The 144,179-nt window shown below is 34.8% G+C and overlaps 6 protein-coding genes across 9 annotated transcripts; 3 read left to right on the top strand and 3 right to left on the bottom strand.

Moving 5' to 3' along the window:
• The first annotated feature begins 33,553 nt into the window (after positions 1 to 33,553).
• LOC136815507 (serine/threonine-protein kinase BRSK2-like) lies at positions 33,554 to 48,330 on the top strand. Its single transcript, XM_067071965.1, has 23 exons — positions 33,554 to 33,754; positions 34,012 to 34,106; positions 34,452 to 34,537; positions 34,754 to 34,832; positions 35,004 to 35,065; positions 35,225 to 35,309; positions 37,087 to 37,118; positions 37,488 to 37,521; positions 37,757 to 37,825; positions 37,969 to 38,016; positions 38,271 to 38,369; positions 38,574 to 38,608; positions 39,643 to 39,691; positions 39,924 to 40,033; positions 40,736 to 40,833; positions 41,502 to 41,553; positions 41,784 to 41,882; positions 42,427 to 42,521; positions 43,476 to 43,521; positions 43,769 to 43,829; positions 44,317 to 44,388; positions 44,687 to 44,894; positions 46,987 to 48,330. The coding sequence occupies exons 1-23, from the start codon at positions 33,691 to 33,693 to the stop codon at positions 47,271 to 47,273; spliced, it is 1,965 nt and encodes a 654-aa protein (XP_066928066.1). The 5' UTR covers positions 33,554 to 33,690; the 3' UTR covers positions 47,274 to 48,330.
• Positions 48,331 to 48,856: 526 nt separating this feature from the next.
• On the top strand, positions 48,857 to 51,931 carry LOC136815506 (zinc metalloproteinase nas-4-like). The gene is made up of 6 exons (XM_067071964.1): positions 48,857 to 48,980; positions 49,374 to 49,547; positions 49,833 to 49,959; positions 50,690 to 50,781; positions 51,063 to 51,146; positions 51,611 to 51,931. The coding sequence occupies exons 1-6, from the start codon at positions 48,905 to 48,907 to the stop codon at positions 51,838 to 51,840; spliced, it is 783 nt and encodes a 260-aa protein (XP_066928065.1). The 5' UTR covers positions 48,857 to 48,904; the 3' UTR covers positions 51,841 to 51,931.
• A 1,049-nt stretch (positions 51,932 to 52,980) lies between these two features.
• On the top strand, positions 52,981 to 56,204 carry LOC136815505 (uncharacterized). Its single transcript, XM_067071962.1, has 4 exons — positions 52,981 to 54,087; positions 54,610 to 54,748; positions 55,278 to 55,342; positions 55,811 to 56,204. The coding sequence occupies exons 1-4, from the start codon at positions 53,019 to 53,021 to the stop codon at positions 56,065 to 56,067; spliced, it is 1,530 nt and encodes a 509-aa protein (XP_066928063.1). The 5' UTR covers positions 52,981 to 53,018; the 3' UTR covers positions 56,068 to 56,204.
• Positions 56,205 to 59,282: 3,078 nt separating this feature from the next.
• LOC136815504 (CD151 antigen-like) lies at positions 59,283 to 65,992 on the bottom strand. The gene is made up of 7 exons (XM_067071961.1): positions 65,907 to 65,992; positions 65,297 to 65,488; positions 64,788 to 64,862; positions 64,433 to 64,537; positions 63,490 to 63,684; positions 61,792 to 61,881; positions 59,283 to 60,529 (listed from the first exon to the last, which is right to left on the bottom strand). Exons 1-7 carry the CDS (start codon positions 65,976 to 65,978, stop codon positions 60,473 to 60,475), a joined length of 786 nt encoding a protein of 261 aa, XP_066928062.1. The 5' UTR covers positions 65,979 to 65,992; the 3' UTR covers positions 59,283 to 60,472.
• Positions 65,993 to 74,041: 8,049 nt separating this feature from the next.
• On the bottom strand, positions 74,042 to 99,641 carry LOC136815502 (electrogenic sodium bicarbonate cotransporter 1-like). 3 transcript variants are annotated; one of them, XM_067071959.1, is made up of 16 exons: positions 99,555 to 99,641; positions 94,094 to 94,232; positions 93,828 to 94,004; positions 86,509 to 86,677; positions 83,897 to 84,054; positions 83,139 to 83,593; positions 82,507 to 82,749; positions 81,908 to 81,982; positions 80,271 to 80,636; positions 79,230 to 79,985; positions 78,573 to 78,851; positions 78,036 to 78,205; positions 77,523 to 77,664; positions 76,499 to 76,672; positions 76,031 to 76,207; positions 74,042 to 75,770 (listed from the first exon to the last, which is right to left on the bottom strand). In XM_067071959.1, exons 2-16 carry the CDS (start codon positions 94,179 to 94,181, stop codon positions 74,799 to 74,801), a joined length of 4,401 nt encoding a protein of 1,466 aa, XP_066928060.1. In that variant the 5' UTR covers positions 94,182 to 94,232; positions 99,555 to 99,641; the 3' UTR covers positions 74,042 to 74,798. The 3 variants fall into 3 exon arrangements, with proteins under 3 accessions (XP_066928060.1, XP_066928059.1, XP_066928061.1); XM_067071958.1 differs by lacking the exon at positions 99,555 to 99,641 and adding an exon at positions 94,811 to 94,899; XM_067071960.1 differs by lacking the exons at positions 93,828 to 94,004; positions 94,094 to 94,232; positions 99,555 to 99,641 and adding an exon at positions 87,215 to 87,437.
• Positions 99,642 to 105,568: 5,927 nt separating this feature from the next.
• LOC136815501 (ankyrin repeat and sterile alpha motif domain-containing protein 1B-like) lies at positions 105,569 to 141,379 on the bottom strand. Of its 2 annotated transcripts, none has more exons than XM_067071957.1 (29): positions 141,010 to 141,379; positions 139,405 to 139,500; positions 132,116 to 132,196; positions 131,842 to 131,900; positions 131,388 to 131,485; positions 130,781 to 130,855; positions 130,599 to 130,679; positions 129,636 to 129,779; positions 129,434 to 129,509; positions 129,191 to 129,292; positions 128,961 to 128,992; positions 128,679 to 128,745; positions 128,443 to 128,471; positions 127,326 to 127,368; positions 125,636 to 127,068; positions 125,345 to 125,402; positions 124,632 to 124,738; positions 124,338 to 124,399; positions 123,415 to 123,604; positions 120,446 to 120,535; positions 119,437 to 119,550; positions 118,853 to 119,062; positions 118,430 to 118,501; positions 117,876 to 117,962; positions 117,068 to 117,205; positions 116,619 to 116,714; positions 116,150 to 116,189; positions 111,377 to 111,427; positions 105,569 to 105,961 (listed from the first exon to the last, which is right to left on the bottom strand). In XM_067071957.1, exons 1-29 carry the CDS (start codon positions 141,078 to 141,080, stop codon positions 105,951 to 105,953), a joined length of 3,813 nt encoding a protein of 1,270 aa, XP_066928058.1. In that variant the 5' UTR covers positions 141,081 to 141,379; the 3' UTR covers positions 105,569 to 105,950. The 2 variants fall into 2 exon arrangements, with proteins under 2 accessions (XP_066928058.1, XP_066928057.1); XM_067071956.1 differs by having other exon boundaries at positions 128,667 to 128,745; positions 141,010 to 141,246.
• Positions 141,380 to 144,179: the final 2,800 nt, after the last annotated feature.

Raw genomic sequence — 144,179 nt, 5'->3', positions numbered from 1 at the left:
TAGATAGTAATTGCTTGTCAGAACTAATTACTTTAATATGCCTTAGGCTTGCGTGTTTGGTTTTTTACCGGGGTACTGTACCCTTTTCTTTTTATCAATGTGATTTTAATAATTCTACAACACCTACACGTTTTTTATAAAAACAAACTATATAAGAACATAAGGCTATGTCAAAATTGTGAAGAACAAGTTAAGAACGTTTTTAGGTTTTGCGGACTCGAAAACACCCGATTTCTTAGGAAAAGGGGTAAAAATGGTCACAAAATGATGAAAATAAGAACATGTTAAGAACATTCTTTTAGTCTTAAAACTGAAAAAGTTAAGAACATCCGAAGGCTTCAAAGATTTTGGATTTTCTTATGAAAAAAACGTGTATGTATTTTAAACCTAAGGGACTTTCTAAATTCGTTTGTTGATTAATTAACTAGTCTTTGCTATCGCTGAGTATTCCTATTTAGATAAACAATTTCTCTGAAAATCTTCACAAAGGTATTCTCTCACAATATACAGGATACTCTAATAATGATATCATGCCTAAAATTTTTTCATGATTCGTACAGTCATTACGTATTCCCCTTTAAAACAGATAGAAAAAGGAAAATGGGGAAATGTAATTGTTTTTCAGAACTAATTGATCGAATATGCTTTAGACTTAATGTCATCTACATTTAGGTAGTGTACCCTTCTATTTTTATTTTTGTCTATTAAAAAAATTATTTTGGGAATCAAAACCGGAAAATTCTTCTATGAGGACGACTGATTTGTGGTTAAAAATTCTTTTTGAGTCGACGAGATTTCTAGGTAAAGAAATAAAGTCGAGTTTTGCAGATTCTATTAAATGATTTCTGGAAAACCCCTTATATACAAGTCATCTTACAAACAAGATTTTGCAGAGTCAAAAACACATGATTCTCAACACACATTATGACACATTAAAACACATTTAAAACCTATTAATCTCTTAGAACACAATAAAAACATCCGTCATTCTTGAGCTAAAAGTTTACGGTAATCAATATTTTATTTGCACTTATAGTGTAGTACGTATTACTCGAACAAGTACGCCTTCACACAGATGATTTTATTTTATCACGTTCGCTGCTCAGTACGAGCATACTCGTATAGAGGGTCAAAATACTGGTAGTACAATGAAGTCTCTTTAACTCGAACCTCTATAACTCGAATGTTTCCTTCACTCGAACAAGTTTTCTCTTCCCTTCAGTCAAGAATGGCTTATAAACATTACTCCATGACTTGAAATTTCCTTAACATATTATAACAGTTATGGAGACTTCACTGCACTCCAAAGGGCCATGATATTAGATACAAAAAAATTCGATTGCTTTTTTATTGCATTTTCGCAATCTACGTAAAATTATGCGGCGCTTGGTAAGTAAAACTTTTGATAAATTTCAAGATAGTTCAAATTTAAAATCTTCTGAAAATAACTTGGTAGTGAACGTGTTAAACTTGACTCAAAAATATCATGATTGTCTTTCGATTAACTATCAGGTCAAAAAGGTCGCAAAGATGCATGATTCATTTTGAATCCTACTCTAATCTGAAATGAAATTAAAATCTCATCAAAATTCTTCTTTCAGGAATTAGCTCTTTAACAAGACTGTTGCCAGTAGAAAGAGAATAAGAACTTAAAAGTTAGGAATCAAGAAATTCCCTTCCTTTTTTCAGTGCAGCGTACTAAAAATTTGGCTGAATAATGCTAAAATACAAACCTCTATCGTATAGCTAATCTAGATATAGACTACTGATTTTTAAAACTTTATATTAAAATGCTACTAAAATTATTTCAAATTTAAAAGAGAGACGCGCTCCAGAGAGAGAGAGGAAGAATTTTTATAAAAACTCTCTCGCACGTCGTTTTTTATGGCAGACTTACTCTTTTGTGGCTTATATGATGGTCTGGAAATCGTGAATATCGTATTTAGCCAAAATATATACAAGTCCAAGATGGTTGATGAGATCTCCTATGCTATCTACCACCAGTATAAATTCCGGTAAAAGTGTTTTGTACTTTCCAATTTTCCTGTGGTTTTGTATAGATCTGTGCTTGAGACTATCGAATTTTGGGAACTTTTATTAAATTTCACAAGAGTCTATTTTACTCGGATTTTACAGTAATACTGATAAGCTTACTAGAATTATGTAACAGAACATTAAGTTTCGGTTGGAACATTGAATTTGATGCTTTTATTTCTTGCCGGTTAAGAATGATGTGGTATAGTTTATCTCTCACCTTGTCAAAAAATTCGATCTGTCTGATCTAAATCTATTGACTTTATATAAGCAACAATTCCCAGAGGATTCTCACGGGGTCTATCTATCTATGAGTATCTCCTATTGAATTAGTGTAAGGGTAGGAAGCTAAAAGTTCTTCGATAATAGGTTCATCATTAAAGTCCTTGGTTCTTTCTAAGTATTTTAACCTGCAGAAAGTTGGTACAAATATTAACTTTGTGCTTCAAGAGTTTCTTACTAAAGATTTCAAAGTACAGAGAGTTATATAATCGAAACCAAACCTGACTGAAATCTAATCATACCTATTGCAGTTGAAATGGTTCTTTCGATATTTATTTATTGTTCCCTCTTTCATAAGTATTAAAAGTAACGACAGATGACAAATTGTAACCTGATAACAGCTTGTCATAATTTTCTTACGGGCATGGTAAACCTTTAAAGACCCTTGAAGATTAACCATTTGAGGAAAATAGTCCTCCCGCGGAAAATTCTGTAACAAGAATCTTGTTGCGCACAGGTGATCTCAGGTTAACAAATTGTACATGTTTTTCTTTTAAGAGCATAACGTTTGTAAGCATATACAGGCTCAGTTTTTGGTACCTAAACAATTAGAATGCTAAGTATAACGTGAGCCTGATATAGGGACAGACACTTGCTTATAAAAAAAACATGTAAAAATCGATTGAAAGAAAAAAATTTACATTAATTAAAAATTCCAGCAAAGAAACACTCTTGTATCACTTAAGCACTAGGATATCAGCCAAATAATGCCCTAAAGTTTTACCCCACACTTATGATTTTGAGCTTGAACCGGTTAAAAACTTTCACCAGGTCATCACTTCTATTTATGTAGAAAACCCGCAGTTCTGACCTGCAAATTCGAGGACGGTAAAAGTGCTGATTTACCGTCGTCCTCAGTCAGTTAGGATCTAGTCAAATCAGAACCTTACCGTCTTCGTCGCAGAAAAAACACACATACATAAACTCTGTATTATTGCCTGGTGGCCACGCCTTTACTTTACTTTCATCTGAAGGTCTTCACTTTCTAGGCTGCAATGAAAGAGTTGAACTTGTATCACCTGACTAAATGAAAATTTAATGTCTGTGTTGACCAGCTGAATACTGTTTATCCTAGATATGACGTAAATAAAGCTTAGCTAATGCAATTTCAAGTAATCTGAGGCATCCATATCCTATCGTACTATTTTTTGTTTTAATGACAGCCTGTAGTACATGTTTACTTTGTCGATTCGATGGTTATATGCACATTAGAATTTGCCGACTCTGAATTACAAACATCCAAGCACACCAAGCTGTAAAACCACATAAATGTTAAGGTAAGAAACGGTTTACAGCTTGGATATCCAAGCTGCACGTTTTTTTTAAGAACAAACTATATAAGAACATAAGGTTTCAGTGACCAAAATATTAAGAACACGTTAAGAAAATTTAAGTCTTTACGGACTGGACGCTCGATTCTTTAAGGAAAATGGACAAAAATATTCACAAAGTGGTGAAATTAGGAACATCTTAAGAACATTTTTAGGCTTAAAACTCAAAAAGTTAAGAACATCCGAAGGTTTAAAAAATTTTGTATACTTAATTGCCTTCTTTCTTTATTCAAAGACTCAAAATTGTGAGAGGGAGGGTGGACTCGGATTGTCCCGTCGCTTTATAAATACAAGATATCTTAAATGATCAAATTTCAGGTCTCCACAAACATAAAAATTAGTTTTGATTAAGATTAAATGACTTAAATGTTAATACATCATCATATTTACAATTTCGTATTTAAAACAATTTTACAATAAACGTGTCAAAGAAGAGCAACTATCACTCACTCAAGGTTTTCGCATTGTCTCAAGATTCCAAAATCAAGGCGTTGTATGTTCTATGCCCTCATATACTGTATTAAAACTACAGATTGCATAGTTATTATGTCTGGGAAATTTTGAGGTTTAACATACATCTACAAGTGTTGCTAAATAAGTGTTTTGTCTTTTTGAGGTGTCTGAGAAGCGAGTCCCTATCCCTTCTTTCAATAGATCGCTGGTGCTTTCGTCCAGAACCAACCAAGCTTCAAATTGTAAGAAATGAAAATTTCCTTCGAGAGCAATGACATGTTACTCTTCTTTGATATGCTCGAAGAATAATTGACCAGTCGGTATCCAATTTAACCAGCCCAGAAACTCCAAGAAAGAAACGTTCCCATTATGGTCTTTATCTAATTGCTGTAACGCAATCTCGATGTTTTCAGCATTTCCTCCAGAGTTGATCAAAACTGTCTTCAATTCTTCTTTATCTAAAGAGAAATTATGATCTCTGTCGTAAGATTGAAATAAGTCTAAAGCTTGACGAATCAATTTGTAACGCACTTGATCAGTGACATTTTGTAGGCGTTCTTTACTTCTCATCCAGAAAAGAAATTCGTCCCATGAGACAGTACCATCATCATCTTGATCCAGGATGTATAAATACACTTCACTCTGTTCGTCTGTTAAACCCAAATCTTCTTTAAACAAGACTTGTATCTCGTCCCGGCTTAATTGGCCATCTCGGTTCACATCATATTTCCGGAACAAGCTTTTCAAAGCAACATCTGGGCACCCATCATCAAAAAATGAGCCCGTACGCTTACGTCTTTCAGGACCTGTGTGATTCCGATTTTTCGCCAATTTTTCTTCAATGACTTTGATTGTTTCAATTGACATTTTAAAAGGTTCCCTTTGCGAAGGTATACCTAGTGTCGAATGTTGTGTTTTATTTGAATCGATTTGCATTTTGTAGCTCTTTTTTATACTTTTTTTTCTTTAGCCTGTAAAACAAATACAAAACATATCAAATTTAAGTATTGAGTCTACAATGTAAGCTGATACACGTTTTCCATTTTCCCTACGCGTATCATCATAATAATACCTGGAGGAGAACACTTGCCTTCAGGTAAGAACTCTGCTCGACCAAATTAACACTTCGTTCGAGATATATTTCCACAACTATAATGCATAATCTTGAAAATGTTAGCCTTCAAGAAACGTATAATATAATCTTCAACTATCTACTAAACTTTAAACAGTGTAATATACTTCTGGGTTTTTAAATCTTTTTCTCGCTTCGTTCTTATCTCTTGCTTTTGACGCAGAACCTTTATGTACATTTGATGCTAAGTGAATTCAATGAAATTACCATGAGAGGTTTGTAAACATTACTTCAGTAAAACTCTTTACTTTTGAAAAAACAACTTTTTCTGATCGCGTTTTTCATCGTACTGACGCAAAACTTTTCGATCTTCACTTTATTGACGAAAGAAAGATTTGATGCAAGTTATGGTACTTCATCACATCACCTATCAACTCTTAGTGACATAAGAAAGTGCCTCTAAAGTTTTGGTGGGAATTTGCTTGGTATGATTTAGTTGTAAACTAAAAATGCCGTGCGTCGAGAACTAATCTACGTGTAAATTCATTACCAGTCCCCAAAAAGCCGACCGCGCCGTTAATGTTTGATAGGTGTAAAGTACCAGCTAAAATCAATGATATATCTTTAAACAGCATTTTACTTTAAAAAAAAACACGAGATCGTAATCTAAACACAAGTCTCCAATTTAATTCCATTCACTGTTATATTCAACTATATTTTCAACTTCCTTCCTCAAAAAAGGACCAAAGATAGTCTAGGTTAGATTTTTCTCTTCTTTTTTTAAAGTATCCACTAGCCTAGCCCGGCTAACCCCCAAATACTTAGCCCGGATGGTAATCTTCTACAAAATAACTGGTAGTCTTGATAACACAAAGTGAGATAACAGATAACAGCCTGATCCTGTCTTGATTTAGCTTTCAAATGAATGGTATCCTTTCCCATAATGTCTTTTTTAAGCCACCAAGCAGAAAGTTGTTACTTGTTTTCGCTGACTTTCGTTTGCCAATGACGTCACACAGTGTTTGTTCCTCATTAGTCAACCTCGAACTTTTTTGAAAAACTTGTTAATTTCTTCTCATATTTATATTGTCAGTTTTATATATTTTCTAAATTAATTGACAATACATTCATACCATTGTCCTATTAATCAGCTGATCACTGACCTCCTAAAAATGATGTAATGCTTAAGTCAGCAAAATTTGAGGTCACTCCGATATTCATGTATTTCGTAATCACTTTTGGCTTTCGATTTTGTATTAAAGGATGATTTGTTAAATAGTAAGCATAACAGTAAGCATTTTCTACCGAGTTGTTAGTAAGAAATCTACTGTACAAGTCGAAACAGGAATAAAAATGAACTTCCGAAGCCTATGTTTCTCGGAACATAGTCTGATATCAGATTTGTTTGCCTTCTATATCGCCGAACCTTCATTATTTAGCTAATAAAATTCTCTGAAATCCTCAAAAAGAATATTTTCCCACAATATATAGGATATTCTTATAAAAAGACCATGTCGTGATCAGTTCTATCGTCATTAAATAGTATGTAGTTATAAAAGGAAAAGAGAGGAAAACTAGATAGTAATTGCTTGTCAGAACTAATTACTTTAATATGCCTTAGGCTTGCGTGTTTGGTTTTTTACCGGGGTACTGTACCCATTTCTTTTTATCAATGTGATTTTAATAATTCTACAACACCTACACGTTTTTTATAAAAACAAACTATATAAGAACATAAGGCTATGACAAAATTGTGAAGAACAAGTTAATAACGTTTTTAGGTTTTGCGGACTCGAAAACACCCGATTTCTTAGGAAAAGGGGTAAAAATGGTCACAAAATGATGAAAATAAGAACATGTTAAGAACATTCTTTTAGTCTTAAAACTGAAAAAGTTAAGAACATCCGAAGGCTTCAAAGATTTTGGATTTTCTTATGAAAAAAACGTGTATGTATTTTAAACCTAAGGGACTTTCTAAATTCGTTTGTTGATTAATTAACTAGTCTTTGCTATCGCTGAGTATTCCTATTTAGATAAACAATTTCTCTGAAAATCTTCACAAAGGTATTCTCTCACAATATACAGGATACTCTAATAATGATATCATGCCTAAAATTTTGTCATGATTCGTACAGTCATTACGTATTCCCCTTTAAAACAGATAGAAAAAGGAAAATGGGGAAATGTAATTGTTTTTCAGAACTAATTGATCGAATATGCTTTAGACTTAATGTCATCTACATTTAGGTAGTGTACCCTTCTATTTTTATCAATATCATTTTTGTTTATTAAAAAAAAATTATTTTGGGAATCAAAACCGGAAAATTCCTCTATACAAGGATTTTTTGACGGCTGATTTGTGGTGAAAAATTCTTTTTGAGTCGACGAGATTTCTAGGTAAAGAAATAAAGTCGAGTTTTGCAGATTCTATTAAATGATTTCTGGAAAACCCCTTACAAGTCATCTTACAAACAAGATTTTGCAGAGTCAAAAACACATGATTCTCAACACACATTATGACACATTAAAACACATTTAAAACCTATTAATCTTTTAGAACACAATAAAAAAATCCGTCATTCTTGAGCTAAAAGTTTACTGTACAGTATATGGCCCCCAAAACGGAGACGGCCCCCGAAACGGAGGTTTTCATCAAGATGAAGATTCTGACTTGTAGATTTATCAGAATTAAACGATTTTTGAAAGTATGATGGTTATACTTAAAAATGAGCATGTTTTTGCTGGTTTGAGACAGATTCAAACTAACATATTTGCGTCTAAAGGAAATATTTTAACACCAAAATTAGATAAAAATTGCATATAACTCACTCTAGCTCCTTGGATATTGAAAATAAGTTATGAAAACAGGGTATAGGAAACTTTCTACACCTAATGCCGTTCAGAAAATGCAAATGCATCTGTGACTTTAGAGGCTGGGTAAAAGATACAGCATCTTGGAGGTCAACCAGTATTTTGGAGCCCTAGAATCAGCATTGACAAAACCGAAAATTCTAAATATGAGAAAAAGCAAAAAACCTTGGAATTCTATTCCTATCACCTTGATTTAATTGTTTATAACAAAAATTAACATTATATATAAAATTTTTCGCTGAATCAGCAAAAACGGCAAATTCTGTCATTTTTTTGCAAAATATAGGAGAAAAATATCTTTAAAGCTTAATATTTTCAGTTTCAGTTAAGCTTTTTTTCTAAAATTTTCACAGCTCATTCCATACACGAATGGAAATATTTTCAAAAGAGATTTGTTTTCAAAAACTTGATTAAGACGTTTTTAAATCAAAATTGTCATTTTGAAAATTTCTAAATTTTCAGTTTGGACTTTGCAATATCGAAAATCTTGAAATATTTCATAAAAATCATAAATTTTACATCCATCGGGTCGTAAATTTAAGGGAAAACACAAATATGTTTATAGTTTTTCCCCCTATTACCACTGGGCTTAATAATTTGATTTTAACTACACCTCCGTTTTGGGGGCCCCAAACCTGCATTTTGACAACCAGGGGTATACTGTAAAAATTTTATCAAATAAATTTATGCCCAAAACCCTCTAAATCATATTTCAAAACTATGGTCAAAATTTTGTATTCATATCTTAAAGATATCTCGAGAAATCGCTAAAATTTCAAACCTCCGTTTTGGGGGCCATTAGAAAAAAGCTACCCATCTTTAAGCGATTGAAAAATATTGTTGAAATTGAAAATTTTGAAAAAGAACTTCCAGGAAATAAAGTAGAGATGTTAAAGGTTTACATGCAGCAAAATTTTTTGTAAAATCTCTTTTCCTCTAGATTTGAGAGAAATTTCAAATTTGATCACCGTTTTGGGGGCCACATACTGTAATCAATATTTTATTTGCACTTATAGCGTAGTACGTAGTATTCGAACAAGTACGCCTGCGTTTAATACTTCACACAGATGATTTTATTTTAACACGTTCGCTGCTGAGTACGAGCATACTCGTATAGAGGGTCAAAATACCGGTAGTAAAATGAAGTCTCTTTAACTCGAACCCCTATAACTCGAATGTTTCCTTCACTCGAACAAGTTTTCTCTTCCCTTCAGTCAAGAATGGCTTATAAACCTTACTCCATGACTTGAAATTTCCTTAACATATTATGACAGTTATGGAGACTCCACTGCACTCCAAAAGGCTATGATATTAGATACAAAAAATTCGATTGCTTTTTTATTGCATTTTCGCAATCTACGAAAAATTATGCGGCGCTTGGTAAGTAAAACTTTTGATAAATTCCAAGATGGTTCAAATTTAAAATTTTCTGAAAATAACTTGGTAGTGAACGTGTTAAACTTGACTCAAAAATATCATGATTGTCTTTCGATTAACTATCAGGTCAAAAAGGTCGCAAAGATGCATGATTCATTTTGAATCCTACTCTAATCTGAAATGAAATTAAAATCTCATCATAATTCATCTTTCAGGAATTAGCTCTTTAACAAGACTGTTGCCAGTAGAAAGAGAATAAGAACTCAAAAGGTAGGAATCAAGAAATCCTCTTTCTTTTTTCAGTGCAGCGTACTAAAAATTTGGCTGAATAATGCTACAATACAAACCTGTGTAGTTTAGATAAAGACTACTGATTTTTAAAACTTTATATTAAAATGCTACTAAAAATATTTCAAACTAAAAGAGAGACGCGCTCCAGAGAGAGAGAGAGAGAGGAAGAATTATTATAAAAACTCTCTCGCACGCGTTTTTTTTATGGCAGACTTACTCTTTCGTGGCAGAGTTACCCTTAAATAATGGTCTGGAAATCGAGACTATCGTATAGCCAAAACATATGCAAGTCCAAGATGGTTGATGAGATCTTCTATGTTACCTACCAACAGTATAAATTCCGGTAAAAGTGTTTTGTACTTTCCAATTTTCCTGTGGTTTCGTAGTGGTTCTGTGCTTGAGACTATCGAATTTTGGGAACTTTTATTAAATTTCGCAAGAGTCTATTTTACTCGGATTTTAATAAATTATTATTGATAAAAGCTTACTAGAATTATGTAACAGAACATTAAGTTTCGGTTGGAACATTATTGTATTGAATTTGATGCTTTTATTTGTTACCCTTTAACAATGTTGCGGTGTAGTATTATCTCTCACCTTGTCAAAAAATTCCATATCTTTTTAGATCTGTCTGATATACATATCTTATGACTTTAAGCAGCATTTTCCAGAGAATTATTCTCACGGTGATTCTCTTATATAGTTAAACCATTGAATTCGTCCATGGATGGCAGACTAATTAAGTCCCCAAAGATTCATCTTTTGAGGCTTTGGTCCCTTCGAACTTTTTGAATTAGAAAATCGATGTAAATGACAATTTGCCTTATGTTTTAAGAATTCCTTACTAGCGATTTCAAATACAGAGAGTATCGAAACCAAACTCTATTGAAATTTAATCTTTTCGATATTTATTCATTGTTCCCTCTTTTTATAAGTATTAAAAGTAACGGCAGATGACAGATTGTAACCTAATACCTTATCGGGGAAAAGTGACGAAATTTCGGCCAAGTGACGAATATTTTTCCCCGACGAAAATTTTCCCTGGGCTTAATGCGTTTACCAAAACCAGCAAGTGACGAACATTTTTCCCTGACGAAAATTTTCCCCGACGAAGTTTTCCCCGATAAGTTAACAGCTTGTCGTAATTTTCTTACGGGCACGGTAAACCTTTGAAGGCCGTTGAAAATGAACCATTTGAACAATTTGAGAAAAATAGTCCTCCCGCGGAAAATTCTGCAACAAGAATCTTGTTGTGCACCGGTGATCTCAGGTTAACAAATTGTACATGTTTTTTCTTTTATAAGCATAACGTTTGTAAGCATACACAGGCTCAGTTTTTGGTGCCTAAAGGGGATTAAAATGCTAAGCATAATGCGAGACTGATATAGGGACAGACACTTGCTTATTAAAAAAAACATGTAAAAATTAAAAATTCCACCAAAGAAACACCCTTGTACCCCCTTGTATCACTTAAGCACTGGAATATCAACCAAATAATGCCCTAAAGTTTTACCCCCATTGGCAATACACTGAATTCTTCCCTCCCTCTAGCGAAGACACTTATGATTTTGAGCTTGAACCGGTTAAAATTGAACCGGTTAAAAACTTTCACCAGGTCATCACTTCGATTTGTATAGAAAACCCGCAGTTCTGCGAACTCGAGGACGGTAAAAGCGCTGATTAACCGTCGTCCTCAGCTAGTTAAGATCTAGTCAAATTAGAACCTTACCGTCTTCGTCGCAGAAAAAAAACACATACATAAACTTGGTATTATTGCCTGGTGGCCACGCCTTTACTTTACTTTCATCTGAAGGTCTTCACTTTCAAGGCTGCAATGAAAGATTGAACTTGTATCACCTGACTAAATGAAAATTTAATGTCTGTGTTGACCAGCTGAATACTTTTTATCCTAGATATGACGTAAATGCCGGAGGGGAAATAAGATTCTTACCACGTGCATTTTGTTTTTTGGCGAATCTCGCAACCTTCTTCCCTCTAACTATAAATCTTTCCTCTTGTATCAATAATTGATTACTATCTTTGACACTTGACCCGGGGGGGGGGCACTCATATGATCGTTTAGAAATCGAGTGCCCCCCCCCTCCCGGCCACTTGACTAGCCTTTTATGTATAACCTGACGTTAATGCAAAATTTAGCTTCCTATTTCCTAGTAAACCATTATATACTGAGACCATGTTTCGTTTCGCTCCGGTGTGATTTTCGTTACGGATCGAGAGTGCTCATATTAGTTTCGGAACACGAAACGGAACCGTAACGTCTGAACATGGTCTGAGTAGACTAAAAATGATTTAGTAACCTCCTTTTTCAAACTGATCATATTTCCGCATCCTTCCTTCTCTAATGGGTTTATTCCAAAATTACACTAGTCCCCAATCCGTTTTCGCTTTTTTAAACCAATTATTTTGCAACATACAAAAGCTGCTTTTGCCGTCCTGACAAAATCTCTTCAAAGAGCTAGATTATGCTAAAATTGAGGTAAAGTAATTTAGCGGAAATCCTTCCTTAACTTGCCTATTGAGGATACCCTTAAGGATACAAGAGCTGCTTTTGCTTCCCAATCATTTATACTCAAAAAGTTAGGTTATGCTAAATTGAGGTAAATTAACGAAAATCTTTTCTTAAACCGCATAATTACTTTAAGGGGCCTTAAGAATGCTTCGACCATCCAAACCTAATAAGCTTGTTTGTTTAGAATCTAGTGGGGTTGTTGGCATTTAATAATTCTGAAAATGACTGACATTTGAAAACATAATCGAAAAATTGAACTTTTGAAGTGTAGGAAAAAGTTTGTTTAAATTTGACTCTTTAAACTCCTTGAAAAACAAAGGCGTTAAGTTATTGATGAAATTTTCCCAATGCTCTGAATAAGAAATAACAATTATGAGAAGGCAAATTCTCTCATGTTATAATTTTTCTGAACTTTATACGATTGGTTGTTGTGATCAAATAAACTGGCTGACTGACTGAATACATTTTAGACTCAGCTTTTCAAGCGTTTCCACTCCACACATACACATATCCTTTAAACAAAACTCCAGAGTAACAAAATCGTAAGAGAGAGACCTCATCCTAGGATATCTCTCACGTATTACTGTATTTTGCTCAAATATTTTCTTTACTAAGGCTGTAAACTTATCTTTTTTGTCATCTAACCAAAGTTTTTGTTGTTATAATTAGTACAAAGTTTTTTATCAACATAAAGAATATATTTCTTCTCAAACTTTCTCAACTCAAAAACCAAAACATCCTTTCTTTACATGTTGACCAAAAACACAAAGTTTGGGATGACGTTTAGAAAAGGGGAAAGGGTTTTTGTTTGGGGAATTAACAACTTTAATATTTTGTTGATCAAAAATATGATAACCTTCATCCACCAAGAAGTTAGGTTAATCTATCATATTAAACGACTAATTCAGATATCGCAGAAATTAGGCAAAAAATAATGACAGGAATAATGTAGACCAGAACACCAGTTGTTTCCACTCTTTTATACAAACAAAGATTTAACGGCGGGTTGACGGTGTGACTAGATAATCCAGTGTTTTGGTGTTTGAGAAAAAGTGACGGTATTTCGGTATCAAACATATCAGGATACGGATTTTCATTTTCTGCAACATTAACTCAGTTGATCAATCTGGTTTTGTTAATGTTTATGTTTTCAACTTCTTATTTTTAGATATGTTTATATTGACGTGATGACCTAGTTTATTTGACATCCTAAATATAAGGTTTTTTATAACAACATCCAGAAATTTTGAAGCCTTCGGATGTTCTTAACTTTTTGAGTTTTAAGCCTAAAAATGTTCTTAAACATGTCCTTATTTTCATAATATTTGTGAATATTTCTGTCCATTTTCCTAAGAAATCGGGTAATGTCCTTAACTTGTTCTCATCGATATTTTAGCCATCGAAACCTTACTTTTCAAAAACAAAGCTAAAAATCGAGTTGCCTATAAAGATAAATTTGTAATTCGAATATTTCTCTAATCTAAAGAAAAATTTTGGTCCCTAGAAGACCGAATTCAAGAAATAAACTGTATTTAAAGACCTGTTTTGAAAACTGGATTCTAAAACTGGACTTTTGGGTATGTTTTGTACTGTATTACCAAGTTCTGAGAAGCTTTTTTGCGTCTTATCTTTCCAACGAGGTAAATCTTTTAATAAAATGCAAGATCTGTCAATTTTAGATTCATGTTTTATTATGGGCATCATCAAGCAACCGTGGTTACAGAAGGTACTCAAGGAATAGTAACAAAAGAAGCAAACTCCGCCATTAATTTTGAATACCCCTGTGTCACAGACCCAGTGTGACCCTCTACCCACTGGAAGATTTGGCAAAAATCTCGTCTTTAGTGGAAAATATATCCTATAATTTCAGCCCCACTAGAAATTTAACTTTCATTTCATCCCAATTCGAAATTCAAACAAAAAGGATGCACTCCAAAACCACCGACCCCCATTGGATTTTTTGACCTGAAAACAAAAGAACTTTTCCATTAAGGTTTCGATAGAAATTTTCATCCTCACTTTGGGAAGAATACCCACCGGGGCTGTGAAACAGGGGTGTTTTTGAGTACCTTCTGTGGTTCTGTAAACGCTGTTGCCAAGTTTTACTCAACCCTTACTTTGCCTGAAATAGTGAAGATCTTGTTTGTAATTTTAGTTTTCTTACCAAATATGTTCAGAGGCTTAGATATTGAAAGTTTGATTCAAATTGGATTACCATTTTGCTTAGTGGCTTCAAAGGGCATTTTCAACATTCAAAATTTTCAAAATTTCTCAAAACCATTTTTTAGAATCTGGCACTGGGATTATCCAAGTACGCAATATAGAAAGAAATTATTTTTTTCGCTTTAAACAAGAGCCTAAACATTTTACTCTTCAAATACTATATATTTAAAAACAAATACATTCATATAGGTATAAAAGAAAATTACCAAATCTTATCATACAAAATGCAAAATAAAAACACAAAAGAATATCTTATCGGGAAAGAATGTCGGGGTTTTGATAAGCCGGGGGAAAATTTCGTCACCTGGAGGCACGATGCCCGACCAAAATTTCAAATTCGTCATTTTCCCCCGAGCAAATTTACAATTTAGTCAGTTCCAAACGAATAAAATATCTAAATGAAATGGTTTCCTTTACTAGCTCAAAAATAGATCTTGTAATTCGACGTTTAAAGCACTAATTTCGGTTAATAAAGGCGTAAAAAACTTGGATTGCAAATTTGGTTGGAGAAAAAAAGTCGGGTAAAAGTTTTGGTCGGGTGGCAAAATGTCGGGAAAAAATTTCATCGGGGAAAAAATTCATCAAATTTTCGCAACTTCCCCCTGACATTTTTTCGCCGATAAGGTAGTGCCAAACATAACGACCTTAAGACGAAGGCATGCCACACATAAATGCCCTATATATCCATTTCAAAACCTTCATATACATATTCTGAAAGTCGTTTAATGCACATATGAGCTTCATTCAGGCGAAATTGGGTACGAGAACGTTCCACTTGTCAATGCCCCTTGTTCAGACTCTGAAGATATCTGACAGGTTTGCAAATCAAAGAATTTCATAAAATATATTTGACTGGGTCGACTTTTGATAATTTGGGGGCATTTTCAGTTTTTGGAGAAAATTACACTTTGATAGGGTGAAAATTCCTTTTGTTAAGGTCCAACTTTTGTCTGTTAGGATCTGAATTTCGTCTAAAGGGGCGTGCTATTAAAGTAGCTGACAGTCTAAAAATTTGAATTGACTACCAAATGCAGTCAATTTTTTAAGCTTAAACCTTCCAACTCTTTTAAAGATTATTTTATAAACAAGATATCCATCGATCATATGCTATGATATAACAAAAATATCTTAAAATATCTGAAAGTCAACCAATATTTTGAAACTCACATTCCTTCAAAGAAAAGTTTATCCATAGGTACCCAATCCAACCATTTCAAGAATTCTTGAAACGAAATTCTACCATTACGGTCCTCATCGAGTGTTCGCAACGCTTCATCCGCGCGTTCTGAAGTTCCACCCTGTTCGACTATAAGCTCTCGTAATTCTTCTAAATCCAGAGACCAATTTTCATTCTTATCGAATTTCTGGAACATATCGACTGCACTTCGAATTAAAGCGAATCGATGTTTATCAGTGACGTTCTGCAGGTTCTCATTGCTCCTCATCCAGTACAAAAACTCTTCAAAAGAGATTTTATTATCTCCATCACGATCTAAGAGATAGTTATAAATCTCTGCCTGGTCATCATCTAAACCTAAATCATCCACAAACAACCCACGTAACTCCTCTTTATTCAACCATCCATCATTATTTTTATCATACTTCATGAACAAACTTTTCAAAGCTAATTCAGGGACTCCATCATCAAAGAACGTAGATAACCGGCGCCGTCCGCGACGTGGAGGCTTTTTGGGTGCCCTATTTTTGTGCTTCATATTTTCTCGGCGCCGTGATTTTGGATCAGCATAAGCGTCATCAAAAACTTTGTTATTATTTAGTTCAGTTTCTTGAGACATAGTTTAATCACCTGGAAAATCAACTCAAAATCCACTGCACTTTCTATGGTAAAATCCGCAAAATCTGAAAAATGCACGAACCTTGTTTAATCAAGGTTAACCACCAAATGAGTAATATTTTCAGCCAACAAAGATTTCTTCTTCTTTTCTCTTCAATATCAAATTCTTCTTTTTTTCTTTCAACGGAAACTTTGGTGCGGACGTATGTTGTGACTCAGATACCTCCTTGCATGTGTTTTCGTTGTAATTTTTTTATATCTCTCTATAACAAGAAGAAGAAAAATTAAAAATTTAATCGAAGGTGATTCCAGAGATTTTGATGGAGAGTATTGACCTCCTTATAAAGGACCACGCGTCAAATCAACACTCTCCCTCTTAGATTTCCTCCGTACAGCATCATTGCACCTACATTTACATTTTTTTCTCCATTTTCATTCAATTTGTTTTTGAGTCGTCATTAGTATTTTCATAGCGATGCTTTTTAAAATAGAAAATTGGATGAAAAACTAACGAAAGAAAAAATTTCATCGAGTGAGTGTATGTTTTAACATATTAGTTTTCTCCTTTCAAAATATATTAAAAAGAATTTTAACGAGTTGAATATATTGAAGTGAAAAATACATACAGGGAAATGAATTGGTAGAGATAGAACACGTAGATTGCTACTAATAAATTGAAAGATTTTTAAATACATAATTTAAAACCCGTATTTTAGTGTAAAATCTTTCACATGTTCTAAAAAAATCAAACCTTTAAGAAATACAATTTGAGATAAATCTTTTCAGTGTAGACGGAAAACCATTTTGGAAATCATAATTGCGGTCACCTCTTTTCGTAATAAGCTGTGGTTGAAACCTTATACGATGTTATCTACTTGGACTCATTTCCATAGAAATAAACCAAATATCTAAACGAAGATCCTCCTAAAATTTGCCAAGTTTTCCTTTTCCTCGATTTTGAAACACGTTTCTCAATCAAACTATACCTCTCAATCAAACTCCACAGGAAAATCACTTGTCCAACAATAAACCCTTACATACACGTTTTTTTTTTATTAGAACACCTAAAATTTGGCTGAGCCTGGATGTGCTTATTTTTTTAGCAATTTTCAGCCTGAAATGTTCTTAGATGCGTTCTTAAATTTTCAGACTACTCTAAATCGACAATATCATGCAAAATAAAGAGCACTTAAAATTGGTAAAATTTGGACAATATTTGACTCTCGATTTAGAAAATCCATTCCTAAGATTGTTTAAAACTGCTTGAAAAGAGGAAAAAATTGTAGTTTCTTGTCATTTTTTTCCAAACTGAGGCTGGGCATGTTCTTACGATGTTCTTAATTTTACGACGAATTTCAGCCTCAATGTTCTTATAAACTGGGTTCTAATAAAAGAAAAAACGTGTAGTAAAATTTTGGATGGTTTGGCCTCGAAAGGTGGTTCATGTTATTGTTATTCCCTTAAAACCAAATTTTGAAATCTGCACATTTCCAAGCCTTAAACCAAAATCAATTAAACGATTTGAAATTTTTCATAATGTTGAACGAAAACGCAACACTTTTAAAACCAGTATTTGTGCTACGTTGTGTTTATAGCAGTATTTTATATCCAAGCCTTTATTTAAATAGCCTTTTCAATTATAGTCTTAATTGAACCGAATACCAATATTTGCCCTTGTATGACTTATATATGAATACACCTTTTCGACCGTAGCCGCCAATTGCCGCGTGGCCATTTTTTGTCTGTTTTACCACCCTAAAACTTATTTCAGATGTGGAAATATGCTACGACACGCTTTGCTCTGAAGGTATATTGGTCCGCTCCTTTAGAGCTTTAGCGTGGGCGGCCGCCAATACGCAATCGGAATATCAGACAACCCTAAAACCGTCCCAGTCTTCTTTTCGCACCTAAAGACAAAATAGAAAAAAGTGTAAAAAAGGTTTGGATCGAGTTTAGGGTGGTAAATTAAATAATAAAGTGGCACGCGTCTGACCACGCGACTACGGTCGAAAAGGTGTATTTAGGTTATCTTTGATCGCTTCATGAATTTAAAATTCATCACTGTAAATTCTGCTCCCCTCTCCAAAGCTGGAGTGTGATAATACACTTATTCCATATATAAAAAATATCTTCTTGTGTTTCTCTGCACAATTAAGAGTGCTCAATACATAAGTAGAGCTTGATACATAAAGATTAAGAAATCTAATCAACTGATGAATGCGAAAGCAAGAAACTTTAAGTATTGAGATAGTATATGAAAAGAAATACAACGTTTCTTAATCTTTATGTATAAAAAATATCCATATCAAAAACCTTCCCTTAAAATCACATTCCTCATCTTCTCAAATTGGTTAAATTCTTTACCAGACATAGTCTTAGTGAGAAATACCCGTCAGAATACATGAACAATCAGAAGATGCTTCCTTCAGTTGCATGAAAACCAAATATTCTGATATCAAGGAATACTGCAATACTTCAAAGTCATACCCAGCTCCTTTTATTTACTAATTATTACGTCAAGCGATTGCTTAATAAGTTATACGACGTTTCATTGATGCAATTTAGTAGACTTATTCAGTTATTCATCAATTTGAACTTCCATGTGATATAAACATTATCCAATCATAGGAAACCTCTATATTCTATTCTTTCTCTAGCCAAAGGATCAGGGATGTTAAAAAGACGCTTTTAAGACGTTCTTATGATAAACATTATCCAATCATAGGATACCACTAAACACCTTTGAAATATATTTTAATTATTCAACTGTACTACACGTTTTTTTTTTTTGTAAGGAACACGTTTATAAGGAACTCGAGGCTGAAGATGGTTCAAAAAATAAGGAATTGTTAAGGAACTGCTCAGGCTGAGAATAAGTGGATTTGAAAATAATGTACCTTATTGGGACTAATTTGACCAAATTTTGATCTTTCAAGGGGCAAAAAGTTCAAAATTTCCTATGTAGTAAGGAACTCGATAAGGAACTTTGAGACTGAAATTCTCTGTAAAAATAAGGAACTCCAGGCTCAGAGCAAAGTTAAGGTTCCTTATAAAAAGAAAAACGTGTATTTAATGAAATTTAGTTCAAAATCGAACTTTCGATAAACTTCCTTAATAAACCTCTGGCAAATAGGTCAAGATATCTCTTGTCGGCAAATGCCAACATCGGCAAAGAAATCGAAAATGCTCTTATCGGCATATGCCGAAAGCGGCAAGAAAAGGTTTGAGACGGTCTTATGATAAACATTCTCCGGTCAGCATACCTCTATATTCTATTCTTTCTCTAGCCAAAGGAACAAGGATGTTTAAAAGACGCTTTTGAGACGTCCTTGTCCTCTTTGATTCTTGATAACAAGGCCCTGTACGGATCGGTTTTTTTTTTTTTAATTTTCATTAATTTTCACTAAAATATTAAAATGAGATCTAATTTTCTTGTGTTTGTTTCGCAACTCAATCTCAATGAATCGGTTTATCGTATGTTTGTAAGCAACAAAATCGAATTAAGTCAATTTCCATCATTATGCCGGAAAAACAACAGATGAATGTGACGAATCAAAATTTTGATAACCATTCTAATTCTGCTTAGCGACGCATTAGTTACACGATGCACCGCGCCCAGTTTCGCAAACTTTGATCCACCTGAAGTCTAAATTGCAGATCTATAGTATAAATATACTTCCTATAAGAAACTCTTTTCGCTAGGAGATGAGCAGAAGTCTAATGCACCTGAAATCTAGACCGTTTTCATCACCTGTATTTTTAAGGATGCTTTAAATTTAAGGTCAGTTTTCCCCACTTATCTTACTGAAAGGCGAAAACTCCAATCCATTTGCGTGGGATCTGTGTTCTTAAACATTGGCTGTGTCTGTACCGAATGTTAAAAAGTACTTGGAGTTTTATAGGACAAATTCACCGGTGTTCTGTGTCTGTACCGAATGTTAAAAAGTACTTGGAGTTTTATACGACAATTCTCTCACTCATTTAGCTGTACAATTTTCAACTTTTCATCAGAGGATGTATCTCAACTAGGAAGGTCAGTCTCCTAATCTCCCAAGATCGATTTTTGGTCCTGCATCATCTTTTTGAAAGTATTGGAAGTATTAAACTTAAATTGTATTTTAAAATCTTGTTTTGATTTTTTCCAGGGAGCAAGCTGGTATTTCAATCAACTACGGTAGATGTTTTCAAATGTGGTATTTCATTTTGAAAAAATAATGGTGAGAGCTTTAAAGAACTATATATTTCTGTACCAGATATTCTCAATCCACCGTTAACAGGACGTGCGAAATCAGTTCTGAAATACGAATAACTGAGAATTGTATGCTGATACAGCGTTAATCTAACAAATTTTGCATTACGTATAACATCGTAAATAAATGCCATCACGCAAGTTTACTTAAAGGCTGCTACAAGGAAAATATTTTTGGCCATGGATGGATGGGCTGTACAACGAAATCTCCCTGTAAACAAATACTGATAAATTCTGTCACCAACATGGAAATTACACACATTTATTGACAACTTTACAAACAACAGCTGCGTTCACTAATGCATATCCACATTAAAACGTCCACGATGGAGGTCCCTTGCTCCTTAAATGTTGGTAGGATTGCACTAGTATCACCCTCCTTTATATGGTCTTCAAACCTATTTTGCATCACGTGTATATAGAAACAACCAATGACAAATCTGTGAAGTAACAACAACGATCTTAACTCTACTGTGTATGTACGCATATATGCAAAGTACATGCAGTATAGAAAAATATCGAGTCATTTGCATCACAACAAAATCGAAGTAGACGCAAATCCTCAACAAAGAACGTACGCCATAAGTCAAAAGAATTTGAAGTGCATCACAAGTACCTAAAGTTGCAGATTGAAACGGTGAAAATTGTTTATATAGAAAATAAAAGCTAAAGAGAAAAATGTCCGTTGCTCAGGTGAACTCCTATTTTGATAAGGAAGCCCCACTTATAGTTCTGAAGAGTCTTTTTGACAAGTATGATTTGGACCTAAATGGAAAGCTGGATTCCGAGGAATTCAAAATTCTTCTAAAAGACGATTTAGGGTTATCTTTAGAGCAGTACGAAGCGTATAAATATCTTTTGGATCAAGATGGTGATGGGTTGATTTCATTTGATGAATTTGTCATCTGGATGAAATCTGGAGATAAGTTTAAAGCTGTGAGTGATAAAGCGCGTTATCATTATCTTAAGAAAGCTGTGGATATGTTTAAGCAGTATGACTTAGATCGTGATGGTTCGATTGATTCGAAAGAGTTCGATTTATTGTATTATGATATCGTACCGAATAAAGAAAAACATACAAACGTTTTGAGAAGAAAATCGATGTTCGAAGTTGACTTAGATCACGATGGACGTGTTTCGTTTCAAGAATTTATGAGGTGGTTACATTGGGTACCTTTAGAAGATTTGTTTTTGAAACACCCGTGAATTTTTACAAATTTTATATACAGTTGAAGCTCTCTAACTCGTGACGTTCCCCTACTCGATACGCTCCATTGCTCAATGACGCTCGACTATTCGATATGGTCCCTTATTCGATTCAGAGGGCGTCAACTGTATTTAGATACCGTGCTTACGTGATCTGCCACTATTCAGAGTACTATAATTTTGGAGAAAAATGATTAATTCTATAATTTTTTATGTTTGAACCATCATTTAGAAAGTGCCAAGCAAAAAAAAAATCAGTGTACACTTAAAGCAATTGGACTTTAGAATTCGAGGTCCCATGTAAAAAGACCAAAGTGCTTGGATCTCTTTGTGAGAGTCTAAGGGGGTACTTAGGCAAAACGGATAGTGGGTATTTGCAGTCATGGTATCGAATCCCGAAGGTACCAGGTGCTTGTGGTAAGAGTACTTTAAACATATCTCAAAAATTTGAAGTTTTTTGGAACATCAATTTCTGATTTTTAGCTCGAAAATACCTGTTACATTGCAACCACTATGTATGGCTTTATAGGAATGACTTAATCTACCACTTTTTTCCCTTTAGAATCAAATGTTTATTAATCTTGATAATTTCAAACTCTGTAAGATAAATGATTTTATAAATTCTATTTTATAATGCTAAATTCTATTTGATGTAAATATAATTTCACGTTTTTTTTTCGGACATACTGATACTGTATATTCTTGTTTTGAATTTACATCTTTTATAATGTAATAAAGTAAAGTCTGTTTAACTCGAACATCTACCACTCGAACTTCTCCTTTAAAGAATGCTCTAGATCGATTCCCAGCTCGCACACAACGTTGCTTCAACGTTCATCTAACGTTATATGGACGTTGTGAACGTTAGATAAACGTCGAAAAAGCGTTGCGTGCCAGCTGGGTTTAGTTAACAAAACCTTTGAAAAAATCTAATTCAATTTTTTTTTACTCGGGAGAATGATATATTTGTCCGTGTTCGAATTTAGGTTGCACGCATTCCCTAAATCTCGTACCTAAAGCCACTTGCGCTACTTTTTGATTTTACTGATAGATCCCTTCACACTGGAAAAATTGGCTAAAATATCGTTCCCGGTGGAAAATTATTATACTCCAATTTTTATTTAAACCAATCCTCGCTGCAAGTGATAGTTTGCTATTTTTCCCATCCCCACTGAATTTTCTGACTTGAAAACAAACGAACTTAAATCCCCGATCATAAAAAATATGGGAATATCAATCCCCATTGACTTTCCAGTTGCTTATCTTTATCCCCACTGGCTAAAATAATCCCACCAGGTCTGTGAGAAGGGGTGTGCAAGGGTCTGGAGTCGAATTTGCTATTTTATATCAAAATACAAGTATTTATTAGAAATCCTAAATACCATAACTTAAAGCCCAATTTTTAGGATTTCTTTCGTGTTTGTTTCTCTAGAAGAGAATCTGCCCAGGTTGGCAGACCATATTGATAATTCTCATTCATCCATAATTTGGAATGAATATTAATTAAATGAATGAACTTTAGAGCATCAGGTATCAATAAATTTCACAAGGAAGAAGCATGTCAGGTAAAATTGATATAATATGAAAATTAGGTATGAGGTTGACGGAGTAAGGTTTGATCTCAAAACTATTTTTCAGATTTGAAGTCTATGCCGTCTTAAGATTATGCATGCAGGGTCTGCAATACCTTGCACTTAAAACACACAGATGCTCCTAAGATTAGTTTCAACAGGGAAGAAGGAAAACAGAGGATTAAAAACCATTTAGCAGAGATGCACAAACTGATTAAAAATAATGGATTAGATTTTATCGAACCGGAAAAAAAATAAACATTGATCTCAAAAGATAAAACAAACAAACGAATATGAGAATTTTAGCCGTCAAAGTATGACAAAACCATGATAAAAATATCGACATTCAACCAGGTAACATGATGTATCTACAATCGTGAACTCGAAATTGTTCAAATAGGGCTGGGAATATAGCCTAGAACGTAGAAGCCACTGAAACCAAAATAACCAGTGAAAAGAGGGCATGGCACAATCAAAATTTCCCCAAACAACAAATTCTGAAAAACGTTAAAATACACAATTCTCAAAATATTTCGACCCAAAGATTGTTAGTAGTGTTACAAGAAGAAACACAACTTTGCTTTCTTTAACTACACTTATGTGGTCTTATAGTTGCTGGTAGTCGGTAAATTTTTACACTAACGAAAGATACAAATGTTTTATAAAGACTTACTTACATTTTACAACGAGCAGCTTGTTTCATTCTTTTTGATGATGACAAAGTCACCGTGATCATGTGTGAGAAAATGAAATAACTTATTATCAAAGCCCTACTAATGAAATTTCAATTGTGGTCAATAAATCTTGAGTGTTATTTTCAATAAAACAAAGTTTAATCAAGCCTTGCCGATGTAAAATAATTTTTTTGGGAACCTATGTGACTTATTATTGTCCGAGGTCTTTGCTATTTAAATTGATGTGTTTCTTTTCAAAGTCCTTTTTTTATCCTAGCTTTGAATACTAAATGAAGTTTAAAAGTACCTATTCTACCGAGCGGCATACGAAAAAATTTGGCTAAAATTTTGTACCGCTGGGAAAAATAAGCTACAGTTCAAGCCCAAATAAAAAATTGGTTTTGTTTTCATATATGCTCATTTAAGAATTCAATAATTGAAAACAGTGCACTAACCAAAAGCATCCCACTGGATTTTTTACCTAAGAACACTAAGATTTTCTATCACCATTGTAATTTGTTCATTCTCTTATTAGAAGAAGTTACACCAGGGCTGTGTGTGAGACGGGGGTGTATCCCCGTTGGGCGTAAGCGCATCTTTTTTCTCGATGTAATCTGTTATGCAACACTGAAATGACCAATACCTAAAGCTGTTTTTGTTCTCATAAAACATAAATTGCCGAGAGTAATTCTCATGTTGATTAAGAGTTTTTAACCAACTTTCCATCCAAAGTTTAGAACGCTACTAGTACTAAATCTTGAAATCCTCAGAGGACAAACCTGAAGAACCATGGCATCTTTCGTGGGGTGCAACACCCCTGGGAGAGGGGTACTTAGGTAAAATGGGTGCTGGGTATGTGCGAGCTATGTATAAGGGTCCCTTTTTCACACCCTCGAAAGTCCCTCAAAATTATTAAAAAGTTTTTGTAAGGATCCCAAAATTACGAAAATGAAAAATCGACTCCCTCAAGAAAAAGGGTCATAAAACGGTCATAAATTCTTGAAATTTGAAATTTTGTAGAAATAGTCTCTCAAAGGGGTACACAAACCATTAAATAAAAAGCAATCTAAGGTCTATTCTCAAACTTTGGCTCGGACATATTCGTCATCTCGCAACCCTAGTACCCCTCCCTTCTTGGCTGGAGAGAGGCCAGGGGCTCTTGAATTAGGCCGGTGTGCAAAACTGTTTATGGCTAAAAGAGTGACGTTACAGCTGCAGGCAAAACTTTAGAATCTTTAACCGAATCTTTAACCTTTCTCGGGCGGCTCTCAGGCAAGAAAAAGTGAAGCCTTAAAATATGGTCACCTTAAAATATGCGCCGTATTTTTGACGATGGATTGAATCTAGTGATATTCCTTTGTTTTCGAGTGATATTGATTGATAGTTTCGGTCTCGCATTTGTGTAAAAACTGGGCGGGTCGCGCTAAAATTAAAAAAGTGTTGAGTTGAGAGTGGCTACTTTGCTGGGTACGAGATTGAGTTACGTGACTTAGAGTAAACAAATTCAAATAATAGTTATAACTGGAACCTTTTTTTCGGCAAAAATAATCCGAGTTTGCTAACTCGAAAAAAGCTTTTGTGAAAAATAAATTCGAGTTAGCTAACTCTCGAAAAGGTTTTTTGCGAAAATAAAATTCGACTTAATTCTAACTCGAAGTCGTAAATCCTTTTTGGATGAAAAATCGACTGACGTCATAATTTGCACTTTTATAATATGACCTCACAATTTAGGCAACTCGGAAATTCCTAACTCGAAGTTTTCTGACTCGAAGATCCCGGGAATCGCATACATTAAAATTTAACCGCATAAATTTGATATTGTGAGGTTTCAAGGTATTGCTTTTTCCTTTGTTATTACAAAAACATGGCGGCCGAGAGGATGGATGTTCAGATGTTCATAAAAAAAAGTACATCACGAAAATGGAATGATATATCAGGTATTGAAAACTTTTAAAAGTTTTAGATTCTTTTGAACCTTGGATAAGAAGCGCTTTTTTCAATATTTACTCTCTGAATTCTCCCACTGACAAAGTTTCCCAGATCATAAAATTAAAAAAAAAATTTTGGGCCATATCTCTATTTTTAGTGTGATTTTTTTCGTGCCTTGCGTGCCTTCGTGCCCTTCGTGCCTTTTGAAAAAAACTTGGTGCCTTTTGAAAAAAAGTTTGTGCCTTTGAAAAAAAGTTTGTGCCTTTGAAAAAAAAGTTTGTGCCTTTGAAAAAAAAGTTTGTGCCTTTAAAAAAATAGTTTGTGCCTTTCAAAAAAAAGTTTGTGTCTTTCGTAAAAAAGTTTGTGCCTTTAGTAAAAAAGGACGTGCCTTTTGAAAAAAAGTTTGTGCCTTTGAAAAAAAATTTCGTGCTTATTGCTATTGGGCCATTCCAGAATTTGTCTGTAACGGGAGGGCGGACGACGAAGGGTTGCCAAGAGGCGAGAGAAGAAAATGTATGAATTTCCAAAGGAATTGAATCAGAAAAGGCAAAAAAGAGTGGAATTTCCGATGCATTTTGCAAAAGTACACAGTTTTTCATCAGAATTTCCGACCACCACTGGAAAAGAAAAATTATTTTAGAATTCAGAGGCTAAAAAAAATTAAAAATTGCACGTCGTCCGACGGGGGTAACAAAATTTTCTGGGATGGCCCATTGAAAGAAAGTTCGTGCCTTTCAAAAAAGAGTTTGTGCCTTTCGAAAAATAGTGTCTTTCGAAAAAGAAACTTTGTGTCTTTTGAAAGAAACTTTGTAAAATACCATGGAAATAATTTGTTTGGAATAATTTACGCTTCACAAAGACGAAAGACAGATCTGAACTTATTTTGTACTTTCCAGTCTCTTGTTCGTAGTTTTTCTGACTTTTTGGTTCTTTGTGAGCTATTTTCGATGTTTACTAACTTACTGAATGACTTACCGACAGATCGCCACCGGTGGGATTCGAACCCACTAAATGCAAAGTTCCGAAGTTTTGAAACCCATTGCCTTATCCACTGCGCCACGGATTCATGCCAGTATAGCGCTTCTGACGGATATTTATATTGTACAAACTGCAGACCAGACTGTATTAAGAGAAAATCACAAAAGAGTGCTTGTTTCGAGCTCCAACCCTAACCCTAACTGATAATAACCCAATTCCTAGTCGATCTGATACGTAACCACACCCAAACCAAACCAAACCCATACCCAACAGTTAGTCACACTAGCGTCCCGCCAAAATGCATATCAAAGATTAATGGTGCGAAGGCGCTCTATCGTATACTTGACTCTAAAGCAAAAAAATGCGCCGCAAAACTTCTAAAGGGATTCATGAAAAAATAACCCGGCGCTTTTTAATGAAATTAACATTATCAAAAACTTTAAGAAATTGCCTAAAATTTGAGCCATAGATGAAAAAATTTGAGCCAAGCCAACCTTGAAAACTATTTTGAAGATCAACTTCCCAAGAAAAAGATCTACGGGGGAGGCAGAACCCACCTAGATCCGCGCACCATCGGATAGGCTGTTTCCCGGAAATTTTGCCGGACATCAAACAATGACCCATTTACATGTGCGGAATTATTTTTACTTTAGCGTATAAACAAGGCCTTAAAAATCGAAGCGCTGTCTCGGGAATTGAATGATAAAATTTGGTTGGTTGATTTTGTTAGCTGCACGTTTTATTTTGTTTCAAACTTTCAAGTTTTAATTAATTGTCTTGCGAACTTGATTCAGGTAACTCATATCCTTGTTGTTGCAAATACATCCTGTAGATGACTGATGTTGTTTTTTTCTGAAAGCTAGATTTCCTAGTGTGACTAACTGCCCAACCCTACCAGGTCGCCTGCAGGTCCTGACACTATTCCTGCATACCGGATCCGAAAAATAGATACATATCTTTCGTCTTTATGAAGAAGCTGTCACCTGTGGCGCTAAAGTTTCCAAAAAAATTCATTCAAATATGGTCGAAATAATGGTCACTAATGCTTGAAAGTCCAAATTTTGTCCTCACCCCAGTGAAAATTAAGGTGAAATTTTCCACCCTAGTGACTGTTTTTGAATTTTATTGGCCTTTATCTGAATGAATCTAAAACTGATTACCTCACTATCAACGAGCACGAACCCATAAATTCAGTTAAAACTGTCTCAGGATTTCCCTTGAAAAAGGTCAATGACTACCATGAGAGGTCCTAAATCCGACACCCCTGCCTAATTCCGACCCCCCAAATAACTGGTTATGAAAAAAAATTCTATGTTTACAAACATTCCCTCTCCAAGTTGAACGATGAACTATTGCTAGAACATAAAACATCTAGATAGCTGTAATGTCAAGATGTCAATTAATGGATCAGTTGCTCATGATTAAAAGGACAACAGTTTTGTAATAAAAGTGACTTGTACAGGAAAAATACGAAACAACTTGAGCTGGTTTCCATCAAGAAACAAACAGACTTAATTGCAAAAATGGCTTGAAGTTGAAAAAAGGGTGGATGCAGTAGCACTTAAGTTAAACTAAATATGGCTTGAAGTTATTAAAGCTATCCTAAAGTAGTGAAAGGTAAGTGATATAAAATTTGACACCGAGGAGAAGCATAACACAAGATAAAAATGATCACTCCAGAGGGGGGGGGGTACTCTTACGAAAAAATGGGTTAGGGTGCTGGGTGTATGTGGTATAGTGCAGACGTTAAGAAGGGTCGGCTTTTTCATCTTGCAAAGTCTCTTTAAGTCTAAGGGTCGGAAAAATCAGAAAGTTTTAAATTAGTATCTCTAAGGGTCAGAAAATTCATGATTTTTAGGGAATTTTCGGAGGTCATATCATCACATACCGCTCATTCACCAACTCTAGTACCCCCCTGGATGACCACAAAAACAGCCTTCCAACAAGAAAAGAGCTATCCAACCAGCCTTGATCCGGCCAGTGTATTATCAGTTTTTTGATGCTACTGAAAAAGCGCTAAATAATACCCTGGCATTGTCTGTTTTTCAAACGGGTTTTCTTTAGCGTCCATCAGTAACGTAGAGGCAAATTGTTTCGCTTACACTTTTGCCACTTTTGCCCTTGTTCCCACTTCTGCAACCATCATGTTGAAACATTTTTAAAAAGTGCGAAAAGTGGCTCCTTCAGCTAACTTGTGTCAGGCAGTGTGTAAAAACGAGACCACGTTCCTTCTAATACGGGCCTGAAACAGTGGTCCTTCTAGGTAAAATTCTGACGGTAACAGAGCCTTATTCTAGGTCTTTATATTACATTTTCAATCGGTACGACATAAATTATGCCTTCTGCCATCTTTGAATAAATTTATTCTCTAGTTACATAGCTACCGATAATTGATGCAAAATTAAAATCAAATTTATGCATTGGAAAGCTGCCATTTTGTTTACCACTTTTCACACAAACTGCTCGAAACAAAACAAATTCGTTTTTTGCTTGGTGGAGATTGAGAATTTACCACTTTTAACACAAAGGACACAAACGATCATCATTTGGAATTAGGTGGCAAAAAATGTAAGCACTTTTGCCACTTTTAGACACATTTTGTAGAAACAATTTGGAACCTGGTGGCACTTGGGGCAAAGATGTGAAAAATAGTAGCGAAACAATTTGCCTCATATAAAGCCTGGAATGCACGGGGACGAAGCTGCTAGCCAACAAGAATAGTTATGTTACTTTTTATATTAATCTTTACATATCTTGTAACATTATGTATTAGCATTATCCTTTTCTTTTCTTTTAATGGGTTTCTCCAGAAAATGACTGTACATGGGGGGGGGGGTGGAGAATATAGGATAGTGAAAAATCTAAAATTTGCCTTGTGTGGAGGATTGCACCTGTCGTCCGGTGTCTGGTTTTTAGAAAATGATATAATTTCCACTCCCGCCCCCATATTCAGTATTTTTCCTGGTAGAACCCAATTAAGGAAACTAAGACATTTGCCGCGATATCCACTTTCACAAGGGCGAGGGAAAAACTATTCACGAGCATTAGCTTTTGATAAACCGTTAGTAAGCTAAGGCTGACATTTTGGAATTTAATATGGTTTAAAAGTGACATAATCCTTTAATTCGACGGAACTGTTAATTGTTACGGAAGATGCATGTACTGCTAATTACTATAATCCATCATAGGTCTCGAAGAGTCATGCCTTTCAAGGTGTTTTTAAAGTTTGCAAATTCTCTGTTCGGAGATTTTCAAAGACATTATACCTTTCATGAAAGAGGTCAACAATTATGAAAACTGCAAATGTTGGCAAAAATCTAAGCTGTTAAGCATAGAGTAACACACAGTGGATGAGCCAATTGGAGCCCACAAACTGCGCATACGTTCTTTTAATAAACCGTTAACTGGTTAAATAGCGTAAAGAACTAAGGGGAAGGAATACGTAGGGGTGGTCAGTCACTTTTGGTTGGGGTTGTGGATAGAAAAATATGTCGTTCTTTATTGTTGTTTTTTCGTTTTTTGTTGTGTTTTGTTGTTTTTTATTTGTTTCTCGTTTTTTCTCCGTTCTTTCATAGTCTCTTTATGGTGGTCTCATTTTGGCACTTCCACTCCATCGTAAGTACTCTGTTCCAAAAATTATAATAATAATAATAACAACACTAAATTGTAATAAATAATAACAATATAGTAGGGGGAAATTTGTTCGTTTTTTTGAGGTTGCTCGCTTTTTTTAGTCAAAGCACTTGTTATACATTTTTGGAAAGCTAAGGGATAGGGGGGTTAAATAACTTAGGTGCCAATGTTATTTCGAACACTTTGGTGTGATTTTTGGACAAACATGACGGTCTCAGGCAAAAATCTTAATTCTTAATGCATGATCTAACGATTTACGATTCACGATGCGCGATCCATGCATAAAGTATGCTGATTATTCCTAATAATTATCATAAAACTTAAATTATATAACATAATTCTAAAACAATGGTATAATCTTTTCTCGCTTTTGTTTACCACAGTAAATTCATGCGACAAAAAAGAAATGGAACTACGAATAATTACGACCGTAAAATTATGAGAAAAACTAACTTGCATAATGTTGATAATGGAAGCTACCTTGTGAACATCTTAGAATAGACAGAGAGTGAAAGTAAACAATTCACAAGAAATATTTTTGCTCTCCTCAGTTTTAACAATCCATAATCGAATATAGGAATTTCTTTCTTAAAGCAAATAAAAGAATATATTGGCTAACAATATGTTTTGCGTACCGTAATGTACGAAGCAAAAAACAGGTGCTCTATTATGAGAAAGAATTTTCTATCGGTAGACAATTCCCCTATATTGATTCAAGTTATGAAAAGAGAGAGTACAGAAGGTGAACGCACATGGCCTCCACTTTCTTTTTATCTATACAGTAACTGAATTTAATTTGAAAAGAGAATAATTTGTATAAATCTTACATAAATGATGTTTTTAAAAATAATTGAGTTTCAGTGAATGAAAGTTTGTAAATTGTCTAAATATTTTATCATGATTAGCATGATTACGCATGAATTAACATATTTTATGCACGGATCGCGAATCATGCATCGTAAATCGTTAGATCGTGCATCTTAAATTACACCAACCCTAAAGTGAGTGGACTTTTTTTAGGTATGAATGAACTATTTTACAATTTCCATTTCCTGCTATTTCTGCCAGTTCGAGGTTGACAAGTGCAGCAGTGATAATCTGGCATTGAAAGAATATAAATTGAATGGAAATCAGATTCTTTGCAATTGACCATTGAACACTCCAGATGGAATGGCACATTACACCCTGTACCGTATATCCTTCCGCCTTTTTGAATTGTATGCAAAAATTATGGTGGCCGAATTGCCGTGGTGAAATTCCCTTAGAAAGTATATGCAAAAGCAGGCTTTTCCAGGAAGAAATAAATAGGAGAGCAACGAATCACTCACGTAACAAAGACAATGCGCGCAAAGTTTTTACGAAATCGCGCACGTGAAACAGTTTTAGTGTCCGCGATTTCGTACAAAACGCCCTTATAAAAATTTTTTTTAGAATTTTAAAGTATAATTGATGCGCGCAATTTTTCGCTCACCATACGAGATTGACGAGCGTTTTACTAAGCGTGAGCGCGATCGCGCACGTCTTATTGAAAAGCATGAAAACATATGCAAAAAGAAAGTATTAATATAAAACTTACATGCATAATTGGCATTTTCTTAAGGTGTAATCTTGTAGAAGAAAGATTAAATTAGCTTCTTTTGAAAACTAGAAATAATCAAATTTGCTGATCTCTTAGAACAAGCACTTCAAAAAACCATAACATCAGGACAACACAAACTGAAGCTGAAAAACCACGCCCATGAAGGTGCAAAAATAATCCTTATTCGGCTGACGGTAAATTATTCTCCTGGGAATAGAACTGCCAAATGATCAAATCAAAACATTGATCTGAACCCGCTGAACGTGTGACGTCAAAATTACTGCTTTCAGTTTGCTTGTTTCGAAAGTTTGATACGTGTACTCCGTCTTTGTGGAATTTTTTAATGGCGTGAAAACAAAACATGTTATGTCTTTAAGAACAAATTTCTGAAAGGCTTTTGTTGTTCTGTAAGTATTTCTTTTTGGATTAACAAATATGTTTTGGGTATTTTCCAACTAAATCTAACTGCATCTTTTTTTCCTGTATTTTCCATATTTGCAATTCAATATGGCAGATAGAAAGCGAAAGGGCCTATCTATAATTGTTAAGTCAACAAGGATAAGACTTATCTGAATCAAGTTCCAAATCCTCTGCAATCCCAATGAGTAATTATTAAAGAAATAATTTCCCAATTTACCATAGTGTCCTAGTAGGTTGGTCCCCCCCCCTAGAAAATGGAAAAAAATCCCTCTCCCCCCCCCTTTTAAATCCCCCCCCTGAGATTTGAAAAAAAATCCCCCCCCCCTAGAATTTTTTTTTTCAATTTGCTCTTGATGCTTCTATTCACGTCATCTCTGTTATATAGACAATGAAAAATTGAAAAAAAAGTTTCCACAGAGTGAAATGAAAAGTTAAAAATGAACTGCTAGTGAAAGATAACTTCTAATCAATTTATATACAAAGCGATAGGCCACACCAGAAAGATTTCCACAGTAGAAAAAAATAATGTCCCCAGATTTTTTCTCCCCCTCCTAGACTTTTTGGGGCCATTTTTTCTCCCCCCCCCCCTTTTGATTACCCCCCCCCTAGATTTTTGAAAACCATTTTGCCCCCCCCCCCTTTTCCTATTTTCACAGGACACTATGTTTACATGCCAATTTGGCTTTGAAAACAGTTGATGTTCCTTGGAGCAGCACAAAATTGTCAAATAAATATTCAATGCTAGTATGATTCACTAATTGTGCACATAATATCCAAAAAGAGAACCCCTTTTCAAAGCATTTGGGATGAATTAGGTTGAGAGGAGAACTGAGCTTCTCATTATAATGTGATTGAATAAGTTAATGCCTTAGAAAAAGTTAATTACTTTTTGTTAAACATTCCATAAAAGCTTAGGACTTCCAAGACGGTCTTGTTTTTATTACTTTTGGGGCCTAGGGACAGCAAGTTTTACCTCCAAAACAAGGCAAAATAATTTAGGTCAGACTTGATACTTGGAAAGTAGTTCAATTAAGCTGTTTTTATTTTCTAGAAAAGATTATTTAATAATTGAGATAAATGGATATTATAGAGAAAGCTGGAAAAATCTAAATGTGAATTATGAGGTGTGTTGCTACAAAACAACAATTCTTAAGGCAAATGCTGTGAGCATCATTATCAACCAATAGTCACCATGGTAGATGTGAGGGGTGTTGGTCCCTATTTTCTTCAACAAACACTTGGAAAAGGGCAAACTGGTGAGTCTTTATCCATTTTATAACTTGTCATATATTATGTACCAGTCAACTTTAAAAAGAAAGAAGGTTTTTCTTTATTATAGAAGTATATTTCGCAGGTCTATTGACTTCTATGAAACAATCTCCTTTTAAGTTACAGTTTATCGATAACCGTCTTTTTACATTATTCAGGTTGTAGCAAGGTTGCTTTTACGAAAAGTTGTATCGATTGAGTATGTTATTATCAGATACTGAGAATTCTTTTACTTACTTTTTAGGTGTTGTTAGATTAGGAATTCACAGCCAAACAAAGAAAAAGGTTGCTGTCAAGATTGTTGATAAAAACAAAATCCAACCAAATGTGCTTGCAAAGGTAAGAGCAAAAGATGTTGCAAAAAAAACAAGTCAGATTTTAATATTACTTTAGTTAAATCCTAAATTCAATAAGTCTTACCAATGCAATAAACTTTTTGTAGTGAGCATAGCAGCGCTTTTCTCTTTTCATTATGAATAAGAAGTTCAGAATAAAACAGAAAATGTTTTTTAGGCCATGTTTTAGAATGGCAGGGTAGCGTCTGTTAATGGCAGAAAAGAGCACTTTGTAGTGCTTTTCTACTAAAAAGTCAGTTTTTACCTAAATATGATCGATTTCAGGAGGAGCAGCATCCAGTTATTGGATGCCATCAATTTTTTTTTTTTTTATATCTTCTTCTTGTAGGTTGAAAGAGAAATAACAATAATGAAGCTGATAGAACATCACAATGTCCTTCAGCTCTATGATGTTTATGAAAGTCGCAAAAATCTGTAAGAAAAATCCTCAGTTAGTTTTTCTCTTCAAAAATCAATCTTCACTTTCTGCCTTGAAGAAGTTTAAAAAGGGTGGTTTCTGTTTCAAAATCTCTTTAATTTGAAGAGTCTAGCTTATTGTGCAGAACTCTATTTTGATTTTTTAAAAAGAATATTTGTACTGCTTTGTATGGAGTAATAAGAAAAGTGTTTGCTTCATTCTTTACTATTCAGGTTTTTGGTGCTGGAATATGTTGGAGGTGGTGAACTCTTCGATTATTTGGTTTCAAAAGGGCGCCTTCACATTCTAGAGGTAAAATAGATCTCTTTTGAAGTTTGATAATTCTCCTCCACAATCTACTATAAAGTACATAAAAACTTTTGAACTTGATACATCACTAAATAAATCTGCTCCATTTGATCAAAAGTTATGCTGAAATTAAAATAAAAGAAACTCACTTTCACATTTTTCATTCACTTTTAGGCCAAAAAATTCTTTAGGCAAATAGTATCAGCCATACACTACTGTCATCATCATTTAGTCTGGTAAGAATCGGTCTGAATTTGTTTCTTTTTATCTAATCTTATAATTTCATTAGAGAAAGTAACACAAGTTTTCATTTAACTTTAAACTTTTCTGAAAATGAGTGAAATGTCAGAGAATGTTTCCATATTCTTTTAACCTGGACTTTCTTTTTCTTCCAGTCACAGAGATTTGAAGCCAGAAAATCTGCTACTTGATGAAAAGAAAAATATCAAAATAGCTGACTTTGGAATGGCTTCAGTGCAGGTTTGTGATCTTTTTTTGAATGAATATTTGGAGGTTAGATATCCTTCAATCATCAAAATTGTGTTGACTCAGCCCACTATTGGTTAATGGGAATAAATTATCGTGGGAACAAATTTTCACAGAACAAATTTTCACAGAACAAATTTTCGCGAAATTTAATTTTACGGTTTTTCGTCAAATCCACAAAATTTAATTCCGCGAAACAAGAATATTCTCATGATAAAAAAAACACCTATAAAATTTGTTTTTTTAAGGGCAAATAGGACATTTTAAACAAAATATCCTCTCAACTGCGAAATTAAATTCTGCGAAACTTCCAAATTTTGAGCTGTGAACCGCAAAATTAAAATCCGCTAAAATTTCTTTCCACAAAAATTTTCCCTTAAGGTATGTCATTGTGAAATTACATGGTTTGTGCCATTTTTCAAGCAGTTGCTTTGTAATATAGAAACATTGTTGTATTCTCTTTTTCGAAAGTTTAAAAAGAGAAAAATCTCAATGAACAAAACCATAGATCTCAAGAAAAAAATTCCTTCAATCCTTCCCTCGACATATATCTGATTTATCAATAGACTTTTGACATGTTTTAACAAAAGAAATGACAAGATTGTTGGACCTACCTCCGGGTACCCCGGTGGAGGTCCTATAAATTAACCCATGTCCGTTCGTTCGTTCGTTCGTTCGTTCGTTCGTTCGTTCGTTCGTTCGTTCGTTCGTTCGTTCGTTCGTTCGTTCGTTCGTTCGTTCGTTCGTTCGTTCGTTCGTTCGTTCGTTCGTTCGTTCGTTCGTTCGTTCGTTCGTTCGTTCGTTCGTTCGTTCGTTCGTTCGTTCGTTCGTTCGTTCGTTCGTTCGTTCGTTCGTTCGTTCGTTCGTTCGTTCGTTCGTTTTGTTACCAGCTTTGCTCAGGATTGGCTCATTATTTTTTTTTGATTTTTGGCACAATGATGCAAAATGACAATGCCCAGATTGTGACGGAGCCCGATTTTTGAGAAAAAATTTATTTGGGCAAATTTGGGCCAAAAACTACCCAAAAATAGGGTTTTTTGGACTTTGTGCAAAATCCTGTCATTACTTTTTTCTGAAGAATGGCTTTAACCAAATAAGAAAATATACCTCATTATTTTTTTCTGAATTTTTGCACAATGATGCAAAATGGCAATGCCTAAAATGTGACGGAGCCCGATTTTCGAAAAAAAAAAATTTGGGCAAATTTGGGCCAAAAACTGCCTAAAAATAGGGTTTTTTGGACTTTATGCAAAATCCTGTCATTACTTTTTTCTGATTTTTTGTACAAAGATGGAGGGCAAGATTCTCTAAAGAATGACTGAAGTGGTTTTTCCCGGAAAATTCTTATTCGCCTTAAAAGACGGATTTTCCTATTTTGGGGAAATTCCCTTTAACCAAATAAGAAAATATAGCTTTTCTCAATGTTGACTCGTAATTTTTTTCTGATTTTTTGCACAATGATGCAAAATGGCAATGCCCAAAATGTGACGGAGCCAGATTTTTAAGGAAAATTTTTTTGGGCAAATTTGGGCCAAAACTGCTTAAAAATAGGGTTTTTTGGGCCTGAATGGTTTAAGTGATTTTCGTATTTGGGGAAATTCCTTTTTACCATTTTACATTATTCAACACACAAGCTTTATTTTTTCCATTCTGAATTTTTGTACAATTATTGTCACTTTTTTCTTATTTTCATCTGATGTTAATCATTAGGTAGGTCCATTCAGCATGTTGCTTGTTTTGAGTCTTACTTTTTATCTACTTTATTTTCTAGATGGAAAATGACATGTTAGAGACCTCCTGTGGGTATGGATCTGATTTTTAATTACATTCATTGTGTATGGTATAATCTGGTATGATTTCTATTATCTTTGTTCTCCCTGTCACTAAATAATTTTTCTGAATCGGGAATAAACTTCCTATATCCTAAACTAGAAGGATGTTAACCTCAGATTTTTTTGAATTTCGAACGGGAAGTTTTAACCCTGATTTGGAAGTCGCATACTAAAATTAAGGTGAAACTTAGCCTAATCAGGAAAATATTCCCATTTGGGAACCATAGTTTTGCCTGTTTCGGGAAGCTCTTGCCTATTTGGGAGGAATCTTCCTCCTTTGGGGTAATGGTAGGGACTGCTTGTGACTTCTATGTACTGAATTTTTATGCTTTTGTTTTAGTTCTCCTCACTATGCCTGTCCAGAAGTTGTACGGGTAAGTTCATATTAATATTATACAATTACTAGCCTTTTTCAGGTGTTGTTAAAGACACCCTTCACTCTCCCTAGTGTTTTTTTGTAATCAAATCAGATTGGAATGGTATTTTTGGAAGAAAGTTTTCTCTGCTTTGTAATAAGTGGGTTTTATAATCTTTAATATTTTTCTTTCATATTCATTTGGTTGGGCCATGATGATGATGATAATAGCATTTTAATTTGTTATTTCTAAGGGTGTACCGTATGATGGTCGTAAAGCAGATACTTGGAGTTGTGGTGTAATCCTTTATGCTTTAATAGTGGTAAGAAAAGGTTCCATATTATAAGAAAAGTGTTTTTCCACATAAGGATGATGAAATAATTTTTTATGTATTTTTTTCGAATTTGCACAAGTGCCAAAAGCTTTTTTAGTGATAGGTTAATTTTGTTTATATATTCATTTTAGGGTTGTTTGCCGTTTGATGATGACAATTTAAGGATTTTACTTGAAAAGGTATTGTTTTATTAATTATTTGAATATATTACCACGAGATTCCAAAGTTGCTAAGTTGTATTTTATAAATAATCATGAGAAATTAAGAAAAATTTGAACAAATTGTTGGTTTAAAGGAAACTAAAATTCGCTATTTTTTGAGCGTATGAAAATTGCTTTTTTTTCTGAAGCAACAATTAGTTCTGAAAAATTGCCCTCCTTTTAATAACATATTTGATCAGTTTAAGTAGATCATGCTTTTTGATTTGCCCTAGGTCAAAAAAGGAACGTTTACAATACCAGCTTTTGTGCCACCCGACTGTGTGGACCTTCTTCATAAAATGATCAAAGTCAATCCCGAACAAAGATTCACTGTAAGTTAACCTGCGTAATGGTTTTCCATTTTTGGTTCCATTTCCCTTTTTTTATGAATAAACTAAAATAAATTAATTTGAAATTTTAGCAAATAAGATACCATCGGCAGGACTATAATGTGAAATTTTCCTCTTTGATTTGTTAAAATTCTACTTTCAAAAACGAGCTTCAAACTTGTCAGAATTTCTTTATTTTCATTTTAGTTAGGTGATGTTCAAAGACACCCTTTTTATACAAAGTAAGTTTCGAATTTTACCTGAATGTATTTTTTGAATCCTTTGTGTCCATCCAAATTTTTCCTATTCTACTGTATAAAAATAATTCTAAAAAATTCAAAGACATGCGATGTGACATGTGACTGAAATTTACAAGGTAATGAAAATTCTTTGGATGAAGCTGCAAGAGTGACAAACTCGATGCAAATACACGCTCTATTTATAAGAACCAATAAATTTTGATGGAGCCTGAGATTGCCCTTAAATTCCTATTGTTCCAAACAATGACTATTGTTCTGAGGGTCTAAATCTGAGGCTGATGTTCTTACAAAATTTTTTTTATATACAAGAAAGCTTTTAAAATGTATGAGCAGAGGAATGTAAAGAGATGGAAAAACAGCTTATTGAAAATAATTGAAAACGGCTCGTCATATACCAGGTCTCTTGCCCTTAAGGGAGTTTATGTCGAGTAAATAGGTTTCTTTTGTTGTCGCTATAAAAAATCTGCATAATTAGCGTGTTGTGACAAAATTCTTTTGTTTCAAGCCTGATTATGCCCAAACTTTTAGGGCTTATATTTTGGGTACACCTCTCCTATACGAAAAGGTACCTATATCTTCTTGCTCAGAATTTCCTAGCGATTCTACTGATATAACCGCATCATGACCGCACCATAATATGGAAAGCTAGAGCTCGAGAAAATTATAACTTCATCTTGATTTTACTCGACTTCTGACAGTTTTACAAGAACCAATTTAATATCATTGCGTTAAGAATTTCTTTTGTTATACATAAAAAAAAATATTGCTCCTTATTCTTAAAAATTGAACTAGTAATCGGCAAAAAAGGAAAAACAAATTTTCATTTTTATCGTCAAATCATGTAGAAACCGTCCGATTTGTATGGCGAGCCGTCTTTTCTGGACTTTCATTTAATGATCTAATCAACGTTTTTACAATGGAATTTTCAATAGAAGTGATCGTTGAACTTTGAGTAATCAGAAAAGCTGTTTTTCCATCTCTTTACATTCCTCTGGTATGACTTGTTTTGCTTTCAGGAATGCAGAAGAGATACCTCCAGAGCCTCCACTACCATCCCTCGTCGATGTTAGTATAATTTGCTGATTCAGACCTTATCCAGACCTTATCCTTGTATTGTTCAGTAAATCCTGAGCTTTTCAGAAGTCCAGTTCATTGAACTGGGTAAAAAGAGAATATTTATTGGTTGTCAAAATGCTCAAGAACAGAGAAATTAGAGAGTAGTAAAATGTGCGTTTTCTTAAAATATGGTGAATTATAACATAGAGTTTAATTTTATTGTTCGATTTTTCCATTTCAGATTAAAGACTTGGTAGAGGATGAATTAGACGAGGATGTTGTCAACTCAATGAACTGTCTGGGATGTTTCAAAGACCGTGCAAAGCTTACCAACAGTCTACTGGTCAAAAAGTGAGGACACTATAATAGTTTAAATAAACTGCTATTGTTGACACTCTAGGCTGGTTTTACTTCATTACCATTATAGTCCATGATTGAGTAGACTAGAGTCTACTTCTGACTGAACTTTGCTTTTTGATGATTTTGATGGCACTGAGTCCAGTGAAGTAGACTAGAGGACATCGTCATCTTGAATTTTTCACTTTCGTTTTCAAAAGTTATAAGAAAACAACACAACAATAAAATATATGCTAAAACCCATCAAAGTTTATGAAACTATAAAAAAACACAATGAAAATACCTCCAAAATTAGAAAAAAATTGGTCTGTTGTACATGGCTTTCTGTTTATTTTTCTCCAAAAGGAGACTGGATCTAGTGGTATGTATTTGCTACCACCTCAAGCAAAGCCAAAATATGAAGCCTGCCAAATTACACCGGGCCACTTATCATCAGCGCCATTCAGTCTATCAAAAAGCTTTAAGTGGCCCCCGGGCTAATGATTGAGTAGCTTTTTGTAATAAGAAATTGAGAAAACCTGCTTTGAATGAGAACTTATTCCCTGAAATCCATTTTCGTTGAAGAAATGGGCACATCCTACTCTGACCTAAAAATAATCACTATCATTGATTTCATTTAGTGAAACAAAGTGTCAAATAGAATTTTTGTTAATTTCTAAACACAACCTTGATTGATCTCTTATTTCTCTTCTTCAGGAAAAATGTTGAAAAAGTGATTTACTTTTTACTGCTGGATCGAAAATCGAGGAGACCATCAACTCAAGATGACGTCAAGGCTTTGATCTACACTTCAGGCAAGACCTCATATTCTTTATCCAATCTCAAAGAAACATTTATGAACTATTGGCGCGTCATTATTCTCTCTTTATTCATCATCATCGCTTATCTTTGTAATTTAACCTACAAACAAAAATTTGGTTGAACTAACACATATTGCAATTGGTTTTTACTTATATTTTGTAGACTTTTACGCATTCCTTTTGTTACTTTTGATTTTTTAAGAGTCTTCTGACTTTTGGTTGTATTTTTAGTTTTGGCTAAGGCTGGCGCCTTCATTTGGGTGTTTTCACCCTAATATTTTAAACTGGATGTATGATAAACAACAGATTTTATTAATTTTTATTGGATTTTAGAAGAAAAAGATGTATTATAGAAACACGATAGAGTAAAAGAGGAAAGATATATAAAATTAACTTTACCTTATCTAATCTGTTTTTCTTGTTTGGGGTTTGACCTTCTTTGAAACCTTGCATGCTACGAAAATCAAATTTAAAAACTTTGAAACTGTTGACCATTCGAAAGATTTTCCAATTAATATTTTATCCTAATATTAAGTACTCAATGATTTTATCCATGATAATAGTTAATCACTGCTAATTAAAAGCTCATGTAATCGTTAAAACTAATTGTACCTCTAAAGTCTCTTCTATTTCATTTATTCTTTTCATTTTTTTCGTTTCAGAGGTAGTGAAGAAACGTGTGGACTCGCCTAATTTGAACATTGCACGACGCTCGTTAGTATCTCTCCAAAGTAGAAATTTTCCTAATTGAATTTAATGCAAAGCTATGGAAATTTTGTGATAGGATATATTTTTCTTCAACCCCTCTTGAACGACTGTTTGAGTCGAAATCGCAAAAACGTTTGACAGTTTGTTATATTAGTTATATTTTGTTATTTAGGTTATGTTGCAATGTGATTGTTCCATTGTGTTTGCTGTTATAAATTTTATGAACTGTTATTTAGGGTAAATTTGACATATCAAAATGGTACATATTCTATGCAACGAAGACCAAGAGCAGCTACAACCATGTCTCATAAAGCTGAAGCTCTGACACCAAACAGGTAAATACAAATTGTATTTGTTGAAATTGTTATACTTTAAGGGAACTAATTTTCGCGGGAACTAATTTTCGCGGAAATAATTTTTGCGTTTATGGATGTCTACCGCGAAAATTAGTTCCGTGAAATGCAATTTTTACTAAAAATCCTCAAAAACCCCTAGAAATATGGAGAGTTTTCGGCAAAAAGTGAGTGTCAACCGCGAAAATTAGTTCCGCAAAATGCGCCAACTTAAGTTCTGCAAACATTGTTCCCTTAAGTTAATCAAAATGTTATCGACCTTGGAATGGTAAAAATAAGCATGGGTATGCTTTTTTACTGGCTGATGATTACGAAATTTCTTATAACGAGTAGGATTTAAATATCAGTCATGATTTTGTGATTTTGATATTCAAAACGGAAGATATGAAAGATCAATGAACCAGTCCTTGTATTCAAATAAAATGATGATTAATGCTCCGTGTTCTTTACTTCTGAGAACTTAAAATTCAAACTTTCCACTAAGCGAAAGCCATAACCGAATTAAATTAATTTTTTTTATTTCTAGGAGGCCTTCATCCCTAGTGGTGAACACACCACCTGGAAGTCCTTGGAGAGATCGCTTCTTCACACTCACTAAAAATATCTTCCACAGATCAGGAGGTAACATCGATATTCCTTTTTTGTCAGATCTCAGCTTAATAACCAGTACTGTCCCAACATTGCGTTCAAAGTGTAAGAAATCGGAGAGACATCCACGATACTAGCGCATGACTTTTTGTCAATTGAATGTAGCAACATGGGAATTAAATTCAAATGAAATGAGAGTTTTTATGAATTTATCAAAATTTAGCCCGAAATTTTTTAGAAAAACTTTTAAAGGGTCATAGGTGGAAAGTTTAATAATCAGGATCCCGCAGACATGTACAAATGATACCTCAATTGTTATTGAAATCCACAAATTAATTCATTAAAATCAATACAACAAACAAGCAAACAAACAAACTAATAAACAAAAAGTCTACCAAATCCAAACTTTAATCCCCATCACTCAATTACAAAGTCACCTTAAATTGATTGATTAGTATATGACTGTATTTAATCGTGGTAATGATTAAGATCATAAAAAGTTGATTTTATCAGAATATTAATGATAGCTGCTGACCTCAAACATAGCTTTTACATTTTGATTTCCTTAATTGAAATTCCTCACAGCAGGATATTTTACGGAATAGACACGCGTTCTATTTTGATGAGGTTCCTCTCTTCGTGTTATTCGGAAGGAGCACAGTTTTTAAATTTCCAGCTTTTTTAACAGTTTAGCATGGTTTGTTATAACCGCTTCTGGCGGTGCGTTTTGTGTATGACAGGAAATCGGCTACCGTGAAATTTATCTTCAATTATGAGAACGAATAGCAAATACAGTTGAGTCACGCACGGGGAACACAAACTAGTTCGAGTTAAAGAAATATCGAGCTATGGAGTAAGATTTAAAGGCATTGTTAAATTGACGGAACGAAAAAGCTTGTTCGAGTTTTAAAGAGGTTCGAGTTAAAGAGACTCTAATGTATAATTCTTCTTAATGTGATAAGTTTCACCGTTTTTATTCACCTTTAGACTTATCATCGGAATCAGAAGATTCGCCTCAATCTCCACCAATTGAGTAAGAATGGCTTGTCTATTTATTATGTTTGGATGAATTAAAACCATCAAAAAAAAAACAGTGGTACCTTCCTTTAAGGGGAAATATATCTTTTTAAAAAGGATAATATATTATTCGTCTCTCCACTTGAAAATAACAAAAAACTGTTACTTATCTTCTTTCTTTTTTGGTAATTACTAATCATTAGATGCATTTTTCCTCTATAAGTTTATTCATTTATATTCATTCATTTCTTTCTACTTATAAGGATGGTGAAACGATCTTGGTTTCCTGGCTCATTATTCAACGTTGGTCATCCAGGGTCTTCGGTAAGATCTCGCACTACATAAGCCATTTCACAGTCGAAATGAAACATGGGTAATCAGGACTAATTGCGCTCTAGTGACGACTTCCGGTTGACTAGACGCAAAAATCTTCAAAATTTCTCAAAACTTTGGACCAATAGTAAGTCGTTTTTAGCACGCAGTGGTCCTGATAACCCATTACACTTTGCGACTGTGAAATGGCCTATGCGAAAAGATTGTGTAATTTGTCGATATGAGCTTTATTTACATTGACCTTTTCAGCTCTTACCCGTTAAGCTTGATAAAGTTCGGATTGATAAGAAGAACTGTTTGAAACGTATACCTATTTCGCAGAACCGTGAACTGCTTAGTCATATTTCTTTACGACCGCTTAGTAATTTAACGTCAATTTGCTTTAAGCGTGCGCTTACCTTGACATCCCGTTCGGAGTGTTTACCACTAGCAAAAATACGAATGGTTTTTAATTGATGTTTTCTTCTTTTCCTTCTAGCTACATCGTGTGTTGATAAAAGATCGAACTTTAACTGAAATTAACGCTGACCTCATTCACTCTTTTTTAACGGTAAGACAGATTTAAAACAAATAACTTTATAGAAAAACTTCAAAAAGTTTGATACAGTTTCTCGTTTTCATCAAGAGATCATCATAGCAAATTTAGAAATTTAACTTTCTTAGATTTTCGAGACTGTTGATTTTATTTATTCAAAAAAGTGTCCGTTGGAAGGCCATAAGTCGGAGCAAAAAAGAAATACATTTTCATTGTGCCAAAACTTTTTCTTGTTGACTGGTAAAGCTGAAGAAAGGTATTTAATGTGGATTGTAAAATTGAATTATCTTATCATTGTGTCTCCTTTTTTCAGATGTCTTCAAAGGTTTCTCACGTCCCTCTCGAGAATTCCAAATACCGGTTAGAATACAAGAAACAGGGGCGTTTCTTACTCCCTGCATCGCCCCTTTGTACAGTGATGGAAATCAGTGTGGAGGAGCCTTCTAGTGATGAACTGGTTGATGAAATGAACCGAACGAAGGAGAGCCTACAGTATGAAGTAGTATTCACTTTTGAATCAGGTGAGTAGGATTATCAACATCACTATTTCAGAATTCGAATTCAATTATAAATCGGTTCCTTGGGCAATTCCTTAGCTGGGATTACCTTAAGGGAAGAAATTTTAACGGGAAGAACTTTTCGCAGAATAAATTTTTGCGGAATTTAATTTCGCGGTTTTTTAACAAATCCGCGAAATTAAATTCTGCAAAACACGAATATGCTCAGGATTTAAAAAATCACTTCTAAAATTGGCCTTTTAGGAGCAAAATAGTATGGCGTACCATCAGTGCCAAAAAGATTATTCCGTATTCATTAGGAATTAACAATTTCTTTATTCTATAACTTAATTCTGTATTCGAAAAACCATTCAAAAAGCGTTTCTAGATTATCCAAAATACACTTCTGGAATAGAGAATTAGATGAATTAGTATGGAATACTTTTTTCTAGCATGAAGAAGCATTCCTAGCATGAAAATCTTTTTTCTAGCATAAAAAAGCATTTCTAGCATGAAAATTTTTTTTCTAGCATAAAAAAGCATTTCTAGCATGAAAATTTTTTTTCTAGCATAAAAAAGCTTTTCTAGCATGAAAATCTTTTTTCTAGCATAAAAAAGCATTTCTAGCATGAAAGTCTTTTTTCTAGCATAAAAAAGCATTTCTAGCATAAAAAAATATTGTGGAATAAAAAAAAATTTCTAGAATAAAAAAAACGTGTTTCCAGAAAAGAGAATGAGTTACACAGTGCCAAAAAGGGTTTCCTTTGACTTGAAATTTCTAAGGCTATATTTACACAACGAGTACATAGTTTTCTTCAAAAAAGCGGAAAACCCATCTTCGATCCGACACGCGCTGATTTTTTGGGGGGGTCACACTGGAAAATTAAAGCATGCTTTATTTCATTGTCATAGAAACAAGTGATTAAAGCAGAAACTTTATATGTGACCGCTTCATGCTTTGTTTATTTCTTTTAAATTTAATCACTTCTTGCTTTAAAAATCATAGCTTCGACCCCACTTTAATTTTACTTTAACTGCTTGTAGAGGATTTTTTCCACATATGCAGTATGGAAGAAAATCAACAAATTTGTTTTCTTTCCCGCCATTACGAATAGACGCTCTATTTATTTCTCAACCCTTATTTATGTTGCCGCCTTCTGCTTTAATTTTTTTTGACTCCGAGGAAACCCCAATATTTAAAGCATGCTTAGAAAAAAGGGAAAACCGAAGCCTTTTGAAATAGATTTTCAGCCGGGGGAAGGGTGAATGAAAAAGTACGTAATTACCAGGGGCATGGCCATTATTTTGTGTACGCTCATTCCGTGAAATATACGTTACGGAAACATTACGTAGTGACAAAGCAAATGAAAACATTGAATTTTCCTATTCACCCAAAATGTAATTAAATTATTTAGTGTAGAAGGTGCTTTACAGTGGAAACCCCTTTTAGCCCTGCAATGCATTATTTTTGGCACTGTTGAAAAACTTCATTTTTGTCAATAATGCATTGCGATAAATATTGCAAAAAACTTTCCTGGAATAACAAAAATACTCCTCCTGTTATAGCGATTTCTCTTTTCTAGAATAACGAAAAGCAATCTTCCAAAATAGAATTAAGTTTTAGAATATGAAATTTGAATTCTCAGGATAAAAGGTGTGTCTGGAATAAAACTTTCTTTCCACAGTAAGAAACATTTTGCTAGAATACAAAACGTCGTTCTAGAATAAGAAAATTACCATTTAGCAAATAATCTTTTTGGCACTGTTGGTACGCCATAAAATAGGCCATATTGTAAAGAAAACAAAACACAATACATTCGAATTTTGAGCAAAACATTCGAAAGCGCATTAGTCAATATGCAATGTCGGGATAAAGTTCTATATTTTAACTAGATAGCCTGGTAATCTATGTACGGCTATATATGAACTGAAGGGAGTTTTGGTATGGACGGGAATTAGAACTGGGAAACCCCGGGCTTCGGCACTGACGCCTTAGACCTTAGATAAATTAGCTATCGCTCACTAATATCATTGAGTGTAACGTGACTAGCTTCTGTGAAAAACGCCAGTCTCGACTTGTATTCTTTATCATGTTGAAATGACTCGTGCCTTTTAGGTTCACATCGAAAATTCCGCAAATTATGTCAAAAAGTACAAGAAGCCCTTGTTAACCGTGGAATCAACCGTTCGTCGAACAGCAGCGGCTCCGTTAACGATCTTCACGACTTTCTCTTGCCGTCGGGCACTAACGAGAACTCACCGAAAACGAGAGCGAGAATTTCCGTCAAATCCGATGACGATGAAAATCCATTGAAAGTGGTTCCTTCCCAGAAACGAACGCCCGTGCGGCAACGCTCTTTTCCCGATGAGGATATAATGCCTCTAAGAACAACTATCCTGTAACACGTGAGACATAACTCGACGTAAGACTTATCTACGTACATTCATGTCTACGTATACTTTCAGTGACCTGTGATGCCAGCGTTCTTATGTTTGATTTGCTACTTTGAAAATTTCACTTTTTGGACTTTTGTGACGTTTTCACATTTTTATAACGTACACAGTATGTTGAAAAGTTGATTGAAACTTTATTTTCAAAATAAATAACTTTTGTTAGGTGTTCTTTAGAAAGTTAGGGGTTTTAAACGAGTATAGTAGGATTTAAACATACAATTTATTTTATTCAAAATATTAGTGTTATAAGCATGCATAGACGAGTCATCATGAATAATTGTTTACATTTTTTAAAAAGAAGTAAATTATAAAAACAAAATAATATATTATATTGATATTATTATATTATGATTTTCCAGGCTTATTTGCGTAGTTGAACTATTAGTGCGACTTTGATTAACTCCTTCAGAATTTCTATAATTTGAAAACGATTATACTTAGAAAGATTTTATACAAATTCGAATCCCTTCTATTATCATTTTTACCAAAATGTCGTTTAAAATATATATACAGAATTTTATTCCCAATTATTCAAATTATGTTAAATTTTTTAACCGTTAGTTCAAATTATTTTTTTATTTTCATATTATTATTTTCAGTTTCGCTCTTTCCTTATCCTTTCATTTTCCCCTACCCGCACTTCCCTTTCCCAACCTTTTTAGCCTCTACACCATTCAGTACTTACAACCACGCCCTTGTTTGTTGTTTTTAAACCCTTACCCTTTTTAACAAATGAGCGATTTTAAATCTAGGTACCTGATATTCAGGCTAAAATATTTTTTTCTGTTCTTTATTTTCGATTTATGTTATTGTACATTGTTGACGATTGTTTAGAAAGTAGCTTTTTGTTGTCTTTAGTATTTTACGTTTTCTTTTATTAAAATTTTCACTCTCGACAGTTTATAGAAAAATTATTATATATATATTTTGATTAATTTTTATGATCCAGCAGTTGATTTTTAAGTTTATAAATTACTTTTTAATAAAATATTTACAAAGAGTTTTACTCATCATTTTTGTGCTTTTTTTTGTTTGTTTTCTACAGTAATGAAATCGCCCAAGATTAGGGTTTTGCACCCAGTTGAATTTTTGAAGATTTGAGCAGTATGCATTCTGCATTTAAAAATTAACGCTCTGAAAATAAACTTCTGCTCCTGATAATTTTTGTCGTGCCGTAAAATACAGTATGCGAACCGATTTTACTGTTTTCTCGTTTTTATTATAGCAAGGGGATGTTTATTAAAGCTATGAAACTTTCTGGAATGGGCGCTGAAATGTATCAATTTCTTTACATTAAAGTGTGAAATTCGATAAACATATTGACAAAGGTTTAAACAGGTGATGTACACGAATTAATTACCAATCAATTGATTGATTTACTATAGCCCCATTGCAACATTTGCAATTTTTTAATTAAACTTTTAACGATTTGGCGACATTTCGTTTGACTAGCTGTTTGTATGGACTCTGTACACGGTACGCTAAAAACTTATATAAATATTATATAAATATTATGTTTTGTTTTCAGATAAATACTGAAGACTTGATGCTGAAGTTCATCAACACATTGACTGGTCATTATGGTGTCACTGAAGGTTGCAGTTTTAGCATTGTGCTATTTGGCTTTATCTTCAGCTAAAAGCATCAATCTTGAAAGTAAGTTTTTTCTCGAAGAAATTCGAGAGAACTTTTTCCAGATTCCAAGTATATATCAATGTAGGTGGCCAATAAAAAAGGACCATCAAATTTTTGTATTAAATCTCTTGATTTCCTCAATCAGGGCATACTTGATTCTAGTTGCCTCCTCCCGGACCTGTGCTCCGTGTAGTTGGAAGCTTCTGAAGGTACAAGATACCGAAATACCTTCATTTTTTCATGGCGAACTGGCCAGAAATTTCTCTACTATCGGAAGTTTGGCATTTCAATACTAGAATACCAGTCGCTAGTTGCCTCTTACGAACTCGTGCTCATTGTAGATAGCCTCATTTCCTTTGAATTTCTGGAAGTATGTTATTCAAAACTATCACCGACAATTAATTTTGTTTTCAGAGGCAGAAGATGGTTACTTATTTGAAGGTGACATGGTGATGTCCAAACAAGACATCGAGCAAAGTTTAGCAGGTGGTCCATCCAAAGAAAGCGAGAATTTGTTTGGGTTATCGAAGAGTCAATACAAAAGATGGCCAAATGGTGTTGTCCCTTATACTCTGGATTCCTCCATCAGTGAGTACATTTATACCCAGCTGGCACACAACGTTCATCGTTTAACATTATATGGATGTTTAAACAGCGTTTGTGCCACCAGAGTTTTATATCTTTTGATTAATAATTATGGTTTAAAAGAAAGTTTGTCTATTTGGTGCAATATGCCCAATATGACCCCCAGGAAATGCATGAGCTTTAAGCGAATGACCCTGGTTATCCACAAATCTGTCTTACTTTTTGACTAGCATCTGCCAACCAAGCCCTTTAACACACTTCATATAAATTTTTTCTCTCTTTACTCAGGCAACACATTATGGAGAAAAAGTTCAGTTCGTAAAGCCATGAAACAGTGGGAAGAAAAGACATGCGTTCGATTTGTTGAAAGAACTGACCAAAAAGACTACGTTGAATTCTTCGCTGATTTTGGAAAGTAAGCACGAATTTTTGTCTTAACAGTACATACTTTCTTGTAAATAAAAACTACGCTGACTTTTTTAGCAATGTTTTATAAATCTGAAACAGCAGTCCTGAAGCGTACACGTCTAAAGTTGCAGCAAATTGACGTTTGTTAGTAGATTGGGTCATTCCAGTTTATATCCATGCAAATATGTATGGTTTTTTAATGGAACAGCTTATTGTCTTAGTCTTCTTTATTTTTTACGGTTTGTTTGATTGACGTTTTTCATTTTTAATAAAACCCTAGAGATTTAGTAAAATATCTGGTTGTGTTCTTTTTTTTGACCGTTGGAAAACTATTTCCATACACGTTTTTTTTTTTTAAGAAACTAGTTTTACCAAGCAGCCTCAATGATTCTTAAGAAATCGACCTTTTGAGCCTTAAATGTTTCTTACATGTTTCTAAACTTTTTAATATACTCAGTCTCATGGATGGAAGGCTGGATTGGAAGGTTCTTAAAAAAACCAAATTAAAAAATGTTAATTTCTCATTCTCAGCCTCAGCATGTTTCTTAGATGTTTCTTAGTTTTTAGGCATTCTGAGCCTCGTGTTTCTTAAAAGTGTGTTTCTTAAAAAAAGAAACGTGTACTCAATAGAGAAGTGATCGCGTTTTGCTGTTAAATCAAGCCAGAAGTATATGTGAATCTCCTTCGGTTCAAGCAACTGAATCAAAATTACATTTGATTCTTTTCTTCTACTCTAGATGTTATTCATACGTTGGACGAACAGGTGGTAAGCAGAGAATCTCTCTTGGTTTCGGATGCTTTGGTGTTGGAACTGCTATCCATGAAATTGGTAAGAAAAATTCACCACATATATCTTTTAAGGTATTTTTAAATAAAGCACCAGGTTCAGCTTCTACATGTTTTGAATTTGCTTTCATAAGCCCTGTATTGTCATTATTCTCCAGTCTGGAATGAACCGAGTAACTTATCTTTTAAGAAGAAGAATTATCTCGCGGAAATTACTTTCGCAAATTTCCCTAAAATATAATTATTTCATCTACTAAATCTAACTACCATTAGCTCCGTAATTTTAAGGATATGTGTCACTTTTATTATCTCCTTTATTTTCAGGACACATGTTAGGAATGTGGCATGAACAATCAAGACCAGATCGTGATGATTACGTGGAAATCGTTTGGGATAATATCACTGAAGGTATCAACAACTGACTTTTTCTTCTCTTCTTTCCTTATTTCCATTCTTAATTACCCGATTGCCTCGATTTCGAAGTAATATGGCGTTCTATAGCCTGCCTTACGTTTACTACATGCAGTTCCATAGGTCTGCGGTTTAGATTGGTTACTTGACCCTTCTTAAGTTCTTAAGACAGGGTCAACATGGGTCTTTAGACTGCGGCATAAAGGTAGTATAGATCACTCGGCTACGATGAGTAAAGTTTTGGGTTCAACTCCTGGCCGGGCCTTTCCAAAGACTTTGAAATAGTACTTGATCTCTCTCTCTGCTTAATGTCTTGATCAGCGATTAAAAAGATAAGAGTCAACGGTGAGTGTAGAAATTCCTTACCATCGGGTAGGTAAACAGCCAAAAAAAAAATCAGCCTTTGTGTACCCCTCAAATGTGGTCGCAGAATTACTTAATTCTTTATTTTGTTGTTATAGATCAGAAACACAACTTCAGGAAATATTCCACTTACACCATCGATTCACGTGGTTCACCATATGATTATGATTCCATTATGCATTATGAATGGAACGCCTTCTCAAAATTCCCTGGATTAAGGACAACCATTCGATCGAAAAATGGCGCCAAATTCGGACAAAGAAGTCATATCAGTGTTCAAGACGCCATTCAAATAAATCGATATTACGAATGTGATAAGAAACAATAGATTCGTGAGCTTTTCGAACATAACACTCTTGGGTTAAATTTTGTATGGTTATACTCTGCTTGAGAAAGAAAATCCTTTTATAAGTTCAGAAGGTCTTTAGTTTTCATTTTAGTTTCAGTGACAGGCTTCAATACATTCAATCCAAGCTGTTAAATTGACGTTGCTTTGACATTTTGTGGCGGTTAGGATGAACAATCAACTCTCAACTCTCCCTAATTCGAACCTCTATTATTCGAGTCTCTCTGTAACTCGAACTAAAACATTGGTCCTATCAGCTGGGGAGTGGTATAAATTACTATCTCTAATTCGAAAAAAACTTTGGTACCTTTAAGTTCGAATTAGAGAGAGTCAACTGTTCATTTTTCGTTCACCTCCGGAAATTATCAAAACTTAAGTTAAGTTAGGCTAGCGGAGTAAAACATCAAGTGCATGCGTATGACATAGAGATGAATAAATGAGGGGATATTTTTCCATTCAAGTTGTTTGTTCTTCCGATTTCCTGACTTAGCGAGCTTGCTGCTTTTCCTTATGGTGCAACAAATACTATAAATAACTATCGATCGTATTGATAAACATCTTAAGAGGGTTTTGTTCTTTTCAAATATCCTGAATTTATGAATTATAAATTCTAACATCCATTTTTAAAAAGCTAGTATTGAACACTTGAATGCGTAAAAATTTTAATATTTTAGAGTGGAAAAATATTTTAATGCATGAACTTTAAATATGTTTTTCTATTTCCTGTTTTTGAAGGTAAGGAGTTTATCCTCATATTTTGGCTGATATTTTGATCATTTTATCTAATAACATTTTAAGATAGTAGTGGATGATCATTTTGGAGAAATATTCTCGGCCAAGTTCAAGTTTAACCTGTGTATCCCTTTTCAGATGATCTGACGTCCTAGGGAACCCAATTATAGTTAGTAGATACTGTTTTTGTTTGGCTCTTCAGATAAAGTGATGGGAAAAGTACTGGTTCTCATTGTTAAGGTTGTTAGTATTCCCTGAAGAAGTTGAGCTTCCTGCTTGTTGAAATTTAGATTGTTACATTGTAATCCTTCTGCAAGTTTGAAATGGAATTCTGACAAATCTTACCCAATCAAAGGAAATAAACATTGTTCATTTTTTGTTCATTTATTTTTTTTAGTTTCAACAAAATGTCAAAAGATTGATGTATAATGAATCAAGAGGATACGAGCACTGACCAAAAGTGTGATATTCTGCTCAAGTCTATAATCAATAGTTCGAACGAACAGTTAGAAAAAATTGAAGTCACGACCATTCGTGACTTTTATGAGAAAACTGTTTGGGAAAGTGAGACCAAGTCAGGGAATAAAGTCAAAACTGGGTTAGCGAGTCAAAATAAAGAACATCGATGCACAAAGGTAATGGATGGTGGAGATAATGGTGTTAGTGGAACAGATGAGTCTGTTATTAAGGAGATAACGCAATCTGGACAAGATAATAGGCTATCACGGAGTGAAAAAACTGATCAAAATACTACGGAGATAATGGAAAACGATCAAGTTGATGGGCTGCAATATTTTGAACCATCTTCAACACAAGAAATTGATATGAACACTTCAGAAGGGTCTATCTATTACGAAGTAGACACTACATTGGAAAATGACGAGTCAGCAAATATTGAATCAGCCAATCAGGAGGCAGATGGTGTATATCCACAAATTGAAGAAGTGAAACGTATAGAAGTTGATTTACATCCTCGTAGTGATGGCTCAGCAGAAATCGATATTTTCGAAGAAGAAATTGAGACTCTGCGACCACAATCCGATAAACCCGAAACGGAATCAAAAAATGATGAAAATGATTCAAGCTCTGGGCCTGTCTCTCCCAAAGACAACTATCAGCACCCTAGATATGATCAATTTGATAAACTGACTCGAAAATATTTTAAATACATTCATAGATATCATTTGGGAGATACCGTTCCAATTTATTTCCGAAGTCAGTTTCAAATGCAGATGCGATCTTTAGGAGCTAATTGTCTTACGATTGGACTATTTGGACAAGCAGGGTCTGGAAAATCTGCCTTTTTAAATTCACTATACTCGTCCATGAATGGGAGCTATATCGAATATTCAGCCGAGCGGCGCTCCACCGGTGATGCTTTAGAAGGAGCAACCAACGAAAGAGTAGAGTTGAGATTAACAGAGACAATTAGTGTATTGGATAATCGAGCAACTGATTTCAGTAAAAATTCAATCAAGGAAATTGTCAAGCAGCTTGGTAAGAAAATTGCACGTTTACTTTCTGAATTAACAGTTCTGTACAACAAACTTGGTGGAAAGATAAAACAACACGTTTTTTTTATAAGAACATCCAAAATTGTTGAAGCCTTTGGATGTTCTTAACTTTTTGGGTTTCGAGCCCAAAAATGTTCTTAACATGTTCTTATTTTAATCAATTTTTGAGTATTTTTACCCAATTTCCTAAGAAATCGAGTGTTTTTGTGTCCATAAAGCCTTAAAATGTTCTTAACTTGTTTTTAACATTTTGACTGTCGAAGCCTTATGTTCTTATATAGTTTGTTCTTATAGAAAAATGTGTACCCTAAAATCTCATCTCCACATTAAATTGTTATCCCATAAATATTAATCACAGAGTCTATGTTACAGGGGTGTGTAGTGTTAAGTCATTGTCAGGTAAGGTGACTCAAAATATATTCAACTGTGAACTGTTATCTTCGAATTTTTTACATACCTTGATTTAATGTGTCTGTCACTGAACTTTTCATTGTTCTCTTTACAGAGGGATTTCGTGAAAACGGTTCTATAGTACCCGATCATTGGAAAATCGGATTCAAACAAAAATTCAAAGATTGTTTTGAATCTTGTTGTAAATGGAAACTCTTTCGAAATCGTGTGCAAACCCCCGTCATTATCAACAGGTAAGATTTCTTAAGCGTCAAAACAGCATTGCTAAGCTCATTTTCTACAATCATGGTCGAAATATATTGAGATTTTACTGTATTTTAACATTTTTTCAAAATATTTAAAGTTCGGGCGAGAATTGCTATTTTAGCACATCAACTTTCTTTCATTGAATATTTAGATTTTGGAGGGGTTTGTTGGCTTCTAGGCTATATTCCAAGCCTTATTGGAGCAAATTTGAGCTTTTAAATCCTGAGATCCTTAGCAGAGTTCAAACTCTACTTTCCAACTGTAGTTTAACGCGCTTAAAAAGTCATTAATTTTGTGATGTTTAAGATATTACAGGGAAATTCCCTTTGTCTCAAATATTTTGTCCACGATTGTAATTAAGTTTGAAATGACATTGTATACTGTCCGAGATTGTTCTTCGTCTCATTGTTCTTAAGGTATTTTCAGTTTGATTCAAAAGAAAAGTTCTTGAATTTCCTGATTCTATGCTCAGGGAAGAGTTCATAGTTTAAAAGAATTGACTCATTCATTTTACAGTTTGGCCCAGGATTTCAACCAATTACATTACAAAGCACTCATTTCAGCAATCACTCTGATTTCTGGTTAGTTTTCACCATTGATTTTTGAAGTCACCACTTGCCTCGTATTCAAACAATTACCATGGTGATTATGTCTCTTGAGACATTAAATGATTTTCTATGATTAAGAAGTAGTTTTAATAAAATCCGCTGGGAGTTAATCACCATGGTAATAATTTTAAAACGAGGCAAGTGATGTTCGTAACGTAATTTATGAAAAGGTCTGGGGTCTATTGATGAGTAAGCAAACGATATAACTCTTATTTAAAAACAAAACCTTTAAAGCCTGGATACTAGCCATGTCTTTTGTAAATAACTAAAACTAAAATCAATGCATCTAATCAATTATTATCGATGTCATCCATGCAAAAGCAAGGGATCTCACTATCTTCTTGTTCCACGTGAAAGAACTTTTTCTTCCATTTCCTTTTATTCTAGTCACTCCCAGGTGTGATACAGGGGTGTTAAATTCATAAACTTTATGTTTTCTAGGCTCGTCACCCATCATTGTCCTCACTCATTTGGACACTCTTAAAGATCCTCAACATCTTAACCAACGTATACAAGAATTCGAACAATTGAATTGTCCACGTGTCTACAAAGTTGCCAACTATACTCGAACACAAAACGAACCAAATAAGAAGACAGACGCTAACATGATTGAAGTGTTGTTCAATTCTTGTTTAGTTGGTGATCAAGTGATTCAACATTTATTGAAGAAAACAAACAAATCTTGTTGCTGCAATTGAAACAACTTTTCTGCCAAACTGTTTGAGATTCTGACATTCCACTCGTGGTGATGATTTCAAGGTCGAGAAATACAACACCCCTTTCTCACAGACCCGGTGAGATCCTCTCGCACTGGAAAAATTTGGCCAAAATATTGTCCGAAGTGAAAAATTATACTCCCATTTATGTCCCCTTGAAATAAACTAATCCTTACTGCCAAATATTGTGCAATATTTCGATCTCCATTGAATTTTCTGCCTCTCCTGCCATAAAATAACATGAGAATAAGAATCCCAATCGAGTTACAGCATGTAATTTTTATACCATAATTGGCTGAAGAAATCCTATCGGTTCTGTGAGAAGGGGGTGTAATACATAACTAGAATTTGGTTTTTGTAATGCATGTCTTTTGGACAAAAAATTATTGAGAAAAACTATTCTACTTTCATATCAATATATACAATTTTTCGTTTTTACAAATATGTAGAGAGAATCGAAGACAAGTGACAACTTAATTCGTCATGGTTCATATACAAAAGCACAACAAAAGTTTTAAATATTATCAATTTCCACTGTGATGAATCGAATCCCTAATGGGAAATCTAGGGGTTCAAATATCTTAACACTAGAGACAGGAGATTGGGTTCTAGTTTACTAAAGGAGAATCAATAAATTTTGTCAATAAGTCACTCAACCTTAGCAAACTCGAATCCAATCTTTTTATGCAGCATTTGTATGTCGTTGTATGTATTAAACACAATACACAATACACCATCATCTGATAAAACTTTCAAAATATAGTAAGATGCTTCATGCTTGGGTCGATGAATTTGCGTTTTCGATATTGATCGAACCATTCGAAGATCGACTGTTTAATCTTGATGAGGATTTCTTCTTATTCATGCGTTTGACTTGCCGGTAGTTCGCCATTGAAGTTGATTTCATGTCATCTTTCCGTGGAGCGATGACGGGCGGGGGTGGAGGAGAATCTACTTTTCCACACTGTTCTTTGTTATTATTGTTGTCAGTGGTTACATCTTGTTCGGTGTCCGGCATTTTGGATAGGAGTTTCAGACGAATAGAGGATGTTACGAAAAACAACTTTCTCTTGTTTGTGTTTTACAATCGTGCTGTAAAAGAGATGAAACGTTAGATTAAATGTCGCCTTTGATTCTAAGATATAAATCATACATGCTTCGTATATAGCATAATATAATTCAAAAAAAAGCTTTTAAATCCAAAAAAGAAAGGTATTGAAGGAATGTATTTACAAAATGGCTAATAGAATAAGGTAAACTTAAACTTGAGCGACGTACTGACGCCAATTTATTGAACTATTGGGAGGCAAAATACGCGGCAAAATAAAGAATCAAACTTATTCATTCACATAAGAGAACTAAATCAAGTAGAAGAATGTTAGAAAAATATTTTTAACAACAATATCTCTTTATGGCAATATATCCATTCTAGCAATATAGATTCTGTGAAAAAGATACAAACATCATCTAGCTAAACTGAAGTTGTGAAAGAATGTCTTGGACGAAAATCACATCAAATTTTCTACCTAAAGTCCCAACAGCTTTAAAAATCTTGACTGTAATCTGTAATAGAGCTTGTGAGAATATTTTTCAAGAGTCTCTATAATTAAGTTTTATTTTCGCGACAGATTATCCTCATCCGAAAGTTTCTGCTCTTGTGTTTTTCTTTCACTGTGACATTCACCAATCTACTATGTCAACAAACTGAACAAAATGATGTCTTCAGCTTTTCCAGTACAGCTCAACAATTTCATAAGTCACTAACTTTAGTTTAAGTGTTTCACTGTTTCAATCAACGTTGTACATACTTCTTTACTTGCAGATATTTTCGAGATGATCGGGTTCTTTAATTAAATCAACTTTAATTAATTAATTATTTCCCAAGGGAAAAATTATTGTCGACGTAGAAATAATTTCAATACAAAGCCTGATGCATTTTCAGCAAGATAACAAATTGCTGTTACCTTGGAAGCCATAGTTCTATTTACTTCCTCAATATTCTATACGAGTTTGAGCTCTCTTCAAAAACATCTGATACCTCAAGCAAATTTTCTTCTAGACGGTTTTTTAGCAGTTAAAATACAATCTCCATTAGTCTAGAACTTGATAACTAACCAAAAAGATCAACGTATTAGACTACTATACTTATTATCGATACAAAACTATGATATCAATGTCAATCGTTTCGTCAATTAAATTTATGGTTTTCCAATCATCACTCCAAGACGTCAATATAAAAATATGCGAATGGGAATTTTCCTGTCAAGACACAAAACATTCTTGTAAGGTATTTATATTTTATCCCAATCGAATCAAGTAAAAAAAAACCCAAGTAGAAGTCAGAAACAATGTATCGAAATGTGCGAAGTGCCAATTTTTTTTTAAATAGACTTTACAAGACACAATATCTAAGTCATAAGTAAAAACTTTTATGATAATTATAGAAGTATGTCATTAAAGAAAATGAACCTACCAACTAATTACTATCAATTACATGTAGCTTAGAGCTGCAAGCAATACACTTTTTTTAATATTTCTGCCTGCCTGTTTGCCACCTGGTCTCCATGTACGAAACAAGGAACAGGAAAATAATTAAAAGAAGCATACAGCTCGGATAACATGTTGAGATATGTATTCATGAAATTATTTAAAAATCTGGCCACACAACTTAAGAATGCCTCGTTTGAAGTACATAAATCCCAAACTTGTCATCTATTGCCATTTTATCAACTAAGCTATATAAAAGATATCTTATCAGTGTTATAATGGTGTGGTTCAAAACTATGATCAATCTTAGCTAGAAAGAATAAGAGATAACCCTGAATAAAACATTTCCATATTATAGCAACTGATAAGACTGAAAACCTTTTAATTTCGTTTCTCAACATCGTGAATCTCTATCTATCTCTATTTTTTTCATTTTCATAAAAATTAACACCTTTTTCACAACTTTATTGAAAAAAATGAATGAATAACGAGAAAATGAAAATCCGCTAACAAGCCTGTGATAAATTTCAAAATCTTGAAAGTTTGAATTGAAGAAATTATTGCTTATCGCAAAAATCAGTAAAATGTTGAATACATTTTCTGAAGATTGGTGCCTGAGCACCATGAAACTCTGACTACCTAAATTAAATATATTTTTTAGTTAAACTTACTAACTGGGTACCAATCAATCATAACAGAGACTGTGAAAATTTGAAAGAAGATGGAAAATATATTTTTGGTATTCACTAACTGCTTACTATAATAAATTTGTTAAACATTTTCAAAATTCAAAAACAACAAAAAATTAAGCAACAAAAAGTGAAGTAAATAAAAAAACAGAGATAAAAACAAATAAATAAAAAAGTAAACAAATAAAGAGTATTGGGTATTATTATACAAAAACCAATAAAATCTTTGAGATAAAAAAATTCTTAAAATAATAAGGGTGTATTCTAGGGCAATTTAGAAACAAAGCACTTTTCAAATTAGAAGATCAGATCAGAGAAATCATTAAAAAACGACACAACTAACCTTGATTCTGGGAAGTAATTTTCCTATTTGATTTTCACCAGCCTTCTTCAGATAAATGAATAAATCTTCCTCAGTGAAAAAGAAAACATTCATTGCTTCACTTTATATACAGCCAAAAGTACTCGAGAAAGGAAGCTGGCCTTCGAAAAGGGGAAGACATTTTCCATCTCTAAAATCTCTCAGTAAAAAGTCTAAAAGGAGCTCGTCTCTACTGATAGTACAATCTAAAAAAGGGGAAGATGGAGAAAAAATTCTAAAAAACAAAAATTACTAATATAAAAAATTAAAAGATATAAAAAGGCTATAGTTATTTAAAGCTTCCAGTGGCTTTTTTCAAAGGTAGACATGGGGACTGGGTGTTCCAATAGACGAGATTTTATATAGCCTAGCAACTCGGAAGTCTCCTAGTGCAATTACGACGGAAAGAACCACAAGCTTAGGAGCCAATAAAAAGAGAAAAAAATATCTTAAAAAATGAACAAATAAAACAAATGAAAAAGGGTTTCAAAACTATGACTAAATCCTACAAAATGCAAAATGGTCTTCCTTGAATGGCGGAACAAGATTCTCTTTTAAAATTTGTGTCACATTAAAAATATTTTGTTCCTCTATATGCAACTACATAAATATAATAAACTGTCTTTTGACAGATATGTATATTCATCTATTAAAATCTGTAGATAGAATATTCTAAAGTGTTCCAAAGCTAGTTTTCTCATTAAACTTTGAATCTACACTTTCCTTTATGATTTCATTCAAGCTATTCTTCACCAAATACTTTCATTATCATTCAAAAATTTCATCGAAACTTGTAAACTACCATGATGTCGTGGACTCGTGATCTTTTCCAGGTTTTTGGTATTTCCGTTTAACGGAACTCGACGATCAAACGGTACAGCCACATGGAAAGAACGATACAGATAATCTGAAAAAAGAAAACAATCATCAAGATATTTTGAAGAAAAAGATCTCCAAAGTTTACACACTTCATGACGATATTCATGACGTAATATTTTCCACTGAAACATCCCGGTTTTTGCCAGCAGTGGCAAATTTGAAAGATTTGAGTTACAGAAAAAATGTTTAAAATTAAAAAAAACCGGATTGTTTCCGTAGAAAACATTACGTCATACCGGGTGCGCCACAAAAAAGTTTCTCTCTTTGAAACTAATTCTCTCGAAATCTAAAAAATTTAAAAGAACCAATTCCTATTTGATTGGAAAGAAGAAAGATAGACTTAAATTTTGATGGGTTATTTATTAAATTTGATCTATTAGATCAAAAGTTATGCTCAATTGAATAGAAAAGTTACTTTCAGAAACTGCCCGAAAATGTTTAAAGTCGACCTATCAAATCAAACAGAAGCATAATTACATGATACATCAGTATTTTCGTTTCAGTCATTAAAAATTATAATTAGCTGTCTAAATGACCTTTTGTTGTATAAAGGAAGGTTGAATTTCAATGAAATGAAGAAAATTCGTCGAAAAAGGCCAAAAAATCGGGTAAAATTCTTAAAAATACAGCAAATACGGGTTTCAAGGTAGATCCAGCCTTACATAGACTTTATCCAGTATAGAACCAAAAATCTGAGGAAAATTTCGGTAAAAGTAAATTAAAGTGATTTTGATGAAGATTTAAAACCCTTTCGACCCTTCAGTTTCAAAATTTATGTGTTTAGTTACTGAAAAATGCTCTTAATCATGTAAAGGCTATTGTGATTGCCAATTTTAAAATGAAAATTTGATAGGTCGATTTTTAACGATTTCGAGCACTTTCTGAAAGTAACTTTTTCATTCAATTGAGCATAACTTTTGATCTAATGAATCGAATTTAGCAAATGACCCATCAAAATTTAAGTTTATCTTTCTTCTTTTCAATGAAAAAGGAATGGTTCTTTTAAAATTTTTAGATTTCGAGAAAATTAGTTTCAAAGAGAGAAACTTTTTTGTGGCGCACCCGGTATATATCATGAATAGAAAGTTTCACTTATGTCTCTAGTTCAAGTAATAAAACGCCAATGGCGTTTCTGTAATCTTGATTTTCGTTCTCGTGCAGTAAAAGCTTTTGTTTTCGAAATGGTTGGCTACTATTAAAATGTTTAAAGGTATCATTTAAACGTTCTGATATGATGGTTAATAGCTCTTTGCTCTTAGAAGCTAATTTCTGAGAAAGTTTTCAACTTACCTGAGCCAGACCAGAGACAAGACAAGCGATTCCAATTTTAATGAGATGGTTCTCCAAGAATCCAATCAACTGCGGGATACAACCAATGGGCTACAGAAAGCAACAGTACGATAAGATAGAGAGAGAGAGAAGCCGACCCTCCGATATCATCGGACCGGGCCCTATCCCGGGATATTTTCCTACCCCTAGATAGGGAAATCACAGCGCTTACCAGACATTTTACTCTGTGCTCGCGACACATCAGAGCCGTGCTGTATCGATGATACTCGCACTGTACGGGAAAACCTTGCGTTCTCGCAGGTACTGAACATATGAGTACCATCACTACACCACATTCAATGCCCAGCATATCTCCCCATACTCTTGTATCAGAGTGATGGTACCATATTCCCCTCACATGGTATGGGTTGACCGAGGCCAAGGTACATTCACTTGCCAAGTGAATCGCAGCACCGAGTGGGAATCGAACCCTGACCTCCAGCACGGAAGTCAAGAACGATGACCACTACACTACTGCACCTCTAAAAGCAGCGCAAAGCTTTAGGCTTCAATTTTTCTTGCTTGACAAATTTTCTTTTATAGGACTTTCGGATTTAAACTCAATGGTGCAGACTTTCTTATCGCGAATAAAAAACTTGTTAAACTAATAATAAAAACTAGCCGGTACCCGGCGTCGCACGCCGGTTTAGCTGTTTGCTGAACGCATTTAAAGTCCTTTGGAAGTTGGGAAGGTGGCTTAAACACGATGAAATCAAAATTAAAGGGAAGAATTCTCTTCAAAGTTTGACTCTATCCCTCCCGGGTGACGTATCTTTTAACCATATTTTGAAAAAGATTTTTGTGGCAAAAATGATCTAAAAGCAGAAATGGCGTCATTCCCAAATTACACCATACCGGCGACCAGCGACGTCCGTGACGGCTCTGGAATTAGATTTTTTTTCTCGCTTCGCTCGTGATATATTTGCCGTAGTTCTTGATGTTTAGGAAAACTTTGATGTCAAGATACGCGGACTGAAATAATAGACATGCCACGCGAGATTCGTCGAAAACAGGCAGCCCAGGGGGGGGGTACTTAGGCAAGAGAAGGGTATGGGTATGTGCCGGCCTTAAAGGTGCCTTTTTTAAAACATGGCAGTTTGAAAAATCGGAAAATCAAACTTCAGTCCCACTAAGAATCGGAAAAATAGGAAAATTTCAACTTTTTGCCCCCAAATAGATAGAAATTTGGTCAAATTAGTTCCAAAAAGTGAATTGAAATTCACAAAAATTGAATTCTTTTGAATGTATTTTTAATTTTGCTGTTTTTCTAACAAACTTGTCTTGTGATTCTTATGTTTGATGTTTGATTTTATATTTGTTCTTTTCTTTAACATAACAGATTCTTTTTAAAAGATTTTCTTTTGTTTTGAAAAGAATTCGAATGTCTGAAATCAAATAAGGTCGTTAATTACTTTACATTCGAAAACATAAAACAAAAGAAAAGAAAGAAAAAAAAGAAAAAGTCTAATCTATCAATCAAAACAAAGTCTTTATAAAACGGCGCGAATCTGATTTAACACATTTGTGGAGCAAGAAGCAAAAGTCATCTTTTAAAAGAACAAAAACATTGCGTACGAAAACGAAAGTAGCACAGACAGAAAGAAAGACAAAACGACATACAGACTACCACTATTAATATATAGAAGACCTTGATGATACCTTAAGATCATTCCTCCAAATATTCGACGGATGTATGCGATGTCCGCAATCCTTCTGATCCGCTGTAATACAACAAGAATCCGGAACTTTCATTTGTTGGTCATCCGGTACATTGGGTTTGGTTTTGGGAGGATCCTGTTTGTGCCATTCAGTTCGTTTCCATACTTGGTAGTCGGCGTCCCCACAGCATTGATACTATGGAGATAAACAATGCAAATTGTTATTTTATTAGTTCAACACTCGCGCATGATACTTAGCACAACTAAAAGATCTATCCAATGTTAGCTTGTTACTAAAAACAATATCCATTGATAGGGCAGTATTCCAAAGAGCTCAGTTTCACAGGCAAAAGTATGTGAAACCTTCGCCACATACAACTATGATGATGGATTGAATCTAGTGGTTTGGGTGTGGTCAAGTATTTTTTTGAAATATCTTTTTTACATCTTCAGGGCTTTAATTTCAATGATTGGCTCCATCCCACTAACATTTCCTTTTTTTACCTGCAGTCTAAAATCAGTGTGCACATCAAAATCAATTTGAAAACAGTTGTAGTTTGACAGGCACCTTCAGCCTTTAGGTCGCAAAGTAAAGTTCCATGTAAGTTTTTAGGGAGAAATCTTTGGTTTAGAACCTTACAAAAACAGCCAGATATTATTATATTAGCCAGGTTATTGTAAAAGCCCTTTAATATTAAAAAGCTTAAACAATCAATCTTAGATAAAAGCTTTTAGAAAACTTAGTATCTTAATATATTGCTGAATTTCGGCAATACATTGAAAAGATGTTCGCAATATATTGTCAGCTCCATTTGCAATATATATTGTTTACAGAAAGAAAATTCCCTTTTATAATCGAGTACCGCAAACCATATTGTTGAATATTGTTTGTCAATATATTGTGTAGTCTAAGTAGCTCTTATGATCAAAATATATTTACTAACTGATTTTTGTAGCATGTCGATGGCATCTGTCTTCTTCTCATTCCCTGGTTTTCCGTAATTTGAAACCATTTCAATGTTCAGATTACGTGTGATCTCTTCCTGGACCTGAAGAACAAAAGTACGAGAAAAGTGTAATTTTTGTTAGAATATTTGCAAAAGTTAAAAATGATATACAAAAAAAGTCGAAAAGTGAAAAGCCATAGTGATGGCTAGCTATTTTCAAAATAAAGATTTATCATAATGCAGTGCTCTTTTTAATAACGAATAAGCAATTAACAGTAATTATTTAGCAAAAGTTGAATTGATGAATTTCAAATGTACAGAGTTTTTAACATGTTGGGGAGCCGAAACTTACATCTTTCCGGTAAACATAAGCAAGGATTCCACCAACAATCTCCAACAAACAAACAATGATAATCATCAGAAAGAACTGAAGAAAGAAATTATGTCATCAATCAATATTATGATTCATTTTATTGAAAATTTCATTCGAAAAGCCTAAAGGCCGGTCTCCACTTGCGCGCGCTGCAATCGCACTTTTTGGCTTCAATCCTTTTTGTTTGGAAAAAAGATTACGTCATAAAAATGTAGCACCCGCGCTTGAAAAAAAAGTTGAACATTTCAACTTTTTTCAACCGTTACGTCAGACCGCGCCAATGGAGTTGCTTCATTTTTCTTTTGACCAATAGTGTGGAAGCTTTGCTAGAAAAAGTGCGATCGAAGCGTGCGCAAGTGGAGACCAGCCTTAAGCAAATGGCTCTCCATTAAAGTAGTGTGTGATTTCAAAAGTAATTTTAAACCCAGAAATAAGAGTTTTCATTTCCAAAGGAAGTTTTCAAAAAATAATATTTTGATGACACTTACTCCGAGAACCATGAACCTGCTTTCACGTACTGCACCAATGATACCAAAGATACAGACAAACATTGAAAAGAGACCTGCAGCCAACATCAAACCCAGAGTTGTAATGTAAGTCATACTACCAAGAATGGGCTCATAGTGGTTCTGCGTCACCAAAAACCAAACACCAAAGCCAAAGATTCCAATGGCAAATAACTATGATAAAATACATAAAACGTTAAGGGCTACATACACTACACAATACATTGTCACGCAATATATTGACAATATATTGCTGATTGCCGGCAATACATTGAGAAGATGTTCACTATATATTATCAGCTCCATTTGCAATATTCCAACAATATAGCGAGATTGTTAACAGAAAGAAAATTGTCCGTCAGTATATTGCTATAAGTAGCCCTTTACTCAATGGCGACAGAAGTCTGACAATTTCTAGTACGGCAATAACCAACAACAACCTAGTCCCTGTGTATACCAGGCTTTATTTACATTATGATAGACACCACGAAATATCCTGTGTAGGCTGATGCAAGCTCCCCTTTCTGCCTTATATACAAACTGAAATTGTTTGAGAAGAGTTGAATTATATAGCCAAGTCTTATTTTCTTACCAGCAAAACAGCTGTAAATACAAGGAACCATGTTTTGACACAACTGACCGTCACACAGCCTTGCTTAGCCATTTTTATTTAGTAACCTAAATGAAATTAATAAATTACAAAGTTTACAATTTAAGAATGATACATTTAGTTAATTTAATATTTTGACGATTTGTCGGATGACATGATTTTGACCTATGTTTTCAAGCCAACAAGATATTTCAGATTAGTAAAACATTATCTTGTAGATAAAGGAGACCAAAAGGGTCAAATTGTTCATTCACATTCAGGAGAGTTAAGGCAAGTACCAGAGATATTTTACATAACATGTACCCTTCCCATTGTTCCTTAACTTTTGCATATAGCTCAATAAAAGTGTTTTTTCCTAAAGGATTTCTGAAAGTGCTGGATCAAAAATATCAAGGCAATGCGGCAATATATATTAGTAATATTGTCAAAAACTTATTTTGGCTTTATGAAGGGGTCAGTTACACATTGAGTTTCATTTCGCATACCCGAAATAGGGCAAAATGAATTCAATTCGACTTCTTTGGCAAAACTCCACATGTTGTTTACTGTATGTTTTACCCATTTTTGGTCTGATCAACTAAAATGAAAATATTTCCCCAAAATGAAAACTGTCAAAAAGTATGTGTAATGGAAAGTGAGCCGAAAAGAACAAGAGAATAAACAGCTTGATGTATGATATTTGAAAAAAATGTACCTGACATGCTCTATAGATTAATAAATATTAGAAGGGCTGCCCAGAAAAATTCTGGACCCATTCACAGTATTGAAGGCCTAAGCTAAATACCAATGGCCCAATTTTTATGAAAATTTCAAAATCATTTTAGGCCAAAACCAATAATAATGATATTAAACATAATTATGCATGATATCACTTATGATTAGGAGATATACATTTTACCACCTGCAAATTTTGTAAATCAGGTTTGTTTTGATTTAACTTTGTATTTTAATGAACAGGCAGGTCATTTCTGGTCATTTATTTGAGGGCTATGCATGTTAGCCTCCACTGCTGGAAGTTACTAGACCTCAGTACATTTTACAATCTGTAAATTTTGTAAATCAGTTTTTTTAAGGTCATTCATATACCTGTTAGCCTCCACCAATGCAAGTTACCTGATTTCAAGGTAAAACCATAGATTTATGAAGCCCGAAGGGCTAAATGTCATACTTTTGCTGAAAAGTGTGCCGTGGTTAGGTAGGAAATCCTACCTAGGTCACGTGACATTACAATATGATTTCAATGCTTGACCAATCAGAGGCTTTGTGAGTTTTCGAAAACAATAGCAACAATACTTTTTCAGATATTAAATTTATTTTGCTTGGAAAAGCTTAAAGCACATCATGTATCAGACTAAGCAACCTGCATCAAGCTCTATAAATTTAGAACTTTGCGGTACTAATCAATAAATTTGATTATCGAAGTAATCGATAATGATAGAAGTAATCGAACAACCACTTATCAATTAACAATCGAATTTCGAGTATCAAAATTTCAAAAAAATTGTGAGTATTGGATCATTTTCTTAACAACCCTTCGAAGACTTGATAACCGTTCGAGTACTGTATTGTTATTGATTACTTCCAATAACTTTGATAACCAATTGATTTATACCGTCAACTGCTCTAACTCTGGGACTATCTGACAAAACATGGGACGGCAATTCACCGAACCTCCAAAGTCATTTGATTTGAGTAAATGAACGGCGTATTAAAAAATACACAATTTCTCTTTCGCACTGAGTAGGTTTTTAAATCGAAATATGAAAAAAATCCGTAGTTGAACACACACAAGTGTATGCAACGAAGAAGAACAAATTAGTGGCAAAACGATGGAACGTTTGACGTCACTCGTCCGGTAAGTTACACACTTGTTATTTGTTAATCCCATCAGGCGATAGGCGTTAAGGCAGTGAGCGTTCTCTAATTCTCCAATCGGCCATTTTAAATGAAAAAAAAAAAGTTAAAAAGGGTGCGCTATCAGTGAAAGTTATCCTGACACGTTATGACAGAAAGTATGATTGATAAACTTGGTGGAGTTATCAAAACAATTTTGTTGTCAAAGAGATTTAACAGTAAGTGAAAATACAGGCCAGATATCAACAGTCCCATGTTTCGACCAATCATCCCAAGTTAGAGCAGTTGACGGTACTTCGATAACCAATTACTATCATATAAAACCTTGACCTAAAACCAAAGCACAAAAAGAAGCACCTGCCATAAGATTGACCCCCCCTCATTTCTCAGCTATTTTCCCTGCCATGTTGTGTGCCTTCGCCCTGGGTTTCCTCGACTTACTCATATCGCGCATTCTGATTGGTCGGAGAAAACGAAAGAGGTTTATGCGGATGAATTGTGTGTTTTAGTTGGGCGAGATAAACTCGATTTCAGATTATTTTGACGCACTACTACAGGAAGGTAATCGAAAAGTAATCGAAATGATTGAACAAATTTAAAATGGTTGAAGAAAATGCCATAATCTGGAGTTGAGTGAGTATCTGATCACCGATAAAATCAATCGGTGGTCACACTGACCACCTTCGATTATCATCGATCATTATACCGATTACAGTAAGTTGGTCTAATTTCCACATCCGTCCTCTAATTCTGACATCCTTCCTAGAGATAGAAATTTTAATAGGAAGGTTGGAATCACTCATAGAAGAAAGATTCTGAACGTTAAGCAAAGACATTCCGACATTCCTATCATTCGAATCTCCAAAGAAGGGTGTCAAAATTAGAAAAGAGGGATGTCGACATTAGAACATTGTCATTATAAAAAACACTGGTCTGGAAGCTTATTGTTTTAACTTTTTGTTAGCTTTTTCCTTTGTTATTATCAAAGGACGATTTGCTCAGTTTTTGATCACGTTACTAAGTACTCCTTTTGGGATTGGTTTAAGATTTAATCACAAGATCAAAAAGTGAGCAAAACAAACTAATTTATCAACGCAAGTTCAAGTAAGAGACAATGGAAAGAAACAAAAGGCTTCTAGACCAGGGTTTTTTATACGGACTATGATTTTTAGATTAATATACAGTACTTTGCAGTATAGACCTAACTCTTCATACAAAATTACGGGAAACGCATATTTGGACTTTGTACCCTATGCTGCACTCAAGCACTTAAGCCAAAGTCCCGCAGTCCCGGGACGAAAACCAGTTTTTTGAAGTTTGCAAAAAATTGCCACATAGAAAATCTTTCGAATTCAGTATGTGAATAGAGCAGTAAAAAATACAACTTTTCTATTTTTCCTTTTTTTTTGTAAAAGTTCTAGGAATGAAAATAAAGGGATAATGATAATTGAATACTATCTATTGATGATCCGCGGCACTATCGTAAAGCCAGAATCCCTTCGCGTACTCTTCGCTTGAGAAAATGATTGACAGATTGAAGTTTTTCACACGGGAGCTCGGGGAGTGTTCTTGGCTCAATCCTCGGACTGCGCTAAAAATGGTAGACTGAGCAGTGAAAGATCATTACGCTGGAAGTTGTTGGAATGTTTACAAGGCTCTTGACAGAAAATTGTTTGTTTTATTGTCAATGATGACAGTGCGGTTATTGATTTTGTTAGATCTGACAAATTGATGTTTGTAAGTGCACTTTATAGTTTTGATTCCCATTGAAGAATCATATTCTGGTTTTCATGTTATTAGATGCTGTTTTAAAGCTTTAGAGCTACACTGCTTTGATCACAATGGAATGTTCGATTGGTACCGTACGACATACATTTTTCAGTTTTTTCTAGCCTTGAAAATAATCTATTTCTCCAGTAATGGTCAGAAATTCTGATGAAAATTCAAGTGCTTTCGCGAAATGTATCGTCATAAATCCACTCTTTAATATAATGCCAATTATGTATTTAAGTTTTATATTGATACTTTCTTTTTGCATATATGTTTTCCATACTTTCCAACTAAATCCAACCACTGCTTTCTCATTCCTGTATTTTCGTATACACAATTCAAGATGGCGGATGGAAATTTTGAATTTTGGAGAAAACTTTTGCCTTCAAAAATTCCATCTTATCTGCCCCCTGTTACAGACAAATTCTGGAGAATGGCCCAATTTTTGACAATGACAATTTTTGTGAAGACAGAATTTTGTATAAAAAGCAAAATGTGTAAAACAAAAGAAATATAAAAAGATCGTTCCAAAAAATAAACCGAAACAAGAAGTAGCCTGGTAGTAAAGTATATCGAAATTAGAAGCAAACTTGTAGTTAATTCACCATAAAAAGGAACATTTTTAAACATTTTCTTCATAATTTTCCTCCATTTTGAATCCACTTTCAATTTTGTTTTGATTGTCAAGCTTCGCCCACTTCGTTCGGCAAATTATAGGCCTTGAGACTACCGAACACGCCTGATCGAATGTTGGCGGTTATGCAAACCGCCCTAGCTTCCTTGTACCATACACCAAAGAGTGTATCCAGTGATCTCACGCTTATGGCTTCGTAGTACAGCTAGCTTACTTCATTGATCTATATATTTCTGAATTGTTTTAGCAATACACTCTCCATGCACCAGGGCAGACCAGGGGCACCATAATGGGAGGGGCGTACCAAATTGTCGGTGTGTCGGTATTGACCTTTTTTTGCGTCGGTATTTCGGTGATTAACAAAAAATGTGTCGGTATTTCGGTGTTTGAGATGCTTTTCGGTGACGGAAAATGTTAAATTTTCAATCGGTGATACGGTAATTTTTCTCAAAACGTCGAGGAAACGGTGCTAAAATCAAGGGTTATTTCTCAGAAATCCCTCCTTATGTGACATGTCATATTAGAATTTTGAAAAAAAAGCTTGATAATAAGCAAAATGTTATATAACATTTTTATCTACTTGGAAATACTATTCATCTTTCGTCGACAGCTTGAAAAAATGTCGGTGTCGGTATTTCGTAAAAAATGTGTCGGTATTTCGGTGTCCAGGACCCTCGTAGACTCGTACGCCCCCACAATAATCAATAGAATAAAGAACAATTCAATTGACATTCGAGACATTGGGGGCGGGGGTACCGTGCGTCGTTTGTATCCTTGGTCGTTTGTATAAGTTTCCTATTTCTGCACTAAGATTCCTTTGCCACTTTTCTAGCGGAAAAAGAACAGGATTCATCAGATTCATCCTGGTAGTTGAAAAATAAGCTTCGGAAAGTTAGACAGTTTCGTGAGTAAACACCAATGAAGTATAATAAGCCCGAAGGGCTAGAAGCAAGGACACTTATATAGCTAGGACACCTTATATACTTGTATATCTAGAGTAGCGAATCTCTGCAACCTTTCTCAGACAAGAAGAAGGGAAGCCTCAAAATATGCGCCCTATTTTTGACGAAGGATTGAATCTAGCAATTGAAGCTGAATACTCCTTGCAAAAGTACATGCTGACGTAACCACAACTACAACCAATAGCAGGAGAAACCGACAGTTGCCTTGCTAGAGACGTGTAGAGGCGACGCTAGACCTGATGTCCGAGCCAGAGGAGTCTGGAGGCCATGTACTAAACGCACTTTGTGATAAACGCCACACTTTGTAATACCTGACGCACTTTGTAATACACCTTGACGCACTTTGTAACTACTAGTATACATTCAAAACAGCGAAGATTGAAGATTTTGATATAAAGTTTCAGAATGCATGTCTGACATGCCATTCGAATTCGAATGTTTTAACTTTTATAATGAAGGTTGTCTCTATTTCTATTTTATACGTCTCCCCTAAGTCATGTGTGGGCATGTCAGACATGTATTATTTTATAACTCAAATTCTAAGTTCTTTTCGCATGACGACGGGCCTACATTGCCCGGAGTTAGGAAAATTCATTGTGACGTCACTTTTTCATTTCAAAGGAAAATGAACAATGCGTTGACATCATTTTTCTCATTTTTTGTTTCTGACGTCAGAAAATAAAACAATTTTCATGTCTTTTCCCTTGTTTTTTTCCGCTTTATTTCGCTATTTTTCGTAGATAAAGCGCTAAAAATCAATCGAAGCTGAAGGAAACGGTTAACAAATACAATAATGACCTTTTTTTCGGGCTGTACTGAAAATATTGCCCTCGGTCAACGTAACAACCTCGCAAGCTCGGTCGTTACTTGACCTCGGGCAATATTTCTCGGTACAGCCCTCACTAACCGGTCATTATTGTATTAGTGTTTCAGATATTACAAAGTGTGGCTTTATTACAAAGTGCGTTAGTACAGGCCAGGCCCAAAATGCTTTTTTAAAATCCGTGTGAGCAAGCAAACGCACAAAAACACAAAGACAGAAATTGTACTAGCATTAGCAAAACAAGAACGCGAAAAGAAACGCCAATACAACAACAAACAGGATCATGAACGTTGAACATGGGACCTTCACGCCATTATAATTTCCTCCGTAACGGGATGTGATGAGAAAGGAATGCTCGACTTTTTCATAAGCATTTTGCTGACAAAATCGCCAGAAAAACTGAACTGTCCTCTTGGTGTGTTAGAGGAAGCAGGTCCCTAAAGAACACAAGGAAAGCCTTAACATTTGTGCCGCATTTGCACAGTATAGAAAATGGCGGATTGAATCTAGCCCTTTCTTTGTTTTTTAGGATCTCAGGATCAAATAGCTCAAGATTGTTCGGATATGTCTGAGGATATACGCAAGCTGCCGATATCGCCCTAGCAATTTTGATCTGTTCTGAATAGAGCTTCATAATCATTCCGCTAGAAATGTTGATGTGTTCTGAGGTTCTGACGAGACAGGAGTGTAATTAAGAAAACTCTGAAGATGTGTTATTCTTGTTGCCTAGGAACCCTAGTAAACTTCGGAACACTTACAAGTATATCTAAGGCAAAAGGTTTAACACAGACCAAGAGGGAGACAAATAGCGCGATAAGGTTCCCTTTTAGTGATCTTTTTAGCGCTGTCAACATGCAATTTTTTGTTGAAGAAAGACTTTAGTTTTAATTTATCTTTACTGACGTAAACACATGTGATTGGATGGTTTGAAGGTGGCAAAAATCTTTTTGAAAGGGGGTCGCGAATTATGCCTGGCAAGACGGTGGTGCTACCCTGCACTCAGGAACTAGTCTACTTTTGTACACTGTCTGCACCCCAAAATGTGTGTGAACCCCAAAATGTAGGTTTTTGGTTTGACGTCCACTGAAATTTTTTCAACGTGTTTGCAGCCAGAAAACTTTGGAAATGGATAGCCTATGAATATATCAACTTATCTAAATCGAATTCATCGTTTATTTTGATAATTTTCTTGCGAAACCAGAGATGTTTTTCCAAAGTGACGTCTGAATTTTCGGTCAGATTTTCAATCAAATAAAAATTGGTACACCAAGACTAAAAGATAAGTCCTAAAAACTAGGGTCGTCTTTAAAGCCCTGTTTATCCTGAACATTGTGTCAAAATTTTATGCCGGTAGCTCAAACCCAATAAAAGATATGTCATTTTGAAGCACCCTCATTTTTCGAAATTTTGACAAAACTGACGTCAAAAACGTCAAAAAGTAGCAATTTTTCCGTGAAAAACGGAACTAAAACTGATTAAAATGCTACTTTAAAACACCAAGCGAAGCAAAACTTTTAGGTTTCTTTTGATAATTTGACAGAAGGTCTCCGGTTAAAAACTTTTTTACAAAAAAACATAAATTTTGATGTAATTTTTCTGCTTTTTTCTGCAAACACGCAAAAATACACCTACATTTTGGGGTGCAGTAGAAAAGCAATTTAAATTTTTGACAATTTTTTGGATCAATTCCCTTATTTTTAAAATTTATGTCGATTCTGTGTTGTATTAGGTCTTACCATACAAAAAATCAACAAGATTTATTGATTTCACTAGAAGTTATACGGAAAAAGGCTAGCCTACATTTTGGGGTGCAGTAACTTTAAAAAATGAAAGTTCGGGCGTGAATAATTTTTATCAACAATGGTTTAAAATGGAATTATGCATTGGGAAAGAATCTTTAGGTGACAAATAAGTGTTATTAGGCTCATTTTTGTATTTCCAATGATTATTTGAGGCGTCAGAAAGAAAACAAAATTCATCGACATTTTGGGGTGCAGACAGTGTACTGTAAGTCAAAAAGTTTATATTACAATAAACTTTATAACAGCAATATCATTAATAAAACTATGAAGCGTAAAAGCGAATAAAAATATTTTTTGCCGTATGGTAAGTTTTCAAGTATTTTCAAAAGTGTTATTCAAAAGATAAATAAAACTATCAAGTTCGTCATAAAAAAGTTTAACATAAAAAAAAAAGTTCTAACAAATAGGAAAAATTAACATAAATGGGTAAAAAGCAACCTTAAACGCTCAGTAATTTGAAAAATCCAGTAGGCTATTACTCATTGAGACAAGAAATAAACGAATGAACGCACATAAATGATGCACTCTAGTAGTTGATTACATGTTGTAATGATCCGGGGGACTAGGTTACCTAGTGACGAGTCAAAGTCAACCCTATGGGACTGAATTTTGAAAATGTTTCCCCTTTTTGACGTTCCAAAGTCCTGTAAGACCCTTTTTTCTAAGTTTTCAGCCAAATTTTTCAGACGTTGGTCCAAATTACGAGAACCTATGTCCCTGTAATGGTGTTGATTTTTGATTTACCTTGTCAGAGACTCAGTTGTTGTTTTATAGGGTTTTTGCCCATGTGGTTCGCACATACCCGACGCGCACTTGCCTAAGTCAACTTCCCAGGATAATAATATATCAAAGGTCCTGAGCATCCCAGCTTCGTAAAGAAACTTTAGAATTTAAACTTAAAAACGTTGACTGTATTTACGAAAGAAAAAGCGCATCTGCTTCAATAAATAAGATTCAGTCAGAGTCAAAAAAAAATAAAATAAAGAAAAATCTATTCTAACAGAATAAAGTCGAGAGAAAGAAAAGTGACTAGTCTAACTCAGCGCTTGCGTCGCCCGATTCGTCTCCGCCAACATTAGAATGTCTGGGAGAATCGCTTAAAATCGAGTCTTTACGATCGGTGACAATCGGTGATATCGTATCGTCTAAAGTCGTTTTCGTTTCGTTTGTTTCATTCTGCGAAACATTTTCAGAGTTCGAGTTGTTATCCGCGCTTGATTGCGCTACGGAACACGCCGGATCAACATCCGGTACCATACTATCGTCTGTTGGTATATGTAACAAACCAAAGTCTTTCCGAGGCGGAGAATGGTACGGTTGTTCCCAGGGCGGAAGGGCGGTTTCTTCCAGCGGAACTATCGGTTTATGATGTATTTTTGGTGCTTTATGTGAGCTATTTCTACGCCCTTCTTGTTTATTATGAGATCTTTTAGAATCATGTCTTTTTCCTGAGGAATTTTTTAACGAACCTCTATCTTTAGAACGTTGTCTTTTAAATGAATCTTTATTTTCCGATCCTTGACGAGACACGTGTTTAGAATGTGACCTGTTTGATTGGCTTTCGTCAACCGTTCCTTGTCGAGTTAAATGTGGAGGCGGCGCACGATCCGAACTTCCTTGTCTACTGAGCCGTCCGTTGACCGTTTCTTCTTCCTCTACTCCTTTAGCGGTCATCCACGGTTGTAAACGATGTTCAATGTCTTCAATTGGAAGCCCTATGGTATGTCCATTCATTTCAATTAACTCATTATTCTCAACAGGTGGCGATTTCGGATTCGATTGAGGTGAATCTTTACCTACATTGGGGCCTGGTTTCGTCGTACGCGAGCGCTTCCGGCGACGTTTCTTTCCGTCTACCGCGTCGCCTGGAGAAGCGTTGCTTATAGGTGAGTTGTTCTCCGCAAACGTCAGCTGTTTCCATGCAGCCGTTTTACTGAGCTCTTCAGAAATGTTAACGCGATCCAAATCTTTGTTGATATCTGGTAGAACATCTTCATGACTCTGAAATTGATCAAAAGGAGAGATTGAAGATTTCACAGTGTCTCAAACTTTCAGGCTTTGCTCTTTAGGTAAATCCTTAAAGTAACTAGAGATATCGCTATTACAGCATATTATAGATTTTCATAGCTTTGAACAGGTAAATTCAGCCTTATTAATGATATTTTGTATGTATCAAAATTTGAAACTACTGATATGAAACTGTTTTCGTAGAAAACATTACGTAATGAATTTCGTAAATATTGAATCTTCATTAATATTACCTCGTCTGCCAGCAAAGCGCCTTTCTCGATCGACTCCGGTTTAAGTAGTTCGGTTCTCGGTTTCCGGCACATTCGTAAGATACAACGGAAAGATGGCAATGGTTCATCCAATGCTAAGATGTCACGCATCGGTAAAATACGCTCCATCAAAGCTCTCATAACGATCAATAAAATTGTCTGTAACGAAAGAAATTCATAATTCATATTAAGTGTAAAACCAAACAAGATGAAAATAAGTATCTTTTAATCTTTTGTCGTCTAGGGCTTGAAATAACGGTCGGACATCGGACAGGCAACCCTGATCGGATATTTTGTCTTCGTTTCTCGAGCATTGCCGTCGCAAATCGTAACAAACCGAATCGATTACAATCTTAGGGAGTTTTCTTTCACAAAAAATAAAGTAAAAGAAAGTTACAGAAAATAGAAAATAGTTTTTCGATGAATGTGAAAACTTTACAATAAACTTACAACAATAGGGAAGACCATAACAGCCAACGTTCCCCTGGCAACACACAACAAAACAGTGAGCACGACTTGGGATAAGGTGAAAATGTTGACGCTGATGAGTGGGACCTGCCTTAAGTAGCGGATGTCCGGTTGTTTCTCTTTCGGCATAAACAACAACGTAAAACGTTCCGAAAACTAAAAATAAAACAAACAAAATAATTTTCTTTTGTCTATTGTGTTATAGAGGCCAAAATATATCCAGGGTGTAGATTTCCTGGTCGTTAAAAGTAGCATAAAGATTACGTAATGAGAACCTATTTTTATATGCAGTGGTGGTTTAGTTTTCCCAGACATTTTTGACACAAAACGGATACAATTATTTTGACGCATTTTGTCAACATTTTACGGAAGCTTAAAAAGTCGAGGAAATGCTGCTTATTTTTTTGTCAGAAAATGATGGATCCCCTGTCACTCGAAACACCACAACCATTTCCATTGTTAAGCGTCAATTCATCAATATCTTATATCTCTTCATCAAAAACTCAATTTGAATAATGGTGGACCCGTATCTATCTTTGAAATTAATTACCGTCAATTCTCTCTCTAATTAGAACCTATTTAGTATTTAGTATTTATATAGACCGGGAGGGCACATTGCTATACATTGAACCTATTTAGTTAGAATCCTTCCGTAATTCAAACTTGGACTTTGGTCCTTTAGGTGATAAAAATGGTATGAATCATTTTAATTCAAATGTTTCTCTAATTCGAGGAAGATTCCTTAAAGATCGAATTAAAAAGTGTCAACTATATGGAATTCGGTACGTATAAGCCTGTTAAATTCATTCAAATGGACCGTTTCGCAAAAGAACCGTTATACAATTAGTATAACAGTGCTGCTTCGCATAGTCTGAATCGCAGACCTCTATAGATATACTTCCTATGGCATATAATAAAAATAAAGAGGAGCCAGTTCCAAAGCTAGTGTTGCAATTATCAGAAATGCCCTATGCTAAATTACAGCAACTTAGAGAAAATGTTATACCTGTGTTCCAGCAAAGGTCTTGAAGAGTGCGACGATCAACAGTCCATACAGAACAGGGAAAGGAATGTATCTCAATATTGGGCGCATTGTGGGCGTTAAGGTGATCAGAACATACGTCAATAGATTCGACAGTCGTTGCTCCCTGGAAAAAATAGACAAATGAAGTAAGAGAGGTGAATTCAGGCATAGAAAGAGATATAAAAAATTACTGCCAATATGAGAGTCCTCTTGAAAAAGTGTTGTCCTAACAGCTTCCAATGTGTCCACGACTGGAGTGAACATCCAATAAAATTTATCTGAAAGGACCACTATAAACTCCAGTAGCCTCGAATGTTTTTTGTTCTGAGATTTTCCGAAAATTAAAGTAAATTACACGTTCCTCTAAGAAAGTTTCGAAAAGATTTATAAAAACAGTAATTTACTCAAGCTTTTTTATGTACATGAAAATCTGAGAAAATATTAAATATGGATTGACATTTGAATTGGAACATGATTTATTTTAGTCGAACTTACTTAATCTTTGTGTCGCATCCGATAAAATCAGCTTGACTCTTGGTTGTCAAGGAGTACACATTGTTTATAGACAAGATAATGGAGGCAACGCAAAATGGTAGCCCGAATACTGAAGAGATGAACAAGCCAACACAAACAACTGCTAAGTCAAGATGGTAACCATGTCCTTTCTAAGGAGGAATAAAAATCCAATAATTAGGAAATCGTGATCGTTGCTTTTTAGAGAGAGAGAGAATCACGAGATTTGCTGGTCTTCATAAAGATTCCCGTTAGCAGTCAAGTTGACTGAATCCTAAACTAGCGTTCGAAGATTTTTTTATGATTGATTTATTCGATGGCCAGAATCAACTTTTTAAGAACACCACAGGCTCTGTGGAAACACCCGGTTTCTTAGTAAAACGGACAAAAACACTCACTTTACGGTGAATATAAAAACATATTTAACATTTTTAGGCTTAAACGTTTAGCACAAAAATTTTGAATGTTCTTATAAAAAACGCGTATCAAATGAAACTGAACTTAAACATAGAAGATTACCTTCAGTAGAGCATAATGGTTATTGATTTGTCGTGCGCTCAACTGTTGCTCCACAAAAATCATAAGAGCTAGTATGAAAGCAGGAATCACAGCTAGGACGATGATCCATGCTTCGTTCGATACTAAAGGATCCACAATCCATTGTGTCCGTTCAATACCGTTGGGCGCAAAGGATTTCGGGATACTCAGATAGCGAATGTTGATGTTGAATTGGTTGGCACTTGCCGAGAGAGCGATGACAACGATCAAAGCGGCGAAATTTTGGAAGAACTGATGAACCTGTTTTAAAAGAAATAGAGTTTTAATTTATTACTTGTAAATAATACACGAATCAATCTGTAGCATTTATCTGTGACTAAGATTGAAGATTTTAATGGCTTAAAAACGTAGGTTAAAAAGGTACTTATCATTATTGATGCTAGAAGAGGACCGGGTTCGAATTTACCAGGATCAAGTACCGTCAAATGTCTGTATCTATGACTTTAGAAATTTGGCGTCATTCGACCTTTATTAACTCGAATCCAGCCCTTTATTTGCAGCTTTAGTTAGAGGTTTGAATGATTTATAAGTCTCTGAACTCTTAACTAATATTAAAAGGACCTCGAATTTGCATCTGCCTTTACAAATACGGTTACCCTACTAAATTTAAATACGAACCTGTTTTGGGAGATATCCAAGATGCTGGAAGGAGGTCAAAAAGAGAAACAGCACGATGGATGAAACCGTCAAAATTGACGTGAAGGGGTAGACACCATGCATGCATGCTTCCCCTACCAAGCTCATATCTTTCTTTATGCAATCGCGGAAATGGATGTTGTGCAAGACTTTCTGCTTGACGCGATATTGTTGACGTATGGTCGTCATTGCAACCGTTGTCAAGGGCGTTGTCAAGAATGTGGTGTTAGTCACGACCGCCGTTGAGTTGAATGTCGTATTTAAAGTGTTGACTGTAGTTTGGATAGTGGTACCGTTTGTTGGTAACGTGTAATTATTGATAGGTATTGACATATTTAAAGGTTCCCGATAAGATTGTACACATAAACAAGTTTGGTTTGAGAATGTTCCTGGCAAAGCAGCATACAACTGTATCATATAACACATATGTACGAAACCGTAACATAGTAATACCAATGCCGGTACAATGACAAAGATCTCCAAACTAAACCTCGTGAAAAATTTCAAATAAGATGACAAATTGACGGCAACGAAAATGGCTAGAAAGACAACAGCCCATAGACCGATCAACATACGAAACGATAAGAAGTCTATATTATAGTCTGAACACACATTGTATAGTAAACCATCGAATAATGACAACGGTAATGCGAAACTTAAAACCAGTAGTGGTTGACCGGAGAATACGGTGAAGACAAGACCACTGATACATAACGCCAATATGTGTTCTCGTGTGCCCTGGAAAGAAAGAGGAAAAAATAATTTGTCATTAGCCTGTCTTATCTCCAGAAACTTTATAAAAAGACAAGGGCAGACGACTAAATTTTTGAGGAAATGAGAAAAAAAAATTTTAAGCATACTACTTTTCCGACTTTTCCATACCCTTTAAAAAATATTTTTCATTACCCAAAAAAAAATATTTTCTGTAATTTTTCTGTGGCTACGTGCAGGTATCCAAGTGCTTAATTATTGTCTTGTGATAGGTGAAACAGAAGCCAAAACAGACGACAAACACCGACTTACTATTAATCCTCCGGTCGATCCAGTCTCATTTTCACCGATAGTTGAAATAACTCCTAGCAACAATAAATAAATAAAAATGGCAGTGCCAATACAACGCATACTAAATCCATCTTTATAGTCCCTTTTACGGCTCCTCCATATATTAAAATCACGTGATAATCCACTAAATAGTCTATTAGTTTTCGTTGATGAATGTGAATTCTCGCTAATGCTTCCACCATCGTTTCCATCAGACAATTTATCAGAGTGTTCCATTGGTGGTTCTAGTCTCGGTTCGATAGCGATACGTCGAGGTCGATGGTGATTATACAAGCGCGGATCTAAACGAATAGATGGGTCCCATTCACCAGGGGGTAAGACGGTTACCTGAAAAATGGAAATATAGATTTATTTTTTTTTATTAACACGACTAGGAAGAAAGGTCCAATGAAAAATCAAATGTATTCAATAGTAGCTTCATAGTGATCATCTCATTCCAGCCGAGGAGTATATTTTGATACCTATATTTTGAGTTTCCGTTTGACCGAAACTAGGTTACTTAGTAGTAGGGGTGAACCCCTAGGAACCTTTGACATATTTTTTGCGACGAAACCAAACCTGGTTTCAAAGAAAGTATTCAAAAAGTTTTTCACTCAAAAACTGACGTTACTGTACAGGTAAAATTCCTTGACTCCTAAAATTTGACGAAATTTCAAGGTCAATAAAACCCAAAACCACTTATACCAATCAAAAGCTCTCGAAAAACGATATAGAAGACTTTTAAGTGGGTGTAGCCGATTTCTCAAAAAAAACTCGAGAAAATTGACGTAACAGTTGCGTATTGACGTCATTTCCATCATTTCCCTACTATAGCGGACTTGTCACGTAGATAGTACCGAAGGTACTAGTTGAGGAAGAAGGCCTGTGCGTAAACAAAAATCAAGCTGGAATAAATGGAGGAGAACAAAAAAGCAATTCAATTTTCGAAAGAATTGTTTGAGCTATTGAGGTTAGTAAGACAAAGTTCTTCTTTTGAAGTTTCAGACGGCTCAAAACTTTAATTTTCTTTTTCTTTTGATAATTAGCTCGTGTTGATTTGTCTGAATTGTTAACCGTAGTTGCAAGGTTAGCTAGGTTTATTTTTGCACACTTGGATCCGTTTTCTTTCGTCAGTTTTATGACAGAAAACTTGAAAGCTTGCAAGAATGAAATTGCATAATGTGTAGAGATTACGGATAAAATAACATATTTGCCGCCCTACTTAAGCTATTCCGTATGTCAGAAACAAATGTTGCTTTCCCTTTCCTAAGATTTCAAAATACATTTGAATTTTGTCAAGGGCGAAAAAGTATATCAGATTATGTTCCTTTTAATGCAATACACCTATTCGACCGTAGCTGCATATTGCCACCCTAAAACCGCCTCAGTCTTTTTTTTCGCACCTATAGACAATAGAAAAAGGGGGTAAGAAAGGGAATGGATCAAGTTTAGGGGGTAATTAAATAATAACGTGGCACGCGCCTGACCGCACGACAACGGTCCAAAAGGTGCATTGTCTGCTTAGCTAGAAAAATAGAAGTGCAACTCTTCATCGCTCTCTTTACATTAAGATTTCCAAAAAAGTTGGGGTTGTTTGCAATGGGAATGTTAAATCGTACCTGTTCTAAGAATTCATCAATTCCTGCAATAAGATCTTCTCTACATTTTGCTTTGTATACAACATCATGAAATACCTGAAAAGAAAAGAATTACGGATTTTGAAAACTAAGCTCATAGTCAACATCTACTATAACACCCCTGTCTCAGTGACCCATTGGGTGTTGAAAAGCCAGTGGGGTGAAACAGAAAATGGGGTGAAATTTTGCTCAATTTTTCACAAATTTGTACAGCGGGGTGGATCACACCGGGTCACAGAGACGGGGGTGTACTATAACTTTACAAAGAAGCGTCAATTCCACCTTAGGTATCACGTCTGGAGCCTCGAATGTATTTGGGAAAATAGTTTGACACTCGTGAACAGTGGGTATCAGACGAAGCGCTAGGCTAAATTGATTTGCTGTTTCATGGATCAAGTAAATCAAAAATTAGGGTTGTTTGCTTGCTAAAAAATAAAACTCCATAAAAAAGTCCAGCCCGATATTACGCTAAAGTGACTGCAAGAATTTCAGAAATTTTCGAAATTTAAGGACTGCTCGGTAAAACAGCTAATTAAATTAGCCGAGTTAAATGAGACCATTATTTCGATGAGAAAACTTACATCATCAGCCATCAAGGTTGAGATAGCTCTTCCAATTTCATGATAACGACCTTGCGACACAGCAGGACCCAACATCACAAACACAAATCGCGTCGGAATCGGAACTTCGGTCAAATCATCGATAATACAACTTTTTGATAAACGAACAAATGCTGCAATCGGTTTCTCGAGAAAGTCGACTTCTCCGACTAAAACGTTACTGGCTTCTGCATTGGACGGTAAACGCTTTAGAAATCCTGGTGTCTGCGGAAAAAAGAACGAAATGCAACTTATGAAAATAGTTCCTCTTTATGAACTACAAAATCATGAAGACAGCAGTTACCAAGAAACGACTGAAAACCTTGTTATCAGAATCTACTTAAAATCAAGGTGACCTGACCAGAATCTCAGAAGATTCATCTACTTTTCACTAACGATAACTTTCATAAATAAATACGCTGGCTAGAGGTTTTGTAGCCTAGAACGTTTACAGCAATAACAAAATGAAATTTGTTTTTTGCTGCTGAGGTACTTGTTAGAAGTTTAGGATCTCGATACAAAATCATAGGCCAATCAAACTCAGGAACACTCGGTTTTCTTTTCGTTATGAAATAATGCCCAAAGAGAAGGAATATATGAGCAATCGTCTTCACCTTATTTTCCATGGTTTCATCTTCACCATCGTGAGAGGGCGGTGATTGGTATATCAAATGTCCACCCCCGCCCACACCAGCTGCACCCTGAGGTAAAGATTCTGATCTCTCAATAATCGAAGGTTGTGATTTCAAGTTTGGAAAAGCCGGTTGTGAGTAATTACGGAATAATTTGATATTTGTCGGGTTTGTGTGATGGTCGTCGGTGTGTTCGGCCGTTCCGTTCGGGGTTGTATGTCCGGTGTTATGATCCTGAAGGTGTCCGTTAGTTCCGTTTCGGGAGAGTTTTGATGCGGAATGATTGAACGATTTCCGACTACTCATGATGTTGCTAAGGTTACGACGGAATCCTGCACTCCGATGGTGACGATGTTTACATAGAAGTGTTTCTTTGACTTTTTGACGGAATCCTTTGTCCAGCTTGTTGCACGTGATCAGATTATCGAGCACGCTGTCTGCAAAATAAGATGTGTTACGTCATTTTTCTTTTTGTGTACAAAACTCCCTTGGAAAGACTTAACTGTCTTGAAATCCTCAACACGATTTTGGGTACAAGCCCACCAGAGAAATCAGCCTATTCGAAACTGACTATATAGTGGCAATAGAAATGTCACACAATAGTCAGGAGCTAGCTAAAGGTATTTGGGTGTAAGCATTTAATAGCCGAACCTCTTTTGGTTTACGAGCTAAGATTTTCAGCGCAAGAAAAATTCGAATAGTAGAACGACAAATTCGTCAAGAAATCCTTCAACACTCACCAGAGATTTCGTTCAAAGAAGTAGCCTCCATATCCAGGATGACAGTACCGGCCGTCAAAGAGCTCCTCAACTCAAACAAACTGTACAATGACAGGGTGGCCACGTGTGGTTTACTCCAACGATCACCTCCTTCTTCCACGTCTTCTTCATATTTGTACCTAGCGAGATAAAAGCATTATGGAGATAAGAATTTTCAATAGACGACCCATCCATTCAAAGCAGTGAGGTTTGCTAAAAGAACAGTTCAAGACTGTATCGTTTTTGTTTTCGGGATTCGTTTTTGAAATAACCAAATATGTGATTTTTTGGGGTATGATTAGACTACAGTTTATTTGTTCCTGTAAAAAATACGAGTAGCTATTTTCAACAGCTTCTAATACGAGCTAGACAACTATATATAGCATCGATGGTCAAAGGTGATATTTCTATCAATATTGGAAGCAGACCGTAAAACCCACGCATAGAGGGTTGACTAAAATATTGACGAGAGAGGAAAACACCAACACGACGAAAACAAATTGCATAGTATGATACACAGAACACATGGAAATTTTCCATAAATTAGTAACGACCACAAAACTTCTTAAGTTGTTTTCTCTATACCAGGAAGATAAGCTCGGATGAGTACGTGTATGACATTCTTAAGATGCTTTACATTTCATAGGTAGTAAACATATTCCCCTGATTAAAGTTCTTTGGCTCTGTGTACTCAATTTTGTCCTTATATGCCAGCCCACCCAGAAATGAAATCGAAATGATTACTACAGCATAAACTTTACTTAGGGCAGTTCTGGGCAATTGGGTAGTTCCTCTATAGAAATTTGTATATTGGAATTAAAAACTTAAGAAGCAATTTCTTCAAAGGATTGATATATATTTGAGTTTATACTGGTCTATGATGACCTAATCGAAAGATGAGACCTCAGGCTCTGAGAAAAAAATGAGACAAAAAATTGTTCATTTCCTAACAGACAACGAAGTAAGATAAGTGGGCTATAATTGGCCTGATTTTGCAATCAATTTTCAAAGAATCATATCTTTCGATTCTAATTGTAAATTGCTTCTTATCGCATTGGTGCACCTAAAGCTCTTTGCAAAGGGAATGAAGAATAATACAATAATACCGTTAGAACTCAATTTTGTCAAATCGGAAATATTAAGATAAGGAGTACGTGAGAGTTTCTGAGGAATGATTTCTTCCTTGGGGCATGAACAAACTGACTAGAGAGTACTAATGAGGCTGGACCTGCTTGTTGTGTGGTAATAAGCAAACTAATCATACTCCATTATATCTCTTAATAAATCTTTATAAAATTGTATACAAACTGCAGTAAAGAAAACTAAGTTTTCGATCAAATAAAAGGTTGGCATGCGGTATAAACATGTTTTCACTAGCCTGTAACAACCCCTCCCAAGGGCAATTATTGATATTTTTTAACTTCACGTTAGTTTTTCAGGCAGCAAAGAAAAGTGTTTGATACAGGTTACATTTCCTTAGCAAGCATAACAGTATGATGCAATACAACTGGTCTATTTCCAACATAACACATTTGTATGAAAGGAAAACAAAAACCTAAGTTAAGAATACTTTTGAACCTCGCTAGCCCTTTTACAATATCAACGAGAAACTATCCGAAGTTGAGGCTCGTGTGCACTCTAAGACCATGTTCAGACGTTACGGTTTCGTATCGTTCCGGTATGGTTTCCGTTACGGATCGAGAGTGTTCATATTGGTTTCGGAAAGTTTCGGAGCAAGAAAACAGAACAGTTTTGTTCCTATGAAAATAGGGGAGCGAAACCGTTTCAATCTGTTTTGATGTGTAACGTCTTCTTTTTTGATGTTTCGAATTTTGACGGTCAAATTTGTTTCGGAACTGTTTCGTTTCGGAACGATACGGAATCGTAACGTCTGAACATGGTCTAAGTAAAGAAGCTAACAAGAAATGCCAATTAGAAGAAAGTGTTCAACAGAGCCATTACGAATTTGAAAAACCGTTTGGGAAAATACTCTTCCGCAGAAAATTATTTTCGTGCAGTATTAAAGAGTTTTATATAGCCATTCAGGTCATTTGTGTGAATTTAAATATATGGGTTGGGTTAAATCAAGTGACGTCAAAGATAGGTCAATAGCCCGTTTGGTGGTCGAACGCAGTATGATAAAGTTGGACTTCTTATGTGCATGGGAGCGATACAAATTACGTAAGCTGCTAATTGAAGGAAATTTGAGAGTTGCCTGGGTTTCAACTTCCCAATAACGCTTTTCGGAAATTATAATACTGACGTGATGTAAAACTGGTGATTCACTCGCGAAGAAAGAAAACTGGGTGGGCTGCTGTTTTTAGCTCATGATATCTCAGTGGCCTGATTGTAGGAAATGCTCCATTTAGAATATTAGCCTGAAATACATAGGAATACAATGCACCTACCAACCAATAAAACGTAAGAGACTGGGTTAGAGTTTACCAGGAGAGATTGGCGTGTCTTTGGGCGTGTCTTTGGGGGCAATCCTTCTTGATAAACTAGAACCCAGTCTTCTCCCGCTTTAAAGAGTTCATAGGTGTATCAGTTCCACTCCAGTAACAAACTCAAAAATAAAAAACGCAAGAACATACCATCTAGCCGTTTCTTTCCATTCTGCATTTCCGTCCAAATGAACGAACAATTCTTCAAGTTCAGTGAAAAGTTGTGGCGTTTCAAGCACTTGTTTCTCTTCCTCCCCATCACCACCCAGAATGAATTTGACGCGTTCTGAAGCGGGCGCGGTGTGCGTCAACTGTTCCACTAAGGAGAAAAACATATTTGATCATCAGGTAAATTTTGTTAGACTTTATTATAATAAAAAAGGTGACTTTGAACTCATCTTTAACTTTAAAAATAAATAAGGAAAATAGATCTACATAGCAATTTGGATGACACCCGTTAGCTGGTCTACAAAAGAAAGAGACATAACTTCCAAGTTTCATAAGTAAAAAATCTTTACAAAAAAGAAATGGTTGTTAAAATAATTCAAAGAATGTCAGAAAATACCGTACGCATTTCTCCTGCAGATACCAGACAAAATCGCATTAAAACAAACTTAGGAATCTAAGATGCATTTAAGTAGTTAAAACCTCTGAATAATTGCAAAAAGTAGTTTTGACCTACACTGAAAGTCGCGACCTTTGGATTACTATATATTGCTAAATTTGAACATACAGCAAGGCATGCGATTGAAATATAAACATACTAAACAGACCTAAACTTATATCTTTAATTTTTTATATTCCCATAAATACTATACACATTAACATATGTGATGAAATTGAAACTGATCCCTACCTAGCATATCAGCTTTGTTAACCATTGTGTGTCAACAACAACATCAAACAAAAGTGGAAGGTGTTTATTTTATTAAAAACCAACAACACAACACAACAAACAAATGCAAAAGCAGGATAATTCAGTCAAATTAATCAGTTTCTCGTTAGCCAACATACTATAATCATTCAGAAGATTAATATGGCATCTCTCAGTAATAATTCTTATATGCTAATCATTATCTGAAATGACAAATTGAACAACTCTAGTAATTAAATTTTAATCACTCCACTATTTAATGATAGGCGGTTTTCCATATCATCTCATAATTTCCATCACTGACTTCCACTTCCATCCATTAGAGCACGTCCATCAAGCATGATAGGGTGAAAGTTAAGAGCCTCTCAGAAAAATTTGAAACCTTTGAAACCATAAAGCTTTTTACATTGTAGTCTCTTTAACTGGAACCTCTTAAAATTGAATGTCTCCTTAATTCGAAAAAGTTTTATGGCCCCTCTTGTAAACCCTATTCCATAACTCGAACAGATTGGCATTCCCCGTTCATGTACGAGTTATGACTCTACTGTATTAATGAAATTTAACCAAACATTATATACATCAATATAATGAACAGTATGCAAGTGAATATGAGACTCAAAGCTCTACAATTCTAGTATTATAGTAGGAAATTATGACATCACCTTTCCATGTCCAAATTCTTTTTTATCAACAAAGAGAGTTCGGTTGGTCACCTAAAATTTTCTAGTCAATATTTCTTTAATCCTTTGGACACTGATAGACTCTATGTAAACAATTACTGAGCTCATCTTTAACCCTATTCATACTAGGCTTTTAGGGGCGGTTCAGAACTAGGGGGGGGCTTTTCCTGTACCACCCCTTAACTTTTGATCTAGTGGGTCTTTTTGGATGAAATTTGGCACACAAGATCCTCGTGACGTAAGGTAACTTTTGACAAAAATTTTTTTTGATGACGTCACTCATCATGCCCAAAGTCAGCAAAAACCGAAAATTTCCTTTGTTCTTATAAATAGCTATTTTATTCTAACAAAGACTTTAGAAAAAAGTTGCCTGAGTTTAAAATGCTTATTTTATCCTAAATATTCAATAAAATTACGGTTTAAACGATATATTTGACAATGAAAATAAATTTGTACTGGAAAAGTGTCAATTTTTGTGACACCTTACTGTCAGAAATCTCATCATGCTCAAGGTGTGAAAATATTTAGATGTCAAATTTTTTTTTATTTTGAAGCTAAATAAAAGTTAGGAATATACAGAAAATTTCACGGCAAAAGCTCTATTATTTCAGGAGCTATTAACAATAGTTTGACCTCCGAACAGAAAGAGCCCCCCCCCTAGTACGAATAGGGTTTAATGGTCTTGTCAATCAAAAAACACCTCATTTTTAATCAGTTGATTAGCAAAACACTCTTTTTCAACTATATAAACTTTCTACTTGGAAAATAATAAGATTCAATCATATAAAAAGGAAAAATCTAAGTTTCTTCAATGAAGCTTAAATTTTCGTTTTCATTGCAAACTTAGGTGTTAAATACAACACAAACCACCTTTACAAAAAGTTTGTTTCTATTCTTTAAATTGCTCAACCAAATAAACATTTTCAAACTTTAGAGTGAAAGTAAAAAAAAGGGAAAAGAATAGAATATGTGTGCTGTTTGCTAGTATGAGGAAGGAAGGATATGATGAAATTTTGTCATGGTGAATATAAAGATTTCATTGTTTTTTGGTTCACTTAAGAGGGTATGAAGAGATTTTAATTCAACAAAAGAGATCATAGTTTAAAAACCATCATGTTCCAATAAAATCTTCTTAAAAGAAAAAAATCTATACTTCAATCATCTCTTCATGGAGTTTAAATAAAATAAGGTTAAAAAAACTTTTCACGAAATAGAAAAATGAAAAATTAACACACAGAAAATTTTTTTGAAGATATCATATTAAGATTTTGAGAAAAGATTAAGATATAAAATTTGAATAGGATTTTTTTTGAATTTCTTTTTGAAGGTCGTGGAGGCTGTCTGAGTCATTTGATTCCCATCATTGACCAGATTGAGGTAATCTGAATGTATTTCATTTGGACATAAAAAATCAGATGTTTTTGTAAACAATTAAATTGTACTGGTGACTACATTGCCTTTACTATACACTAAATTTACATCCACTAAACCAATTTTACACAAAACATAAACATATCTTTCAAACAACCTTGAAAAGTGTGAAGTGCATAGCCAAGGGAGCATAAAATAAAGCCACAAATCAAAACTGATAAATCAAAACTTAAAATAACTCATTCACAAAACTCAAAATTTTTGTATGATTTTCTCACTCTTTTCAAATTTAAAATCAATAGTCTTGTGAGTTTCACCATGGATGAAGAAAATGACAATTGATCAAATCAAAAAAATTTTTCTTGGTTTACTTTCTTAATAGGTCAAAACAAATCAATAATTGAGACAAACCATTCACTCATTATTTAATAGTTTATTGAAGAATCAAAAAGAGGGATGGGCATATGCCCTTCACTATCATTATAACATGCAAAATTTCACAGCTGGTGACCCGAAGAACTTCTTAATGTCTTAACATATTCTACCTGAAATTGTTATCCTAATAATTAAAACCAAAGTGACCAACCATTATATTTTTTCAAAAGTTCTTTTAAATTTCAATTCATCATATTTAATTGTAAAGGTATTTATTGCCTAATGAAATCTTTCTGGATCACTGTAGGCTAAGTTAATGTACATAAATACAAAAAAACAGTAGCCTTCAAGTGAATAAAAACTTGGGACATGTTTCCCCCCAGAGAGTATAAAATATACAAAATTAACTTTAACATCTCCTGCTTTCTAAAGTTTGTCTTGCATATCTCTTTCACCTTGAACATTTTTGGTAAAATAAAATACCAATGGTGGAAAACTAAAAAGAATATTTTTCACATCAAAATAAAACGTGCACTATATTCCAATGTAGCAATAGAAAGAAAAATTCCTGTAAGAATATGCCATGTTATTCCATTACAGTACCAAAACTAAATGAATCAAACCAATCATCTGTCTATCTTGATAACCATAAAACAAATAAACACTAAGGACCATAGCTGACCCTTTTTAAAACATTTTTAATTTACAAAGACAAACAAACACTTTGGCGAAAAAAAGTTAAATCCCATTATTACGTCATTAACAAGTTGACGTAGCCTGTTATAATTTCAAATCTTCTCTGATAAATTGTAGTTTGGTGATGATTCAATAAGTATTCTAATCCTTTACATGTTGAATTTAATTTTTTTTCTTCAAAATGATTCACAAAAAAAATTCTTAAAAGCAAACCAGACCCAATTTTCTTATAGCATGTTCTATGTTGCTAATTACATCAAAATCTGAATTTAGCAAAAAACTGATGTTGTAAAAAAAATCAATCTGGAATACAAATTCTGAAAAAAAATTCTAAGAATAATAACTACAAAACAATTCAGCTTCAAATTATACGAAAACCAATGGTTGCACTGAAGTTTAAAATATTTTCCATGTGTGTACTTTCAACTTATGTCCAGATTCATGTCCAAAATATTGTGCAATACGATAAGATTTGGACAAAAACTTGAGCATTTTACACAACTTCTGAATTAATTTTAAATACTCAAACTATATACAGTTATGGAGTTAAGAATGTTTGGTTGTACAATCAGTATACATTTTGTATAATTTACAGAAATATTGCCATGAAATTTGAATGCTTTAATGGATTATTTTTAGTCAGTAACTGATCTCTATTGGAGAATATTGACCCTGTTCACTTTTATTGAAACTTGCTGAACTGTCATTTCATAAAGGCAGGGCATCTGAATCTGAACAGTAATTGAATGGAACCAGTTATAGAAACATAATAACAACAGCATCAGTTATAACTTGAAAAATAAGTTTAAAATTGATTTGCAGAGAACATATAACTTACACCAGAGATTTCTTGCGTTCAGCATTTGACTAACTGTTACGGACTAACTATTATACACTTTTGACTCCAAAAAATAGCTGCAAAAACTTATTGTCGACATTACATGAACTTACGGCAGTTAAATAAAAAATAAGGCGCTAAGAAATTAATTCACTATCAAGTTATCCTGTTACTAGGTTATATATTATGAGTAACAAAATTTCTATACTGACGAAACCATTTTTTTATTCAAGGCCAAAAGGATAACTTTTGTTTGAGGATCTCTCCACTCACCCTTGATGTGTCTCTTTAGTTTATGAGCATTAAGCAGAGTTGCATTAAGTACCATTTTTAAGTCTTTGCGAAAAGCAAAAACTTATTTTCAGAGGATACACATTACTTTAAACACTCTGGACATTTGCAAAGCAGAATTTATTCAACTTTTGATGCAGCTTGATTAACATTTTCCAAGACTTTATCTTATCAAAAGCAAGTTTTGCAATGACGCTTCGATTGAGATGTTATTTTCAAAATGCAAAATTAGGGGTAAAAAACTAGTAGTAAAATATTGAAATTATGTGGCAATGTTTCGTGAAATATTTAGCTGATGCTTCTAAATTTTAAATTAGACTATGTAGATTATAAATTGATAACATTATCAATACCAACAAAATATGAATAATATTTTCTCCGGTTTGTGTAATTTACGATGCGCGATCCAACGATTCACGATGCACGATGCACGATCCATGCATATATTATGTTAATTATTCTAATTATGCATTTACAGGTTTTAGTAATCACATATTTTAATTCCATCTTTTGTATTCCTGGGAAACCAATGTAAAGTATGCGTGTATATATTTTAACCTGAACAATCAAATCAAATCAAAACATGAACTTTTTTGCCCATGCTTTGAATTGAATACTTTAATCGTAGAAATTTTAGCGAGAGTAATTTTAGCGTATATTAGCGAGTCAGGAAAATCTTGATTTTTTTTGGATTTATTTTAGCGAATCACGATTTCAAAAAATTTCGCGTGGATAAATTTTAGCGAATACTTGTCTGAGAAAATTTCGCGTGGATTAATTTTAGCGAATCGCCATTTCCAAATAACTTTTTGAGATGTATTTTGGTGAAAGTTCGAGATATAACGGAGGTTCGAGATAAGCGTGTGTTTTTAAGCCTACATTTTCTTCCAGAACTCTAGGGACCGACAAAAATAAATATCTTTATTAGTTTTCGCAAAAATCGTAAAAAAAAGAAGAAAAAAAACTGGATTTATTTTAGCGAATTGCGTTTTGGAAAAATTTAGCGCGGATGAATTTTAGCGATCTGTCGATTCGGCGTGTTTTAGCGAGATTAATTTTAGCGAAAATAGGGAAAACTCGCTAAAACGCTTAAATTAGTCTCGCTAAAATTTCTACGATTAAAGTATCTTGTAACCTTTTTGCTTTCTTTATTTAAAAAAATAACGTTTCTCCGATTAAACCAACCAAATGCATTGGATTGAGACAGGGTTATAAACAAAAATTTACAATGTTGTGGTAAAGTAGGGAAGACGTTTTTAATGAAGAGCGCGTGTCTAAACTCACCTTTTTTGAGAAAGATCAAATGAATTAACTTGATCATCAAACAAAGAAAGATATCAAATAAATAAAAGTACCAGTTATTGCAATTCAGTTGGTGAAATGCTTTTATAAGAACATGCCAAAAGTAATAATGTAGCCAATGGTTCCTTATTTACCTTATTCACTGTTCTTAAAAAATAATGAACGTACAAAAATGAGTATGTGTCTTAATAAATTTTTCGCGCCAAAACTTTTCTATGACGTCAAGGCTTTTTCTTTCAGTTTTTTTCTACACAGAAGATATAAGTTATTTTAATCATTCTGATTATGATAAATTATTTCCCCTTCTTTTTTCAATTTTTTTTTCGTTATTGTTATAGGATGTTTGTAGCTAGCATTATGAAAACTTATTCGTGCATAATTAGAATAATTAACATAATATATGCATGGATCGTGCATCGCGCATCGTGAATCGTTGGATCGCGCATCGTAAATTACACAAACCGTATTTTCTCCTGTGAATGTTTTTTTGTTTAATAAAATATTTTCTCTCAATGAAATATTGTGTTGTATTTAGAGCTAACCATGTTCAGAACAATCATATTTATATTATATCATAATTTATCAGAGAAGAAAGCCAAAAACAAGTATTTTGAAAATTTTTGACGAGAAAAATGAGTGTGATGCTGGGAAAGATAGATACACAAAATATTGCTGAAAAAACTGACGACAGGAAAAGAGGTTAGGGTTTTACTTTGAAACAGAAGGGAAAAAGAACTTTAATGTATGTTAAAGATTGTCAAACCTTTGATTAATAATAAAAATTGTCTGAATGATTGACAAAATATTTTCAAATTGAAGAAAAAATCACTTTCTTGTTAAAAATTCACAGCGCCATCTTTAACATTCTTTACCCTCGTGATAGAGCGTCTGGGTGTTGATTGGTTAATTAAACTTTCAAATCTAAATTGATTGGTCAAAAATTCGATTGGACTTTGAACCCAGCGACCGGCTTTCGATTTAGAGAAAAAATCTTACATCCTGAATATCAAAACAAAACAGAAAAGTTGTCAAGATTTTTTACCTTGTTCTTCCCCATCTGAGGCTGAATCGTCCACATGTTTGACAAATTTCTTCCCATTTTCCCATCGAAATGATTTTGGCACTCTCGATGTTGATAATTTTGGGAGCTTTTTTCGTGAGCCGGGATTGTTCGTTTCACCTGGCCTGTGATGTAGTCCAATAAAAACTTGTCGGTGATCTTAAAATAAACAACAAAACTTGTTTTAAAAAGCGTTTCATAAACCTCGAGTTACACGCAAAATGAAACCAAATATAAACATAGCCTACCGACGAAATCTCGTTCAATGTATCCAGCTGGCGTTACTTCTTCGTAATCCATCGAAGGCAAACCTCCGACCACTCCTTCCTCCATCATAATTTTCGTTATATATTAAAACCTCATCTAACTTGCACCTCAAATATACTCCTGAAATGCATAAAAGAACCATAGGTAGTTACTGGCGTGATGTGACGGGTGGGCAATCTTCATAATATTTCCTCTGTCAAATAATTTGAAAACCATAGAATTTTAAAATACAGACATGCGACAGAGCGAGTATTCAGCGACAAAAATCGTTTTGATTTACATTTTTTATGAAGACTTAGTTGCCGTCAACCGAAACTTCAGAAGTTGCGTAATTCAAACTGGTTTCCTCGACAACAATCGAAATAAAAAATTCAAACTATGAAAAGAACGAAAAGAATTACTGTAATTTATCAATTTTGATTCTCTTTTCGTAGGTAGGCAATGTGTTTTAGTCAGAAGAAAAGAAAAAAGGTTCCAGCCAAAGTTAACTATTGAATACGAAAGGATACGAAAGTTGCGCTATATCGAACCTTTTTCGTCTGCCGTGAATCTTTCGTCAATTCAATAATAGCAAAATTTAGGCGCGAAAACACAGAAAACCGGATATATAAGGCGCGCGAAAAGAAGCTTTTCACTATCTTTACAACTATCGTTCTGGGCAAATGTATATATAATAGTCCTATATATACTTTACTTACTGTCTTCAAACATTCAAATCTTGCATGTGTAATTCATTCTCTTCTAAAAGCGATACTCTCACATAAAAAGATGTCTGGTCTGTTTTATTCTTTTTTCGACACGCCGTTTTTCTAATCCATCTATATTGCCACTTATATTATCTCACAGCAGAGAGATACTTTTCTATATCACATTTAAACAGTTGTTATATGTGTGTCAGTGAAAGAAGGAAAAATTGGGAAGAAAAAATTCATCATAGCGGTATGTCCATCAGTCTCATGTGTATCCTATCAACTTTTTTAGTTTTATGGAACAATATATTTATCAAGATGAACTGAACAAAATAAAAAGAAAGCGCAACGGTTTATTTCCATAGAAAATACAACGCAACATGCCTCGAACGTAATCACTTTGAACGTGAATCTCAAAACATGGAAACCCCATTTGTCGCGATGTCTTTATTATGGAAGCAACCGTTAGATTATCATTTAAGGTCAGGGTAGAAAAAAGTCATTTAATTCATAAAGAAAACGTGTACTGCAAACGTGTGTCCCACACACCCTTCATTCATTCTACAATACGGCTGTGTCATGGAAGTAAATCTCAAGAAAATATATAATTATAATATGCAATATTGATGATTCATAAAAGCGGAAGGGGCAATTTGAAATTCAAAACGTGAACCATTTTTATTCGAGAAGAAAAAAATCGCCGATGAAAATATCCAGTACAGATTACTATCAACCTGTGATATCAGTCAATATAATTCGATTTATCAAACATCACACAGACACGCGTTTGAGACTGAGAAATACTTGAACTAATAGGCTAAAAAGAGTTGCTAAATTTCGCATATCTGTGATTATTACTTGCCCAGCATAAGTCAGACACGCATAGGAGTCCCACGTATGACCGAACTAAGTGCAGCGTCATTCAACTGTAAGACAAATAAACATCGTGTTGTGAGTTGATCTTGCTTTCGGCAAAAGGGATGAATAATGGAAAAAGTAAAAGTCGAATCCATTACTGCATCATCTGATTTTTCGCTTTGCGAAAATTTACCATCCACGACATTCTTGCTTTAAATCTTTCGCTTCCTAATATAACTTTTTATTTCCATTCTCTCACTCTCACAATAACCTGATTCGCTTGGTGGAGCTCTACATATCAAATCTAGCATATGTATATTGTATAGAAGCAACCCTCGAGCGAGACACAAGGGCAAACATACAACTACAATTTGATTTGGAGTACAAGGGGAACATGTTTATTAATTCTCTAGACACGAAACTGATAAACTGATTAGAAGCATAGTTCGCATAGAAAACTATGTTAGAAGTAGGATACACATTTTTTAAATAAGAACAAACTATATCAGAACAAAAGGCTTCGATGACCAAATGTTAAGAACAAGTTAAGAACATTTTAAGGCTTTGCCGACTTTAGATCCCCATATTTTTTAGGAAGATGGACAAAAATACTCACAGAATGGCAAAAACAAGAACATATTAAGAAATTTTTAGGCTTAAAACTCAAAAGGTTAAGAAAATCTGAAGGCTTCAAAGATTTTGAATGTTGTTACAAAAAAATGTGTAATAAATTCCAGCAACAGGATAAGAGGAGCCTTGAAGAATTGAATAGTAGCATGAGAGAGGCCCCCCCCAGCGGACCCTTAATTCACGCACATTTTCCTCGAGTTTCACGCAATAACCCAATTTTTTAGAAAATCGGAAAATTTTCGGAAAAAATCGGGGAAACATTGGAAAATCGGGAACACTGCACACATTCAGTGGAAAATTCACGTATTCACGCACAAAATAGCCCAGATTCACGCATTCACGCAGTCAAAAAGTGGATTTTCATGTTCACGCAAGTTTTTTCAATTCACGCATTCACGCAATTTTTTTTCAATTTTCACGCATTCACGCATGAGAAATGAGAAATAAACAAAAAAAGCAAGACAACAACTAGCATACATGTACACAGGAAGAAATCAATAACCACCATCTAATCAAGAACGAGCTAAGCAGATTTCTTCAAGGAAATCAAAGTGAAGTTTAACAATTTTGATCAGGAAGCTATTAGAGAGGAAAATCAATAAATGTAAAAAAAACAATATCCCTTTGAGTTTGCAATTATGGTATTCAAGGAACTAGGGTGTGCAGATTCAAACAATTAGCTGATGGTACAAATATCAAGAAGGAAGTACAGCCCATTTTGGCAAAATTTCATCTTTTTACCAGTTTCGATTTCGTCATTTTTAAAATTTCCGGGAAAAATGAATAAATTTCTTCGATTAATGAAAAACTGTTTGAAATGAAAGAAAACGATGAGAAAAGAATCTTTGAATGCCATCATCTCTTAATGATTAAGTTAGGATTGCATATCCTGCAATTTAGCCTCTCAGCCTAGCTCCACAAATGAAAGAAAAAATGATGTGAAATACAACAAATCAAAGAAGATGTAGCCAGAAGGGAGCCACAGACAGCTCGTTTTACGTAGACTATACTGTATATAACGGAAGGATCTATGGGATTTGGTTTAGGTTTCGAAGGATTGCATGTTATTGAGTGCAATACATTTTGGGTCACCGAAATCCTGTTTTGACAAAAAGCGGAAATTGTCTGGAAGGACGAAGAGAGCATATTCCTTTTGCTTTGAAAAACGGAAAAAACAACCTCTCCAATCAATCAACATTTGTGCAAGGTGTACAGTATTAGACAAACTTTTTAAACTTTGAAGGTCCCTGGGACCCAAACAAACATTCTATTTATCTAAATATAGAGCTTCTTAAGGAATGTCTGACACAGTCGCGCGGTGAAAGCCAAATAACAAAAGAAGGAAGAAAAGATAAAGCTTTACCGCCTAAAACATAATCTGAAAAAACACAACTTAAAAGTTCCTTCTCCTTGAGTAAATAAACAAGGAGCTGGTAACTATTTCCTTGGAGGTCATCCCAACAAATCCCACCGAAAGATTAAGTGTATGAAACCCTTGTTTACTTGAAGTCTGTCAAGGGTCAAAATCGAACCCAGTACCTCGATCCTTTTGCTCTCTTATCTCTGGTAGCGCTCAGTAACATCAAAAAGTGGAAATTGTTCATCATGCGTCTCATTACAACACTCCTGTGTCACAGACCCACTGGGACCCCGGCCCACTGGAAAATCTGGCAAAATTTTGTCCCCGGTAGGAAAAATACCCTGAACTTTAAGCCCCACTGGGAAATTGACTTATATTTCATCTCCACTCAAAATTAAATGTTTAAAAATTGCACTCCAAATCCATCCCCACTGGATTTTTTAACCTTTGAACAATAGAATTTCCATCCCCATTGGGATTTCAATAGGAATTTTTATCCCCACTGAGGAAAAAAGTTCCACCAGGACTGTGAGACAGGGTTGTATTACAATTCAGCGACTAACAATTCGCCAGCCGTGTTAATAGAAAATTCTGAACTCCTCTGGCTTGAATGTTGTACTAACAAACACAAGAGCTCATACGGCAAGGGTCAAATTACCATGCAGCATAGTTCACTTGCAACGATTTCCAAAATTGAAAAACAACAACCGCCAATTGTGAAATTAAAACACCCCCTTATCACAGATCCGGTAGGACTTTTTCTAGTAACTTACAAAGTAGGTTTAAATCCAAAAATACTGTACAAGCAATCAAACCTTCAGAAAACCAGCTATTCAAATGCAACCCTTATGTACTGTACTTTTTATCAAAACACCAATGATGTTCTTTAGAAGAAAAAAACGAACCGTCACTCACCGAGAAAAACAACTCATAACATATATAGGTCAGATCAACCAATGGCGATCGTCCATAATAATAGGGTATCATTATTTAAGGATCATAAAATGCAATCAAAGTTATAAAAAGGATTTCTAAACTCCTGTGGCATGGGAGTGTGTTATCAAAAGAACGATCGAACTCCCACTCTGGGATGGATGGTATTTTTCAATAGAAAAGATCAATAGTTAATTCTTTCAGCAACCATTGCGAAATTTCAAAGAAAACGAATTAGACATTTAAAAATAAAACCAGTCCTGCCGCTCCAGTCGAGTACAGGGGACTTAAGGTTATTTTTGCCATTTCAGCGTTATTTTCATGAGAGTGGTTTCAACATGATGGCTGAAAACGACTGCACACTTTTAAAGAAAATTGTCTACCCTCTTTCAAATGTCTGGTCTAAGTAACTCGTCTGCAGGGGTATTTATGGAAAAAGCTGACCTTGCAAAAAAAGATAAACAAATGAAAATGAAAACGCAGGTTCATTTCTAAACAAAATGGCCGCTGGAAAAGAGCCTTTATAAATGTGGCTGATGTTTTGATGTAGCTTAAAGTAGTTTTGAAAGTTTTTTGAGTTTGTAAAAGAGGTTTTAAGTTAATTATGTGTGTCTGCCTGGGTTTACAAAGTTTTGATAGTCTGTCAACAAGGGTTCACTCACAGGCAGTATCAAACAAACTGTACCCAATTTTTTCAGTTGCACCAGACTCTAAAATTTTAGAAACTTTGTATGTTGAGGTAAGAGTGTTTTTTTCTGAAATTTTGAGTCCGGATACCCAGGCTATCAAATACCTAGCTCTTCGTCATCAAATTGTTCCCAGTTTTTTTAAGTAAAAGCTAGCCTGATTCACAGATCTCCACACTTACTAGATATAATTTTTGCCATGTCAGCGATATTTTCATGAGAGTGTTTCCAAAAAACACTTTTAAATACAATTGTCTACCCCCTTGTCAAATACCTAACTACTCACCATCAAAATTGTTTCCATTTTTCAGTAAAAGCCTGATTCAGTCTGATTCACCACCGATCTCCATACTTACTAGATATAACCTAAGTAAAAGCAAGGTCGGGAACATCTTCAGAGAGAAAACGAACAATAGGATTGATTTAAAATGCCATAAACGCTAAATTATCACTATTACAACAAGTACACAAGTTTCTTGCTAATCAACCTTTGATAACCACAATACTGTATACCAAGTCTATCAATTGTCACAAAGCGACTTCAAAAATCATAACGACTTTACAAAGAATTTATAATATTTTTCAAACAATGACGTCATGAATGAAATCTTATAAACTGACAGCAAATTAAGTATATCATATCATGCGGAGAAAATCAAAATAAAAAGTTGCAACTAAATAGCAAACACACATAGTATTATGAGAATTGTTTGTCTCTCTCACTCTCACTGATGAATGAGAGATGACTTAGCACTTTTTGTGACAGAAACGATAAACCAGGTCACGCAATAAAACGTGCTCAGAGTAGAGCTGAAGAACAACACAACAACGACAAGCTATACTACAGAGATAATGCTGTCTGCCCGCAAACACGTATTTCGTTATTTCCAGGACAACAGTGCAGTTTGGGTAAGCGATCATCATAGCCTGCTGTTGTCACCAGTGCTGTGCACTGATTGTACAGCTTTGCATAATCTCTTGGAGATATTGCTATCCTATTCTAATAGCTTGGACTACGAAGTGATAAAAGATGGGACCTTTGACAAGCCTCTCAGAGAAATTATAGAATTGGTCAAGGTAGATTGTACATCAATGCGACTGAAAATCTGGCATGACAAATATAGTAGATAATAACAACAAAGGACTGTTTTTATGGTGGCAAGAACATTTGTAGATGCTGAATGCATGTCGACAAAATGTCACGAATAACTAGGAAGGTAAGTAAGTATGAAAAGCAGGAAACTCAACAAGCAGTAAACAAATGTTTGCATGACTATTTTTCAAAGGCTATCCAAGTGCACTTAACAGTAAACGGAAGTTGGATGTGCTACGAAAAACCAGCCCATATGTAAACAACTAATACACGTGCAACGGGTAGTACGTGATTATGGGATCAAACAATTTGTAAACCCAACTCGTACCCAGTTCCTTAGTTTGCTTTTCCATGGGTCTTATAGCGCTAACGAACTTGTATCATGTCCATCAGTGACGATCAAAGTGCATGCAAGTGGCTCTGGGGTACGAGCTTTCCTACAATCCCAATACGCCAGTCATTTTCCTCTAAGGTAAATTAACCTCAATTAAACTAACTTCTCAAGTTAAGAGAACGATTCTAAAGAAACAACAAATTCCATAACCTTCAAAAATTGACAACAGCTGAGCACAATCAGAGTTCACTGGTCCTTACAATGAAATGAGTCTACAAACAAACAGCTATTTTCCTCAAATTGGTGGTCAAACAACTTCATAATCAAAAGATACCTCTGTAATAAAGCAACGAAATATCAGGTATTTGGTGGTAGTATAAAGAATCTCACTTCTAAATCATAACAAACTGTGTATATTTATCTGTTTGCAAGAAGCGAGAATAAACGTTTTTACGTCAGAGAATTTTCTCAGGAGAGACAGACCTAAAAGTTATGCAATCCAACCATATGCGATCGTATAACTTTAAATTTTCCATCTTCCTCTCTAAGGATTAGAGTCCTTCGCTTGGGAAGAAATTATAAACAAACTGAAGATAACTCCCTATTTCTGAGAAACTAGACGTATGTTCTACTCTTTTTTATAAAAAACAGCAAATCTTTGTTGAGGCTCAGTAACTTCATGTCTTAATTGTTCTTATCCTGTTCTTATTTTTAGTTGTTTTTAGTTAATACCTTATTTTGCATTAACTTGAAAATTCAATGCCCAGCGTTATTTAGATAATCAGTAACTACTTTTAATTGAAAACTTTTCTCTTCACTATCAACATCTAGTTCTTATAAAAATTATTTTCCAGATGAAACTAGACAAACTATAAAAGTATTTAACTGGTCTAGCCATTGAGTTTAAAGCCCGAAGGGCTAGAGTAGAATCTCTAACCTTTCCCAGGCAAGAAAAGAACGCACAGCAATCATGACGACAGATTGTATCTAGCGGTTCCTTTGTTTTTGAGGATTGCATTTTTTGAAATCCAGCGATAGATTTTACTTTCAATCCGGCGTTAGTGTAAAAACCACGAACGGGCGTTTTGGGATGAGAAATAAGTGACTTCATTTCCTATCCAGGAGTCTCGAGTCTAGCCGTTCGGGGTTGGAAGTCAATGGGTCTAACTCCAAAATTATGCGTTGCTAAAAAGAATATAACTGAAACTTAACTTGCCCATTTATCAAAGGAGAGTTAGATAGACCTTTTCATATATTACGTCACGAACATCACTTGCCTCGTTTTGAAATTATATGTTCACCATGGTAATTGTTTGAATATGAGGCAAGTGATGTTCGTGACGTAATTTATGAAAAGGTCTAAAGCAGAGAATGGAGAGTCTTGCAATGGCCAAATGCAAAGAGTAAGGTAAGATTGGTAGAGTCTGTAATTGTATGTTCTATTTTAAGTTGATTCGACTAAACGATACAGTTCTTTCTCGTTCATGACAGCAAAACAATACCACGAAACTGACTGAATTAAGCAAATAGTAAAACTATGTGTAAGCTTTACTTGAAGAAAAAAAAAGGATAATTGGAAACTAGCATCTATTTCTAGATCTATTCTACTGATGTAAATTTAGAAATTTTTAAATGAAACTGCTGAGCAATAATAATTAGCTCCTCCCTGAAGAGGGGCACGATTAATTATGAGTTCATAATTCATTTGCTTTATAAGTAAGCATACCAGTCGTAAGAAGTAAGACAGCTGAGAATTCACGCAGAGATTGTAATTTCGTTGGAAAAGTATTGAAAAGTGGAATTGAACTGGCAACGAAATATAGTAGATATTCAGAGCAATAATAAACTTCAGAATCTAAACCTTAAGTTAAAAGGAGGTAAAGAATTTTGATGCAGAGAGCAACTTGGACAATGTTCAACTCTTCCATTCCTATCTATCTCTGCCATGAAAATATTTACTACAAAGCACCCAAGAGAAAATACTCTCGGGTACCTAATAGCCGTCCCCCCTGCTTATTAATTTTTGGGAAAATGTTTTTAAAAGTTCCCTCTTTTGTCCTAATTCTGCTGTATTAGCCTCCTTTTCAAAAATTTTCCACCATGGACATTTTTATTCCAAACCCCCCCCCCCGCTTGCCGTTTCAGTCCCCCAGGGTTTAAGTTTTAGATTTTTTCCCCACCCCCCCCCCCTCCCGCTTATTCCAAACCCCCCGGCTATTAGGTACCCGAGAGTACTTCACTAACAAGATTTTTAAAGATATTTTTAAGCACAAAAAGTTCCTTTGAATTTCAATTTCAAGGTTGTTGACTCAAAAAGAACCAAATTTCTTCTGAGAGAATTGATGAAATTAAGAAATATAATTAGTAGTAAAAATGACAAAAAAATAATTAAGTATTATTTACAAACATATGAATTTTAATTAGTTCAAGGGAATATTATATCAATGAAAAACTATTTAGGAGGAAGAATTCAGTGCAACGAATCATGATATAAAATGATAAAAGAACTAATAAACGTTGAAAGGTTAATTCATGATATTACCTTAATGGAAATGAAGAATTGGACTCTTCCAGAAAAACAAACCTCTCGAAGGGAATGGAAGATATAATTGCCCAGGGTCATCGAAAGAGTTTCCCCCACTTTTTTGCAAAGTAAAAATATTGCCTCCTCCCACTTTCGAATACAAGGCGGGGGCCCTATGTGTCAATGGGTTATACAGAGGTTAAGCACGTGTCCTGGGGTAAACATTGATATCAAAGGTTGGACTTTAAAAATAAAATGTCCACCAGCCCCTTATAAACAGAGTTTTCCCCGAAGAGTACATTTTGGAAAATCAAATCCAGAACCTGTATCAACGTGCTTGTAATGTTTCCCATGGACGTCAAAAAGATTTTTTGCCAGAATGAGTTTGGCAAAATGTCCAAAAAATCAAAAACCAGAATATTTTAGCAAGAAGTCAATCTTCTCCAAGATGTGCAAAAATCAGAGGAAAAAAATAGTTTGAATATATAATGAACGCTGACTGACGTTCAAAGTATTGAAAAAATTGCATAAGAAAGTATCAAAATACTTTTTTGCAGAAAATAGGAGGGTGACTGAGTGCTAAGTCACAAAAAATCGCATTTTGATAATTACAGAAAAAATAGAATGTTGCATAAAAATATAATTATATATACCATATAAAAAAGAAGTAAAACTTTAAAAGCTGTAGGAGATATAAAAATAGAAAATGTATTGACAAGCAGCGGCATTTTACATAACGAGTCAAACTTGATCTGAACATAAATTTCATTTATTTGACATGCAAGTAGACTAGTAAACTAGTCGTTGAAAAGAGACCTATTATACAAAAAATCAAGCTCCAAATAGAAGTTGCGTCTCTTTTCTGAATTTCAACGACTAGAAGCTACTTCCCTCAAAAAACGTTGTTTAATTTTACAACTTTTTTTAGGTTTTTGAGAATCCATGCAACTTTTTTGACTAAATAATATTTCATAGTAACATTGAACATGGGAACATATAAATAAATTAGCATTTCTAAAAACGCAATAAACAGAAAGAAAAATAAATGCAATCCCGCACGGGTCAGACATACAGAAATCTGTATGTCTCTCCTTACGATTTTAGGTGAAGAAAAAAAGGCGTTGGAAGTAGCTTCTAGTCGGTTATTTTCCTTTTCTCTCACGCGCGCTGAATATTTAATTAGTGTTTACATTATTTGATTGACAGTTTTATTATAAGGTTATAAGTAATAACCGACTAGTTTACTAGTCTAACATGCAAGTCGTATCTTTAAACAGCACACAATACATTACGTTGCATTTACACATACAAAGTTATCGACCCCCTTTTTTGAGTTATGAGGAGGTGGATAGACAATCAAGTAGATAGAGAAGCACTGCACGATCTTTTTTTTATAAGAATATAAAAGGAGCTTGTTTTAAATACTTAGTCTTGGTTGCACTTCTAAGTTTTAAAAATTATATAGCAGACACTGGGAGAACCATTATGGAAGTTTCTCTGCCACCTCAACAATGTTTTGTAGTTAAGTCGATAAATACTTCCAATTTGCAACAGTATTTTCGGATAAGTTTGCTAAGTTTTATCGCATGGTTGTTCTCATAAAAAGAATTGAACGATATGTTGCAATGACGAAAAAGGGTATTAAATTCTCGCTTTTCTGCAGCTGCATCTGGGGTTTGTTACGCTATGTTGAATGTCAAAAATTTAGTAATTTAGTTACACGCTTTTTATTCATAAGAGCAATTTTATAAGAACACCTCCCTCAGAGTTAGACCCTCAGAAAAGCTCTATTGTTTGGAACAATAGAAATTTAGGAACAACCTCAGGCTCAGGCAAAATTTACTGGTTCTTATGAAAAAACAAGCGTGTAACTTATTGTTTTTAAGCTCCCTGTAAGAAAGCAATGGACAATAAAGGCAAAAAAGTCACGTGAACGAATAGAAAAAATCTAAGAATAATAAAAAAAGAGAGAAAATAATTACCCAAAAAAATAAAATCCAATAAGATATAATTGCAAAAAATAATTTAACCAAAAATTAATTAAAATTAATCTTTTACTTTTTCCTTATAATTTTTTTGCGGACCTCTTTAAAAATATTGATACAAAAAACAACAAAATTCTTATGTATAGAAATAAATTAATCTCATGTGGTAGTGATTCAAATTTTCACTTAACTGTAAGCCATATATCGTCGCATCAAAATAAAAAAGCTTTAAGTCCATTTCTTGGAAGATTGAGTTATGACCATAACGATGCTTTCCACCCCGTTTTTATCGATTTTTTGGCTCAAATCCAACAAAAACCAACCAAAAGTGGCCCAATTTAAAGCTAGCTCTTATAAAAATAAGAATTTTACTTTTCACTTTATTTTCAGGGTAAAAAAGCCTTAATTCACATCAGTTTAGTCCAGAGTGGAAACAATTTTGAACTAATGGCTTTTCTAACACAAAAATATTTCAAATGTTAATGGTTTTTCACGATTTAAGGAATGATAATTTAAAGTCGATTTTCTCAAAACAACAAAAATGGACTTAAAGCTTTTTTATTTTGATTCGACGATATGGTTAGGTGACCATTTCTAGGAAAGTGAGACCAGCCAATTTTTCACCATAAACCATAGACCTTGGACACACATACCACAATTTGTACTATATTGTGCGCAATAAACAAAATCAAATAATTTTCTTGAATCTGGAATCCTTGAAACTAGCTGTGTGATTGATCCAGTCATCATATCATATCTGGAGAAATGAAAGCAAAAAAGATTGTTTTAGAGTAAATTCTCACCTTTCACAATTAGTAAAATTCTTGCAACTTCGACGCTGGCTCTACACCTTTCTACAAAAAATGTAGAATTTCCCAGTTTACTTTTTCATCATTAAAATTAATCCCCTTAAATTTGAGGTGTATCAACCCTGACTCTAGAGTACAAGAGAACTAGATTCAAGTTTATTTCATTTCATTCATGATATGCATCACTGCAATGTCTTCAACATCACACCATAGACCCAACAGCTGATTGGTTGTAAGTGACGTATAAAATCAATAAGTCACTAAGTCACTTGCAACCAATACGCTATTGGGTCCGTGATGTAATGTTAGAAGACATTGTAATGGTGCATATCATAAATACCTGAAAGAAAACAAACCAATCCAATGACTTCAAGAATGTGAGCCTAACCCAGGTAATGAGAACCAGGTAAACTTTTCCATGAAGTTAGCCTGGAAAACCTGTCGACGAAAACCCGTTTGCTCGATCTTTCTGATTTAGACACATTTTTTCAACAAAAGGTAAATAGTTAAGTGTGTAACTTCATAACGTTACGAGAATGGATGTATAGGTGTAATCTGGTTATCTCGCCGACAGTTTTAACAGGAACGAGCCAGAACCAGATCCTCTGGATAAGGATTGTGGATAGGGAAGGATTTGTATGAATTTGTTATTTCAGCACAATATGTAAACTTAGATTTTAGTTCAAGTTTTTGCACTTACATCATCTCGTGTGAGGAAATGTGAGATACATTCTTTTATCCCATTATTATAAAGAGCCAGGCTAGTAAAAAGCATGATAAATAAACTTGTTTCCAGCCCCTTAGTTCAGTAAAATTCAAATGTTGTACAAGTGGCCCAGGGTACGAGATTGAATGAAAAAGGGAGCATAGCTATTTCTAAAGGATAATAGTCCCCCCTGATCGTCCTTAAAAGAAGAGAGTTAAAAAGGTGTTGTCAAATCGAGATTCTAATTTTGAAGGTTTAAAAGAAAGGCTTATCACATTAAAATACAACAACCCAGATGCTTTAAAAAGGAAAATTTGCTCTCCCTCAGATGGTATAGAATACAATTCTGGTGGCTCTGGACCGTGATATCTACTTAACAAAATACAAACAAAATGGTTCAAGGAGATAGAATAAAAAGTCAACATTGATTTTTGACATGGGAAAGGAACAAAGTCAACATTCGCTTCGTTTTCTCTATAAACCACCGATTTCAACATCGCACCAGATATCTTGTCTCATGATTTCTGTACTATAGTAGCTTTTATAAGGTTACCCTTTCCATGAAACTGTTCTTATAGGTAAGGTAGGTAAGGAGATGTTTGACTTTGGCCAGAAACTATGAAAATAGTAAAACCCTCACAAATTTCATAAATGGCTCAAAAAAAAAGTTTATAAGCCCTTAAATGTAAACATGTCACGTGTAAACTTGAAAATTACGAGAAAGAACGAAAGAAACTTAAAGGGTTCGGATCAAACCAAAAAGCTGGTGATATGAGCGTTTGCAGAAAAACAAAAGAATTTCATCATTAGAGTCCATACCTTTTGATTTTACTTGTCCTTTCTTAGTTACGCTAAAAATAATATATCAGCAAGGGAAACTCAGGATTAAGAACAAAGCTTAATAATTTTGTCAAGTAGTTTTTCTATTTTTCAATTGACCACCAGGGTACCTCCTAAATTCAGGTTTTTCTTGCAAACCAAAACAGGCTAGCGACTATTTTTAAGTAAACGGAGAAGTAAAAATACGTATCGAATTGAACAAAAGAACATCCAGAGGCATACCGTTCTAAATCTAGATTCTGAACGTCGTCCAAAGCTTTTTTCACTGGACAGCATTACAGGGGCAATGACAATGATTCGTCATCGAAAAGAAAACACTTGTATTGGAGGTCACATATCAAGGTGGACATATTATTGTGTTTACACTTACGATAAACTACGAGCCTAGATCAACAATATAATTGAACTGCGTAAGGGCTATCAAGTTACATTTTATTGAAAGCATCGGATTTCTATTTGCCTACTCTAAAAGTCATCGCCCACACGGCAAAATGACAGAGCTGAATCGCGATAAATCTTGAACAGATAGATTTGTTGGCTATTCCACTCCCCATTATTTTCATCATAAAGTAACGAGGCTAATAAGGATAATTTTCTTATGGGCCGTTAAGCACCCGTCTCTTGATATATGCATTTTGTGAGAGTAGACTGATTTTCGTTTCCTTTTAGCTAGAACATGACAAAAGGACCTCTGAAGATTTCTTAGCAAAGTTATTTTTCGTCCCTTGGAGGGCGAAATTTGACGTTTTTTGGCCAAAATAAGGCTTCTGTGTCAGAAGCTAAGCGTTACTCTAAAGCGGAAAATCTAACATGTGCAGCAATACCTTATCGGGGAAAACTTCGTCGGGGAAAAGTGACGAAATTTTGGCCAAGTGACGAAAATTTTCCCCGACGAAGTTTTCCCCGATAAGGTAGTCAATATTAGGGCGTATTTGTGCCATGCATGGAACGGTGAGGAATAGCTTGGAGATACGCATAATGGAAGGTTATTAAGTTACATTTTTCTGTTTCTTAATATATTGTTTTCTCGACTTACGATTTCGCAATAAGAGACAAGCGCAGTGAAACAAGATCTGCTAAATGAAGTACAGCTCTGTTATTGCACAATCGTAGATACCAATCATAGATTTATTTAAAATCTAACATGGAAATTAATTTTGTAACAAGAACCCGTTAAGTTTGAATACAACTTGTTCGACTGGATTGTAGTTCTACAGTTTGAATCCCGGAAAACCCCGCAAATATTTAAAGAAAATATAAAATTCATTTTATCGACAGAATCATACAACTTTATGCTTCTCAACTATGTCTATCAGTTCACGCCACTACCCCGATTAGGAAGATTCTTCCGACTAGGGGAGAACATCCCGATCGTGCAGAACTATGGTTCCCGAATTGAGAAGGTTTTCCCGACAAGGTTTCTACTACCTAATCTTTAAGCTATTCAGTGCTTCCCGATCGGGTTCAATTTTCCCGTTTCAAAAGAGATTTGATAATATTAAGCAAGATTGCAAAGGTGAAATCTTTTTTTCCTTTGTAAAAAACCTTGAAATCCGATCAATGCTTTATTGTTTATCATAAAGCTTCGTGTCTTTTTCAGCTTCCCGACAGCAAAAATCTTCACTAAAGGGGCTGAAGAAAATTCTGAAAAATTTGAAATTTGAAATTTGAAATCTTCCAGGAAAAGGACAAAATTATGGAATTTAGAAAAAAAGTTGAGAGAATTTAATTTGACGGAGAGTAGAGGGTATTTTGTAAAATCGCTCGATTGTTTTGGTCAAAGCACTTGTTATACATTTTTGGAAAGCTAAGTGGCAGGGGAATCGAAATTACTCCTATCCCTTAGCTTTCCCAAAATGTATAACAAGAGCTTTGACCAAAACAATAGAGCGACCTAAGAAAAACGAACAAATTTCCCCCTACCAGGATGGTAGGGAAAAATAATCTTACTTGAAATTTTTGTTTTTGAATTACAGGAAAATTCATTTCGACGATAATAATTGGACTTGCCTTGAAATCCAGCCGACTCAAATCGATTTTCCAGGTTTTGTTGGACACCCCTTTGAGAGAATTATATTTGACGGATTGCGGGGAAAAATAATCTCGCAAAAAAAATACTCTTACTGGAAATTGAATCACAGGAAAATTAACTTATAGGGTCACTCATATTTCATACTGCATGTCTGGATCGATATATTAAAGCTACGTCGATTGTTGAATCAAGCCGACTCGAATCGATTTTCCAGGTTTTTTTGGACACCCCTTAGACAGACAAATTACTTCATAAGAATGATGGGTGAAATATTGTCTAGAACAACCCAATTGATATACCTGGCATCAGGTATTTCATTAGTAAATAAACTGCAATGAATTTATTAAATGAGATTAAAAATTGAAATGACCTAGGTATTTTTTTGTAATCGTGGTTGTGACAGATTTGTCTGACAGACTAATCGATTTCTTGTGAATGTTTATCAATAAATTAATCCAAGTAATCATTATTACATAACTCGGATTTATTTCTTTTTTCGAAAATTTCCGATGCTGATGCAGTTAGAGGTCATATAAAACGAACTTGTGGCTACCAATAATCTCCTTTCATACCCTAAAACTAGGAGACAACTTTTGAAGTATTTGGCACTCCTTTTCAATACGTACAACACTTTAACATTTCGGAAAACGTCAAAAATCAATTGGAATGATTTTAACAGGATCGAAGATTTTGTTCAGATTGGATTTTATCCAGAGAAAAACCACAACCTGTAACTTAAGATTCGGCAAGCCCCTTAGAATTATGGAATTATGGAATGGAAATGAACCTCACAGAGTGTGAAGTTTTTCCCTGGAAAAATCCAAATTTGCATATAATTTTCGATCCTGTTAAAATTACTCCGCGTGATGAATCAGCGAGGAATGTATTTCCAAGTAGGATCTGCCTTTAATTTTTGACGTTTTCCGAAATGTTGAAGTGTCGTACGTAGTGAATGAAAAGGAGTGCCAAATACTTCAAAAGTTGTCACCGAATTCTGAAGGGATAAAAGAAAATACTTGGTAGCCCTTCCTTCTTTTAAATGACGTTTCTCATTTTACTGCCAAGATTTTCTAGGGATTTGAATCGATCGTCACGCCCTTTGCATTATATTACTTACAAGGGTTTTTTACTTTACTTGTATTCTTTAACATAACAATCAGTGATTTCTAGCTCAGCCTCTGCTGTTCGCAATTTTTGCGAAGTTTCAGACTTAAGTCATCTTAAGATGTTTAGCCTCTATAATCCAGGCTAAGGACGATAGGGAACAAGATAGAGCAACGACTATAACTAACCTTTAATTCTAGATTGCTTTTTAAGTAAAATCAAGACAAATATTTTTCAAAGGTAGTTGTCAGTCTGAATGATCATGTCGACGAGTAAATATTTTCAACTTCGAGAAAGGACTGTTTTTCTTTCTCAGCCAAAACACACTCATGGAAAGTCGACGAAATGTTTAATTTGAACTACTAACACAGAGCAAATAGAAAATGCGAAGCCTCTTAGACCACACAGATGTTTTGGCCACTACTATCCCCTCCTCTTTTCAGTTTCAGAATAACATTTTCACAAATGCTTTGCCAACTCTTGAAAGTATTAACGGTTTGGTATTGTTCAGAAACAAAATGAAACGAAGGAAATCGGGATATGCAACCCCTGTATTGTACCCCTGAACTTTTCAGATTTTTCTCACCCAATTTGTCACTTTTTCGAGTTTTAAATAACATATCGGGATGAAAGTTGTGTCAAATTTTGAAAACAAGAGAAAAAGATTTAACAAGTACATACTTTCTTTATTACTGTTGCGTTCAGCGTATGGTTTCGGTACAGGGGGTGGTTCTGTAAAAAGAAGAAAAATAATATGGTTGGTACAGGAATAACTTAAAGCTATGGAATGTTTTGGTACAGGGTTGGATTTGTAAAAGTATTAAAAATGCCAGACACAGAGGGTGGCTAAGCGAAACAAAAAAGTGTTTGCTGCACAGGATTAGTTTCGTAAAAAGGAAAATGGTTTGGAATACAAGAATAACGTAAAGCAGATTGGTACAGATAGGTTCTGCAAAACCAATAATAATCACTGGTACAGGGGGTGGTGAAAAGAGGAATGGTTTGGTATAAGAATAATTTAAAGCAATGAAATGTTTTGGCAAAGGGTTGGTTCTGTAAAAGCAACAGGTATGCGTTGTTTAAGGCGTGGCTAAGCAAAACAGAAAGGACATTGCTTCTTTAAAAGCAACAGAAGTGTTTGCTGCAGGGAAATATCTTGCAAAAAGTAACAAAATCTTTGTTTTGTGCGCCATAGTTATTTTTAGGGTAGAGTTGCGACTTTTTTAGAGGTATTTCAAGATGTTGTCAAAAAATGTCTATAAAAAGATTATATTTAGGATGGGTTGGAAGGCATCCAATTTAAAAATAAATCCTATGTCAATGGTAAAAGGAAGACCTAAGGAATAGTGAAAAAGTTTCAAAGGATAACAAGTCTATGTCAGCTTTTGGTCTGTCACTGTAAGCTCGTGTCTGGTTAAAATTTCATTTCTATTCCAAGCCAGGTATTGGCTGAGGTTGATCCTAATCTATGATTCTAGTCTAGACTAGGTTTCCTGTTTTCATTAAGTCTCGAAATCTGCTAATGTAATTAATCTCAAGTACAAAGGTCGAAAAAAATGCGTTAAATCCATTCTCCACCACTGACATAACACGAATTGAACCTGATTAGCCTGGAAGGAGATTATTTGATCCGCACATTTAAAGCTAAAACTTTCACGACAGTAAATGAATGATTCACGAAATGTTTCGTTACCAACATATTAGTCGACGAAAAACCTGTATCCATTTTGGAGCACGAGATGACCTAAAAGGTAGCCGGTTGTTTTCCGTTATCTAACACTTGACTAATCTATAGCCTAGGCTGTCACGTCTTCAGTGATACAAACCTATCTCACTTAAACATTATTATGCTGACAAAGCAGAATAAACATAAGATTAATATATATAAGTTTGAGTTTTTCGACCCAGTGATCCGATGATGGGAGAAGAATCTCTCGAAACGTAACCAAACGTAAATCTCGTGATCCAAGCCACGATAAACTTCCAATATGATGTAGACAAAAGAATTTCTCAAAGTTGGATTTTGAGAAAGTTATTCTTTATTTTTCAAAAAAAAAAAACTCAGTGTGTAAGAAATTTGTAGGAGATGATGACCTTTATGATGTCCTTTAACAAGGGATTTACATATCGACGCATAGTCAATTACTTTTCTTTTGACTAAACTTTATTCTATAAGCAAAACATTTACAAGCATACACAAGCACAGTTTATGGTACCTAAACAATGGCTCTACACGCTTTTTTTTTATAAGAATGGTGTAAATCCATTTCATCATGGATATTCTTAACTTTTTTGGGAAAATCATCCTAAAATATTCTTATAACACATTCTTAGGTTAGGATTCTAATTCATAATAGATTTAACATTTACAGTAGTTCATACGTCTCAAGCATAAAATGGCACTTTTGTAAAAGGAGTGAGCCTAACTTGGGGATAATTGATAATTCATAATTGAAAATGCTTTAAAAATGGCATTCTTAGCTTTAGTAGCAAAATTCCATGATGGTGATATTCTTAGCATATTCTTAGTTTTTTGGCCATTTTCATCATGGACATTCTTATAAAGTGTATTCTTATAAAAAAAAAGCGTGTATTGCTTAAGAACAATAGAATGCTAAGCATAATGTGAGGCTGGGTGAAGACACTTGCTTATAAAAAAACATGTAGTATTGAATATTCTCTAAAGGTATAGCGAACGTTACAATACAGTACAAGCAAAGATGGGTGGATTCAAACCGATAAATTTTATCAGAATCAATCCCTGTTTATTATAGGAGTAGCCCGGGGGTCACTTATAGCTTTTTGATAGACTGGATGGCGCTGATAAGTGACCTGGTGTGATTTGGCTTTGCTTGAGGTGGTAATAAATCCATGCCACTAGATCCAGTCCTTTTTTGAGAAAAAAACTAATAGAAAACCGTGACCAAAAGACCATTTCTTTCAAATTTTTGGAGGTATTTTTATGTTTCTATTATAGTTTCTTTCGTAAACTTTTATGAGGTTTTAGAATAAAATTCATTGTTTTGATGTTTTCATATGATTTTTGAAAACGATTTCAAGATGACGATTTCCTTTAGTCTACTTCACCGGACTCAGCGCCATCAAGATTATCAGAAAGCAAAGGTCATGAGTAGACTCTAGACTACTATAGGAGCAACCAACAAATAGCCTCTCGTTTCAAAAAGGTTCATAAATTTCATGATATTTTATTGTCTGAGAATAAAACACTTAATCCGGTTAACTTTCGAGAGCTTAGAAATAGTTTCTAGACTTGTTTAATAAAAGAATGAACAGCTCGAATAATAAACGTCACAGAGTTATGGACGTGCTGTTATGTGCCTAAAGCTCACAACACTATTACTCAGCTAGCTCACGATATGAGTAAGGAAAATTCATGACTGGGGAGAAAAATGTTTAAATTAAAGTCTGTCCACATATAATTGGCAGTGGAAACAAGAATGCCTGTAACTTTTGATAGTCAAATATAATTATGGAAACTTTTTTTGCTTGTTTTAGAGAATCAAAAGCGTTATATTTGAATGTATTTTTGGTTGAAAAATTCGCGATTTTTAGCGGTTTAATTTGCGATTGTAAAAATTGAGCTTTTTTTCTACTTATGCTATAATGTTCATTTTTACACCAGTGGTAGTTCAACCTTAGGTTGAGAAGTTTGTTAAATTTCAAGGCAAGCAGAAAGGTCTTTCGGAAGATATGGGACCTGAAATACCCCATGGTAGCACTTTTGTGAAATATCAAATCTCCAACTTATTACTAAAAACGGGGGTAGTGATATGATTGATGAAACAGTTTTTCGATCATAACACATTTTATTATCTCTTTAATGACCTCATAGCCAAACTGTGTTTAGTGTTTTGGGAATAAGCAAAGTTCTTTAATGACTTAAAAATAACAAAGGCAATATAAGTTCATGCTTATCCTTTCAATAAAAACAATTTTACTGTATAATTTCACTTCGTTTCGAAATAATCAATGATACCAATAATACCAATGCACCAACACTTAACATTTTCCAACTTTTAATTGCACTGTTCAAAAAAAAAATACATAACCCCCGTTTTTAGTAATAAGTTGGAGATTTGATATTTCACAGAAAAGTGTTACCAAGGGGTATTTCGCGTCCCATATCTTCCGAAGGACTTTTCTGTTTGCCTTGAAATTTAACAGACTTCTTAACCTAAGGTTGAACTACCACTGGTGTAAAAATGAATATTATAGCATAAGTAGAAAAAGAGCTAAATTTTTACAATCGCAAATTAAACCGCTAAAAATCGCGAATTTTTCAACAAAAAATACATTCAAATATAGCGCTTTTGATTCTCTAAAACAAGCAAAAAAAAAATTCATAATTATATTTCACTATCAAAAGTTACAGGCATTCTTGTTTCCACTGCCAATTATATCTGGACAGACTTTAGTAGTTCATTTTTTGTCACGTGCAAATCACTGAGTGTGCGTGATTATCACAGCAATAAATCGAGACCTTTGTCACGCAATACTGTTTGCAACTTTGCACGAAACTCTTTTGTTAACTGATAGAGGATTTGAAAAGAAGCCGTAAATGTTTTAGAAATCGCCTGTGACGTCATTTCGGGTCAATGACGTCAGATTTTCGGACGGCCTGTCATCACAATGGAGCAGAATGAAGTCGTAGTAAAACTCGTGGAAACTGAAACTCTTTCTTCTGGTTCTGGTTCACTTATTGGTTCAATAGACAGTATAGGTCCCTTGACGAAAGATTTCATCGTCTGGCACTGACAACTCATAACGTCAGCCTGGGTTTAGGTCCCAGGCAAAAATTAGGTCTCCCTGAGTTTTAAGCCCCCCCCCCCAAAGAATCATGAAATTTTTGGTAGCTCCCAGGGCTTTCGACCCTCGATACTTTTAAAAGTTTGTTCCACAAAAAGTGTTATTCAATGTGAATTGTGTTACAGTTCGTAGGTTAAGATAAAATATTTCGTTCATTTCAGCTTCAAGAGCTTTAATTTGAGTAATTGAAGCCAACCAGTAAGATGAAGTATTCAGCCCCCACGTTAAATGATGAGATTTCAGTCCCCCCAAATATTTGAATGTCTTTTAGCCCCCACCAACTAGCAGGGGGGCTGACACTATACAAATGGTAATTGCCTTTCCAATTTTGTTTTTTAAATATAATTGTTTCCTTCTCAACATCCCATGCTTGTTTATAAACTCCGGGGGTGGGCACTCATATGGTCCCCGCCCCTCCGCATGAGCCGTCAGAAAGGTTCAGTATAATGCACTGTACAAGGATATTTTCTCACTACTCAAGAGCTGCACCGATCTTGAAATCCCATTTTTTGGAGGCATATGCCGTCGTTAGGCGATCGAGTGCCCCCCCCTCGGGTATAAATAATTGTACACCAAATATCGAAGTTTACACTGGAAATAAAATAATGAATGATTGACCAGACTCACCCCTGGATGATGACTGTGATGATAGCGGCGTTGTGGCGTTCTGAAAGAAACACCAAAAAAGACTACTGATAAGCAGAAATTACAATTACCCTCAGTTATTACTTTACTGAGTATCTGACGAAAAACGAAAACTTACGAAACGATCAGAAAAACTTAGCAGGAAAACATGAGTGAGTGAGACACATTTTAACCTTTCAACATTAAGACTGGTAACAAAGAATAAAGCTTAGTATTTCAAAATTCAAAGAAAATATACAGCTGACTCTCTTTAATTTGATTTTCAAGGGACCAAATGATTTTTTTTTCGAATTAGAGAAAGATTCGAATTACAGGGAGTAATTAAAACCTATTTCCAGTTGAGGGGACCAATATTTAGCTTAAATGTTACAAAAAGATTCGAATAATGGTGGTTTGAATTAGAGAAAGAGCTAACTGTAGGCTAGAAAACTTTGTTTTAAACATTTGATACCTGTTGTGACTTTTTGATTTCCATGAGAGCCATATGTTGTTCGTATGCTACTTCGAAACATTGGCCTAACGTTAATACGATCTCGTCCGCTTGCCGCTAAAATTAAGAAGAAAGATTGAATGAAGATTATTTAAGGTACTGATAAATACAAGAATCTTTTGCGGATACTCATACATACTTCATGTAAGAAAAGTCTGAATGAAGTTATAGCGTCCGAAATGATTAGAAGCTCTCCAAAAGTCTAGAAAACTAGACAAGTATGACCAGACGTGCTTTCTACCAATAAACCTCCATTCAGAAAATTAGATGCTGTGAATTATCTGTAAACAAACTCAATATCTACGGAAAATTCAAAATTTATTGCCGTGGAGGTACTAAACTACGTGAGATACACCCTGATACAGAATAACGTGGCGCTTGAAATGAATGAATGAATGAATAAATGATACCGTAGATTTAGCTTTGAAGACGTGACAATAATTCTTTCTGGTCATCTCGTCTCTGGTGATGTAAGCGAAGACATTCAAATCGTCAGGGTCTTGAGCGATGAACGAAATGTTGTTGATACTATACTGGTTGATGATCATCTGAAGTGGGGTAGAAAAAAGTTGGGGAGATTGTAGATATCGTCATTTTGCATAAAATTTCTTTTCCCGCACTAAGTATCCACTACCACAGAAAAAGACCAGAGCTCCTGGTAGTTGAGAAATGAGCTTCGGAAAACTAGGCTGTTTCGCAAGTAAGCACAAGATTTTCCGTACCTTTAGAAGAAAACCCTTTCCAATATCATGCTGGCTATCCCGGGAAAAAGAGTGGAAAAATCAGGAGAATCTCATTGCGGGAAAAAGAATCTTATGCACAACGACGGTTGTAAGCGAACTTTGGGAGGATTCACTCAATACATGGTTACGGATACATCTTGGATTAACATAATAAAGTATTTTTAATTATCCTATTAAATCAGCAAAAGGTCTACTTTATATGACTAAAATAGCGAGGATTTGAAACAGGCTAAATTTCAGTATTCTTTCAATTAATTGAAGGTTCGATTGTAGGTTTTTGTAGATAGCTCTTGCCCTTAAACCAGTTTTATTTGAGAAACGAAAAAGAATCTAAAGATGGTTACCCTCAACTATGAGAATTAAAATTTCAAAAATCGAAGCTACACATACAACTATAGACTTGAGGTATTAGCTAACATTTGGAAGTAATAAAATATTGCAGATTGTTCGATTTGAAAGACAAGCTCACACTTACTTTACTATTGGAGTCGATATAATCGATACCACGTATAGAAATGGAGAGGACGATGGAGGGCATCTTGTGGACGTTTTGACTTAACACCTGTTGATACGAGAAAGAAATTCCGTTTAATATTTACCACTGAGCTTTAGTCACATGGAGTATATTTAAATATGGAAAAATGACCAAAAAATACAGAGGCGGACCTGAAATGAAAGCGTTTTTAGTATGTTTGAGATATTGGTATATTGTTTGCTTTTACCTTAGTAAGTTTTATTGTAACTATGCCAACCCATAACCAAAATAAGCGTGTTGATAAATGTGACTGATGGTACAAATTCAATGAATGGGAACTTCCATAGCTCGTAAAATTTCAATAAAAGTGCCCCTCCCCTGAATAGTCGAGTAAAAAGATCTTTATTTCTCCGTCAATCTAGCCCCGAGAACATTATTATCTCAAAAATCTCAAAAATCTAGTAACCACATCATTATTTGCATATCTGTACCTAGTACCCAGTCTTTAATTATGAAGTTCATCTAGTACTCGGGACGGGAAGCTAGGAACATACCTTCATTCTAGAGCAGGCATCAAGCGTAGACTCGACTCCTTTTACTTTTTGTACGGGATGTGAGCCGAGGTACTGAAACGGAAAATAAGAGGATAAATAATCAATGTGACAAAGTCACTTCTGAAAATATTTGCGTTCTGTATTGTCTTCTTGAAGTAAAGATTTTGGGAATTGTTGAATGCACCAGTAGATAAGATTAGCATTCGCCCCCAATCTCCAGAGAGTTGCACTCGATAAATACGCCTTGTCGGCAACATTTTTTAGAAACACCTCTTCATAATGTTAGGTATATATAAAATGATAATTCATTTCGTTATATGACAGAAGGTTCCATAAGGCAGAATCTTAAATTTCTACTAAGCAAGGACACTTTATCTTTGGAGAAACCAGCGATAAGTTATTTCCACGTTAAAAATGACGTACCTGAGCGGAATAAGCGACTGATTCATACATCAATACGTCGGGCGTGTGTAGCCATCCGTCTTTCTTGTGTTTACGATCGTCGTACGTTGTCGTTCGGGATCCGTCCGTACTGTCGGCGGTGGTTTCCGAAGGTGTCGATGTTACACTTTTGGTCGGTGAGTTTGGTGTGTTTTCTTGCGTTGTGTCTGATGAAGTGGATTTCTTTGGGTCCTAGGGAAGTGGGAAAGAATAGCTGGTAACTGTATACAATTTCCGCTGTATCCAAACCCTTTCCCAGTATTGCCATGCACGGATCAACTGCTTTAGTCATATTGGCCAGTTTTTAGTCTGAGATGAACCGGGTAAAAGTTTAAAAATTTCAACCAACAATACCTAGCTTAACGTTGGTAAAATCCGACAATACGAGCCTGTATATACCAAGGGCAAAACGGAAAAATATGGACCTTAAGTACAGTATCAACTTACAAACTCCCTGTAACCGCTATGTTAGCTTTTAAAGAGCAAAGGAACATTAACTGCACAGCCCACCCCTGATATTCACTAGAAATAAAGCTTATTTTTTATTTCAAATCTAGGATATATACCCTTGATATGGTTAGGTCTTTGGCAGTATTCATGAGTTCTTTAGCGACATCCATAGAGTCATCGGGAACGTTCTTCTTCACACGCCCTGCATCCGCATCAGCAAAGCGTTTGACCTGCAGAAAATAAGAACGAAATTCCAAACATTAAAAGAATTGAGCGGAAAATAAAAGTTAAACGGTGGTTTACACAGGTCAATCACATCAGTAGACTTCTTCCTATACACCTTTCCCAAGTTTATCAATATTTTCGACCTCTCCAGTTTGAAACAAGAACTTGATACTTTTGAAGCTTTTGGTGATACAAAGTCATCCTGAAAATTTGAGATCAAAAACTTTTTCTGTTCCTTTTTTACAACCGTTTTAATTCTTTTGTTTTTACAGTCAAACCTCTCCTAAGAGATATTTTATCCTAGGGGCCATCCACATAGTACGTACGCAGTGAAGGGGGAGAGGGAGACTTAGCAAAAGCGTACATCTATTGTTTAACTGATGGTCATTTATATTGTTCTCTGCGTACAAGGGAGGAGGAGGTATCGAATATTAGAAAAAATTTGCGTACGTACTATACGGATGACCCCCTACCGGGCCTCGTTTCTATTTCGTTTCCATGGGATACTTTTGTAAGAGTATGGGATCTATATATTGTAGTTGAACACCATTTAAAAGAGTGCTCGATAACTTTGCAGAGCAAATTCATAAATTTATTTCAAAATTTCACTGTTAAAAAAAGTACATTACTTCAAATTTCATGCCTTACGGCTATCGTCAGACGCACAAATTTTGAACAAATTTACGAGAGTATGGGATTTACAAAACGCTAGGAGGTTAGAAAATGCTAGTGACGTTTAACCTTGAATACAAAAACACTTATAAAGTTATTGAAAACAAACGCTAGCATTTTGTAGTATCAAAACTGTATTGTATTGTAACCAGTTTTAATTGGGTTGGATTGACGGGAAATAAGAAAAATAAGCCGAAAAAAAGGCGAAACTTTGACGAAAAGGCTCACCCATGAAACAGGTGCTTTGATTTGCGGCGGTCGACGTCCAAGCGAGTTCAACATCCTTTTACGATGTCCAATAGCACTGATATCTAATACCTAGAATGAAAAAAGAAGTAGTAAATTGACGATCTGTGATTAGGGTTTTAAAACTTAAAACTAGAATTTTGATGCACAGAAAATCGTGACTTCGTATCTTCTATGACATTAGACATATTTAACTTTTCTTCACTATGTCGGTTTTGCATTAGCTTTTGCCCAATCCCTAGACTATTTTTAAACTTTTTTCCAGGGCTATCTACCCCTTCTGACTCACCTATAAAGTTAGATAGTTGGCAAAAACAAATGAATTGAACAACGAGAGCCTGAGGAATTAACGGTTAGATTGTGAATGAAAAATTTGATACAAATTAGCCTTTTCGAGAAAAAATATTTAATTGAATTGGCATTTAATCAGATACTAATGAGCCAGACGAATTAAAAACCAATTTAAAAAGCCATGCTCTATTTACTTAAATATATACTGATGTAACACATGTTTTTGTAAAGTTTCCATTTCTGATTGCTGTTAGGGGAATGATGATATAATCAAGGAGAAAAATTGTTTAGAATAATATCTCTTTTGAAGGTCTAGCTTTTTCTATGAAGAGCATGTCATTAAAGAAATATCGGGGGTTGTACTTCGGTGTAAACTTTATAAAGACAGGAACTGGTGTGTCGAAAACAAACTGGAGTCACAATACTGTTATAGCAAGCAATTCAATTCAATTCCATGGGGATGATAATTGAGAGAATATAGGAACACAAGCAACCAAGATACAAGAAATCAAACATTGAAATCAAAAACAAAAATAAAAGCGAAACAATCAACATGATATACGCTCTTTGACTCGAATCTCTATAACTCGAATCTCTATAACTCGAATCTCTATAACTCGAATCTCTATAACTCGAATCTCTATAACTCGAATGTCTACTCAACTCGAACAAGTTTAATAAGCAATGCCTTATAAACCAGTCTCAATAATTAGAAATTTCCAATAACTCGAACAAATTTATGTTTCCCGTGCGTGTTTGAGTTATCGAGACCCCACTGTAAAAAGATTTTCGATCAGTGAAATTCATAAAGAAAAAGAAGACTGGTACTTCCACAGTGAAATCAGGTGAAATGACTGATTAAATAAAAAAAGCTTGTACCAAAAAATAAAACAACTTTCGTCGTCTTCTAGAAGAAGAAAAACATTTATCAAGAAACACTGGTAATATAGCATGCAGTAATTACATTACCACAGAGCTATATAAGGATGAGCTAAACAATTTCAATCACCTGTTATCAACAATACTGACAATAATGTAACATTCCCTTACCATAAACGCGTTTTCCGTGCACAAAATAATTAGCATTCAATCCTGTAATTTGATTGGTTCAAATCCAATGCAGCTTTAAACTGATTGGTCGACAGCAAGAGGAAGCGAGATATGAGCTACTTAAAATTTCCCATAGCATAAAAAGAGAATTTCATTTTTTAATACATAATTTCCTATACTAATCAGAAACATCGTTGTTCCTTTACTTTAAATATAGCAATGGCTTATCTTCTTTAATCATGAGATATTTTGAGCAACACTTTTTCATCAAAACAACATGAGTCTTCTGCTTAACTGAAGTTCCTGGATATAAGTATAGGCAGATGCTCTGCATAGGCGTATCAAACGCACAAAGGAAAAAGGTACTTTTCGAAACGAAAGGGTTTTAGTAACCAAGCGAATTCGAGGAAATAACAGGCAACCTTTCCCCACTGAACTTTAAAATTGACTTTAATTTCTAGCTTCAAACTTTAATTGTGGCTTTAGAAAGTGGCTTTTCAACATATTTAAAGCTCTTTACATCTTAACTGTTATAAATTCTTCAAATGAAGCTCTATAACCTTGCTGAGACAGATATTCAACTTGGACACAATCCCTTTTTATTCATTAGAGCAAGTTATAAAAAATGAGGCTAAAAAATTGCAAAAGTAACAACTAGTAACGACTTGAGGCTAAAATTACCAAGACCACCGGGCCTCGATAAGAACTCGATGGTTCTTATATGACAAAGGGGGAAATTTTAACACTGTAACATAAATAAGCAATATCAAACTTTCTAATCAATCACTCTAATATTGATGTGTAAATATTTGGAGGTAGGCCACAATTTTCAAAAATTGAAAAATTTTGAATTTAGTCTGTGGGAATGGTCAGTCAAAATATGACAATAGATCTTATCGGAATTTTTCGATTTTTCTAAAAAAGCGATGCATTGTGGGATTGTTTCGGGAGTATTACAATATAATTCCCTTTAGTGATTTCTATTGTAATACTCCCGTAACAATCCCACAATACATCGCTTTTTTAGAAAAATCTAAAAACTCCGATAAGATCTATTGTACGCGTATAATAAATATAGTTAGTGATAATTTGGACAGTACATCTAAATTAGTTCGGTAGGATTATAATTTCAGATTTAATTGATAACATGGCTTTTCATTCAGTAACAGTTTTGAAGTGAGGAAAGTCTTAACCCTATTCAACCTAGGCTTTTAGGGGCGGTTCAGAACTGGGGGGGGGGGCTTTTCCTGTACCACCCCTTAAATTTCGATCTAGTGGGTCTTTTTGGATGAAATTTGGCACATAAGATCCTTGTCACGTAAGGTAACTTTTTACAAAAAATTTTTTTGATGACGTCACTCATCATGCCCAAAGTGAGCAAAAGCCGAAAATTTCCTTTGTTCTTATAAATAGCGATTGTAATCATTATCTCGTTTTTTGGACAAGTTTTTGAGGATCAAACAACTGAACAAAACCACAAAGAGATTTGGTCGAGTTCACAAATGACGTCAAAATCAATGCAAAGATGTCAGACACTTGATGTCATTCTTTCCTGGTAAACTCTAACCCAGTCTCTTCGCGCTGTATTGAACCTGAGTAAGAAAACTTACTGTCACTAGTTCCAGTTCCCAAATAACGCGCACTCGATCCATACTTCCATATCCATTGATAACGAATCGATTGTTATACCCGTTCAATTTAAGAGAATCGAGCCAGGAATCGATTTTATCGGGTATAGGATTATCGTTTTCTCCAATGACTTTAACTTGAGGTAGCTGTGCTGTAGAATCCATAATTTTCCTGAAGAAGAATTAGTTTAAGAATTCACTTCTTTAAAGTTGTCAACAGAGCCTAAAAGAAAGTTTCAAATTATATAGTATCATAGACACTATCATATATCCCTGGACCAAGCTATATCCGCCATCTTCGATTGAAGTTTTTTTTGAATTGGTACCCGCAAAGAAGCCATTGTAGTGTTAAAATTAACGTCTAACGGCGCTATATCATCATCAAAAGTATTCGAGGGAAAGTACACCTAGCGCTCTCGATGCATTTACACCGCTATTGAGTAGTGCCGCCATTAGGGTACCACTTTTCAAAAAACTCCGATGAAAGATTTTGCTTTGCTGGGATTGAGAAACTTGGTCCAGGGTATATAAAGGTCATCAAATTTATCTCAACAACGACCTCTTAAGAGCACCACACTAAACATCTGATTAGCTTAAAGCTAGCCGATCCTTATCTTAGAAAATAACTAGAATATACAGTTGACTCTTTCTAATTCGATTTTTATAAGGGCTCGAGAAAAGTCTTCGAATAAGAGAAATATTTGAATTAAAGGGAGTATTTTATGCAAGTTTTCATCATTTAAAGGGACCTTTGTTTGAATTATAGGGTAGAAAGATTCTAATTAAGTTCAATTCGAGAAAGTTAACTTTATTGATCAAACGGATCTTTTTTTTCTATCGATTTATTTGCCCAAAAAGGCCAACATCGCAAATAAGTAAGTTATACATAATTGATGTCTACATACTTTCGATGACCAGAGTCCAGGATACCAAGTTCAATCAGGTCTTGATCATCCAAACAGCCATTCTGAAAACAATATTTAGATTGAAATTATTTTTCCAAAAAAATCTGTGTTACTACTAGGTCTAGATTATATTATACCAAGGTGCTCCGTGTACAGCTTTTATCATAAAATATGATGATTTGATTTACTTTAGCATTTTCTTAATCACAGTGGTCGGTCTCAAATTATTCAAAAAAAGTCCTCTCATTTATTGTGAAAGTGCACCGCGAAATAAAAATAATGAAAAAAATTTACAATAAATTCGATCTCGTCGTATCCATTGGCCAGGAACATTGGTTCATAGATAGCCATTCCGATTGAATCCAACCATTCAGGGACGCTCTTTGTTGACATTGGTTTAGCTGAAAATGAGGGAAAATACAAAAAAAAATTAAAAAGAAAAAGTACCCTATTCCACGATAAGTAATAGTTATCGGACAGTTGCGAGTACAATAATGTCTGATAACTGGTTTATCGGTGACCCAAAAAATGCACTTTTTGTGTTGAAGGACACTTTTGTAGCAAAGTGACATTAGATTGCTTCTACCGCTACAATGCAACAACATCTTTTCGTCAATTTATATTTTTACATGTAAAATACAAGATATATTGTACTCTTTTAAACCAATCAGATTGCAGATATTTTTTGGATCGCCGATAATAATTAGGTAAGTTTTTAACTGCCTTAAAAATGAACACGATAAGAAATCATAACACGAATGACTTTTCTTTTCCTTGAAACCACGGCTGGTTGAAATGAAGAGAGTTTTCATTTACACTTTCTCCATTCATATCAATACAACATTTTCTCGATATACTTACACTCGTTATAAGATAACCAACAGTAACCAATGATATCTTATTCCGATCAGACAAGTCGTTCAATGTCCCTCCAATAACGAGAAGTTTAGCAAAGGCGAAGGATTCCTCGATAAAAAAACAATTGGAAAACGAAAATAAAAGCATACCTTCAAGATCTTTTGCATCGCCAGCGTATTCTTCGAGATTTGATAAAAATGCATCAATCTGTGAAAGCAAGAAAAAAAATAAATGTTTAACCTAAAATGCAAGAAGGAGCTGCAAAAAAGCTTTTATCAATTTATCAATTTTATCACTTAAATGTGAAGTTATATCATTTTTGACACTTTGAGGATGACTCTTAGAGTGTCATTATTTTCCTCTATCAGACATAAAACATTCCCTGAAACGAAACAAAAAATTGTGTCCACGCATCTAATAATAAGTTTAAGATACTTTACCTTACTCCACTCATACGTTTCATCAAGAGGTTGTTTAGCTGCCGTCTCACTCATCCTGTACCCTGACTCCACTCTTCTCTCTGAAGTACGTGATTGTTTCATACGAGGCTTCGGTACAGGCTTAGGTGAGCCCTCAGGTTCATCAATATTGGCTTGAGCTAACAAGTTCTCTTTGGCTTCTTGGATTTTACGTTCTCTTTCGATAGCTTCGATTTCTTCTTTTGTGAGTTGTTTACTTTCCTCTAGTTTCGGTACCGGAGAATCAGACAAAATTTCTTTTTGCTCAGGAGGTGAGTCCGATAAATCAATGTCTCTTTTGACTATAGTTGCAGTTCGTTTTTGTTTCATACTTTTTGTTTTGACGCTTGTATATTGTTGAGGTTGTGATGGACTTTGCTTGATTCCTCCTAAAGGCTTCGGTTTAAAATTGGATGGAGGGGCTTGGTAGTATTGATCATCACCTGGTGTCGAGCTTAGTGATGGTGGCCTCTGGTAGTATGACTGAGGACTATTAGGAGACCCTTGGTAAAATAAGCCTTCCGTAGAGCCTGCTGAGTTAAAAGAACCAGTAGGAGGCCTCTGATAGTAAGAGTCACTTTGTACATTCTCCTTGTTTTTGATATTGACATTATCATAATTTTCACCTCCACTCATTGGTGAATTTGTTATTTGAACATTATCATAGCATTCTGTAGAAGAAGACATAGGTCTATGTTGTAAATTCACATTATCATAATTTTCCATAGGACTGCTTGTAATTTCAGATGGCATGGTTTGACTTCGTTGTTTAGGTTTAGGTACATTGATAGCTTTTGAATCAACTTTCCTCAAACTACTTGGAACACCGTAATAATCTTCTTGAATATTCATTTGATCTTGAGGTGTGATGGTTGATGGTTGCGGTATATCACTCAAATGAGTTCCTCTTTTAGGGAAATTCGTAGTGGGTGGGACTTGATATAAATCATCATTTCGATTTGGTGGGACTTGATAAAGATCATCATTTCCTGGTGATTGGTTATGGTGAAAATCAGCATTTGGTGGGACCTGATATACATTATCTGCACTGTTCATTTGAGTATAATATGAGTCTCTTTTCCCAGGCTCGGGGATTTCACTATATGTAGCGCCAACTTCCTCTTCTTGTGGTTGAAGACTGGTCATCCTACTAACACTAGCACTAGTGCGTTTCTGTTTAACGCTTTTCTTTGTTTTCAAATTTGGAACATCCTCACCAACTAAACAGTAAGGACCACTTTTCTTTTTATCATCGCCATCGTATTTACTGAAAAACATATCCTTTTTCATTTTACTACTGAGTTCAATTGGTGTGGACTGTACGCGGGTGAGATTGTTTTCATCGTCACTAGCATTGTCAAGGGATGTTGCAGCTATTAAGGAGTAGGGGCGGTTGTCATCGTTCTTGGGCTTTCCTGTCATTGAAAAGATTGAAATAATATTTTATTTGAACATTATAAATATATTGACCAAGACTTGAGTTTAAAAAAGACCAAAAATTTCAAATCAAATAAACCCAAAGTCATTAATATTGACATTTTCAATTTTCATAATGGTAGATATTCAACTTAGAATGAAAAAGTAGAAAGTTCTCATTTCTTGAGTTTTAAAAATACGTTTACAAAAATATTTGCTCTGTTCTACAGAATCTTATATGTATACCATATTATACCTGGTTTGGGTCGTGGTGGAGGAACAACATCATATCCAGACGGCTGCAATGGAAAAGAATGAAAGAAATTATTTCTTAGCCTTCTAAAAAATCTTCTATTTTGATATGGCAGAGCAACAAAATCAATCTCATAATTTTGAAATAATCCAAGTCAACATCCAGTTACTACCTTAATAATTAACAATTGATTTTCTAAATATAATACCGGGTGCGCCACAAAAAAGTTTCTCTCTTTAAAACTAATTTTCTAGAAATCTAAAGATTTTAAAAGAACCATTCCTACTTTACTGGAAAGAAGAAAGATAAACTTAAATTTTGATGGGTCATTTATTAAATTCGATTAATTAGATCAAAAGTTATGCTCAATCGAATAAAAAAGTTACTTTCTGAAATTGTTAAAAAACGTTAAAAATCGACCTATCAAATTAAACAGAAGCATAATTACATGTACATCATTATCTTCGTTTCAGTCATTAAAAATGATAATTAGCTGTCTAAATGACCTTTTGTTATGTAAAGGAAAGTTGAATTTCAATAAAAGGCAGAAAATTCGTTGAAAAATTCTAAAAAATCTGGTAGAATTCATAAATATACACCAAATATTGGTTTCGAGGTAGATCCAGCCTTACATAGACTGTATCCAATCTAAAACCGAAAATCGGAGGAAAATTTCGGTAAAAGTAAATTAAAGTGATTTTGATGAAGATTTTAAACCCCTTTGGCCTTTTAGTTTCGAAATTTTATGTGTTTAATCACTGAAAAATGCTTTTAATCATGTAAAGGTTATTGCGATTGCCAATTTTAATACAAACATTTGATAGGTCGATTTTCAACTTTCAGAAAGTAACTTTTTTATTCAATTGAGCATAACTTTTGATCTAATTAATCGAATTTAATAAATGACCCATCAAAATGTAAGTTTATCTTTCTTCTTTCCAGTAAAATAGGAATGGTTCTTTTAAAATCTTTAGATTTCTAGAAAATTAGTTTTAAAGAGAGAAACTTTTTTGTGGCGCACCCGGTATAATATATATACATGTCATTTATTAAGAAATTATATGTCTTTGATGGCTTTATATCATAAAGAGTAATAATATTTTAAAATGTATTCAATTACCTGTGAAATGATTTCTTGGTTGTCCATATCTAAAAGGTGACAAAAAGCATCACTTATGGAAGGCTTGCAACCTTTTAAGCCTGACTTGAAAGATTTTGGTCTTTCCAGAGTGTTATTAAAAAAAAGTATTAGCATTTTTTCCTTTGGCATAAAAAAAATAACTGCCTCAAACGCTGAACAATTTAGAATCAAATGTCATTTTAGCTAGACAATATATTTCATACCATGCATTTTACCTTTTCGTTTCGGATGCTCTACAATTTCAAACTGTTGCCCACTATATGAAGTTGCTGGTGAACGACTCTGCAAAAAATGAAAGAAATTTCAAAATATTTTTATTGAATTGAGAATAATCTAAGATACAGTACTTTATTAGTTCACACCTTAGCCTAGAAAGTAAACCAACAAATGTATAATATAACATAAAACCTTATCAAATTGATTACAACATTTGCAGAGAAAATGGTATCTAACCTAAAATGCTATTTTTTAAATGCCATGGTGGCTACAATACTTACTAATTCAGCATCACTTGACGAGGCTGGCTTGGCTAAAGAAAAAAGCAGAGAAGTATCCTTGAAATTTGTCCCTTTCAGCTAAGTTGTTTTCTTTCAACTAGAGAGATTAAAGTCAAGAAAACATCACACCATCACATCACAAAACGTTACACCTTTCTAATTTAATGGTAACAGCCTTGGATTCAGACAATTATGAATTAAACAAGCAATTCCTCTACTATTAAACTTACCATAAATTAGACCAGTGATTTCTTGTGAAGTTTGGGATGGGTTTTTCACTAAAATATCCAAGACTTTTTGGCCGTTATCATCTTCGATTTCAATATCGATTCCTAGAAAAAGAGATGGTAAAATTTAATACATTTTTAGTCCTATGACTTTGACTGTGATACAAATTCTGACTGATTCTTTATAGAAAATCTAGATTAGTCAATAAGAAAAAAAAAAACAAAGAAGAAAATACATTTCCATACCTCTTTCAATGAGTAGTTTTGCAACAGCTGTTTTTCCATAAGTCGCCGCACAGTGAAGGGCAGTACCCATATCACACTAAAAGGTAAATACTTTTGACAAAATAATTGTTTTTCATGCAAGGAGCTTTGGATAATGTTTTAGACAGGTCAGATGCTCTAGGGAGTCAGAGTAACAAAAGACAAACTTTCCAATAGGTTTTACCGTAGCATTGACAGGCATGCCATAGTTTAGAAGAGCTCGGACGACATCTGCATGGCCATTTCGTGCAGCAAGATGTAAAGGGCTGTGTCTATGAACCGGTGATTTGTAGCATAGTGTACGGTCATAGTTCAGAAAAAGTTCAACCTGAAAAAATAAAACACAATAAAAGAACAATTATTCATATTACTGAGAATCTTCTGAATATTTCAAGACTTATGTCTCTATCTCTGATAGCAATAAATTTGTAGTAGGGATCAAATCGGAAACCCAACGCTGGAAGCGTTATGGGCATTGTAGAATTCAGGACGCAAAAATTAACTGAAACAATGTGACTTTCACATCTAATCTTTTTACCTAGGGGGCCGTCGACATAGTACGTACGTACTAAGGGGGGGGTCTTCTCAAAAGCGTATGCTTGCGTACAGGGGGAGGGGAGGGGTCAAAGGAAAATCCACGTACGCAGAAAAAACTTTTTTCATAGCCCTTTTTTTTTTTTGTCGACTTTTACGCTTGTTATAAGCATCAAGGAAAAGAAAAAGTTTCTTGATAAACATGGAGTTTCATGTATGAAATAAAGGTCCGAACGAAATAATTTGAATTCTAAATTTTCTTCAACCGAGGGGGGGGGGGTTGAATGAAAAAGTATGTACTTACCAGAGGGGGGTATAGCCATTTGCGTACGCTTGTATATAGGGAGAGAGGGGATACTCGATTTTCAACATTTTAGTGCGTACCTACTATGTGGACGGCCCCTAGTTCTGGATTTTCGAATACACATAAGTATAAGTCATTTTTCACTGATTTCAAATAATTTCCAGCAGATATCCCAATTCCCAACTTTCCCAGATTTACCAGACCTTTCTGGAAGAGGATGCAACCCTGAAACTTAACAATACTTAGAGAATTCCTTAAAATAAATGCTTGGATTAAGAAATAAAAACTTTTGCAAAAGAACCTCTTTACCGTTAGTAGTCTTCCATATTGAGCAGCCAGATCTAAAGGGCTTTCGTCCTTTGAATTTCTGAAGGAGGCATCAGCATAATTCTGTAGAAAAAAAATCAAAGAAAAAATAATGATATATACAATGTGCAAATTGTATATTTAAAAATATAAGTAAGGAAAGATAAGGAAAATACTAATCTTACCCCTAGCAGAACTTTAACAACTTTTTCATGACCATATTGAGATGCAACATGCAGTGCTGTGTCCCCTGCCATATTCTAAATAAAAAATTAAAATATTGAGGCCAAAAAAGGTCAAAATTATTATCGGATCTCATCAAATTTTACTTTGTGGTCAAAACAAGGTTTTCATCTCAGACCAAAAATAAACTGGACATCGTAGATGTGACTCCCTAAGCGATTCTAAGTACCTGGAAATTGGACGGCTCTTTAGAAACCTTTAAGTCAACCAAAAGGCTGCAAAAAGTGCAGTTAATTTAGTGGCTATTTTAAATTGGTTCCAGACTGGCATCAACTAACTCATTGACATTTTTTCATTCAAACATTACAAATGGTTGGCTGTTACCGTTGGAGCCCGGTCTAACATGTTATCACATCATGACCCAAAATAATCCGAATCCGAATACTCAAATGCAATATTTCCTTTGTTCCAAATACATCTCTCAAAAGCTCAATTTAACATTAATCCTAAATCTGATTAAAAAGCTCTACCAAATCTTATGAAGCTGCCAGAAGATAATTTTTGTTCAAATAATTAGAAAAAACAAATCAAACAAAGTATCTTTCTTACTGCTTCGTTAACTTGGGCTCTAGATGGTCCTCTCGATATAAGGGTCTGTGCAATTTCATAATGACCATTAAATGCAGCTAGGTGAAGTGGAAAGCTCCCTAAAAGACAAACAGCAAATTAATCATGATGAAATATCGTGGTATAGTAGGGTGAGCTGGGATGACAGTACAAAAAGATATTAATGGTATGATAATGGTATAGTATTAAAACTCAAGGGCCTGTAGGGTTTTTTATTCCTCTTTGTAACAAACCATGAGTATCACAAGCATCATCTACTCAATTTAGGCAAAATTTGTTTAGTGTTTGTTAAAAGAATTGATAAGTTAGATTCTTTTTTTCTCAGGGATAAATGAGAAAACATAATAAGATAGGTGTCTACAACCAAGACGCAACCATGAAGCATGTTATAAGGTTTCAATTGTAGTGTGTCTTTAATATTCATCATTGAACCAACCTGCATTGTCTGGTACATTGGCAGATGCATCATTATGGAGAAGAAAGACACATGCATCACTAAAAACGAATAGGAAGATAAAATTGTCTGAGGGAACATAAATCTTATTTTGCGATTATTGTTTTCAGTTGTTCTGTATATCACTTAAAACAAAGGAGAAATGGGTAAAACTTAAAATCAAACAAAATCGGTTTAAAAATAATTCTTCTGGATTGGTTAAATTTTTTGTAAAGAGTTGATCTTTCTATAAAAAGGCACTTCTGAAAAAACTTACGAATTTCCATAAAGAGCAGCTAAATGCAGCGCAGTGCAACCAGATGAATCCCTTCCATTGATATTTGGGCCCTTCAAAAGACTAGAAACAAAAAAGAAGAAATTCTTATATATTATGGATATACTAGACTAGGCTAAATACAAACATGAGCTGAACTTTCTTCTGTGGCTGTGCGCATTTCATGCCCGCACCCCAACACAGATTTTTCTAAAGTCAGTTCTTCTGCAAAAAATCATGAGATCTGTATCTGACACTGACAGTAACTTCAAACGCGCACACTGAAAAAGTCTCAAGAGAGAGGCACACAAAAACATATGGCGTCAAGAGGAGTGACATCCCTCTTATAATTTCGATATCCTTCTTTAGAGGAATATTAGGAAGGTTGGAATCACTGAAGTGAAGGACTCCTCAACTGATTGCTAAGCAAAGAAAATTAGTTCCAATCAGCAATTCCGACCTTCCTAATTATTCCTATCTCTAAAGAAGGGTGACAAAACTAGAAGAGGGATGTCAACATTAGACTAACTTACAGTATATACTTTATTAAATTATTAGGCAATTACTTTTTAATTTTCTGGTTTACGGACATTACGAGGAAAATTTTTAACAAGAGATGGAAAAAAATAAAAATAAAATTGATGTTTTAAATTTTTTAATTTTCTTTTTAAAAATCTGAAATTGGAGGAAATAATAAAATAAAATTTTATGAAATTTCCTAAAGTTAGATTTAAAGACAAAAGAATAAAGTGCAAGATGTTGTTATAGATAGGGTGTATGTATAAAAAACACTAAAAATAAAATGAAACATAGAAATGTAAACATAAAGACTGATATGTGTATATGTAAGGCTGACATATAGGCTTCCATTTAGGGTTCACCCTTAGGGTTCCCACTTAGGTTCCCCCATCCCAATTTTCTGAATTTAACAATCACATAAAGGACTTTAAATAAAAGTGATTACAAAAAAAATAAAAATAAATGAAGAAAATTGACTGTGTACACAAAGAGTTGTTTAATTTAAATTTTATTTTACAGACCAGACTACCACTGGTCCAGTGTTTACCCTAATTACCATATCCACTGGTACACGATTCACCCACAACCCTCACTGGTCCAGTGTTTACCCTAATTACCATTTCCACTGGTACACGATTCACCCACAACCCTCACTGGTCCAGTGTTTACCCTAATTACCATATCCACTGGTACACGATTCACCCACAACCCTCACTGGTCCAGTGTTTACCCTAATTACCATTTCCACTGGTACACGATTCACCCACAACCCTCACTGGTCCAGTGTTTACCCTATTACATTTCACTGGTACACGATTCACCCACAACCCTCATGGTCCAGTGTTTACCTATTACCATTTCCACTGGTACAGCGTTTGATTCACCACGATTCACCCATCCTCACTGGTCCAGCGTTTAACCCTAATTACCATATCCACTGGTCCACTATTCACCCAAAACCCCCACTGGTCCAGTGTTTACCCTAATTACCATTTCCACTGGTACATGATTCACCCAAAACCCTGTCCAGTGTTTACCTAATTACCATATCCACTGGTACATGATTCACCCAAAACCCCCACTGGTCCAGTGTTTACCCTAATTACCATTTCCACTGGTACATGATTCACCCACAACCCTCACTGGTCCAGTGTTTACCCTAATTACCATTCCCACTGGTACACGACTCACCCAAAACCCTCACTGGTCTAGTGTTTACCCTAATTACCATTTCCACTGGTACATGATTCACCCAAAACCCCCACTGGTCCAGTGTTTACCCTAATTACCATTTCCACTGGTACACGATTCACCAAAACCCTCACGGTCCAGGTTTACCTAATTACCTCCCACTGGTAAAGATTCACCCAAAACCCATGGTCCAGTTTTACCCTAATTACCTTTCCACTGGTACATGATTCACCCAAACCCCACTGGTCCAGTGTTTACACCTGATTCACCCACAACCCTCACTGGTCCAGTGTTTACCCTAATTACCATTCCCACTGGTACACGATTCACCCAAAACCCTCACTGGTCCAGCGTTTGCCCTAATTACCATTCCCACTGGTACACGATTCACCCAAAACCCTCACTGGTCCAGCGTTTACCCAAATTACCATTCCCACTGGTACACGATTCATCCAAAGCCCCCACTGGTCCAGCGTTTGCCCTAATCGCCATCTTCACTTTTACACATTTCGAACAAAATGTCAATATAATACCTAATTTACGATTTCCACTGGTACACGTTTCACTGAACATAACTCTCACTGAAAGTACTTTATTTAATATATTTACTGGTACATGTAACCAAAGTGCCCGAATGCTCGATACCTTTTTGTCGAAGATAGCTTGCATTATTTCAAAAATACCTTCCACTTTTGTTTTGTTATTCTCAACTTCAATTGAGCTAGAATTATTTTTATACTGAGCAATTAATATATTACAATATCGAATTTTAATCTGAATTGGCTTATACTATTAAGAGTGTTTTAATTCGCGACCTCTACTCATTATATAGTATAAAGTTTGAAGTGTCGTATCCCCAATCCGGTTCAACTACCCTTGCGCGTAAAGATAAAAATATTTCGGTTGGACCCGGCAATCCCCGAAAACAAGGGCTGGGTTACCAGACCTCCCGCTGCAAAATTCTTGGCGCGGGTCTCGCAGAATTCCGTAATCTAAACCTTCCAGATGTTGAAAATTTTCACCCACTTCAGAGCTTTAGCGTGTCGGATGAAAATTTCACCATCTGCGTGCCAGATAACTCTTTGATGGCAAACTCATTTTTGAAGTACTAATATTTTTGGACTTTCAAGTTAATCGTCGATCACGGGTCTAAAAATTTCTTTCAGACAAAACTTTTTGTACCGCGTGACCCTCAGCTTTTTAAAAGAACAGTGCCTTTTGAGCTATAACCAGTCAGAGGAATGTAAAGAGATGGAAACACAGCTTTTCTGATTAGTTAAAGTTCACGATCACTTCTATTGAAAATTCTATTGTAAAAGCGTTGATTAGTTCATCAAATGAAAGTCCAGAAAAGACGGCTCGCCATACAAATGGGACGATTTCTACATGATTTGACGATAAAAATGAAAATTTGCTTTTCCTTTTTTGCCGATTACTAGTTCAATTTTTAAGGATAAAGGAGCAAATTTTTTACCAACTAATGTATAGCAAAAGAAATTCTTAACGCAATGATATTAAATTGGTTCTTGTAAAACTGTCAGAAGTCAAGTAAAATCAAGATGAAGTTATAATTTTTTTCGAGGTTGATCACGCCTTATATTTCTCGATTTCACGATCATGCCACGACTCAATTTTAACGCCATCACGCCGAATTCTTTAATTTTCACGCTGTCACGCTGTCACGCCTGTAAAACCCTTGATCATGCCACGCCAATCGGGGCTTCTCTGAACACTAATTTAAATGCAGTAGGCGAGAAAAAAAGATTCTCTCAGAGCTTCACTAGCTTCTGTTCGGTGTCAACTTATATCCAGTCACATTTTCAGCATCCTGTTAAGGATGATGATATTTTTGGTGTAGTTGAGTTGACAGGCTTTATATTTTATGATTCTGTCAATATCTCATGTCAATATCTTACGAGAAAAGCATTCTCCCGCAGGGTTTTTTGTCCTATCCCTCTTCCAATACCATAATGCATTGCCCAAAACTGAAATACAATATCGTTAATAGACCTTCCCACCAGTATAAAACAACTATTTTTAAATTATCAAATTTTCGAACTCTTTTGGCCTTTCCACGAAGCATTTGTATAAGTATACAGACAATAAAACCTAGTGAGACAATTTGGGTAAATAGTGGACCAGTGACATATTTTGGGTAAACGATAGACCAGTGAGACAATTTGGGTAAATAGTGGACCAGTGAGATATTTTGGGTAAATAGTGAGACCAGTGAGACCAATTTGGGTAAATAGTGGACCAGTGACATATTTGGGTATATAATGGGCCATGAGACATGGGTAAATAGTGGACCAGTGATATTTTGGGTTAGACAGTGTGACCTCGTGGGACCAGTGACATATTTTGGGTAAACGATGGACCAGGACATTTTTGGGTAAACGATAGAGTGATATTTTGGGTAAATAGTGGACCAGTCAAGGATTTGGGGCAAACACTGGACCAGTGGGGGCTTTGGGTGATCGTTTGACCAGTGGGAATGGTAAATTAGGGTCAACGCTGGACCAGTGAGGGTTGTGCAGTGGATATGGTAATAGGGCAAAACACTGGACCAGTGAGGTTGTGGTGTGAATCGTGCACCAGTGGATTTGGTAATTAGGGTTAAACGCTGGACCAGTGAGGGTTTTGGGTGAATCGTGTACCAGTGGGAATGGTAAATAGGGTAAACGCTAGACCAGTGGGGTGCTTTGGGTGAATCATGTACCAGTGGGAATGGTAATTAGGGCAAACGCTGGACCAGTGAGACAATTTGGGTAAATAGTGGACCAGTGACATATTTTGGGCAAATAGTGGACCAGTCGAGGATTTAGGGCAAATAGTGGACCAGTCGAGGATTTAGGGCAAATAGTGGACCAGTCGATGATTTAGGGTAAATAGTGGACCAGTCGAGGATTGGGCAAATAGTGACAGTCGAGGATTTAGGGCAAATAGTTGACCAGTCGAGGATTTAGGGAAATATGGCCAGTCGAGGATTTTGGGCAAATATGGACCAGTCGAGGATTTGGACCAGTGATTTGGGCAAATAGTGGACCGTCAGTCGAGGATTGGCATTTGGGGCAAATATGGACAGTCGAGAATTTGGGAAAATAGTGGACCAGTGGTAGTCTGGTCTGTAAAATAAAATTTTGGTCAAAAAATTATTTGGATTACAAATGGACCAGTGAAACCCACTGGTCCACAATTTAACCAAGGATACCGTCAACTGCATATGATCGAAATTTTTGAAATCTTATTTTATTTTTATTTTATTTTGGCAAAAATAACGTCGGCGGATCCGTAACCAATAAAAAAAGTATTTGCCTTATGTATTATAAAATGCTTTTGAATGCATTTGGTTGTGATTGTGGCATGGTGAATAAAGTTTGATTGATAAACCTGGTTTAAGTATCAGAACAAATTTGTTCTCAAATCAAAGAGATTCTACAGTAAGTGAAAGTACAGTCCAGAAATTAACAATACACCATTTAGTAGTCTTGCTATCTCACAGCAGAGGTGGTAGGTAAAAATGCGCACTTTAGTACTGTGGAAGGTTAGAGGATTGTAAACATTGTAAATCATCTATATGAAAAGAAACTATGATTAAAAGGAGTTCTTTACCTACCGTTTCTCTGCTGGGTTTCCTTATGAGAACCGGATTTCTACCTACTGTTTTTGGGCCATTCCAGAAAAAAAATTACCCCCTAATGGATGACATCAATTTTTGAAATAAATTTTGGCACGAAATTCCAGGCAAACTTTAAAGAGAAAGTATCGGAATTCCATGAATTTTACTTAATTTTGCATTAAAGTATTGAAGTTCCATGATTTTTTTAGGTTACAGTAACGGAATTCCAGGGTTTTGATAGGTATTTTGTAAATTTGTTACGGAAATTCCGGACTTTCTTGAAAGCAATTTGCTACGGAAATTCCATGTTGTCCATTGGGGGGTAACGAATAAAAACTGGAATGGCCCTTTCAAAGTCAAAATAATGAAAAATTGCGCAGTTGACATTACTAAACGGTGTATTCTAGTTTACATAATATACATCTCTAGGCTTTTAGGCCTTACTCTTGGTCTATAGGCACTGTTGGTGGCCCCCAATTTGCTTTTTAATCGGATTAAACATAATAGACCTTTTTTCAAAGAGGACGTCCTGTTGAATAATTATGTAGTCCAGCCATAAAAACAATGATTGAGCCATGCATAATTACTGTATCATGCATATTGTAATAATTATGCATGGTTTTATCATTGTTTTTCTGCTGGACTACATAATTATTCAACAGGGTGGCCTCTTTGAAAAAAGGTCTATAGCGTTTAGTAGAAGTTTTTAACAAAAGAAGTTTATCAATAGAGATTTCAAATAAAAGAATGTTTAAAACACAGCTGATTGGCTTAGGTTTCAAAACTCTCTATTGTTTCACTAAAACCCTAGTGCGCATGCGATGTATCCGGAGAAATTCAATATTCAAAACAAGAGCAGTGTGCATTTCCCGAAGAGTAAGAGTTTTAGGCTTGATACGAAGGAAGATATGGCGTAGCCTAGGTGTATTCATGTTTCGACCACTCGTTCCAAGTTAGAGCTGGTTGACGGTAATTAGTTTATCAAAGTAATCACTTGGTTATCGGAGCCATTGAAAGTAATCCAAAACAATCAAAAGTTAAGTTACTCAAAGAGTTATCAAGTCTCTTTGAATGGTTGTTAAGAAAGTGATTGAAAACTCACAAGTTTTTTGAAATTTTGGTACTCGAAATTCAATTGTAAATTGATAAGTGTGTGGTTGTTTGGTTACGATCATTATCGATTTTGTATACTACAGTATTTTAATGACCAGACGAGGCAATATAGGGCAATATAGGTGCTGTGGTATAGTGGTAGTCGACCTTGGCTTCTGTACGTGCACTTGGCAAGTGAACGTTCCTTCGCCCGGGTCAACCCATGCCATGTCAGGGGAATTGGGTAGTCAGTTCAAGGTGCTGACGGTACACTCATTAGTAAGCGTCTAAAGTTGCGAGAATAGGCCTCAACTCAACCAAATAGAAATAGAAATAGAAATAGAAATAGAGGGCTATGCATGTTTTCCTCCACTGATGCAAGTTACCCGATCTCACAGTATTTCTTTGCTTAACAACCAGAGAGGAAAAAATCTTTTCTCTATCTATCAGTGATTCTGATCTTACTATAATTCCTATCTCTAAAACTGGGTGTCAGAATATAGACAAAGAGGACGTTCTGTTGAATAATTATGTAGTCCAGCTATAAAAACAATGATAGAGCCATGCATAATTACTGTATCATGCATATTGTAATAGTTATGCATGGTTTTATCATTTTTTTTCTGCTGGACTACATAATTATTCAACAGGGTGGCCTCTTTTTGAAAAAAGGTCTATTAAGAGGGATGACAACATTAGACCAACTTAAGGTAATTTGTGGTGGTTGAAAGCTCAGCAAACAACTGCCTGACATACGATGAGCTTAAAGAAATCTGAATATAGTGAAAAACAATCTTTGGGCAGCCTGGTAGAGTTGTTAAAATAATGCTGTTAAAACTTTTTCAAATCAAAAAAAGTAAAAAAACTTTACCCTCCAAATCGTTTTTGTGTGAACAGACTTTCAAGTTTTGATAGATTCCCTTCTTGAGCAGCTTGAAGAACTTCTGATTCTTTCCCCATGCTGATTCTGGAACATGAAAGTAAGAATAAATCTCATTAGAACCGATCAGAAGATCAAAAAGCACAGTCAGCTTCCTGAATTTCTTCACTTTCGTTTGCTCATCAAAGCTTTGCTACCATTTTAATCTTTTTCGGGGAGTATTTTATTTGCAGGTCAAAGTATTCAGAGTTTTCCTTTCAGCATCCCGCAGGGTAGGTCCTGCAATTGCCAAAGGGGACGGGCGGCACCAGATGCAGAAGTTTTTGTCCGTCACGCTAAAGCTTAGCCAGTACCTTCCGACTAAACCAAATCTTTTATTTGTAATAACGCGAAGGGGTTTTCGTCTGACAGGCTAGTTAAAGCTCTAAAGAAAAGGTCAGAAATTTTCAACAGCCGCCGATCCACAAGTAGTTGCGGGTCCATAATTACAAGGAGAACTTAAATACTAGCCGTATTGTATAAGGGTTGCGAAGCGATCCAGACTCCACCTCAATTCGCAAGTTGCTAGCAAAATAAGAGACTCTAAAAATCCCTCTTCTAATAAAGCCGCTATAGAGACAGGGTCGTAAGAGCCTTAATGCCCCAAACACATTACATAATCCACGGCGGCACAACACCCGCCGCTGCCCTGCGCATATCGCTCTTTTGTTTTCCTTCTAGTGTAGTTATTCTAGTGTAAACAGTGCCTTAATAAAATCGAATGATCGAACATTTTTATTCGAATCGCGAATCGTCTGTCAAAATCATCACAAAACATAAAAACAAAACAAAAACAAAAATGTACAAAGATGGCTTGTTGGTTCTTCAGCAGTTTTGATTTATTTCTTGACAAATTCGACAAATTTGATTACCTCCGTACTTTTTTATCATAGAATATCCACTTGGTTTTGCAAGGTAAGTTTCGTTCACTAAAAGAGCACTCCTCCCGCCCGCGCGACTTGTAATAACTTCTCATTGATTGACCTTATTTGATACTTGATACTTGCTGTTAAAAGTCAAGGGATGATGAAGATCCTTTCTGTCACCGTTCAAACTATTTTTTTTCCATTTAACAGCAAAATAAACATTAAAAACCGAATAGAACCACTGCTTAGATTGCTTAGATAGATGCGTGCCGCCCGCGCGGCAATTTGATCAACTTCAGATTCTAAGTCCGTGTTTCGGCTTCCGGTAATTTTGTTACTGTTCACTGCTAGGGTACACCATTTTAAAACGGCATTTTTCGCAGTCCTAGCTACCAAACCGAGAAAGTTTTCGTGGCTTCAAGCCAAACCATTCAAGGTCATTTTGATAAAATCATCGGTTTGTAGATGTGATTTATATAGCAAATTTTATAGCAAATTTTCGCTTGGGATAGAAGTTAAAGGTACGTGCACAATATAGCAAAACTGCTTCGCTCATAAATTCGCTTCGCAAAAAGTTTAACGGTGCAGTCGACTTCGGAGCATATTACGTTTTGCTAACTCTGTACCAGTGCCCGTACATGGTATAAAGGGCTTTTCAGTTCTAACGAATCAACAGATATAGAATACTTACGATAATTTCCGCATCATTTTGTCCAAGAATAAAGTGTTCTCAAGTCTGCCGTTTCCCCTTATTCGAACCATCAATAAAAACAAAAATATTCACACAAAAATACCACAATATGTAAAAGCTCGTTTAAAATCACTTAAATGACAAGCAAAAGCCAGTTATAGAAAGCCTCAACAAGTATTTTTACGCATTAACAAAAATACAAAGCACTTCCACTATTTTTATTATTTCATAAATGTTTTTGCACAAATCTAAAATAAGGGAGTTGGTGGAATTCGTTCAGACGTTGATGAATAAGCAATTTGTTTTTATAATATGCCAACAACGAGTTGATAATTTTTCAAGTGTTTACATTATACTAAGGTAAGAGTCTAAACACGAAGAGCTTAGAGATTATGAAATACGTACTAAAGATATATGTTCTTTATCCAAGAGTATTGTGCCTTTACTTCTAAGAAAATGATATGAAGACAAATTTACCCTTTGTTTTAGTTTTTTGTCAGGATTTTAGTGCAAAATTTCTTTGGTTCAACGACTAAAAAACTGCTCTGGTTACAAGAAATCACTAAAATCTTCCTTTTCAAACCCAATCAACATTGGTATTGAAGTATAAGTCACAAGTTTCTAATAAACACCCCTCCCCTACAGGGGGCGTTCATTCGAAGGGGGCGTTTATTTAAGGGGGCGTTTAAAAAAGGGGGCGTTTATTCGAAGTAATACGGTATGTATGTTTTGTCTCCACTGCAGACTTTAGTTACTATGTTCCTTTTTTCTTTACTGGGCCAGGTATTCTTTCTGCACCGGCTGTTGTATCAGCTATCATTGTTGTTTCTCTAAATTTATAAAAATCTTTCAAATAAAAATCACTACTGGAATGCCCAACAATATTGTCAAAGATTATTTTGGATAATACTGAACGTAACAAACTCCTCGCTGAAAATATTTTAAAAAGCAAAAGTATTCTACGGAACGTTAGAATCCCCTTAATTCTACAGCAATATGATCAAATTTTTAGCTCTCTTTACTGCAAAGTGTAAAAATACACACATCGTACTTCCTGTTTAGTTTTGAGCTATCTCAGATAAACCAAACAATTCTTGTTTCGTAAACTTAGTAATGGAGAAGTTAATTAGCAATTAACATTAGCCACAAATTTTAATTCCATAATCATGCAACATCGGAAAAAAAAAGAAAATGACTAAATTATGACCGGTGCCAAGCCAATAAGTGGTCAAACCCTCGTACTTTGACAAGTACACCCCTGTCTCAAATGACAAAACGCTCGATAGTAGTTTTTCAAACATAGCTGTCAGATTCCACAAAGTCCCTTGTTTTTATTAAAAATAACTCCACTGGGCATCATCAATACCATAAACTCAACTTCAAGGAAATACCCACACTCCACGAAAATACACACATGTACTTAAAGACTGAAACAGAGATTTTTTGTCTCGAAATAAAGCTGTATCGTTAACCAGACACTCCAGTTTAAATATTACTCAATTCTAATCGAGCTAAATCTGAAGGGACAATCCCCAGTACCAAATGTCAATAGGTCAAACAGTACTAAAAGGTTAACTGATATCTTTTCCTTATCAAAAAGTTTGTTTTGGCTTATCTTTGATGAGGAATTGGTTTATCCAACATTAATAAGTATTTCGTTTCTGGTTTTGAAAGAAAATGTTAGTTTTGAGAATTACGTCATCAGAATAAATGTCATGTTTGTCTCAGATTTATGGGGCTCTGTGAGAAGTTAATTCTGGTCCCGGGGGGGGGGGTACTACCCTTGTCGACCGACGGGGGTGCTCCGCTGACGTTCGAAAAATGGACCCTACGCGGGACTCGAAATTTGCGAAAAAAGTGACCCTGAATGGGACTGAAATTCCAAAATTTTCTCAAATTTTCTCCTTTTTCCCCAAATTTTCCAAAAATAGGCACCCTACGGGGGACTGATTTTTCTATTTTGGTGTTTTTGCGACCCTACCTGGGACTCGTGGAGGTCAAAAAAGGTACCCTGACCAGCGGAGCATCCCAACGTCAACTTTAGTACCACCACTGCCCAGTACCCCCCCCCCCGGGATTCTGGTTTAGTTTGATGAGAAAGTCTTCATGAAGAACGTATGTTAATATTCTTCTCTTTACATTTGTCATTTACCCAAAAGATTCTCTCGATGATTTCCGATCCAATGAGGGGTCTACCTTCCCTAACTCCTTTCCAATCTTTTGTTTTGTTTTGATGACGTTTTTGTAAAATTTTCGACGATTTTCAGCTTGTACCATGCCCCTAAAATATGAGAGACACCTTGGCAAATAATCTCCAATATTCCAGATCTTAGTAAAGTTCAGTCAGAAGTAGTCTACCAAAACTATGGCATGTTATACATTTTCTGTTAGGCCAACTATTCTTGATTCTGAAAATTAAAAAATCACAATAAAAAAAAGCAATTTTTTGTTAAAAGTGCCAAGGAACCCAAAACAAAAGGTTTATCTTAAAATCCCTTAACAAATTATTTGACTATGGCCAGAGCCCTTAAGGGGAATTGTATATCAAATACTATACGCAAGTTTTGATCCCAGGGTAATAGTGCTTTTGGATGCTGCATAATGTGCATAAGCCATCCAAAGCCTGATCCAAAGAAAGCCCGGGGGTACTCGATTGCTAAACAACGGCATATACCGACTAAAAAATGGCTTTCAAAATCGGACCCTTATATTGTGTGCAGCCCTTGAGCAGGAAAAAGGAACCCTTACAGCGCATTTTACCGAAAGTTTCTGACCCTTACAGTGTACGTTTTTTCAGTGTAATCCTTAAAAAAAAATGGTGGAAACTCAAAGAAGCATCAAAATTCGCTAAATATGAACAAAAATCGCGACAAAAACACCCAAGACCCACCAATTGAAGCAGCAAACACAACTGCAACATGCACCTTGTTACGTGTATTGATGACGAAGATCGCGAAGATCAAAATCGAGTCAAATACCGTAGCTGTTAACGCATGGTACATTACGAGTGCACACAATTGCTACTTTACCAACTGCAAATCTTCGCTAACTAATCAACAACTCAAAAACCTTCAACAAGTCATCAACAACGACATCGACAAAATCCTAACAGAAAAGATGAACGACTTAGAAACCAAGAAAATCTTAAATCTGTTGTGTTGCGGAACAAA

Source organism: Clytia hemisphaerica, unplaced genomic scaffold (assembly GCF_902728285.1).
Source record: "Clytia hemisphaerica strain Z4C2 unplaced genomic scaffold, Clytia hemisphaerica genome assembly, whole genome shotgun sequence".
Taxonomy (NCBI): Eukaryota; Metazoa; Cnidaria; class Hydrozoa; order Leptothecata; family Clytiidae; genus Clytia; species Clytia hemisphaerica.
The sequence above is the reverse complement of the archived record's forward strand: the minus strand, read 5'-3'. Positions and strand labels throughout refer to the sequence as shown.

What these genes read in the sequence shown, in the direction of transcription:
- LOC136815502 (XM_067071959.1), bottom strand. Translation starts at nt 94,181, where the DNA reads ATGATGGAGGAAGGAGTGGTCGGAGGTTTGCCTTCGATGGATTACGAA. An exon ending in CTCAGATGGGGAAGAACAAG is followed by an intron (nt 86,678 to 93,827) that starts GTAAAAAATCTT and finishes TTTTCTCCTTAG; the next exon opens with TGGAACAGTTGACGCACACC. An exon ending in GGATGCGACACAAAGATTAA is followed by an intron (nt 77,665 to 78,035) that starts GTAAGTTCGACT and finishes TATTTTTTCCAG; the next exon opens with GGAGCAACGACTGTCGAATC.
- LOC136815504 (XM_067071961.1), bottom strand. Translation starts at nt 65,978, where the DNA reads ATGGCTAAGCAAGGCTGTGTGACGGTCAGTTGTGTCAAAACATGGTTC. An exon ending in CTTATGTTTACCGGAAAGAT is followed by an intron (nt 64,538 to 64,787) that starts GTAAGTTTCGGC and finishes TTTGTTCTTCAG; the next exon opens with GTCCAGGAAGAGATCACACG. An exon ending in TTTGGAGGAATGATCTTAAG is followed by an intron (nt 61,882 to 63,489) that starts GTATCATCAAGG and finishes TGCTTTCTGTAG; the next exon opens with CCCATTGGTTGTATCCCGCA.
- LOC136815505 (XM_067071962.1), top strand. Translation starts at nt 53,019, where the DNA reads ATGAATCAAGAGGATACGAGCACTGACCAAAAGTGTGATATTCTGCTC. An exon ending in GGAAATTGTCAAGCAGCTTG is followed by an intron (nt 54,088 to 54,609) that starts GTAAGAAAATTG and finishes TTCTCTTTACAG; the next exon opens with AGGGATTTCGTGAAAACGGT. An exon ending in ACCCCCGTCATTATCAACAG is followed by an intron (nt 54,749 to 55,277) that starts GTAAGATTTCTT and finishes TTCATTTTACAG; the next exon opens with TTTGGCCCAGGATTTCAACC.
- LOC136815501 (XM_067071956.1), bottom strand. Translation starts at nt 141,080, where the DNA reads ATGGTTCGAATAAGGGGAAACGGCAGACTTGAGAACACTTTATTCTTG. An exon ending in AAAATGATGCGGAAATTATC is followed by an intron (nt 139,501 to 141,009) that starts GTAAGTATTCTA and finishes TTCATGTTCCAG; the next exon opens with AATCAGCATGGGGAAAGAAT. An exon ending in ATATCGACTCCAATAGTAAA is followed by an intron (nt 117,206 to 117,875) that starts GTAAGTGTGAGC and finishes ACCCCACTTCAG; the next exon opens with ATGATCATCAACCAGTATAG.
- LOC136815506 (XM_067071964.1), top strand. Translation starts at nt 48,905, where the DNA reads ATGGTGTCACTGAAGGTTGCAGTTTTAGCATTGTGCTATTTGGCTTTA. An exon ending in TTCTTCGCTGATTTTGGAAA is followed by an intron (nt 49,960 to 50,689) that starts GTAAGCACGAAT and finishes CTTCTACTCTAG; the next exon opens with ATGTTATTCATACGTTGGAC. An exon ending in TTGGGATAATATCACTGAAG is followed by an intron (nt 51,147 to 51,610) that starts GTATCAACAACT and finishes TTGTTGTTATAG; the next exon opens with ATCAGAAACACAACTTCAGG.
- LOC136815507 (XM_067071965.1), top strand. Translation starts at nt 33,691, where the DNA reads ATGGTAGATGTGAGGGGTGTTGGTCCCTATTTTCTTCAACAAACACTT. An exon ending in TATGAAAGTCGCAAAAATCT is followed by an intron (nt 34,538 to 34,753) that starts GTAAGAAAAATC and finishes TTTACTATTCAG; the next exon opens with GTTTTTGGTGCTGGAATATG. An exon ending in ATCCCGAACAAAGATTCACT is followed by an intron (nt 38,370 to 38,573) that starts GTAAGTTAACCT and finishes TTTTCATTTTAG; the next exon opens with TTAGGTGATGTTCAAAGACA.